This window comes from Opisthocomus hoazin, chromosome 28, assembly GCF_030867145.1.
Source record: "Opisthocomus hoazin isolate bOpiHoa1 chromosome 28, bOpiHoa1.hap1, whole genome shotgun sequence".
Taxonomy (NCBI): domain Eukaryota; kingdom Metazoa; phylum Chordata; class Aves; order Opisthocomiformes; family Opisthocomidae; genus Opisthocomus; species Opisthocomus hoazin.
In genome coordinates, this window is record NC_134441.1 from 7,352,913 (window position 1) to 7,491,682 (window position 138,770).

Consider the following 138,770-nt stretch of genomic DNA (forward strand, 5'->3'; position numbering starts at 1 on the left):
ACCTTGTAGGTGGTCCCTGTGTTCTGCTGTGTGCCACCTTGTAGGTGGTCCCCGTGTCCTGCTGTGTGCCATCACGGCGTCCCACGGGTCACCATGTCCTGCCATGTGCCATCACGGTGTGACATAGGTCACCTTGTCCTGCCGTGTGCCACCCTGTAGTGGGTCACCATGCCCTCCCAGGCTCCACCTTGGCGTGCCACGGGTCATGGTGCCCTGCCGTGTGCCACCTTGCAGTGCCGTGGGTCACCATGCCCTGCTGTGTGCCATCACGGTGTGCCATGGGTGACCGTGCCATGTGCCACCCTGCAGTGGGTCCCTGTGTCCTGCCGTGTGCCACCTTGCAGTGCCACGGGTGACCGTGTCCCGCCGTGTGCCACCTGCAGTGGGTCACGGTGCCCTCCGTGTGCCCCCCTGCAGTGCCACGGGTCCCCGTGTCCCGCCCTCTGCCACCTCTGCCGTGCCCCCCCCCCCCCGCAGCCACACCCCCCGGGTCCCCGCCCCCGGTACCGCCCCCTCCGTGACGTCGCTCCCCGTGGGCGGGGCCTCGGCTCCGCTTCCGGCGCGATGGCGATGGCGGGGCTGGTGGGGCCGGGCCGGGGGGCGGCGGGCCCGGGCGGGGGGGGGTCGGGGTCTCCCCGCCGGTCCCTCAGCAGCTTCTCCCCGCGCAGGGACCCGGCGAGGCCGCCGCGGCCGCTCAGGCCCTGTCGCTGCCGGCCGAGGCCTTCGGCAACGACGTGAGTGAGGGGCGGGGGGGCTGTCCCGGGGGGGCCCCCAGCCCTGGGGGGTTCCCTACGCTGGGGGGTCCCGGCCCCAGGAGAGGGGTCCTGGTCCTTGGGGGGTCCCAGCCCTGGGGGGGGGTCCCAGTCCTGGGAGGTTCCCTACGCTGGGGGGTCCCGGCCCCAGGAGAGGGGTCCTGGTCCTGGGGGGGGTCCCAGCCCTGGGGGGGGGTCCTAGTCCTGGGGGTCCCAGCCCTGGGGGGTTCCCTACACGGGGAGGGAGGGTCCCAGCCCCAGGAGAGGGGTCCTGGTCCTGAAGGGTCCCAGTCCTGAGGTTCCCAGCCCTGGGGGGGGTCCCAGCCCCAGGAGAGGGGTCCCAGCCCTGGAGGTCCCAGCCCCAGGGAGGTTCTCAGCCCTGGGGGGGGACCCCAGCCCTATGGAGGGTCCCAGCCCTGGGAGAGGGGTCCCAGCCCTAGGGGGGGTCCCAATCCAGCAGTATCCCAGCCCTGGGGGGTCCCTACACTGGGGGGGGGGGTCCCAGCCCGAGGAGAGGAGTCCTAGTTCTGAGGGGTCCCAGCCCCAGGGAGGTTCTAAGCCCTGGGGGGGCACCCCAGCCATATGAGGGGTCCCAGTCCTTGGGGGGTCCTAATCCAGGAGTATCCTAGTCCTTGGGGGGTCCCAGCCTTGGGAGAGGGGTCCTGGTCCTGAGGGTTCCCAGCCCCAGTGCGGTTCCCAGCCCTGGAGGGGTCCCAGCCCCAGGAGAGGGGTCCCAGTCCCAGGGGGTGCCCCCACAGTGAGGGGGCTCAGCCCGTGGACGGGGGTCCTGCATGGACGGGGCGCTTTGGGGTTTGCTGGTCCAGAGTGTCACCCGTGAACCCCCACCGCAGCTGTGACGGGGGTCCATCTGTCTGCAGACCCCCATCCCCTGCAAGCCACCCCTGCTCTGCCCCCTCCTTGTCCCCCCCCCCGGCTGCGCAGCCCCCCCTGACCCCGCTCCTGCCTCCGCAGCCCCGCATCGAGCTGGCCTGGGCCATGAAGGCTCACCAGCACGCCCAGGTCTACTTCAACGTGAGTCCTGGGGGGTTCGGGGGGGTGTTGGGGCTTGTGGCAGGGGGGGTCATGGTTAATTCTTCAGCCTCCCCCCGTAGCTCATCTCCTCCGTCGACCCCAAGTTTCTGAACCTCACCAAAATCGACGACCAGATCTACGGCGAGTTCAGGAAAACCTTCCGGGATCTTAAAATCGACGTGCTGGACCCGGAGGAGCTGAAATCGGAGCCTGCCAAGGAGGTGGGGGGCAGCGGGGCTGGGGGGGGGGGGCACAGAGGGGCGCGTTCCCCCCTCCCCAGGCTGCAGGGATGCCGACGCTCCCCCCTCCCCAGAAATGGCGGCCGTTCTGCCTGCTCTTCGAGGGGCTGGTGGAGGATTTCAACTACGGCACGCTGCTGCGCCTGGACTGCCGCCGAGGCTACACCGAGGAGAACACCATCTTGGGTGAGCGGCCGGCCGCGCCGCGGAGGCCGCGGGGAAGCCCGGGCCCTCGAGGTTCTCCTCTCCTCTCCCCTCTTTCAGCCACCAGGATCCAGTTTTTCGCCATCGAAATCGCTCGGAACAGGGAGGGCTGGAACGGCGCGGTGTACAGCCGGGCGCCGGCGGGCGAGGGAGCGGTGTCGGCGTGAGGATGGCGGGGAGGAAGGCTCTCGGCGGGGAGAGCAGGGCTGTACCTGCCCTCCCCGCTCCGACTCCACTTGCAGGCTGTAAATAAATTTTTTTTTTATTTAAAAAAAAGGAATTCCTTGTGCTTTAGGCGGCAGCAGGGTTGTTCCCCAGAACAGACCAAACCCCTGCGGCAGCGCGGCCGAATCCCTGCTGGTTTCGGGCAGACCTCAGCCTGCGCCACTCCAGGCCCCCAGGCCAGGGTACGATCTACACCCCCCCCCCCCCCCATCAAATCCCACTTTTTTTGACCCGTTCCACGTGGGAAAACCCACCCGGCAGGAGGTGGGGGCCGGCGATGCCCAGGCAGACACGGCTCAGTAGAAACCACTGAAGTTTTATTTGCAGTCACAATGCTTACACTGTATGCAGCAAACACCCTTACAAGTCAACCAGCAATCTGCTCACGCGAAAAAGGACCCAACACACAATCGCCAGAGGAAAGAAAACCAAAAAAAAAAAAAAAAAAAAAAGGAAAATTAAAAAAAAAAAAAAAAAGAAAATGAGGAGTAGGTGGTGTCCGGGAAGAGAAACTGAAGCCCGAAGGACCGAGTGGCTGTGGGTAGAGCTGAGCAAGAGGATGCACACGACTAGCAGCAACAATAGTGGAAAAAGTACAAGGCAAACGGGTTCCCTCCCCCCTCAGCTTTCCTCTGTCAGTCAGTTTGATATCCAAAACATTTATTATGGTGACTTAGAAAAAAAAAAAAAGGGGGGAGTCGCTTTAAAGGGGGGGTGTTAAATACTTCATGCTAGGCAAACCTTGTTATTAAGAACCCTCCGGGGCGGCTCCGAGCGCGGCGGGTGCTGCTGCGAGCTCACCCGCGCGTCCCCCGCCTGCGATCCACTGGGCTGAGATGGGGGGGGCGGAAAGGTGAGGGGCAGGGTGAGGAGGGGGCCCTGCGAGGAGCGGGCTGACGAGGGGACAGCACCTACTGCTACACCGGGGACGGGAGAGACACCCACGAGCAAGCACGAATGAGAGGTCACGCGGCATGGCTTCGAGTTCCTAATAACAAGGGCAAGACGGCAACGGGAAGTTTTGATTTCAAGGGGCTTAATAAGAAAAAATATACATTTGGAATTTTACAATGCCTGTTTTTTTGTTGTTTTTTTTCGTTTTTTTTTGTTGATTTTTTTTTCCTTCTCTCTACACCTGTCACTAAATATATCTCTGCGCTTTCACACACCCACCCCTCGCCCAGTAAAGCTTCAGGCCTGCAGGACACGCTTTCCTCACTCGCATACGCAACCCTCACGCCAGCACCGGTGCACCAGGACTCTGTAAAAATTTCAATCACACTTTTTTTTTTTTTTTTGCCTTTTTTTTTTTTTTTTTTAAACTTGAGTCAATATAAACCTTGTTCAAAATGTTATGAAAAAATGTACATGTTTATACAAGGCAGGCTGCGGCAGAGCGCTGGCGTTCCACGCAGACATTCGGGTAGGGAGACGCTGGATTCTTGCACCGGGCTTACGCCCTTCCACCCCCTCCCAGGGAAACAGAAGCACCCTGCCCCGGTGAGCTCAACAACCCCTCCTGTTCCCTCCTCCCTCGGGACGTGGAGTACGGCCCAAAGCGAGCGCCGCAGTCCAGCCCTGGGGAAGAGCAGGGATTTAGAAACGCCCTCTTTTCTTTCCATCGGAAACGGTAACCCCTCTGGGCCAGGCCAAAGAGACGCTGCGCGGTCCAGGCGGAGGCGGGAGACGTCAGCTCATCATGTCGTTGCTGTTCACGCCGTAGGTCGAGTTCTTCATGGAGTCGTTCACCTCTCGCCTGAACGCCGACAGGTTCTGCGTAAACCTGCGGAAGAGGCAGAGCGGGGCGTCAGAGCGGGAGGGGCCCGGCCCTCCCCGAGGACCACGGGCGCTCCAGGCCGTGCTTCTGCACTCAGCCTCGGGGCTTCAACCTGAGGGAGTTCAACCAGGGTGAGGGCAGGGTCCTGCACCTGGGGAGGAACAGCCCCAGGCACCAGTACAGGCTGGGGGGGACCTGCTGGGGAGCAGCTCTGCGGAGAGGGACTGGGAGTGCTGGGGGACGACAGGGTGACCATGAGCCAGCAGCGTGCCCTGGGTGCCAAGGAGGGCAATGGGATCCTGGGGTGCATCCAGAGGAGTGTGGGCAGCAGGGCGAGGGAGGTTCTCCTCCCCCTCTGCTTTGCCCTGGGGAGGCCCCATCTGCAGTGCTGGGTCCAGTGCTGGGCTCCCCAGTTCTAGAAAGATGAGGAGCTACTGGAGAGAGTCCAGCGCAGGGCTGCGAGGATGAGGAGGGGACTGGAGCTTCTCTCCTCTGAGGAGAGGCTGAGGGAGCTGGGCTTGTTCAGCCTGGAGAAGAGAAGGCTGAGAGGGGACCTTAGAAATGCCTCTAAATATCTGCAGGGTGGGGGTCAGGAGGACGGGGCCAGACTCTGTTCAGTGGTGCCCAGCGACAGGACAAGGGGCAACGGGCACAAACTGAAGCAGAGGAAGCTCCAGCTGAACCCGAGGAAGAACTTCTTCCCTCTGAGGGTGACGGAGCCCTGGCCCAGGCTGCCCAGGGAGGCTGTGGAGTCTCCTTCTCTGGAGATATTCCAGCCCCGCCTGGCCGCGGTGCTGTGCCCCCTGCTCTGGGTGACCCTGCTTGGGCAGGGGGTTGGGCTGGGTGACCCACAGAGGGCCCTGCCAACCCCAACCATGCTGTGATTCTTCGGCCCATACTGACCTGTCCCTGTTCTTGGTTAGGAGGTTGCGTTCGATGCCTTCCATGAGGTTCTCAAAGCAGAGGTGCATCGCCTGCTGCTTCTCCGGAGGCTGGCTGTTCACTATGCTGTTCCTCAAGTCAGAGAAATACTGGGGGAGACAGGAAAAGCCTGGGTTGGTTTCCAGAGTAACAGCCACCCTGGCTTTGGGACCGGGCACGTGTAACAGGCTCTCAGGAAGAGGGAGGACATATGCTCCAGCTCGTCAGGCGACTTCCAGTGCCCTTATGGACAGAACCTTGGCATCAAGGTTGCTGCAGGGGAGGGCTGGACACCCTTCCCTCGACACAAAACCTCTCCCAGCCCCGACTTCCCAGCCACCCGCTCTGACACCGTGCTGCTCCCAAAGGTTCCAGCACCAATTCGGCAGGGGGTTGGACCAGATGACCCACAGAGGTCCCTTCCAACCCCGACCATTCTGTGATTCTGTGATCGCTGGGGCCCAGACAGCTCCTCTGGCTGCAAGGCGAGCGCGGGCTGGTTACCTTTTCATTGAGCAGGATCAAGCCAAGCAGAGGCCGAGACATTGACCACTGGTTCCTGCAGTCCTCAAAGATGATGATATTCAGGACTGTCGACAGCATCTGGGAGAGGGAGAGCGAGGTTTAGAACCAGCCCGCCCACCGCAGCTCTCTCCTGGCTCAGGAGCAGCCTTGGGCGATTCCAGCACTGGAGCCTCAGCGCTACAGAGCTCTCGGCATCACGGGACCAGAGCAGGACCCGGAGCTCCCACGAAGTGGCAGAGAACTTCACTGCAGGCAGGCGGAGGAGGTGCTGACAGCTGTCAGGGTGTTTATTCCCGACACACTCCGTCCTGCCCCACGGCAGCCAGGGGAAGATCGTCTCGTCTTCGCCTACGCGAGGTACCAGCAAGAGCTTAAACGCGGAGCCACGCGCCGGTGCTCGCCGGGGCTTCCCCTGGTCCACAGCGGGGTGTCTGCGTCTCCTTCTCCTGAGGCTAACGCCAGTGTCTAACCGAGCTGGGCTGGAAGATGCAGTTTCTCTTTTTATCCTCAGAAAGCACAGCTTCTAGCCCAAAAAAAGCCTGCTTTTCTTTGATCTACCAGCAAGGGCGGAACAATATTCCCCGCTTTCAGGTGGGAGTCGTGCTGACACCCTGACGCGTGCCAGCGAGCGAGGCTGGCTAACGCCGCCCAAACGGCGCTGAGCACGGGTGCTGCGAGCGGCACGGCCGGGCGAGAGGCCCGCAAAAGCCTTTCGCTGCAGGGTGTGGACATCCAGACCCCCACGCAGGGCCCTCCGCAGCACCAAGCCCCCCGTGAGCACAACCCCCTGTCGTTAGGGGACACGGCGGTGCCCGAACTACACGGTGTGCGATGAGCTAAGCCTGATCTACGCCAGGAAAACGCCTCAGCTCACTGCTTGTACAGGCTTGGGGTGGACCTGCTGGAGAGCAGCTCTGCGGAGAGGGACCTGGGTGTCCTGGTGGACGACAGGTTAACCATGAGCCAGCAGTGTGCCCTGGCTGCCAAGAAGGCCAATGGGATCCTGGGGTGCATCAGGAAGAGTGTGGCCAGCAGGACAAGGGAGGTTCTCCTTCCCCTCTACACTACCCTGGTGAGGCCTCATCTGGAGTACTGTGTCCAGTTCTGGGCTCCCCAGTTCAAGAAGGATGAAGAGCTACTGGAGAGAGTCCAGCGGAGGGCTACAAGGATGGTGAGGGGACTGGAGCATCTCCACTACGAGGAGAGGTTGAGGGAACTGGGCTTGTTCAGCCTGAAGAAGAGAAGGCTGCGAGGGGACCTTATAAATGCCTACAAATATCTGAAGGGTGGGTGTCAGGAGGATGGGGCCAAGCTCTTTTCAGTGGTGCCCAGCGACAGGACAAGGGGCAATGGGCACAAACTGAGGCACAGGAAGTTCCGTCTGAACATGAGGAGGAACTTCTTCTCTCTGAGGGTGACAGAGCCCTGGCCCAGGCTGCCCAGGGAGGTTGTGGAGTCTCCTTCTCTGGAGATATTCAAGACCCGCCTGGACAAGGTCCTGTGCAGCCTGCTGTAGGTGACCCTGCTTCGGCGGGGGGGTTGGACTAGATGACCCACAGAGGTCCCTTCCAACCCCTACTATTCTGTGATTCTGTGATTCTGATCCTCTGCCACCGCACACGCTCCCGACCCCGAGAGGAGACAAATCCCAGCCAGCTCCGTGTCTGCCAGGCGTTGCGGGTGGAGGCAGGAGACAGATGGCAGATGTGCCACCAGCGTGTAAACCTCGGTTATCAAATTCACCCCGCAGAGGCCGTTCTGAAGGCAGGCGTGAACGCTGCCAAGGCAGCACGTGCCCCAGCAGGCTGCAAACCCAACCTGCACGTGGTCCCGACACGAGTTCTGCCGCAGAGAGAGCGTTCCCATATGAAGTCTAGGTGGTTAAGCATGAGGACCCCACGGCAGCTGCTCTGCTGCGAGTGCACACGTACCACTGACCTGTGCCAGGGATTAAAGCAAACCCTGATTTTTTGAAAAGCAGCAGCAGAGTGCACGCTCTCTGGCTGAAGGTGTGTTTCCTGGCTTCATTTCTCCAAACTGCCAGCACCACCCGTAACTGTATCTCTCTTTAAAAGACAAAAGCTCGTTTTTGGCTACTTCCTTTCATATCTCAAATTCCAAAACCGGTGTTGGTTGCACGGGGAGAACCACGGCCCTGAAGCCTGGCTTTGACTCAGACCTACCGTGCGATAAACGCGTAGGAAGATGCAATACTAGCAAAATACCCTTTTTGCTCCGGAAAAGCCCGGGGCTCTAGAGCAGGGAGCACGCAGCCCTCGTATTACATCACGCTAAGAGAATCCAGGGCTCATCAGGCAGTCTGCCGTGCCTTGCCACAACAAGGCCCTACGCCTTCGGCCTTTACCTGCTGAATCATCTCCGGGTGCTGCTGCATGATGTGCAGGAACCGGTCGCTCTCCTGGGTCAGCGGTGTGGTCCTCTTCTTGGTGCTGCGAGACAGCTGCTTGAAGAGATAGGTGACAATGTGGTCCAAACAGGAGCAGCAGCCTGTGCAAACCATGGTGTCTGCAAGAACAGGAAAGGGGGAGATGTTGGGGCACCACCAGACACACCTGGGCAGGCTCCCAGGGAAACACCACCGCTGACCTGCGGCCCTTTAGGGACTTTGCAAGCAAGAACTGTGTAACCCTAAACCTGCCAGCGACTTCCTTGCTGACACATTCACCATCTCTGGTGTCCCAGCTTCAGCAGAGGCGGAACTCCACCCATTCGCAAGGCATGCCTTAACTTTGCTGTTAGCCTGAAATACCGTGCCTTCAAAGCAGCCCAAAGCTTTCCCAATTCCAGACCACAGCCTTAAGAGCACAACCGAGAGCAGAAGTAGTTACCTAGTGCAGTGAGGCCTTCTGAAATGGAAGAGAGAATATACATGATTACATGAGGCTCCAGACTGGCTATAAAGTTCATGTGGTCCTGGGTAAGAACTTCCAGCAAGGAATAGTATGACTGGCTGAGCTTGGGATAATCCTGCAGAGAAAGGAAGAGAGAAAGACTTCTAAGGCCGCATGGCTAGCCTGCAACCATCAGTTAAGGCTTTCTGCTAGACCCAACCCATTCATTAACCACCTGAAAACTGCTTACTGAATCTCCTGGAAGAAGAACAAACCAGCCTCTCTCACGGCATAACTTATGGGCCAACATATTTTCCCCCCTGCCCCCTCACCAGAAGCCTTCCACACAGGCTCCATCAGCAAGGGCCCAGCAGGTTCCCAACGCTGTTACATCAAAACATCTCTCCCCGCTGCTTCGCTCTTTTCTAAAACGGGGAGTGCTGGGGGCCGAACGCCCGTGCTGGAGATGCAGAGACAGGAGCAGCTCTCCAGGTGTCCACGCAGAGTTCCAGATCACAGAAAGATCAATCTGCGCAGCGCCGGGCTCGGCAGCCGGTGCCACAGACCCGTCGGCAGCCCGCAGACTGGGGGGGGGGGACACTCTGCTGGGAGCCCTGCAAAGCAGGCCCATCTCACGAGCTGCATTTGAGCTGCCCGTCTCACGAGGAATGGTTTGGCAGCGGGTATATTAAAGTCAAAAACATGTTTAATGCAGTCACGGAGATGGCAACAACTTCTCTCAGATCCTGCTACGGCAATAAGACAGATAAGACTTGGGTGGAATGCATACTGCCCTCTCTCCTCGGTATTTTGCCAAGTAGGACTGTGCTGACAGGGTCTCAAAATGAGTTTTTTATCCGAGGTCTGGCTAGGAGCAAGACTCTGGAGGTGGATGTCTCCAGCAAACAGGCTGCACTGTAACTGCTGACGCATCGAGATCTCTGCCCGCAGGCAACACAGGGCAGAACAACCCTTCACTCGCAGGACGTGTTTTTCAGATAGAGGAGGAATTATTTTGGTAGTTGCTCTACTGAGGCGGGCAGCGTGCCCTGCTGGAGAGCCGAGCAGCAGGGCTGCCCAGCAGCAGGCCCTTGGGCGGTGGGGTCACAGCTTCACGCAGGACCTGAGGCCGCGCGTTCCCGGAGCTGTGATTTCCTCCTGGCCTGTGCCTATAGCTGGGGTTCCAGGAAGCAGCACAAGTTCACTCGTCTCTGTGATTAAAGTACTCCTTTACCATACAATGTTCCAACCCTGTCTTCCCTAGCCATGTGAGTACACCGCCAACCACAGTTGTCTGCTTACCAGAAGGTCACTGTGAGGGATGGAAAGCAGAAGCTTGATAAAAGTTTGCAAGGCATTGTCCAGTGCATCATCCCCGTAGAGACGGAAGACCCCGAAGTTGACGTAGCTCCCGCTCAGCGCGGCCTTCAGCATGGAGAAGCAGATGGAAATCCCCTTCAGCTTCAAGGCATAGACTTGATCCTTTGGGACCTCCCCAAGCGTTAGGATACGATTTCCTGCACGAGCACAGAAGCAGACTCAGTATTTCAGCAACCACATCCAAGCCCCTTCTCCCCGAGGGTGCAGGAGAAACAAAAGTAGAGCCACAAGGAGTGACTGAGAAGTCAGCCACAAGCACCAAAGATTTACTCCCCAGCTGAAGGTTACGGAACCCGTCACAAGTTAAAAGCGTGGCTCTACTAGGAAACATGGGAGGACGCAGCTGCACGTAATTTTGCTGCAGAAACCGGACAGGATTGCTCTCTGGTTGCTTCACGGGTTTGCCCATCTCACCGTGCACACTCATGAGGGGCTGAGCTGGGCTCCTGCTCGTTGCTGTCAACGCTCTTCCTCCTTTGCACTGCAAACGCCCTGGCCCTTCTGCTTGCCTGCCCACCCAGCCCTTCAAGCAGAAGCATCTCCCTGTATCTAAGCCTGGATTCAGCAAACGATTTGGCAGTGCCTCCCAGCCCGGGCTCGCTCTGCGAGCTGGCAAGCGCCCCAGCCCTCACTCCCCAAGCGAGCGGAGGAGTCAAGGGCAGGCCGAGGCTGCCCGGATCCCACCCGCTGGATACTCACCATACGTCGTTATCATTTTACTCGTTTCTCGGAAGAGCAGGATGCCATTGGGTGAGGACACATCAAACTGCAGCCGCTGGGATCTAACAGAAAGACAGGGAATAAACTGGAGCTCAGATACACCCGGGAATAAAAAGGAAGCGAAGACTCCAGCACCTCCAGGCGCTGCTGTCTGCTGAGGCACCCTCTGCCCAGGGCAGCTCCCCAGAGTTCAACAAAACGCCCTGGTCTGGTAGAAAATACTGCCGTTCACTACCAAAGCCAGACAGGACACAGCCACTCGGGGACAGACAAGCTCTGCTGTCGCAGAAGAAAGGGCCTATATTTCACAGCCGTTAGGGATATTACAAGCTCGAGGCTGGAAATCCTGTCTTGGCAATAGTCACTAGGCTACTGTACACAAACACAGCGAACATCTTGGGAGCGGCATTGTGGGGCAGGCTGACTGGCTCCTATTCATACCACGAGCAAGAATTCAGAGCTTGGCATTTTCTCCCCTACAGCGAACAGATCTTACAATTGAAGCGCAGCGAGCTGTGCAGTTCACCTCTGAAATAAATGACTGGACGTATTCCAGTAAGGACCGTCCTACTGCAAAGATGCCGCTGGGACGTGGAAACAGCCTGACAGTACGGAGAGTCAGCTCTCGGATGACTGTGCCTGAACCTTGTGTCCCTTCCTACAGGGTTGCGTTCAGCTGGCTGCAAGCCAGGGCAACGTCTTGGCAACCTTCCACTGCCAGATTAGACAGCTTCTGAATGATCTGAGTAGCGTCAGAGGTACCTCTCTGCTGGCAAAGAGAGCTGATGCTCTAAAGCAAAAGTGGTCATCTGGCTGCCAGAGAGAACAACGCTCCTTTTAAGCACAGGTTTTAAAAATTAACGTGAGTTGTCTGCCTCCATCTCACAGCGCTGTCCTTGGAAGCGGGCGCTGAACTAATTCAGCGTCTATCGATCGTGTCTCGGTCTGAGTCATGACACGACTGATATCTGAACTGTTAGATTTTTTTCCCTACTGAAACAACACCCGTTTCCCCCCCTCCCCTTGGCAGCCTTTACAGCATAACTAGACTGACGTAGAGACAACACAGCGGGGCACCACCACCCACGCAAAGGCCGAGGCAGCAGGCAGGCACAAATCCCTGCCAGCTTCCAGATGCCCGGGGTCCGTACCTATTATGGACCAACTCTGCCATCAGTTTCAGGACCGGTGTAGTGCAGGCTGGGTCGTGGTACCAGAGCTCGATGGCTCGCTGCAGGATTGGCATGTAGGATGGGTAGCTGCAAGGTGAAAGCTAAGGAACTTTGTTGCTTTGGACAAAGAGAAAAGGTCACAAGTTCTACCAGAAAGGCAAGTTTTGTGTACTGCACCCTAACCTCACAAAGCAGCTTACTTAACAAGGTTAAACAGAGATGCTGCTTGCTGGGGTCTGCTTCATCACAGAAAATAAATAATTAAAGAAATATCTGAAGTCTGTGGAGGGAGTTGCATACACATTTCTGCTAGAACAAACCAGAATTTTCAAGGTTTTGAATGAAAGGGAAGATGGATACAAAGATCTATTACTGCAACAGAAGCTGACCTTCACCAACCAAAGAGAAATCTGGAGCCCAGATACTGTGCTCTTTAAGCAGCTATGCTCTCACCAAGAGGACAAAAATACCAACTGCTGCTGGCTTTGGTGACCGAAAGGAAAGCTTTTGTTGCTGCGGAGACACAAGCATCCCATTAAAGGCCTTCATGCTTTACAGGTCAAATCTCTTTGGGTCCAATCGGAAAAACCCCATCAGTTCAGCTTTGAGCAGATTTCTAGGTTGACTTGGTTGCAGACAGACCAAGTCCCATCTATTCTGAGGCTTAGAGACAGGACATCGAGTACTATAAAAGAGAAGAGAAACCCCAGCCAAGATTCAGCAGGGAAAACAGGGCATTTGGATGCAGTCAGCCCGAGTTCTCCCCTCTGACAGACAGGATGACTCCAGTTTTAGGGCAACACAAGGATACATCCACTCAAACAGCATCATGAAGCTGGTCTTGGCATTGAAGGCAAAGGCTATTCCCCTCAGGTCTCTCACCAAACCAACCAAAGTTCTCTGTATTGCAAAAGAAAAGATGCATTAAAATGTGACACGTGTATGGATCTCTCCCTCCCTGGCTCCAGCAGCCCAGGGCCCCTTCCCTTCCTCCCACCCCAAGAGCAATACAGCCTTTCTGTGCTGGATGTCCATCCCAGGGCAGACAGTTCTTGCCCTTCAGTGCCAGAAATCCTTTTAAATTTGAGCCAGTGCAGTGACAGTACTGGGGTATTTCGCTCCCAGCAGAAGGAAGGCTAGCAGACAAGCCTCACTGCTTCAGTTACGAACTACACCTACACCCCAAGAGATCCACCACTGCTTCCCCACACGCTGAAAGCAAAGCGCCTATCGCTCCAGCATCTACTTGTCACGTTCAGAGGGCAGAATGGCTCCCCCTCTGCAGGAGTTGCTTGTTCTCTCCTGTCTGAACTGAAACTCTCACAGCCCCTAAGGGAAAGAGCAGGGAGAGCACGGTTATCGGGGGAGGCCCTGCCCAACTTACTTTTGCCTCTTGTTCGTTGAAAGTATTTGTGCTGAACATCTGTGCCACAGTCTCAAAGGCAGCTGTGAGGGGAAGCATGAACTGCTCATACTGATCCTCATCTTCCCCTGAAAGCGAAAAAAAAAAAGACATCAGGAGGAAATAGGCTGCACATCCCCGCGCCCTGCAGCACTGCCTGTCCTAGACACTCTGACATTGCTCCCCCACGGGGCTAGAGGCAGGGAGACCACAGGTTTCCAGACAGGTGATCTATCACTGCCAGTATCTAAGGTCAAGACTTAGAGCAAACCCTGCTACCTTGGGAAAACATCTGGAATATTACGAAGGAAAAATGTCGCCCCAGCCTTGGTGGTGTGCACCTCTGGACTACCTGTACCCAGCAACATGGTGTCAAACCCACTCTTGAGCTTCTTTATCCTCCTTTTTCTTATCCCATTTGGCTTCTCCCGTTCCAGCATCCTTCCCTGCAGCAGCTTACAGCTCCCTACCTAGCAGGGCCTAGCCTACTGCAGAGCCCAGCATCCAAACCACGAAGTCACCATCTCGCTCCGGTTCCAAGGAAAAGACCCGAGTACCTAAATCCACCATGAGCAGACGTCCAAGTGCAGTGTAGAACGTAGTCCGACACCTCATGTCAGTCAGGTTGGACTGATTGTTAATGCCCAGGAAGGAAAAGTGCTCGCTCTGCAAAGGGAAGAGAAGAGAGAGGTTAAAGGGGAACCACCAGCTTGCACGGGCTCCTGTATCCAGGGCCGAGGACCCCCTGTTGAATTCTCCGTCTGTGCAAGGCTGAGCAGCAGCGAGCTGCAGGGTTGTCTTGTGCACGGCTTCAGATCCGCCAGCCATCTCGGAGAACAGGCCACCAGATGGCAACAGGCACCGCGCCGGCACGCAGCGGCCTCTCTGCTGGTGAAGCCACCATCTTTCATCTCGGAATTCCCCGGGACCAGACCAACAAGGAAGTCTGGCTTTGCCTCCAGAGCGGGGAAGCAATCTGCTCCCCTTACTCCCGGGGACCCTTCAGGCATTAAGGCTGCTCTGCAGACAGATCCCTGGTTACTCTGCCCACATTCTCCATGGAAACCGTAGCCCCGGACAGTGCAGTCTGAATGCAGCTTCTGGGTCAAACGCAGGACGTGGGGCTGGCTGCAGAACCTCCCCCAGCTGAAGGAACACAGTGCCTCGCTCCATCAGGCGCTGCAAACCTTCTGGAGTCCTATCGCTACAGCATCAGAGCATCAAATGACCACATGCTCGCAGCGGCCACCCAGGAATCTGATCCTTTGCTGCTGGCCTCTAGCTGCTCACGCTAACATTTCTGATTTCAAGTCAGCATCCCAGATGGGCACAGGGAGTGCGATACCGGCAGCGACCAAGGAACCAGGCTGCTATCCTGACCACTGCAAGCTACAGCACTTCTTCCAAACCAGCACTTTTGGAATGAAAGCTGGGGCACTGAAATGCTGTGATATTCTGCATTAAATTGCATAAACAGTGCTCACTGCTGTCTGCCTGCATGTGCAGCACTATCAACTCGTCTCCCACATTTCACTTTCAGTGAAAAAAAACCAGAGTAGAGACCCCACATTAACCCTTTGGGGATGAAAGGTACCAGATAACTACAGCCCCTCAACACTGAAGGGCAGGCTTTGCACAGAGAGGTGGAACACAGATCACATTTTCTAGAGGCTCATGTGGATGATGGAAGCATCTGGGAGACAGGTAAACTTCAAAAGTGTGTCCAGGTGTTAAAATTCGGGGATTATCTCAGCCACACAAAGGCAGATGGAGGGGTTTGCTGAGAGATGAAAAGCAGAAGGAGAAAGGACCTACCGTGTGATTGTTCAGCATGAACTGTACGGCACTCAGCTTCACCAGCTTCCTAACGCTACTGTACGTAAAGGGGGTGTTAAGGAAGCAGCAGAGTCAGCAGAAAACTTCTTGCAACCCTTGCAAAGCACTTTCCAGGATAAAGGAGACTGATGTCTGTATTATTTAATTCTAGTTCTAGACTCTCTCCCATTTGCTTCAAGAGCAGCCAAGCTGCGTTCCTCTCCACTGCCCAGACCTACAGCCACCATTTTTATTTACTCTGTCAGGAAGAACAAGCGGAAGACTGTAAGACAGACTGTGACTGTAAACAAATTAACTGTGGATGGTAAGCTACAAAGCAATTACGATCCAAAGTAATAATAATAATAATAACCCCCCCCCCTACAATATTATAGCCATCTACTGCAATTCAACAGCTAGATAAAACGTTGCCCAAGCACTTGCACTCTGCTCTTCTCACTGCTGCAAAGCTGAAGCGGCTCAGGAATCTGTTACACGCAGAGTGCTCCTGTTCCAGGCGAGCATCTGGGTCACTCTTCCCCCATCCTGCGGTTTAAGCCTCCTGTGCACCCAGCAGCTCTCGTGGAAAGGATATCCGATGGAGAGGTCATTGAGCAGCTGCAGCGTCTTGGAGGTGATCGGCTCGCATCGGCCCCAGTACTTCAGGTTGGTGATGCTAGGGAAGAGGACAACAAGGACGAATTAGAGGGGTTTGCTCGGCTTCCCCTTTGCTGTGCGGCGGATTCTTCCAGTTCAAAAGTCACCCAACATCATCAGCTCCACCCTCCACCGAAACCACAGACATCACAAGCCACAAAATATTGGTATAAAATTACTGTACTTACATTTGGTTGACTAGAAAATTATCCTTCAGATAATCTTCACTACTTGGGTCCCAAGCTACACTGGCCCATACCCAGGCCCTTGGAATTCTGTGGCACTCCAGGGCTGGTTTCTGCAGCAAGGGTAAGAGAATTCTGCGGCAGTGACTACATGCAGACGTATGCAATTCTGCACCTGCACCATCCACTGTCAGCTGCAGAATTCTAGTAGCCCTTGCTTCTTCCAGGAGAGCCATATCACCCCTTGGGGACGACGCGCAGCCGGAGCGCGCGAGGGTAGGCAAGGCCCCATGCACGTGAAGACGGGGGCGATGCTAAAGAAATGGAGGGGGAGGCAGCAGCTGCGCTTCACCAGGCGCACGGCACTGGGCGCCAGCACTGGAGCAACTGAATGGGTTCAAAACGCTAAGGGAGGCTGCCAAAGACACGACAAAAAGCCAGTCGACAGGTTGGGTCCAGAGGAGAGCTGCTAAGGAACAGGCGGAACAGGGTGCCTACCAGAGCGGAGGAGCGTTAAGAACAGGACCTGCGCTACTCTGGTACGGAACAGCACAATTTGCAAAGAAAAAAAAAAAACTTTGAAGGAGCAGTCCCCTCCCCAGAGAGCTTTTGTGGCTGCTGACTGCCAACAGACAAGTGATGGGGCATGAGTCCTTGAGGCTGCCCCTTCTCTGACTTTGGTTTTACTAAGCAGGCACTGGAAGAAGAATCCATTATCCCGGCGTACGGCTTATTTTTGTGTCTCCACAGCCCAGGCTAGCATCCACGGTGGATAAATCAATCCTGGATATTGCACGTGACTTAAGCCCTGATAAAAGCTGTAATTCTCTCGAGTAGCCAGATGTTACTAGCTTTAGACTGAACAACACTCCCTCATATTCCGGTTTTCCTGGTGACACCTTCAGATAAACCCTGGAATCTCTGGTGCCTGCAAGCAGGAACACTTACATTTTTCCTATAAAGACGCTCAGGACCATGGTCTCATCATTCAAGCCCAGGACCTCTGAGAGACGGCGGTACAGCTGGAGAGAAAAAAAAAATAACACCCATTAAAAAGCTGTCAAGAAAACAAGTAATGATCAAGGATTATTCGTTCTCCACTCGCTCTCCCTTCGCAGCACACGTGCCTAGGAGGGCGTACGCTCCGGGCTTTCCCAGATCACCAGCACCTCTGTGTGTTGTGTGACCGATCTGATCCAGACCGATACCTGCCCCAGCCACTGCTATCTCTTTTCTACCGCTCGTCACAGTGGGGTCGGGTACTGTACACAGAAGTGGGAGCACTTGCTTTTCCTAGGGAAAGGGGACATAACTGTGCTCCTCCACCTGCAGCTTCGTGCAGTATCTCGGTCTGTTTGTCTGGAGCTCCAAGCCCCTCGCCACATCACTGCTCCAAAGTCTCCGGGGTGGGCAAGGAAGGTCACAGGTTACTGGAAAGGAAGAGAACCTGATTCGAGAGTAATGCTGCTCCCGTTCTTTACGTATTTTTTTTTGTATTTAAAAAAGGTATTTTTCATCTCTAAAGATGCACCAAGGCATTCAAAGTGCAGTACATCTACAAATGCCTTGTGATGAAATGCCTACAAATGCCTACAAATGCCTACAAATGCCTACAAATGCCTACAAATGCCTACAAATGCCTACAAATGCCTACAAATGCCTACAAATGCCTACAAGTATCTGAAGGGTGGGTGTCAGGAGGATGGGGCCAAGCTCTTTTCAGTGGTGCCCAGTGACAGGACAAGGGGCAATGGGCACAAACTGAGGCACAGGAAGTTCCGTCTGAACATGAGGAAGAACTTCTTCCCTCTGAGGGTGACGGAGCACTGGAACAGGCTGCCCAGGGAGGTTGTGGAGTCTCCTTCTCTGGAGATATTCAAGACCCGCCTTGACAAGGTCCTGTGCAGCCTGCTGTAGGTGACCCTGCTTCGGCAGGAGGGTTGGACTAGATGACCCACAGAGGTCCCTTCCAACCCCTACTATTCTGTGATGAAGAGAATGGATATTTATCTTCACTTTAGAGCCGAGGGAGCAAGGCACAGATGCTAAGGCTCCTCCTGGGTGCACGAGGTAGTGCGACTGGCACGCTTCCACAGCTATATAGGCTCAGGGGACTCCTCTGAAGTCACAGCAGGAACCTGGTAGGTAACAGAACTGAACCCAGGTCTCCAGTTCTAGGCTACTGTCAATAGTCACTGGCTCCTTCCTGATGCACATGGAATACAGTATTTCAAAAACAGGGCAGGGTTTGCAGTGTTAACACTGGACATAGACCTAGAAAACACAGCAGACAGGTCTCTTAAGTATTTTCAGCTATAAAGAAGAAAAAACAAGTAGTGCCACTTGCTTTCATTTACAGAGGAAAGCTATTACTGGACTTTGTATCAAAGAGACACAGCCAAGGGGACTGATTACCTTGGATGACTTCTGCACCTGATCTCCAATATAGATCTTCCGGAACTGCTCAAAGAAGCTCAGCATGGCAAGCTCCAGCTTCTCATTCCCAGCCTGTGCCAGCCGAGAGTCCGTCAGGTTCATCAGCTGCAGCACTCTGGAGAGAGGTGGGAAAAAACACACCTTGCTGATGGACACTGGGAGGAACGAGGCATTGCTGGCACATGGTGCTGCTTCCAGGCTGCGTGCAACAGTATTTTTTACTTTCTGTGGGCATTGCCTTTTTGGGTCGAGAACTGACAAAACTAACCCAAAACACTGAGCAGGGCACATTCTGCTTCTGTTCAAGGCCATTATAAGGCTCCTACATCCCTTCTAACAGGGATGGCAAGGCCTGGGTTTTACTTTGCTGCAGAAGTGAGATTCGGATGCTTTAGCACATTTACCCACTGACTGGTCCATCATGTTCTCAAACCCACCTGAGAAACCACTACCTGCTGCCCTCACAAGAGCCAGACTCTACACGACATTCCCACTTCGGTTTGGCTTTTGTGGTCAGCCCTGCAGAAACAACGCTGCGACCCGCGCACGGGCTCCATGAGCAGAGCTTGCTGGCAAGGAAGCCGTGGAGGGGTTTTAGGGTAAGTAACACACGGAGCAGAACAGCGGGGCAAAAGCAACGATATTCTTTTTGGCAAGTGCCACGAAACACAGAGTGGGAAAGAAAATAAAACATAAATAGACTTCTGTGAACATCTGCCATATATGCTGGCACTACAGGTAGCTGAAATATATTCGGGGTCTCACCATTTCCTCTTCAGAAACTCAGCTACACAGGAAGCCAGCGCTTGATGTTATCTACCGGCTCACCCCCAGGCCAGCTTCCATACATTCCCAGTATAGCTCCTGGGGGATATATACCCCCCTGTATACCCTGGATTCCAAGCAGAGCAATTAGGCTCTGGACCACAAAGCGTTCAGTGTGACTCAAGGTTGCTGGTGAGTAGTAAGCCACACGTTCTCACACCCAGCACATAAAGCTTGCACTGGAGAGGATTTATAATCCTGAAAATCCAGCACTTGTTAGAAGACAGTATCAAGTTTTGACACTTATAACAGAACTACAATATTCACAACGTATTTCAGGACAAAACCCACTTTAGATTATTAACTAGGATAAAGGCTTTTCCCCCCAACCCAGCACAGAACCATCATGCATTTGGTTCTACTCCAATGCATGCATTTAAGCCTGGTATAATTCCCCTCTTACATGCTCTTCCCCTCTCGTTCTCTTGCTTATAACCCAGATTGCCCAATTTAGCAGAAGTTTGCTGACTGGCTCTAACCAGAGCCGCCAATCTCTTCTTGCAGGATGGCCAATTCCACACTGTTCCTTTCAGCAAAAAGAGGGGAAGAACATGCTGGCAGCTTCATGATAGCAATTCTTTTGTTGACTTCAGCAGCGGTGCAGCTAGAATAGAGTCAGCATCCCTACCGACAAACCAACTCGCCATCCATCGCATCCTGCTCATCGGTGCTGGCGAACGAGACCCTACCACCAATCACTGCCCCGATAATATAGACGAGCCACGTCAGGCGCCCTGCAACCAACAGAGGACATCAGAACCAAGCAGGTCACACATCACACGAAGGAAGCTGAGGAGATTTGCATTTTATTTCAGCCAAGACAGGATTCAAAAGGAGTATCTTTTTGATTTAATGCCCATCTTTATCAGAATTACTCAATTCTCCCCTTGGTGGAGAACAGGCATGACTCAGAAAGAAATAAGAACACCAGGTCTGCCTGGAAGATTTTCATTATTTAAAACTGATCCACTGCAGAAAGCCACTTGCTTGTAAAACTGTGTTCTATGTATTTAAACATGTACAGATGCCAGCAGGCAGCGTTTATTCTTTCAAAGTACATGTGGCTGGTGGAGAAGTCAACATTATATGGAGTTTTGCCCACACAAAAAAAAGTGTGCTGTGTTAGATCAGACAATAATGCTTCAGGTGGAAGAGCAACAGTTTCCATACTTGTGCTGCTATGCCCAACTCCTCCATGAAGGGGGAAGCCAGCCACATTATTAGAGAGGGGGCATAACACAGCTACACCTGAACCTCCAAAGGAGCTGCTTCTTTACAGCCAGTGTTTAGCAATTCTTAAACCAACCAGATGAGCAAGTGCAGAACCTCCATGCAGAACCCACCGAATGCTGTGGGTGCACAGCCACCCTCCTTCAGACAGCGGCAACGGCTGCAAACCCCGCTCCCAGTTACTCATTGCCAACAACCAGCTGGAGATTTCTACCACACAGCCAGTGGGGAGGTTCAAATGAGCATTCTGTATCCTGCCTCGGACAAAAAAGGGATGGGGCAGGCAGTGCTGACCAGCTGTAGATGGGGGAACATCCTCAAGACTTGTCTCTGAAAGACTGGGCAAGAAACTGCATGATATTTCCTCAAAAAAGGAATGGAGTCAGTTGTAGGACAGCGATATCTTCAGCCGGCACTGCTGTGTGTATTGGGAGTGTCTGGCCACAGCCAAAAATATTCTACACCATACAGGCACCTCTCCAAGGGAACGTTTGTGAGATCTGCCTCCCCATTTACAGATTTCACCAGAAATGCAGGCTTCAGAAACGGTACTTTTGAGAACAGGCAAGCTACTGCAAGCCCACAGTCCGCACTCCTCCAGACACGCTCACCTTCTTGCACAGCAACATCCATGGGGCTGGCGGTGGCACTCTGCAGCAGCTCCTGGTAGGACTGGGCTGACTGGTCGAAGAGCTGCACAAGCAGAGCGCAGGTCTTCTCATACTCGCACCGGCCGATGGTGGAGAGCTGATCCAACTGCTGTTGCACAAGGCCAGTGTCATCCAGTGGATCCTCCAAACCATCCCTAAGTAGCAAGAAAGCAGATTAAGAAAGAACTTCAAATGCAAAGATAGCTTAAACCATAACATAAGCTTCTTTCTGTCAGGTAGAGGATGCTTTCGCAGGCATCCAGCAATTCCAGTGACTGAAGTCCCTGCCTCTACTGTCTGTCACGATGGAGAGCTACGCAGACCGACACAACCACCTGATCATTACTGAGGCCACAAATCACAACAGCAGCGGTTCGGGCGGAAAGGCCATCAGGACCAGGGATGAGTAAGCTCGTCTTGGGTCTTTAACGTTTATCCAGGTCTTTGAAGAGAATGTGCAGCGCCCAGAACAAGGTCATTGGTCATCTTTGTATAACAATGCTTTCCATCTTTCTCAAAATTTCAGTTTTTCCTCCAAATACACTAACCTCAACAATAAGTTTATCGCAAACTCCAGAACTAGCTAAACCTGCTGTTCCTCCCTTACATTGCTGGATACCTAAAAAGGGATAAGCCAACCAGTCTTCCTTAAGAGAGGCATTATTTTTCTATACTTGCACATCTGTTTTCATCGCATACAAACGCACACAAGGTGGACTTCATCCCACACAAACTCAGGCACTGCAATAGAGTCCTGCAGGCTGCTCCTACCCTCAAAGGAAGGAGGAAAAAAAAAAAAAAAGGTACTTTCAGGTACAATTTGCACAACCCTACAGCAGAGATCGAAAAATTAAGTGAATCATACTTTGCATACTTCTTCCTCTCTGTTATGATGGCAATTCAGAGTGTAAACAGTACGCTGCAGATACCCATAACACACTGGAGTCCACTCAGATCAATCTCAGCCATTTGAGACTGAGCAAGGTCTAAAAACACCCAGCTTAAAAAACCCTCCCTTAGAAACCCTTTGGTGACTCACAAAACTTCCTGCAGTCATGCCCACTTCTGAAATCAAACTCAGAAGAGATTCACGCCGGAGCCTCCTGCGCTGGACTCCGGCGCCGACAGGCAGCAGTGCTGCCATCTCTCTGCTTTTCTCACCTCAGGATGATGTGCACAGACTCCAGCCTGGACGTGATGTAAGCTTTTGTGACCTCTGGTGTGTATGTTTCCAGCATGTGAGGCTCTGTGGCTTTAACGTAGGGCACCGACGCAGCCAGTCGCTGCCACAGGCTTAGGAGATAGTGAACGCTGTTCGGCGCGAACTCCCAGTGCTACCAGGAGCCAAGAGAGTGGAAAGGAAAGGAAACCAGTGAGTTGCGGCCTTCATTATTTTATCCATATTATTTTGACTAGCACTAGGTATTCCAACATCTAGAAGCTTTAGTGATCTGGTTGCCAGTTTTAACCACGAATTTCAGTTCACACCTGAATTCAGTGGGCGTTATCGGCGTTCAGCAAAGACTGAACGACACTCCCGAGTTCCTACGCTGCGCAGCTGAGCCAAAGCCTTGGGTCCCAGACAACTGCCGAGCTCCCGCTGTAGCATGCTGCAGACAGCTCCCCAGATAGCTTTAAACTGTATATTCTGTTTTCCAGATAAATATTAAAGTTTAACAAACAAAGGCATTATGTAAGCTATACAAATTACTTTTAACCATATTCTGTGCAGGGGTGTAGTTACAGGCTGCACACCAGTGGAAGACTCAGTGGGGATATGGCATGATATTCATATTACTAGCAATTCCTGCAACTGCATTTTAATAGTGAAGTGATACATAATTCTAAAAATAAGCCTCAGTTAACAAGTTTTTTCTTTTTTTTTTTCTCCCCCTGCTAGGACATGGAAAGACTGGAGGCATAGCAACCCTGCCTTCCCCCACATATGCTCCTGTTCCATTCAGCAGGAATTCACAGAACAATCAATGCCACACCGCAGGATTCTGGTACAGAGTCTGCAGGGTTTTTTGGTAAAAATAACACACAGCGAATTAAGGGGCAAAGAACAGACAAGGGGGTTATAATTTTGTGCCAAAATAACACAAGGGGCACGAGCACCCTTTGAGGGTAAGTCAAACCATTTTGTACCTGCAGGCTGGTCACGGTGAAGTTGGCAATGAGTCGGATGACCTCGGGGTAGTTCTCCACCTTCACCAGCTCTCCCAGTTGGTAATTGCTTTTCAATCGGGCCAGCAATCGGCAGAACTCATGGTAGTTATTTGGGTCTGACAAACTCTGAGAGGAGAGAAAGAGGAGAACAGCTGAGAAACAGCACTACTTCGCAACACACGGCAGCGAGCTACAAGAGGTGCAGATTTATGGTGGCACGGTAGGAAAAGGAAAGGAGCAGCAAGATGCTGTGCCCTCCTCCCCAGTGCCACAAGAGGGACATGAACATCAAAGTATTTTTGGTGAAGAACCTTGCTGCAGAGGAAGCAGAGACACAATTCCATCTGAAATGCTCACCTGTGGGTTTTCCAGTATTCGTTTAACTCCATCAACGAGATGAGATAAAAACTTTGCTCTTTCCGCATTGTTGAAGAGGGATCTGCGTACAGAGGCTATCTGCACTAAGCAGGATAAAACCTAAAAGGTGCAAAGAAAATAAATAGCAAGGGAGGAATCAGAACAACAAAATGAACGGCATGTTTCCTTTTTGTGACAGAACAAAGTATTTAAGCCCGAAGCTCCTTTGCATGCGACACAACAGCTGCTTCATCTCTGCCATTCTGTGTAGTCTATGTAAAAGTGTAGAAACAAGTGACAGCAGAGACAAAAACACCACCCCCCAAAGGAACATCTCCATCCTGACGTTCAAAGGTGTGTTCCAAACTCTGCTCCTAAAAATGCTGGGATTTCTTCAGACGGAGAACACAGATCGTGTAAGACTGAAAATACACTGGGGACTGGCAGGGAAAGTCCGTGAACTTAACACAGACTTGGAAAAGTATCGCAGAAGACAGAAGACTGGCAAGAAAAAAAAGATGAAACTGTTCTCAGCCCAAACCTCTGAAAATTAAATCGAGAGTAAATTCCCAGGGTGCAGCTGCAGTAGTATCAGGCTGGTGAACAGGCTTTTGCAGAGCAGGGGCAGTCAGCTACGACGAGCACCCGGCAATCCTCACCCAGGGGCAAAGCCCCATTCCCTCTGCCCAGCCTAAGGACGACCTGCTCAACTCCTAAGCCTCTTGCTCACGCTGGCTCTTACATTTACTGATCAAAGAGGCAGGACAATTAAAGGCGTAATTGCTTCAGATTTCTATTCAGTAACAAAAGCAGAGTCTCACACTGTTAAAATCCTCTCATGAATATTTGAGGCTCTAAATTCAGAATTAGCAAGTAACCCTTCGACATAACGAACAGTGCTGTGTCTCAGCGGAAGAAATACTTCTGAAGGACCCTTCCCTCCCTAGCCAAAGGGCCTATATTCATTGTAGCATTAATTATGAAAAATATTTATCAGATAGATAAATGCCTGGCAGGCAATTTTTTTCACGAAGAAATAATCCAACTTTTAGTTCAGTTGTGCTATTGGCCATGTCATCCAACTGGGACATGGCCTAGTTTTAAGGCGTGGAAGGAGAAACTGCATTCCTCGGCTGCGCTCCCAGACTCGCTACCTACTCGCAGGACGGTTTTGGGATCAGCTTCGCAGTACAGCGGAAACGACATAAGCTGCATCACCCAAAAAGGGTTTACTGAAGAGCGAGCAGGCAGACTCCAAGCTACGCAAGGACAAAGAAGTAGTCTGGCCTTAGGTCAAATCCCAAACCTGCAGATGCATCAAAACTCTCAGCAGCAGCGCCGGAGCAGCCTCCCCTTTGTGGCTACTGCACAAAGCAGTGCCATCAAAGCACAGGGAGCTGTCTGAAGTCAGCCTAGGGCACTTTAACCAACAGTGAGTCTCCCAGATGAATCCTACAAACACTTTCAGGTAGCAGAATCTGTAAGCAAAACAAACATTAAACTTACCAGAGGAGAAAACGAAGGAGGGATGGAATGATAAAGATCAAAAAACAACTGAAGGGTCGAAGAATCCAAGAATGCTGCAAGAGAAAGGAGCTTTTTAGTGAGAATACCTCCATCTGCTGCTGTCCATAGGTCTAATGCTTATCTTATCAACAGCGGCATGTGCACTTGTCATGTGAAGTACCACAGTATAAGAACATTTCCAAAGGATTTTACATTTTTACACAACTGCCTTTCTCAGAAATAAAGTAAACCCACTGGTACTCGGTCCTGAGACAAAATAACAGGAAAACATTGTAAGAACACAATCTGTAGAAACTGCCTGCAGAGTGACTGGCGAGAACAGCAAGGCTGCTGAGGACAGGTGCCAAGTTCTTTGTTATTTACATTTTTTTTTAAAAAACCCACAGTTTACTGTTTCTTGAATTGGCAGGTGTAAGACTGAAAGGGTAGAGGAGTATCTTTGTAGCTCACAGTGGCCCACGCAAACTGAACGGCGTTTGTATTCGCACCAAGGACTCTGGCATCGTACGCAGAGTTGGTTTGTTAAGCACAGAGGGGGCTTTAGCAGGCCCCCCATGCTTTCAGCCGGTGTGCCGCAGATCAGCCCTCTTCCTCCAGCAACATTACCTGATCTCCAGCTGGTTGGGATCTGCACAGTGCAAAGATCATCTGAGGACTCGTCTGTTGATGTGCCGATGAAATCAAAGTTCAGGCAGTTATGAGTAAGCTTAAGGAGCTGCATGAGCAGACCATGCTGGCTTTCATCATTTAGATTCAGGTTCTTCCCAGAAGCCTATAAAACACATCGCATGAAAAAAGTAAAGAGACAAAGAAAAAGAGGTGACAGCTGAATTTGAGGCAGTAATTCAACTTGAAACAGGATGTGGCAGCCATAGGGATCGTATCCCACAAGGAGCAGCCCCAGCTATCACACACTCTTCCAGACAGCTGGCGTATTTACACGCGATGGACAAACAGACAGCGCTTTCCTTTTCACTCGGCTTGTACTGCACAGGAGAAAAGCAGGCAGGCTTGCCAGCTTGCAATTATACTGTGAGATTCAGAAGATAAGGAAGTTCTTATTAAGGTTAAACACAAGAATACACTTTCTGCCTGACGAGCACCCAGCAGCAGGGAATCCTGTTGCTCCACCTAAGCCTCGCATGGAAATGAGCGCCGTCGCCTTTGTCACGCCGATGATCTCTACGAGTCCTGCTCCAGTTACAACGCTCTGCTCCGGGCAGGGAAAACAGGGATACTCTCAGGTAACGCAGGGAACTCGAGGGACACAAAATGCCAGGTCATTTCATGGCAGTTTAAGTGTAGCACCCTGGTCTGTACTCCAGGGACAGGACAGCCCGTCCAGCCTTTGTATTAGTGCTCTGTACTTAAAACTAACTTCTTCCAGCTTAAGTCTACTGCAAATAACACATCGCACCGCGACGCCGCTGCCAAGACCAGCGCCAGTGGTTGCTGGAATGTCTTGCTCACTCCCTCCACTGTATCACAAAGCCTGATTCTTCTGGGGCTGCCTCAACGCACCCTGTTTCACAGGCAGGGATACAGATGTGAGCAGTGGTTTCTCACAGCCCAATCCTCCCCACTCGGAAACATCACCTTGGAAACTTCTGCTTTAGATACAGAAGCTTGAGGCAGCTACTATTAGAGAAAAAAGACAAGACATAACTTGGGTAGCAGGTGTTTAACCACAGCAAAACAAGGACATTGCATGACACCACAGAAAACATTCCAACCTGTCTTAAACCACAGCATCCCAAGCAACAAAAGCAAGATGAGTAAGAGCTAGGGTGGAAAACTAGAGGCTTCCTCCTGAGACAAGCTGTGCCTTTCTCGTCTCTCCAACCCCACGGCCCTGCAGTAGCAGTAGCGTGGGCCACGGCTCAGCCAGAGCTATCTGTACAGGCCGCCAGCGAGAGTGCAGTGCCGGGGACAGCAGGTTCACAAGCTCTGGTTTGTGCCTCCTGGCTGAGCACAAGCACTTGCTGAATTTTCTCCAGCAAGCCTGGGCAGTTCTAAGGACCCTGTCCTGCCTGCACCTCCCCGGGCGCTGCTTTTCACAAAACTAGAGGAGTCTTTTTATCTCCGAGACCTCTAATTGACCATCAAATGCACCTGAAACCAGGCAATGAATTCAAAAGTTACCAGGGCTGTTCTGGTTCAGGAGGACGGGTGCATGGGAAAGGATCACGAGCATAATTGCACAAGCCTTGCTTCCTTTAGAAACCAGGAGGAGAAAAAAGATCAAATTACACCCACGTACCCACCTTTATTACTGACAGAACCAGAGCTGCTCATTTTGAAATATCTTTAAAATAAAATTTCCTTCTCACTCTTTGTGCTATTTGTCAACTTTGACACTTCACTCAGCTGGAAGGATAAAAGTTAAACTAATCAAATCTGTGCTACTGCAGCTCAGTTTATTGGGGTAGCCTCTTCCATAAAGGGCTATTCTTCAAGGCACCATTAGAACTCCAGATTAGCTTTTTAGCAGAGAAACCTTATGCAGAATAAAGAATTTTGTTCAGATAATCTACCTGCTTACAAAACACACCGGTGCTACTTCTGCTGAAAGAAAAACTGCTTTTTTGGAGGGGAAAAACCAACCCTACTAGCAGAGCATTGCTGCCTTGTCCCAGGATAAGTATTTTTAAAGCACGTTAACTCATGTGATAATAAGCACAAAATAAAGCCCTGAGAAACACAAGACCATCTAATATTTATCATACGTTAAAATATCAAGGACAATCTATAGTCTCCATCTACTAGACATATCTTCGCTAACATTTTTTCTCTCACCATGTGGGTTTTAAACTGAGGTTAAAAACGAGACAAGGACTTACTTTACAGGAAACCTCTCTGCCAGTACTGTAAATCAAAGATATTTAAAATCTAGAACAAACATCTCATCTCTTTCCTGATGCTTTAAGACAGGAAAGTTTAGCCTCATGGACCAGGCATGTATGTTCAATCAAAACTGTTGAAAAGAGTTATATTTCTGTATTTGTGTCATGTTCATTTTTCTTCCTTAACACAAACCTAAGTCAAAGCTTTCCTGAAAAACAAGCCCAGAACACAGCTTTTAGAACAACAGGGCTCATTCCAGGAGAGTTACATCCGAGGGAACTTCAGCCCAGAGTCTGCTGCCCCAACATACAGCCCCCGAGAGAGACGACACACGACAGTTTCCTTACCTGTTTCAGTAAATTGCATGACAGTGTGAAAATATCAAACAAGGATGAATCTCGGAAGGAAGAGGCTATTTTCCTGTGCTTGGTCAGTGGATGGGTAGTATCCGCCTGAGCAGAGAGAAAAGCAGCGCTTAGAACTGACGGCAGAAGTGGAACAAGACCAGCAGAACCTGTAGGAACCCCGCTGAGCACTGGGATGTGAATGCTCCCCCCCCAGAGCGATGTCTCAGCAGCTGGCTAAACCAGGGGACGCACTGCAGAACAGGGCTTCTTCCACGGAGAAAGTCACCTTGCTGGCTGGTGACAGGACTTGCCACCTACAATACTCACTATGCAGCTTCACTGTACCTCTGCCAGAAGGCAGGGTTGGCTTTATAATCAAGTTCATTCAAATCTCTTCCAAAGCAGGATCAAGAGCCGTATTTTCAACAGCACTTTGGTCATTTTAGACGCTTCAATGCTGCTTTCTGAAGTGCTCTGAACTCCTAAGAGTTCACTCCTACCTGAAGCCGCTGGGCAGACACATGGTCAACTACCAACAACTGTAATTCCCCTCCTGAACCTGCACAGACGAGAAGAAAACTAGAAGGAGAGTTAACCAGTGACAGCCAGTTTGGACTTTGCTGTATCTACTATAAACTCCAGTTCTGGACCTCTCACCATGTCAGAATAAAAAGCTGACATATGATGTCAGGGGCAAATACATACATATTGCTTTCTACTGGACAACAAAGTCTCCAGCTGATTCAACCAACACATTCTAGCACAGGAGAACAGCAGCACAATTTATGCCACTTCAGAGAGTGTTTTCTAGGAAGAGGAGAAAAGTGAAGCGATACTTCACATCTTTGCCATTTACTTGAACACAGGCTGGCAAAATTCCACTTGCCCAGGTGAGTTATCTGACAGGCAGCTGGTTAGCACAGTGCATCTGGGATGGAGCCTTCCTGCGGCCCGCACAATGTCAATCTTAATTTTCTTTATGCTTTTGGTATTACACCTCCATTAACCTGAAATACGCACACATCTCACCCGGTATTGCAGGCACCGGTACAGCTCTGACCATGGCACACCTCACTTTAATGTCCTAACCTTCACAACAACCCCGCAGAGGATGTAAACACTCTTCTCTCCTATCTTACAGGTGAGAAGGAGAAGCCCTGCCTCACCCAGCAGCTGGTGGCAGATAAAAATTGGATCTAAGTTTATCAAGTGCTCTAATGACTGAATTATCATTCCTCAGCTCAGGCTGAGGGTTTTTTTTTCCTCTAGATTTCAGGGTCCTTTAAGAAAATGAGAATTATTTACTCTCACCATCATTATTACAAATCTGACTTATTTCTGGGCTTGTGGCAAACGAGGATTGCCGCCTTCTTCACCATGAGGTCATGCGGCTTAAAATCAGTGAACTTCTACAACGCAGTGGACACTCAGTACCTCTGGGCAAGTCTGTGCAGTACTTACAGGATGAAAACTGATACTTCAAAACAGTTACTAGCACTCTCTTTTATTTGTACTGTGAGCTTTTGGAACTAAAGCTGTGGTAAACAGAGCTCTAGAAAATTCGCCTGTCACGCAACATAGTTGGAAGTTTAAATAGTTATCAAAAAAAGCCTGAAGAGAATCCCCAGAAGGGGGATTTGGGTGTTTTTTTTGCTATGTACACGTACATGACCCCACTCTGACAAGTGGGCATGTTGGCAGATCTATTATTTTGCAAGTAATGGCAGTTTTAGACTTTCCAAGATGAGTCACTGAATCCAGCCCCGTACAATTGCTGGTACAAAGCACATTTAGGATTGAGCAGTAAAATGTGGCAGGTTTAATATCCAAGATATCAGGAAGAGCTTTTTGATCAGTCTCTAACTTCATTGCTTATTTCAGTATCAGCCTGTGGAGACTCTGGGACTGGGATAGGCGACAGTTTCTGTGCCGACCACTCTCCTGCAAGCAGCAGCTGCGGCCCTGTAGAAGATGTCGACAGACACACTCTGTTTCACAGAGGTGACCAGACCTGCTGTCACCCTTGATACAAGGAAGTGAAGGACCATCCCTCTGCAGAGATGGGCGTTAGGCTGTACAAAAGTCTGGGCAAGAAAACAGTAACAAGACACGGCTTAAGAGTTAGGAGGAGTTCTATGGGTTAGAGTTTACTGCTCAGGCCAGAAGAAACCATTCTTGAAGAAACAGGGTGAATTTGGGGTCTGAAATGGATGCAGAAGCCATTCTGATCACAGTGCAGGCTTCTGGGGGTTCAGAGGTGCTGAACTTGAAGTCCAGCAGAAGAAATCAGTGCTTTGCCCTGGCCAGGACAAAACCTTCTCCTCCATTTCCAGTTCTGAAAACAATTTGTAACCATCCTTCAAATCCCACTCACGGATCTCTCTGTTCCAATGCCTGGATTAGTCAGTATACCAAAATGAAAGGTTAGTTTCCTTAACAATATATTAAAATCAAAATACTTCGTTACACTTGGTCCTCTTGGCAAAATTAGAGGCATTTACATACACTGCAACTCTCACGCTGTGGCAGCCATCGATGGTGCTACAGCAAAGTCTGCCTGACTGATTAGGAAAACGATGTAAACTTAGACAGCACCAAGTAAAGCCACTTGTTCCAGCTTTCAGCATGAACACCGAGAGGCAGCCTGACGTTAGAGGGCTCTACGAACCACTGAACTATCTAACCTGGAAAGACTCGCAGCAGCTGGCAGGACTGGGTGCTGTGCTGGAGCACCCCAGACTCAGCGTGCCCAGTCTTTCTTCTGCCAGCCACCCAGGGCCGGGGCTGTGTGAGGGACTGAGCCCTGATAAACCAGCAGAATTTGAGAACTACCTGCCGGGAACGCTATGAAATTCAGTACTTAATGAAAAGGATGCTTTAAAAATCAGCACGATTCAACAAATCCTTTGTTTCGTCTCCCTGGTCGACGCGGAGGAGGGCGTGCTCCATTCGCTTCTTGGCACAGGAACTCTGTAAGCTGAAACAACGCACAGGGACTGACAACAGAAGGTGCCAGGGATGTCCTCGCGCTCGGGGCTCTGTCCTCACTAGGTAGACTTGGCTAGCTGCTTAGCATTGCTGTTCCCTTTTTCATCTCAGAAGGTTACATCAAAATATGAGAGAAGATGGAAGATGCCAGTGAAACAAAACAATTCCTCAGGACAGGAGGTTTCAGCATCTTACCACAATAGTAAGAGACTGCGTAAAAATAACAACAACAAAAAAAAAACAACCCACCAAACAAAACAACAAAACACCCCCACACAACACCCCCTCCCCACCAAAAAAAACCCAAACAATGCACAGACACACAGCAGGACACAACAATATGAATGAGAAAATTGGACACTTACTTCACTGAGGAAGGCTGTAGCACTTACTTGATTAATTTCATTCGTTAGTTGGGACAGGATTGTCACTCCTATGATGCAGTGCTCTACACTATCCTGAGGAAGGAATGGGGACAGCGAGAGCAGTTAGCAGTTGTTTTCATTAAACGTCGCCATCATTCCAAGACCCTTCTGCTTGGAAGATTTCTAGGCATGTTTGTCTCGAAATGCATCATCTTTGTGGTATCACGACTGGCAAAAAGCCCACGAGCAATACCAAGCACAGACGTTAAAATGTGCTTTTAAAGTACCTGGTGGTGTTGACCACGCAAAGGGTTCTGAAGAGTTCGGTGACATGAGCTAATAAAAACAGGCACCTTTTACTCAATAGTTTAACCAACGTTTTTGTGTTATGCCCCAACTCTAAAAAGATTTTTTTTTTTTTTAAATCAGTTTGTTTTAATTTTAACAGAGCCTGTGGTAAAACATATGGAAATTTCTACAACATTAGGATGAGTATTAAAGTTGCCAGATGAAAACTCTCGGAAACAAACCTTTTTCCCCCTCCCTTTTTAAACTACAGACCTTGAACACAAGCAGCAGCTGACCAAGCTTCTCCCCACAGCCGCCCCACGACCCTCCTGCCAAGGCCAGGCTGCCTCCCCTGCAGGGAGTCCGCTCCTCCAGCCTGTCCAGCCCCGGGCTGCGCTGCAGGCGGCCGACAAGGGGCCGGTGGTGAAGCCAGCCTGTGACAGCTTCCTCTTCACCAGAAATGGTAATCCACTTATCAAATGAAACAACCCGTGTTGTTCCTTTGCCCCAGTTTCTGTTCTGTAACTAATAAATGAGGTTTCCTTTCCTAGCTCCACCTTGCTTTGCACCTTCTGCACAAATTGCCCTGACCTCCAGCTTCAAAGGCCGAGCTCATCTCCAATAGAGAAATTCAAGCATATTTATGCTTGGGACCTTGGCCACTTCTTTACTGGAGCCACCTCTCGACGACAGGCTCCATATTGACATGGTATCTAGACAAGAAGCCAGTGGAAAACCTTGCTGAGCCACGTCTTTAAAAAACGTGCAGCCTCCTGTACACTGCCGCAGCCAGAGCAGGTAACTCGAGCAAACGGGAACTGACCATCTCAAACCGAACACAGCAAGCAGTCACACCACTCCAGAAGGTTCCTGATCAAAAAGCCCACATTCCCCATGTCATGAGCTGGGCGAGCGAGGAATAACTCTGATCATTTCAGCTAAGAGCACCTGTGCTCTTTGGGACAGTTATCAGCCCAGAAAGGAACACGATCTTCAGATTACCCAACACCTTCTAGGTGCCGCTTCACTGCGGGTATGTAAATGCCTAAAATAATAGCAGTAGTTAGCCTGTTTTCTGAATGCCCACTCTCTCCCACTTCAGAATTAAAGCCTTGCACACATTGCATCTTTTCCACACTTGGAAGAAGTTCTGGTCACTTTGATCTCTCCTTCTGTCTTCCTCCAACTTCTGATTCTGGGACAGATTCCAGAGCAAACAGCTCAGCATTTACGGTGTCACAGGACTCGCTGCTCTCTGGGAGGAAGCTTCAGTCTCCAGACAGCTGTTGATAAAAACGCAGCCTTGCACCTATGCCGTCCTTGGTGCTGGGAGTGAAACCCTCTGCCGTGGTGACAACATGTATGCTTGCGAAATAACAGCCAGGACTTCTACAGAAAACTGTTAACAATAACGTTTGTGTAACCTGCTAGTTTTAAGCTACGGTTTGTTTTGATAACTCAGCTAAACACCAAACATGACTTCCATGGATATATCACCCGCGCAGTGAATGGAAGCAAGCCAAGCATGGCACACATTTCCCTCGTAGACAATAAGCCCACATGTTCACCATTTTGTGCTAATCAGCACGGCGTATTTAAGCTTGAGAGACTGAAAGAAGAATTGTGCAACTGGAATGCTAAGAGACATGTTTTACCACTGAATACTAACGGTGGCAGTTTCCGGAAAGAAATCCCTGCCCCACCAGATTTTAATTTCATAAAAACTGACCTGTCCTGCCAGTTGTCAGCTGCTAAGCCTTGGTAGTCACTACTCAGTCAACAAAAGCACAGATGAAAGACTGGACAGAGGACAGTAAGGAGCAAAACAGCGACTGAAAACGCATGGACTTTCAAATCCTACAAGGTGTGTATTCGTCTCACCAAAAAAAGTCTGACCTGTAAAAACCTTGTGACATCTGTGATCACGTTCCTGAAGACATATTCATCCTTCTGACAGTCAAACCAGCCCAACTTTGTGATCCTGGCATACAACTGGATTAGCGCTTGCGTGACAAACGTTGCCAGCTTTGGCCTAGTGGCAAGGTAGTTGAGCACATAGTTCCCTGAAACACAGAGGAGAGGTGTATCTGTAGACAAACACTCGGCAGATGGAACTGAGACAGCAGTATTGTTAGGAAAAAGCACCTTTTTGGAAAAAAAAAAAGTCAGCACAGTAGTGGGTTAGACACAAACACTGACCTTTTACTCGTGCCTTTAACATACTAAAGCTGTGGAACAGATCTGCAAAGTGGTTAGAGGCAGGTAAGAGTTCCTCCCCACTAGCCGAACTTGTTTTGTCTTATCAGATTAAGTCCAATCCTCTGTAAGCATGTGTAAATATAGCAAGAACAGCTGAAAATATTCCAAGACCTTTCCTCAGGGATGATCATCTAACACATCATTTGTAAAAAAGAAAGCAGACCAAATGGCATTCAGACTCCTTCCTCGGAGGAAAGGAAGGCCATTCTCCAGGAAGGAGCACTGGGACAGACCGCTCCCCTAGGAAATACTCTCCATGATATTTCAGAGACCCAGCAAGGGTTTTCAGTTTTGAACGTGTGCCCTCAGAAGAGGCAAGCACCATGCATATTTTATACTCCAAAAGAAATTTATCAAATGCAACTGGTTTATTCAAAAGACCACAGAGCCGTCATTCCCTTCCATCTGGAAAACATCTGTATATTTAGCCTTGAACTCTGTTAGCTAACAACACAGGTGAAGATGCCATCCCAGAGAAAGGTTTCTTTGCCTTTTGGGCATCCTGTAGCCTAGGAACGCCCAAACTGCAAAGCACAGCAGCTTGCAGAGAACTTCCCACCCGTGGACGAAAGTCCACACGACAAATACTCACACCAGTGTGGTTACAAAAAATAAGTCTTGTACTTACGAATATCTATTCGTTGCTCCAACGGTAAAGGGTTGTTTGTGCGTGACACGAGTTTTGTAAGGCATGTAGCTGCCAATAGCTGGGAGTAGGATGACTGTAAAGAAAAAAACAAACCACCCCACAAACAGAAGTTTACCGCACACTTCAGGACAAGAAGATCAAGCAGCAATGCTGGATTTTAAGCTAATTGCTGTCTGGACATTTGAGTTTAAAGCATTAATTTAATTGGTAAGCCTAATACTCTATATAACATTTATTCTACCTTTTTATAGACACTAAAGTAAACTAAATTCTCAAAGAAAGCATTTAAGAAAGGAAAAGATTTTCAAGAGGAGAAGACAACAGAACTGCCACTGAAGGCAGGAGTAAAACTGCAAACATAGTCAACGTGCACAAAGTTACGTTAAACACCATGCCTGAAAAAGATAATTAGCCCTTTGAGCCACAGAAATACATTACTATACATTAAGAAGCACTTACAACTTCCACTTGATTACTAACTACAGGTTAAAATGTATTACTTCGAGAACAGCACGCAGACCACTGAACTGTAATCTAATTCAGGGACACAAATGATGGTACTCAACCACCTAAAACCTCCGGCTGCCCCCGACTCCCCAAGTTCAGCCAGGGAGATGACAAGCATTTTGCATGCTCATTTCTGTCATACATAGTGCTGCAGCAAGCTTAGTATCCAAGAGGCAGGAAATCCATTTATTCCAACATTCCCAAGGACAGTCAGGTATAAAGTGAGTCAGATCCACTCCGCAACCCTCTGGCAAGGGTCAGAGAGGCAATGGATCACACACACAGAGAATGGAACTGGGGCTTAGGAACTTCAAATAATGTGTCCTCCAGTAAACCAGCTGCTAGTTCCCATCAGAAGAGCATCAAATCAGTTTGCTTTAAATTCACTGGACTTCAAATTTAACAAAAAGTTAGATAATTTGCTTTGTGTAAGTTTGTTAAGCCTGTTAAGTCTCACTCTTCTGCCCTTCCCTTCCCACCTTCTCCTCCTCCTGGAGGACTTGCTCCTTACAACAGGCTCTTTCATCTTTCCTCTTTTTGTGAACAGAACGCCAATCTGATAGATCTGAAAGCTGGATGCACATTCTGCCAAAAGTCAGATCTTGCAAGATCGTGTGGCAAAGCCATTTTAAACATTATTTGTGCTGATACAAAGTGAAAACCAAATGGCCACTTAAAAAGAGGAAAGCTAAAAAAGTCAGGCAGGATTTACTGCTGGCATATTTTACGTCCTTTCTGTAACACTAATTCTAAAGCACATGATCTAGTTTTCCCTGTTTTAAACTGCTGGATTATTAAGACACCACTATAGGAGGGGCAATTTTCCAAGGAAGCATTCCAGCAGAAACACCGCTGGGTTTATCCCCTACGAACCTCTGCACGCACACCATTTTCTCCCCAAAGCCTACAGCGAAGGCAGCGGTTCCCACAGTCTACGAAACGGCACTGCCAGAATAACGTTTTCAGCTTCAAGCTGGGTGGCTGGGTGGTGGGCTGCGAAGAGGGCAGCAAGGCCCACAAGACATTCGAACTGACAACCGTTCGCAGCACCCGCCGCAGCAGCATCATTTGCCATCGGAGCCGATGCTTTTTTTGGCACAGGCTGCTCACAAATTGAGATGCAGGAGAGCATACTGGGTATGGAATATAAACACTGCATACCAGACCTTGAGGCTATTTCCCTTATCGGTGCCCAAAATACCAAGATACGTTTTGGACAATTATATTGTTTTACATACACTCCCTCTTTCTAGAAGAAGCTGGCACTTGCTCAGGCAGTCTGGACTGTTGGTGAACTCAACCAAGGCTTTCTCTGCCTGGAGCCGTGTCGCAGTGTCTGTGGTCTCATACAGCTGCTTGCACAGGTTCTCTAGCTGGGCTAGGCTCTGGAACACAGGAAAACAAATCCATCAGAAACAAGAGGTTTTACAGTTTAGGTATGCAGCAGTTTTAACCCAGGTTACATGCACACATACATCACTTTACTTTTTGCACAAAGGAAGGAAAATGCTCAGCTCATTGTTCTGCCATCAACTAATTGCACTTCGCCTACTAAAGTACCTGTACAGAAATTTCACAGCTACCTCTCAGACCCGACAAAGTACCACGTTGCCTCCCCACTTTCACCTTATTTTACCTGAATCCACTCCCAGGGTCAGCACTCCCCCAGCCCGACTGCATCGTGCGGCTGATCAGGTCTGAAAACCTCCTACAGCTCGTGCTGTAGCGGCGATAATCCTAATCTGCCCGTTTTAAATAGCAGAAAAACATCCTCGTGTCTAGTTTTTACATTATACAGTGTCAAATCCCTCACAAACTTGGTTTATACTCCCTTTGCAGGGCGCTGTAACAGACTTCAGCATCCCAGGATGCTGGAAGGATCTCATGTTAAATCTTCTACCCGATACATGCCAAAAATACCTAAAGCAGAACAGAGCAAATGAAGAATGGGACGGATGCCTTTGAGCGGCGTCTCTGCAAACGCGTTCAAAGGGAAATAAAACTACCAGGCAGGTTCTGTGTGCTCAAACAACTGGAAAACATTCGCCATAAACTGTGATCCAGGCAGATGGTTTCCCCCAGTGAAATCTTAGGTGTCCTAGTTAAAAAGTGGCTTCACAGATAGATATAAATATTCCCTCAGGTTCTTACTGCTAGATTAATAAGCAGGTATTTTCAACTGCTTTAGGGCTACATTCCAGGTTTCCAGGGGTAAATCATTACAAGCATACCACAGCTTTTGTGATTTGTAAAAAGAGGGATAGCATCAGTCGCCTAATTTATTTTGGGAGAAGAGACTGCTGTGCAAAGCCGAGCTGCCGACAGCGTCAGCCGCGGGATCCAGGCACTCTGTCAGCACACAGCCAAACGCTTTCTTACACGCGGCCACAGCAATCCCGCACCGAAAGCGCCCAGAAGTTTTTGCTGCTCTGCTGCCGAGACGATCATCGGGTAAGACAGTGTCAGAAGAGTCAGAGAGGGACCCCCCGCAGACATTCTCTTACCTTGTGCCATATTCCAGAGCTCTGATTTTTTTTTTTTTGGTAAACAACAACCTAATGGAAAACATTGCCCTGACACCTTCACTACCTTAGAGAAATCAGAGAACTTTTCCAAGTGCCAGACAGCAGCTCAACATACAGTTTTGATTTTGAGACAAGCAAAACTCAGAGACTTCAGCTCTGCATAGAAAAGCCTCAAAAATCTCAGATGAATATAAACCATTATTAACCATAAACTATTACAAACCGTATTAACTCCAGTTAAGCCTTTGTCAGCACCTGTCGTTTCTCATTACATATCCACTTTCAGTTATTTAAAATCAGTTGGTAAAGTCTACATAAAGGAAGGTGGCTGTTTATGTGTATCATCTTCAGCCCAAGGACAAAACACCATTTCCCCCAAACCTCCAGAACCCTCGTGGCCATTTATCAGTTTGAAAAGCTCCCGTGACCCTTTGGTCCACAAGTGTACGATGGACCGAGTCCTCGGGAAGCGGCTCAGCCTGGCTCCACAGTGATCAATCGCAGCCCATGGTCCCACACCGAACCAACAAATGCTCATCTGGAGAGTGGAGTTTACAGTTCTGGGAAAAAAGTATTTTTTAAAAAATTTTACATCACTGTGCATTAGTTCTTGGAGAAACTCAGGAATGGGGTTTCCCTACAGCCAGCTTTCTGCCCACCTCCAGGAAACGCTCATTCCCTGCGACTTTCTGGGACTCGGTGGCAATAACCATGGCTGCTTTTGTGCGACGCTCGCCATGACAAAACCCCCTTGTTTGTGCACACTGCGTGCTCCGTGCCAGCCTTCTTGCAGATTACGGTTAATTAACTCCCTCGGAGCCAGAGGAAACACGCAACCTCCAGGACCGAAACCAAACGACTCCAAAAAGCCAACTGCACCAGCCAAACAGCCCGTCTGCTGCCCGAGAGATACAGCACACAAGATCCCTGTTAAACGCCCCATTAATGCCACTGCGGTCATTAAAGCAGTTTTCCTGCTAGAAAAAAAATCACACGCATGCAAAAGCTAGCCCAAATTATCCAGGAATAAAAGCGCACTCCATTCACGTTAGATTAAGCCATGCATCCACACTAGATTTTAAACATATTTTTAATATCATGTCTCTTACTGTGCAGTGCCAGCCGCCCCGAGTGTCCCTGTCCAGACACTCCTCAAGTTCACTCGGTATTTCCTCCCCACAGCATCCCCAGACACCCAGCTGCAGAGGGGCAGCTGGACTGGAAGGATTTGGGGCACAGTACCAAAGCCTACGAGGGCAACTCTGAGGGAAAGCTGATGTCCCAGCTTGGGAGTTTTCATCCGTTCTTTCAAGTTTGTGAATGGTCATTTTAATTTAACGTGCTCAAATATCAGAAAAAAACATTCGTGATGAGCTGTAATCCAACCAAATCAATTCCTCTGATGAAAAACCTTTAGGAATAATTTTTAGGGTTGTCTCACCAATAAATTTCTTTTCTCCTCTCATGCCCTAACTCGGTTATCTCTCACACAGAGAGGCAGAGCAGTTGCGCTGCCCTGACGCTGCACGCCAGGCTTGCAGTGTTACATTTTCAGCATGTTGTAGAAATCAGGCTGGCCTTCTCCAGCTCCCTGCTTCCAAAGTCAGAGACGTTCGGGTATTAGGGGTAGCAATTAGGTGGGGATTATTTCACTACATCGACCGGGCAAAGCCTACTCTTTCAACCAAGATAAAAAAAATACCATTCAGTATAACGATTATACAGGGCAAGAGCTCTGCATATTCTAGATAAGGACTAAAGCATGAGACAGCAGAGTATTTGAAGCAGGGAGACGCTCTGGCATCCCGCTAGCTGGTGAGCTGAGAAGAAAAACAGCACTGCGGACAATTACAACTAATCAAAACTTGACCTCATCGCTCCTCTGAGAACCAACAGCTCCACAAGCCCTTTATAGAAAGAAGAACCCAGTCCTTTGGACCTAGGGAAGGCAAGAAGGTGTCAACGAGGGCTCAGGGTTGTGGGGGAGCTGATGGAGACTCTGCAGCCATCGGGATGGCATTTTAGGAGAAGAACTGCTGCGTCACGGGTGACAGCCCCAAGCATCAAACACCTCCCCCTGCGCCGGCTCCCGGCCTTCCGAATCGCTCTTATCTGCTCCTCGCACGACGGCACTGAAATCCCAGGATTTTTCTATCATATTCTACTAACACACACACACGTATGCCCAAAGTACTTGACGCAGTAATAAAAATATCCCACGTGGTCCAGTTTCTCCCGTACCTCACACTACGAAGGGTTGTGTGTCTTCAATGCATACCTAAAAGCCTCGACTGCCACCCAGTTTTTCACATACCCACCTCTCCTAAGACTCCTCCACTTCAAGCTCAGCACAGATGATCACGCTTCACTTTTCCCCCTCCCCGAAGCCAAGACACAAACAACGCCTGTGCTTTTCCCTCCAATAAAGTGTGGCAATTAATGCCTAATAATGGAAATCGGCACCCTGTCTCAGTGTTCTTCTAAATCCAGCTTCCAGGCATGACACCTCATTAAGTCACTGCCTACGAGCCTCAGACAATATCTTTGCAAGCAGAAGTTGAGTAAGTTTGTGTCCCTAGGGAAAAAACCCCAAAGCAGGGTGATATTTTCGATCCGTCTCCCCAAACTGGAGTTCAGCCCTTGCTGCGCAGGCAGGAGGACAACGCAACACACCCTGGTGTTTTGTACGCAGCAGAAGTGTTTTTCAACAAGGGAAAGTGAATTTATCGGAAACCAGCGAACCTGACAAATGATTAGCAAGACTTCCACTGCTCTTCCCTGCGGCAGCAACGAGCTCCAGGGCAGCTTTCCTGCAGACCTACGTCCCGCAGCGAGTCGGGGGCTCCTCACCCCGAGCCCTGCGTGCAGCGAAGCTCTCCCCACCGCGGGCTGCCCGGTCCCGAGCAGGAGCTGCCGATCCGTCGGCCTCGTAGGAACTTTGCGTCATTTTCTTGCTTCTTTCCTTAATAACATCGAGCACTGAGATGAAATGAGTTTTCCTCTGTATACGGCACCCCCTTTGTACAATCTTGGCCTCGGATGTTTGTCCGCTGAGAGCAGCTGTGAAGCTCAAAACATGGAAAAAACCCCCAACCTATCAATCTCATTTATACTACAAGCTACAAATAAAACTCGTGGCTGTTCAGTGTTTTCTCTGTGGTGAAGATAAACAATGTGTGATCATCTTTAAAATGATAAATACTACAAGGAAAGTAACAGCTACCTAAAAGGAGTCCCCGGGGGATGGCGGCGGAATTGATCCTATATTACACGGTTGCTTAAGCAACGCTCTTTACATCCAAGGGCTGCAAGAAGCTCGAGGCAGGTTTAGTTCAATAGTTTGACTTCGCCACGCTGACAGTTCCCATTTCAGAAAATTGAGGAAACGCACGCTGTGCTCGGCGTACGCAAGATGGCAGAGCCAGAGAGTGAGCAGGAGCGCACGCAGCCAGCCCCGAGTGCTCGGGGGGAGCAGGCAAGCAGTAACCCCACGGCCTCAGACATCCCAAATGGAGCACTGGGCTTAAGGAGATCAGCCCAAACTTTTCTGCTGGTTCTGGTCCTGAAGGATGTGCGTTACTGCAAACCCTCCAGGCACACACTGTTCCCAGGACATTCCTTCCTCCTGCCTTATGGTTACCGACTCCCTGATCCTGCAACATGGTTAATGCAGTTATTTTTGTCCCAAGCACATTCATCCATTTTAATATCCCTCAACTGATTCCCCCATATGTTATAATCCAAGTCGGACCTTGCAAGCGCTGGGCAGCTGCAGGGCAGGCGATGTTTATGTCCTGCTCGCTATAAGCATGCAGGAGGCCCCAGAAGAGTTACCCACGTTCCTCCAGGATGTGCCATCACGGCAGTGGGAAGAGACCATCATCCATCTTCCTTTTCCCTCAAACACTTCACGTCTAAGGAATACAGATTTCTGTATTTGCCAGTAAGCATGCCCAGCGTCAAAGCAAGGAACGCGAGATGCAGCGTGCGCTTCTCTAACGCACCACCTGCACCTCGTGCTCAGCCCTGCGCGGCGTCGCAGCTTCTGCTCCTCAGAGCTGTAGACATTAGCCAGCTTTCCTCACTTACTTACCGATTTAGGGCTACGAGGATGGTGAGGGGACTGGAGCATGTCCCCTACGAGGAGAGGTTGAGGGAACTGGGCTTGTTCAGCCTGAAGAAGAGAAGGCTGCGAGGGGACCTTAGAAATGCCTACAAATATCTGCAGGGTGGGTGTCAGGAGGATGGGGCCAAGCTCTTTTCAGTGGTGCCCAGCGACAGGACAAGGGGCAATGGGCACAAACTGAGGCACAGGAAGTTCCATCTGAACATGAGGAAGAACTTCTTCCCTCTGAGGGTGACGGAGCCCTGGCCCAGGCTGCCCAGGGAGGCTGTGGAGTCTCCTTCTCTGGAGATATTCAAGACCCGCCTGGACAAGGTCCTGTGCAGCCTGCTGTGGGTGACCCTGCTTCGGCAGGGGGGTTGGACTAGATGACCCACAGAGGTCCCTTCCAACCCCTACTATTCTGTGATATTCTGTGATATTCTGTGATTTTAGAGCAAAACAGGGAGGAGGCAGATCCAGCACGCAGGCAGGGCTCCGAAACACTGTGTTTTAACAAACGCAGCCGTGAAATGAAGATGCATCGCAGCAGTCAAAGGGCCCCGGTGTTTTAAGCAACTAAGGCTCAGAGGATGCCTCGGGTCACTTGACAAATGTCAGGTATTTCAAGCAAAATAAAAAAGCTTTTAAGCCGAGTGATGCAACTATTAACTGCCAAGGACCAGGATGATGCACTTTGTAAGTACCCATAGCTATAAAAACCAAGGTCTCGTAGCTCATCACCCTCATTTGTTAAGAGAATCGGAACAACAGATTGCCCATTTCCACTTCCCCTATGAACAACGGGGAAAGCAAACCGACCTGTGCCCTTCCAGCACAGCCCAAAGTTATTTATGACACTCGTATTTTCAGGCATCTCCCTGCATCTCTGGGGGAATCAATAAAGAGTTCTCATTGCTTTCTTCAAGATGAATGGTTTTCAAGCCCAGATGGAGCAGGGCTGTCGTCGGGATTCAGCCCTGCGATTTTACTGCGCAACGCTTCAGAGCAACCCCACAGAAACACTTCAAACCAACATTAACACTTCCCATAACTCAGTACCGACAACATACAGCCTCGTATGTTACACAGCACCATTTCTCTCCCAAAGAGTTTAAAGAGCAGGAACACAATACCCTTTGTGGGCGGTGAAGCTGGTGAGAAACTCTTCAGTATTCCAGTTTGGTGCAAATAAATAGTAGTGCCTAATTTTACCAAGGCTTAGCTCCACAAGGACAGCCATTTGTTTAGCTATCTGCTAAGAAATGAGAGAACAGACAAGAAAATGTTTGGCTTTCTAACACAAGGCATGCCTTAAGTGAGAGGTCCCAAAGCTAACTACACCTCAGAGGCCAGTGGCACTGACAGCAGATCGAGGGCTAAAGTCTCCAGAAGAAACCTCTGCATTTCTGCATCAGCAGGACTTCCAGATGCTAGCAGAATGCGTGTGCAGATACCAACGGCCATTAAATAAAAGAAGAAGAGGTCTGACAATGCATCAGATTCATTTTTTTTTTTTTTTAAAGAATGAAACAGATGCAATGAAAATGGGAATCACCCCTGCTTTCAGTGCTGGCCAGCTGGAAGGGTTCATTTCACCTTGGTCGTGGCCTGGGTTTGCACTTTGCTCATGCAGTACCGAGTCTGGTATCACTCACAACTGCTAACTGGAAGGTCTGACTCCTGTGGAAAACGGTCACATATCCACTACCTTCTCTGAACACTACACATAACTGTGCAGCACCGCTCGCCTGAAGGCGTAATTCAATTAGAAGAGGAGGTCTGTTCTAGAACAAACAGGAAAAGTAAAACAACAACAGAGATACGCTGGTCCAAGGCACCCGGCTTGTGGAGTCAACAGGGATTAGACCATCAGTGGCAGAAAAAGTGGGCAGGCTGGGAAGATGCACACAGCTGTAAACTATGACAATTCTTTCTTGCATGGGAAGTCTGCCAGCCATACTCAAGGAAAGGTGAAGTTGAAAAAAATCCACTTGTCTTGTTTAAAAAAAACTATCTTCAAAAAGTTAGCTAATTTCTGGAATAAATCACATTTTGATGAAACTGCCTCTATACCATGACAGATTACTGCTGAACTTCTGACAACCACTCCCGAGTTCAATCCCCACTGATGCTGCTGAAGTGGTAATGAGAGATCCCTGGCGATGTAATACCTAGGAATGGATGAACTGCTGAATTCTACCCCAAGAAAGGCCTCTCTCCTGGTGGGAGGACACAGCAGGGCCCTAAGCAAGGGCGGCAGCACAACCGGCCTGGTCACTGCAGCAAGCAGGTGCTCCTCCACTTCTGCAGATTAAAAAAGCAGAGGCTGGAGCAGCACCAACACCTTTGCTGCAACAATGGCAGAATGAGTCACTCCTGTTGCTCTTTACCTCTTTATTTACATGCCACAGCTGACACACTGCTTCAGCAATCGCACACTTCAACCTCTAGCTTTGAGAGCTGAGCATTCCTTGTGCATCTGAGGGCTCTTCATTTGGCAAAGCCTGGCCATTTCCTAACGAGCAGCAACCAGGAAATTAGGAAGCTGCAAGCCCAGCGTGCACACGGGACCAGCACAGTGCTGGATACACGGAGACGGGAAAGCTGCCATCATTCAGATGAGCCAAACCTCTCAATCTCTTCTACCTGTCGATAACAACTACAGAACATATTCTGAAGAGAGAGGAGCCCTGCCATGCAGGCCAGCATTCCCCGTTTCAGTAACGTGGGCACGCAGCCTGGGTAGGTACCAAGGTCCCTGCATTTCCCACAGCGGGCAGAGAGGTTTTTCGTTTTACGAGCATTAACAGCACAACCTGTGTGCCTCTAGGTGCGAGTACAGAACAAACAGAATCAGAGTTTGGGTATGTAGCCTGAAAAGACACCTCTGACACCCTAGATGGCTATTTTGGAAGGAGACAGCCTACGTTCTGTGTCTCAAAACTAGAAAATCAGGCAACAGGCACCACAGCTCTTTGCCTGTGCAGGTCTGTAAGGTGTGGACAGATTCAAAGCAATGCCACCACACGATGGGAGCGGGAGCTGGAGCTATGGAACAACGCTCTTCTCCGAGCAGTACTGTTGGCATTGCAGGGGATTACTTTTGATTTGCTTAGATAGCAGCATAACCCCTGCGGGGTGCCACTTCGGAGCACCACACAAAAACCAGCAACACACCTTCTTCTTCTGACAGTTTTAACCGAGTAATATTTTTTCTTTGAACTCTAGGAAGAACAGCTCATCTACAAAATGATCTGAAGGAACTGAAAATTGCTTTTGAGGTCACAGATCCCCCTGCTTGCTTTGCATTTGGTTAAGAGGAAGAAAATAAAGTAGTCTTCAGCATTGTCTCATCCCACCACATTCAGGACACGGAACAGAAGATAAGGAGTCGCATGGAAGATACCACAGCCTCGGGAGAAAAATGAAGGCAACTGCACTACTGGGCAAGCTAGCTGCAATGAAGCAAGCTGGCTTTCAGGTTTCTGGGTCTCATCTTCTCTAACAGAGGTAACAGACAACTTCCACGACACCAGTTTTGCACAACCAAGCCACTGTCAGGTGCAACGATCAATACCCCAACACCACAGCACTGGGAGCAGTAAGCGTTTTACCCACATGGGAAGCAACTATGAAAAACCCCCAACAACTCAAAATCCAGCCCTGTGCACCGACAGCTCTGCTCCAGGCATAAGGCATGTGAATTCATATGAGACACAAAGCTGTGCTCCAAGGTGATGGTCCGGGAGAAAACAGCAGCCTTCCAAACGCCCCGAGAACTCTGGAGGCACCTCTGATCACGTAAAACACTAAAGCTACGGCGGGACTGCTCAAACGGACTATCCAGAAACAGCAAAAAAATCCAAGCATTACCAATCACCTTCAACTCAGTGGTTAAACTAGTGTCAGCTACAGACATTATCAAGTGTGAGCAGAGAAACAACAGAATCGGTGTTTTCCAGTACGATGTCCTTGGACTGTAACTCCCGTAATCACCGTGTTCACAAACACTCCGACCTGGCGATACAGCACGCAGAGCTTTCAGACAGGAATTCAACCAAAACACTCAGGCGACACGGCAGTCACACCCCTGTCCTGTGAGCATACAGTAAACACAATAATTAAGTCGGAATGATGGGCTGGGGAAGAAGCCACGGCGAAAGGTGCGCTCAAGAACCGCGCGTTACAGAAAACCCCACTGCGGGACAGGCGTAAATCCTTTGCAGATCCAGAGTTGCGAGTCCACGGGGGATACAGATACACAGCTTATTTTGCTGGCAATACATAAAAAGGATGGAGAGGACTTCAAGATGATCCTGTCTCCTTCTCTGGAGATATTCAAGACCCGCCTGGACAAGGTCCTGTGCAGCCTGCTGTGGGTGACCCTGCTTCGGCAGGGGGGTTGGACGAGATGACCCACAGAGGTCCCTTCCAACCCCGACCATTCTGTGATTCTGTGAAGTGGAGGTATTTAGCAGAAAAATGGAGGCTATTTCTTTTACGAACTGATGAGAAAACACAGAGGCTGCTGGTGATCCTGCTACAAGATAAAGTGACTGAGCCATACACTTCTCAACTAAGCAAAATCTTTCTGGTGATCTTCCCTCATCAGTGATCAGATTTCTTGGATGTTAGGCAGATGGACTGGAGCAAGAAGGCTTGCATGAGCTGCAGAAAATAGTTCCTCACTTGTGACAGGAATTCTGACCCTTCCCTTGCACGAGCAGGAGTCCTCACTGCTGAGGCCACGAAGGCCAGAGGTGTTGAAATGCTCAGATTTCTACATCCCCTGCTTTGGTGGATCTGACGCCTAACAAACAAAAAAGTATTCTAAGCAATTTGTAGTCGGGCAGCAGGCTACGTCGTCACTCTTTTACCAAGCAAGGTTCAAGTTAAGTAGCTGAGGATCACTCTCCCCCTCCCACCATATTCTCCCATCTCGAGACAGGACTCTAGAGCTACAAACCAACCCAGACACAAGCAGGCTAAATTAGCCTGTTCTCCACTGCTGAGTTACGAGGCCAGAGCCCATTTCAGCTATAAACAGAGATATGATGCTAATGAGCAGCACAGAAACGTCCATGAAACGCTTCACAAACTTTGTGCCTTACACATCATTTCTATATCCCTAAAACGACTTTATTTTAAATCCTACAGTTGGAAGGAAAAAGGCAGCCAGGCAGCCCAGGCCCTCCAGATTTCTCTGTGGCTGCCCGACGGCCGTAAGGGTGTCAAAATACCAAGTGACCTTGCACTTGTGTGCCACGAGCATAAAGCCAGCAGCAACAGCGATGGTGCTGATCAGTCAGCACAACCCGAGACAAGTATGGGTGCTGTGCCAAGCAGGCAGGGAATAAAACCAATACGAATCAACCAAAAACCAGAAAACAATGCAACTGCTACCAACCCTTCCTTCACTTCCTGCTGCCTGGCTATACCGATACATGCACCTGACAGATGTTCTTCCCGACCTGCCAAAGTGGGAAAGAAATCTTCAACGCATCCCCATTCCCATTTGGGAAAAAAAAAAAAAAAGAAAATCAATCTTCTTTTATAGAATTCACCCAGTAACCAGAAGTTCCGCAGAAATCAAATTAAGGTATTATTCAAAGTAGCAAAGTGCTCACTTGAACAGGCAAAGACGCAATTTGCCTGCCTGATTCTTATTAATACCTTCTTCTTTGATGTCCTTGTTCTTGTGTTATTAATAAATTATATAAGAATACTGAACCATGTGTTAAAAGGAGCACTGTAAACTTTAAAACGTTCAGCTGGAAACCCACAACGACACTTTCAAGTACCAAAATTCTGCCAGCAGAAGTTCTCATGCTATATACACAGCTTGAATGATCTCAAACAAGGGGAAAGGGGAGAAGGCAGTCTGTTCGAAGATGAATTTCCCTGCTGGTGCTAAAACATCACTATTTTGCTCTTGAGCTGGGTGCTGATTTACCCGCAAGGCTCGGGGCAGGCGAGTCCCCGTAAGCCCGCCGGCCCCGCGAGCACAGCGCGGAGTTCCACCAGCTCCTGCTCTGCGTCCTGCAGCGCGACACTCGACGTGGCACGCAGGGACGTCCTGGCACGGTCCTCTCCTCTGCGCACCTGCAGCTCGGGGAAAACTGCAGGAGACGCAGGCAGAGCAGCTATAAACAACAGGAGGACACATTACACAGTGCAATCCCTGGCCAGCTGCACCCAAAAATAGTTTAAATTGTCAAAGAGCTGCTAAAAATGACTTCTTGTTCACAGCACTCCACTGCGGCGCGTTGTTTTTCTGAAGTGCAGGATGTATTTCAGCCTGGAGAATTACTTCTCATTTCCAGAGCAGGACAACAGGCAAGGGGAGAAAGAAGAGAAGGATCAGCTTATCAAAACACATTTATAATGGAGATCTTACATCACCCAATATTCAAAGTCTGGCACCAGTAAGATGTCAAGCACCAGAGTGTAAAGCTGATGTTTTATCCTGACCACGCCAGGGCAACGAGCTTCCCACCGGCAAACCATCGCCGGAGTTAGCAGGGACCAGGCAGAAACTTCACATTTTGTCCTTCATGAGAAACAAAAGCAAAAATGTCAAGCTTCTGGGATCTTTTCTGGGTGGTTTAGCAGCTACCCCCCGACAGTACCTTCGGTTAGTTTGTCAGAACTCAGGCCTGCTATCAAACCAGCCAACACGACGACCACCGCTGTCAGCAGCTGCGTGCGTAGGGCCACCCCACCCCGCGCAGCCACCACCACCCACCAGCAGCTCGGTGCATGACAGGTCCTTACGGTCCAGCCTGACTTTTGAGGGCATAAGAAGCACGAAACTAAAACTCCTCCCTCGAAGAAGTTCCAAGTCCTATATTCCTCCAACAGGCAAGAACAGGGAGAACCCAAAGCAAGGCAGAAAGGACCTGCTAATTCTTCAGCCAGCGGGCTCTGACCTCAGGCTGCCAGAGACGGGAACACCTTACCGTGTTAACACCTCGGTGTGTTTGACTCCAGGGGTTGCACCAACCAGGCCTGACTGGAAAACTACCAGATTTTTCAGGTGGTCTCTTCCAAGACTGCAAACACATTATCGAGACAAAGCCAGCTGTGCCAAAGCTGGATGAGAAAAGAAATAACAAAGCCGTTCTTGCAAAGCTGAAGCAGCGCAGCGAGCGTCCCAGGGGCCAGGTGCTACGGGCACTGCCACTGCCCGAAAGGCCAAAGATGCACCGGCGTAATTACGACGGGAAAAACGAGAGTGACCGCAGACACAGACAACACTGGTTGCTCTTACAAAAAAAAAATAGATTCTTGCAACTAAGCACGCAACCATATCACCAGAAAAGCATCACAAACTGTTCATAAATGCCTTCTTCAAGCCACAGCTTAGAAGCAGGAAAACAAAAATCACATTTTTGCTGGCAGTTTTAGTACTAAAAATGTAACTTCTTGAACTTTGCTTTAGTGAGCCTGCGCCCTATAGACTCACAAAACACCAATGCACTGGCCAAAACCAAGGGCAACGAGGCATTATTAACAGCAGCAAAGTTCCTGAGCTACAGAACATTCAGCGTTCTCTTATAACGATTAAAATGAGCAAATCCTCCTTAACTGTATTAATGTTGGCTGCCCGAGGAACACAGCTCGGTCACCAGCACTGGGAGAGACCAGCCCTCTGACAGCGCGCCCACCGCCCCGCTCCTCTCTGCCCTTCTCATGCTGTGGTAGCAGGCACCCAGCTCACGCCCAGCGGAGATCTTTGAGATCTTCAGGTGAACTGCCATGGACAGAATTACAGCTTACACACGGGGTGGCTCCAGCTCGCTGAATCCAGTGACAACTTCTCCCACAGGCTTCCATGAGGATTTCACCCCGAGCCCACCTCTCAGCAGGCTGCCAATGAGTGTGAAAACCCCCACCGAAGCCACCAAGCTCTTCTTTCCCACCCGGGCTGGTTCAAGCCCCCGTGACCCGGAGGGGAGGCGCAGCGGGCTGGGGCTGCTGGCAGGAGCGACGCCTCGGACCCCTTACCGGCTGCTAAGGGACCTCCAAAGTACGCTCCAGACATCGGCTGGGCGACAAGGAAGAAACTGCTGGCCGTGGAGTCCCCAGAGCTGATGAGAAGTGTCCACTTTTATTACATCAAAGTTTGGCCACCGAGATCTTGAGGTACTGAACCGCAATCGTATGCCTCCACCTTGCAGGTGAAATCCAGCTCCCGACACCTGCCGCTGGTATTCTGCGACTCTGGTGCTGAGCGCCCAAACAGCGCTCTGTAAAAGAGCGCATAACTTCAAAAACCAAAGAACCCTAATTTGCAACAGAAATGCTGCCAGCTCTATTTTTAGTCCAACCAGTGTTTCCCCCTCCCCAGGTCCACAGCACTCCCTCAGGCTTCTCTGAGATAAACCCAAGTCCTTAACAAGAGCTTTCAGCGCGTCCAATGACACACGGAAGGTAAAAGCTTGAACTAAAACAAACAAAAAAGTATTCTAAGCAGTTTGTAGTTGGGCAGCAGGCTACGTCATCACTCTTTTACCAAGCAAGTGCAAGGTTACCGAGCAGCCCTGGCTGCCAAGAAAGCCAGTGGGATCCTGGGGTGCATCAAGAAGAGTGTGGGCAGCAGGACGAGGGAGGTTCTCCTTCCCCTCTACACTGCCCTAGTGAGGCCTCATCTGGAGTACTGTGTCCAGTTCTGGGCTCCCCAGTTCAAGAAAGATGAAGAGCTACTGGAGAGAGTCCAGCGCAGGGCTGCGAGGATGGTGAGGGGACTGGAGCATCTCCCCTACGAGGAGAGGTTGAGGGAACTGGGCTTGTTCAGCCTGAAGAAGAGAAGGCTGCGAGGGGACCTTATAAATGCCTACAAATATCTGAAGGGTGGGTGTCAGGAGGACGGGGCCAAGCTCTTTTCAGTGGTGCCCAGCGACAGGACAAGGGGCAATGGGCACAAACTGAGGCACAGGAAGTTCCGTCTGAACATGAGGAAGAACTTCTTCCCTCTGAGGGTGATGGAGCCCTGGCCCAGGCTGCCCAGGGAGGCTGTGGAGTCTCCTTCTCTGGAGATATTCCAGCCCCGCCTGGACGCGGTGCTGTGCAGCCTGCTCTGGGTGACCCTGCTTGGGCAGGGGGTTGGGCTGGGGGACCCACAGAGGGCCCTGCCAACCCCTACTATTCCGTGATTCTGTGATATCAAATGGGAAACAAGCATCTTAGTCTCCAGGGTTTCCTCTGGAGCCAGCTGAATGTTATAGATTTCTAGAGCCAAATTAGATTTTGTGTTTGAGCCAAAACAACGTCCTTTAGAATACAGAAACACACAAGAAAAAAAAAAAGTCAGGTCCTATTAGGGATGGAGAAGGAATTGCCCTAGGAAAGAGTCCCAAAAAAACAAGTCGTGTCCCCGCAAAGTACGGCGCAAAGGTGAGAAAATCCCCCGCGACCCGTTCCTGTGCACCGCCAACACGCGGGGTGGACGCGCCACCAGAGCACCTCCCCAGACACCCTTCCACGCGATCGATTTTCCACGGAGCTTCCTCCACGACCGTACTGAGATGGAAGAAGTCACCCCTGCCCGCAGCCCGGCCGGCGCATCGGGAGGCCCCAGCAGAACTGAGCCCGCACACACCCACAGCCGCTCTGAACACGGACGTTTTCCAGCTTGGAGCAAAGCGCTGTCAGCTCATTCAACAGCTAAAAAGACAGAAAACTCAGATTTGAAAACCCTAGGCCTGAGCCTAAAAATCAGACAGCGTGGAAGGACAAAAAACCAAAAGGGATGCAATTTCCTTTGTAGATGCCAGATTTCCTCTTTTTCTATCACAAGCAGCCACTCTCAGCACCTGTCTTGCTCCTCTCACAGGCCCAAATTTCTTCCACTTCAGCTTGGAGTCAGGCTACCCAGAACAGACAATAATAAGTCACATCGAAGTGGTAACAATTTCTAATCAGTGCAATGTTGCTTTTTTAAAAATTCAAGACAAATGAAACACTCGATACACAAAGTTACAGAATTCATCAGCATCCTGCAACCAACGTTCTCCCACAGGAATATTCAGGTTCAGTAAGGGCATCAGCGTGGAAAACACCTAAGGGGCAAGGAAAGCAGCAGAAAAACAAAGATGATGTAAACCTGCTTCCAAGAGGAGGGGAAAAAACAGGGGGGACTCACACCAGCCCACAAAGCCAGCTGCAATGACATCCTCACTGCTTTCCTCTGTCTCTACTGCGAGCAAGTTTGAGTGATGCTTACAAGACTTGGGGCAGACAGAAACATTAATTCAAAACAAGGTCGTCTGAGCCTTTCGGGGAGTGGAAAAGTTGGCGTACAGCAACTTGCTTTAAAACTTCTTTTCAGCCACACAACATCATCTGATTCCCCCTGCTCCCGTATCAGTATCACTGCACCCTTTGTCTCCAGGCGCTGAACAGTGTCCCCTTGAAGAGCTGCTCCACGGGAAAGCCCCACAGCCAGCTCCGACTACACGATTCCCACCAACAAAACGGGCGGCTTTGCTCACCATTTGCATAATGGCTATTTTTTTTTTTAAAGATGAGGATGTGAGATTCCCTTTCATCATGGCATTAAAAGTTCATCTTTATCCTTGTAAAGGATATTATTGTATTAGTCTAAGTAAACAACTTTAGCACAGATGCAGCCTATAAACAAAGTTTTTGTGCTTCATCACATATCAGCACGCCAGGTACAACCGCGGGAAGTTCCCCTGTGAACACACTAACGCCCAAACCAAAGCTCTCCTGAAGCAGCAGCAAGGCTTCACCGACCTGATAAACGCCAGTGTTTATTGGCAGGTCCCTGTTCCCACTAAAACAGGAGCACCTCTCACAGCACACGCCATACAAGCAGCTCTCCCAGCTATTCCCACTGATAGTCACCATCTCCCCGCGACGCGGGATAACGCGATAACTGTTCTGTTAAACGAACATGGGGTTTGACAGGGGAGCCCGGGCAACTTGGCTCAAATCACGTTCAGAAGAACATGGCGTTTGGGCCATGGAAAGACCCCTCACCAAAAATTTAACCTATTAATAAAAACCACTACTCCTTCCAGCCAAAAACCTCTCGGTTTTAAAGGGAACCTCACGCTCTCCTTTCCGAAGGGAACTGCGTGAGGCTCCTCAGAGCGACCACTTAACGCCTTTACCTGGAGCAGAGAGAAGACACGACAATAAAAAGCAAGCAAACCCCATGCAGTTACAGCACAGAACAACTTCGTTAGCTATATTTGTCCTGCACAGGAACTGCACCAAGCTGCAGGTGCCTTAACTGTATTTGCAAATCGGTTTTCCTCCGCGTGGAACATCTTCCAAGCCTCTGACGTTAAACTTTAACTAACCAAGTGGAACACAGCAACTGCAATGCTGCTCTAACGGCTCAAACTTCCATTTGCCCAACTCAATATTTAACAAAGAAAAGCAGGGTAGGAAGCACAGTTTTAAAGCAGCAAGAGCAGCTGTTTCACCTGCCTTCAGCGTCAACGCGCAGGCTCGCCGGCTAAGTTCAAAAGGCAGGGATGGACCAACAAGCGGCCAACAAAATCAGTTTCTTCCGTAAATTTAGGGCCTGTGAATTGTCTAATAATGCAGTAATTCCTCTCGTCCCCTGAGATTACCCAAGAGACGTTCGCCAGCAACCCCGCCAGACAACCTGCGAGCTGCTGGGCTCTGCTGTGAGTTAATAAACTGCTCACCCTTGTGGTCCGCCGGCGTGCCGGGCGAAGGCGATATTTATTTAGAAGTTGCACGGATAATCGGTAACCACCAGCGCCGTCGCAGCTCAGCCAGCCTTTCGGCCACCATGCAAATCCTGCGCCAGTTCAGCTAAAACATTATGCAAACCCCCCCCCCCCCTCGCTATTTCCCCAGCGGTACCTATTTTTAATTTTTCTGTCTGGCACCGCCGGCTCTTCGGAGGGTTCTCCATCCTACCGGGCTCGGTTAGAGCCACCCTCACCTTCCGCTCGGCTCCGGGCTCCCGTTCACGGCAGCACCGCGCTTACCCACGCAGGGCTCGGGTCCTCCAACGCCAGCCCAACCACTTCACCCAGCCGCCAAAGCTCCCTCGCAGCTGGGAAACCAAAGGGACGCGACCGCCAAGGCCGGCCCGGGGGCCCGCCAAGACCCCGGGCGGGGGGCGGCAGCGGGGTGGGGGGGGGCTGGAGCCGGCGGCTGGGTTTCCGAGGCCGGGGGGGACACACACACGCATCCGACCTTCCTTTCCCCAAATGTTTTGTTCCCGGCGTCGCCAGAAAACCCCACGGCGGCGGCGGGAGGAGGCAGAGGCCGCCCGGCCGGGAAACGCCGCCGGCCTCGGCCGCCCTCCCCCCGGGGAGGCCGGGCCCGGCGGTGACACAGCCCGAGGCCCGCAAACACGGCCCGGAGATGGGAGAAGGCCGCTCCGCCGGCCCGCCAAGGCCGCTCGCCCCCGCCGTGAGGGGGAACCGCGCTGCGAGGCGGGGACTAACCGCGGCTACACCGGGCCGCGGGGCCTGAGGGGCCTGCGGCGCCCGCTGCCACCCCCCCCTCACCGCCGCGCCGGGCCGGGCCCCACCGCGCCGGGCCTCACCGCGCCGCGCCGGGCCGGGCCTACCCCGCCGCCCCGGCGAGGCCCTGCGCGGCTGGCGGGGCGGGAAGGGGCGTCCCGGGGGTCCCGGCGGCGCGGCCCCCTCACCTGCACATGATCCGCCATTTTGCTCCATTCATGCTCCGCTCCCTCCGCCTCCGCCTCCGCCGGGCCCGGCACGCGCCCGCCCGCGCGCCCCCCCCCACCCCCCGCTCGGCCCCGGCCCCCGCCCGCCCGCGCGCACGCGCCACGGCCCCCCGCCGCCCCCGCCGCGCCTGCGCCGACCGCCCCGACCCCGCCCACCCCCGCCGCGCGCCGGCTGCGGCGCCGCTGACGTCACGGCGGCGGCGACGCGGCGGAGGGAGGGGCGGGCTTTGTTGACATGGCGCTTAAAGGGGCCGCGCACCCCCCCGCCGCCCCGCGCTGCCAGCGAGCGCGGGGTCTGGCACCAGTGCTCCCAGTGCCCTGCGGCCGTGTCCTTGCACCAGCGGCCCCAGTTACCCAGCCGGGGACAAGCCTCGTGCTCCAGCAGCCCCCGCACCAGTGCTCCCAGTCCTTCCAGTGCCCCCAGTGCCCCCAGCGCCCCCAGCGCCCCCAGCGCCCCCAGCGCCCGGCACCAGTGCTCCCAGTGTCCCGCAAGCACATCCCTGCAGCCAGTGCCTCGCACCAGTGGCCACCGGTTACCCCAGACCCGTACCAGTGCTCCCAGTGCTTCCAGTGCCCGGCACCAGTGCTCCCAGTGTCCCGCAACCACATCCCTGCAGCCCGTGTTTCGCACCAGTGCTCCCAGTTACCCCAGCCTCTGCATCGGTGTTCCCAGTGGTTCCAGTGCCCCCAGTGCCCAGAACCAGTGCTCCCAGTGTCCTGCAAGCACATCCCTATACCCAGTTCCTTGCACCAGTGGCCTCCAGTTGCCCCAGCCCAGCGCCAGTGCACCAGTGCCCCCAGTTACCCCTGCCCCAGTGCTCCCAGTGTCCTGCAACCATGTCCCTGCAGCCAGTTCCTTGCACCAGTGGCCTCCAGTTGCTCCAGCCCAGCACCAGTACCCCTGGTTACCCTCACACCAGTGCTCCCAGTGTCCTGCAACCATGTCCCCTGCACCCTGTTCCTTACACCAGTGCTCCCAGTTACCCCAACCCCTGCACCAGTGCCCCAAGTTACCCCTGCACCAGTGCTCCCAATTACCCCAGCTGCTGCACCAGTACCCCCAGTTACCTCTGTACCAGTGCTCCCAATTACCCCAGCCCCTGTACCAGTTCTCCCAGTTACCCCTGCACCAGCGCTCCCAGTTACCCCAGCTGCTGCACCAGTGCTCCCAGTTACCCCTGCACCAGTCCTGGTTACCCTGCACCCAGTTACCCGCCGTCCCCGTCCCCATCCCGGGTGTGTGGGCACCGCATGCGGCCCCAGCGCTGCCCGCAGCCTCGCACCCTCCCTCCCTCCTCCGCATCGCGCCGTCACCTGCCCCCGTCCCCTTGTCCCCTCCCCAGCTGTGCCGTGGCCAGTTTGGGGGGCTGGAGGCTGGGACGCCCTTACTGGGAGCACTGGGAAGCCTGGGAGCAGAGCTGGGGGGTCGCTACCCAGCGGGGCAGCCCTGGGAGCTGCCCATGGACCCATTTCACAGATGGGGACACCGAGGCACGGCCCCGGGGGGGCTTCCTGGCGACGCTGCGAGCCGGGGCCGGGGCCGGGGGTGGCCATGCCCGTTATGGCAAGCTCGCAGGCGCAGGAAACCGGAACCGGCGCCGAGCGAGCGTAGGAAACAGAAGAACCCGACCGCACGTCACATGCTGAGCTGTCCCGGGCCGCGGTGACGGCAGCGCCGCGGCGGGAGAGGGGCCAGCGGCCGTGCCGGGACCCCCCTGGGGCGGCGGGGCAGGGGGGTCCGGAGGATGCTGGTGGCTGGAGGATGGAGGAGGCGGTGGTGAAGCAGGGTGTGCTCCACCTCCAGCTGCAGCAGACATTCGGGAAGGTGAGGAGGGGGCCGGGGGCTGCTTGGACCCATGGGGGGGGGCTCGGCTGGCCTGGATATGGGGGTGCGGGGGGGGTTCATCCGATGGGAACGGGGCGCTCCCACCCGTTGGCCATCCGTCGCCGCGACAGCCCGGTGGGGACAGGCAGGGGGACGGAAGGCGTTGGGGACAGGTTGGAAGAAGAGGGTGCCGTGTTTCGGCAAAGCCTCCGGTGCCGGAGCCGCCGCGGAGGATGCTCTGGTTCGGGTGCAGGGCTTCCCCCTCCCACGCGCGGCACGGCCTCGAGCGCGGCCGCCTCCGAGGGCGAGTCGGGAATTGTTCAAAAATTGGCGTTTTTGGTGAAGACGGGGCGGAAAGTCCTCGAGGGGGGCCATCGGCGTGGCTTTTGGGTGCTGCGGGAAAGCGTGGGATGGATCCCGGCACTGGGGGAGGCTGGGATGGATCCCAGCGCTGGGGGAGGCTGGGATGGATCCCAGTGCTGGGTGAGACTGGGATGGATCCCAGTGCTGGGGGAGGCTGGGATGAATCCCGGCGCTGGGGGAGGCTGGGATGGATCCTGGTGCTGGGGGAGGCTGGGTTGGATCCCGGTGCTGGATGAGGCTGGGATGGATCCCGGCGCTGGGGGAAGGCGTGGAATGGATCCTGGCTCTGTGGGAGGCTGGGATGGATCCCGGCGCTGGGGGAGACTGGGATGGATCCCGGCGCTGGGGGAGACTGGGATGGATCCCGGCACTGGGGGAGGCTGGGATGGATCCCAGTGCTGGGGGAGACTGGGATGGATCCTGGTGTTGGATGAGGCTGGGATGGATCCCGGTGTTGGGGGAGACTGGGATGGATCCCAGTGCTGGGGGAGGCTGGGATGGATCCTGGTGTTGGATGAGGCTGGGATGGATCCCGGTGTTGGGGGAGACTGGGATGGATCCCAGCGCTGGGGGAGGCTGGGATGGATCACGGCACTGGGGGAGGCTGGGATGGATCCCAGTGCTGGGGGAGACTGGGATGGATCCTGGCTCTGTGGGAGGCTGGGATGGATCCCGGCGCTGGGTGAGGCTGGGATGGATCCCGGCACTGGGGGAGGCTGGGATGGATCCTGGCTCTGTGGGAGGCTGGGATGGATCCCGCTGCTGGGGGAGGCTGGGATGGATCCCAGTGCTGGGTGAGGCTGGGATGGGTCCCGCTGCTGGGGGCGACTGGGATGGATCCCAGTGCTGGGGGAGACTGGGATGGATCCTGGTGCTGGATGAGGCTGGGATGGATCCCAGAGCTGGGGGAGACTGGGATGGATCCTGGCTCTGTGGGAGGCTGGGATGGATCCCGGTGCTGGGGGAGGCTGGGATGGATCCCAGTGCTGGGGGAGGCTGGGATGGATCCCGGCGCTGGGGGAGACTGGGATGGATCCCGGCGCTGGGGGAGGCTGGGATGGATCCCGGCGCTGGGGGAGACTGGGATGGATCCCGGCACTGGGGGAGGCTGGGATGGATCCCAGTGCTGGGGGAGACTGGGATGGATCCTGGCTCTGTGGGAGGCTGGGATGGGTCCCGGCGCTGGGGGAGGCTGGGATGGATCCCAGCACTGGGGGAGACTGGGATGGATCCTGCTGCTGGGGGAGGCTGGGATGGATCCCAGTGCTGGGTGAGGCTGGGATGGGTCCCGCTGCTGGGGGAGACTGGGATGGATCCCAGTGCTGGGGGAGACTGGGATGGATCCTGGTGCTGGATGAGGCTGGGATGGATCCCAGAGCTGGGGGAGACTGGGATGGATCCTGGCTCTGTGGGAGGCTGGGATGGATCCCGGTGCTGGGTGAGGCTGGGATGGGTCCCGCTGCTGGAGGAGACTGGGATGGATCCCAGCGCTGGGGGAGGCTGGGATGGATCCCGGCGCTGGGTGAGGCTGGGATGGATCCCGGCGCTGGGGGAAGGCGTGGGATGGATCCCGGTGTTGGGGGAAGGTGTGGGATGGATCCTGCTGCTGGGGGAGACTGGGATGGATCCCGGTGCTGGGGGAGGCTGGGATGGATCCCAGTGCTGGGGCAAGGCTTGGGATGGATCCCGGCGCTGGGGGAGGATGGGATGGATCCCAGCACTGGGGGAGACTGGGATGGATCCCGGCACTGGGGGAGGCTGGGATGGGTCCCGGTGCTGGGTGAGGCTGGGACGGATACCGGCACTCGGGGAGGCTGGGATGGATCCGGTGCTGGGGGAGGCTGGGATGGATCCCTGCGCTGGGTGAGGCTGGGATGTATCCCACTGCTGGGGGAAGCTGGGATGGATCCCGGTGCTGGGGGAGGCTGGGATGGATCCCAGTGCTGGGGGAGACTGGGATGGATCCCAGCGCTGGGGGAGACTGGGATGGATCCCAGTGCTGGGGGAGGCTGGGATGGATCCCGGCGCTGGGGGAGGCTGGGATGGATCCCAGCACTGGGGGAGACTGGGATGGATCCCAGCGCTGGGGGAGACTGGGATGGATCCCAGCGCTGGGGGAGGCTGGGATGGATCCCGGCGCTGGGGGAGGCTGGGATGGATCCCAGAGCTGGGGGAGACTGGGATGGATCCCGGTGCTGGGGGAGACTGGGATGGATCCTGGTGCTGGATGAGGCTGGGATGGATCCCAGAGCTGGGGGAGACTGGGATGGATCCCGGCTCTGTGGGAGGCTGGGATGGATCCCGGCGCTGGGGGAGGCTGGGATGGATCCCGGCTGCGCTCTGTGCCAGGGATGCTTTGCCCGCCTCTGCCCAATTTATCTCACCCCCCACTCTGAACCCCGGAGGGCTTTGCCCCGACCTCCTGCCCCGGGCTCACGCCTGGTCCCAAGGGGATGAAAACTCGGAGCAGCGGGAAAGCGGAGCTTCCACCTCTGGCTTCTCACTCCTCTCGCTCCTTCTCCCCACGGCAGAAATGGAGGAAGTTCTGGGGCATCCTGTACCGGGAAAGCTCCTGCTCCACCGCCCGCCTGGAGCTCTTCGAGGGCTCGGTGCCGCCGGCCGCCGAGAAGCTGCGGAAGGGCGAGGGCGGCAAGCGGCTGGTCAAGCTGAGCGACTGCGTGCACGTGGCGGAGGCGAGCGGCGACGCCGGCTGCCCCAAGGAGACGGTCCCCTTCCTGCTGGAGACCACCGAGAAGCGGTACCTCCTGGCCGCCGACGGCTCCGAGACGCCCAGCTGGATCCAGAAGCTCTGTGAGCTGGCTTTCCCGGTACGCGCCGGGCAGGCAGAACGGTGGGAAGCGGTGGGATCCGTGCGGGGGGTCCCAGGGGGTCGCTGCGATGGGGAAGGCGAGGGGGATGCCTGCTCTGGGTGACCCTTCTTGGGCAGGGGGTTGGACTGGGTGACCCCCAGAGGTCCCTTCCAACCCCCAACATTCTGTGATGCTGTGATTCCGCCCCGGCAGAGGAGCAGAGGGGAGCAGGCGGCGGGCAAAGATGGCCAACAGAGCTCGCTGGGCGCCGGCAGCGAGTTCTCCATGGAGGAAAACTCCCTGTACAGCTCCCGGGGCAAAGGTAGGCGCCGGGCGGTGGGGAAGGGGCGGCAGAGCTGGGTTTGCTTGCGTGGGGCTCAGCGCACGTCCCGCAGCATCCCCCCCCCCAACCCCTTCCCCAGGCACCCCGGTTTGTGCCGGGGAGCACCCCCAGAAACGGCTCCGTGCAGGCGGCGCGGTGGAAAGTCTCCTCCCGACCGAGCCCCTTCCTGCCCTGCGGTTTGGCAGCGTCCGGCGTTGCGCTGCGCTATCGGGCTGCTCCCACGCGGCCGGAGCCCTCGAGCTCTTATCGACCGGACGCCGCTTCCCCACCGCCCCGGCCGCGGGGAGGTCACGAGCCCCACGGCCCCTCGCTTGCGGTGGGCGACGCGTGTGTCGAAGGCAGCCCTCCTCCGTCCCCAGCCGGCTCGGAGCGGGCGTTCGAGGTGACGGTGAGAGCCACCGAGTCGTCGGAGCGCTGCCGGCTCTGGGGTCGGTGCGTCCTGCGAGCCGGCGAGGAGGCTCTGGAGCTGCGGGATTTCCAGACCTTGGAGATCCTCTACAGCTGGCCCTACCGCTTCCTGCGGCGCTTCGGGCGGGATAAGGTAAGGGGGACGCAGGAAGGGTGGGCTGGCGGCGGGCTGCGGCGCGGGGACCTGACGCCGTCCCTCCCCAGGTGACCTTCTCCTTCGAGGCCGGCCGGCGCTGCGCATCCGGAGAAGGCAGCTTCGAGTTCGAGACCAGGCAAGGCAACGAGATCTTCCAGGCGATCGAGTCGGCCATCGACGTGCATCGGGGCCGGGGGGCCGAGGAGCCGCGGCGGGGTGGTCCTGGGGACGATGCCGCCCGCCCGCCCGGCCACGCCAAGGTGCCCAGCTGGGCGCAGGGGCACGAGGAGCCTGCTGGCCCCTCGCTGGAGCCCACCTGGGAGGGGAAGGTGCCAAAAGCCAAGCTGGCAACGCTCCCCAGCAGCTGCCCGGGGGCTGGGGAGCCATCGGGCACCTTCCTGCCCTTCCGCGGTGCCGACTGCCCCTACAACAAGCCCTGCAACTCCCTCCCCCGGGGAAACCCCCCGGCGCCGGAGAAGGGCTGGAGGAGGGACACTCCCGCCGAAGCCGAATACGCCGTCCCCTTCGACACCATCGCCAAGACCTTCGTGGCCGCCAAGTTCAGCAGCGGGCTCGGTTGCCCCAAGGGGGTCCCCGACCCCCTCTACGACAGCATCCAGGAGGCGGGGGGCCAAGCGGGCAAGCGGCCGCCGCCGCGCCCCACAGCCGCCAAGCCCGACCACATCTACGACGAGCCCGAGGGTCTTCCCCCCCCCGTGGTCTACGACGAGCCCGAGGAGGTGAAGGGGGAGGCGTGGAGGCTTCAGGCGGCCCCGGAGGAGCCGCCCGGGCACGAGTACCCCTACAACCCGCAGCGGGATGACTACGCCGTGCCCAAGCGCCCCGTCCCGCTGCGGCAGCCGGTCCTGCTGCAGGGCCAGGAGTGGCTGGAGGACAACGAGTACGACAACGTGGCCCTCAAGTTCGCGAAGAAGAGGAACCTGCAGTGAGCGGGACGGGGAAGGAGAGGAGGAGAAGACCCCGCTCGCCCCGACCCCCGGCTGGCAGCCCCCCCGCCCCCGGCAGAGCTGAGACCCCCCCAGCTCAGCGCACCCATGGCTGGAGGGGGGTCAGGCGATGCCCTGGGAGCGGCGGGGCACATCTGGCCAGCTGCGGGGCCGGCGGCGGGGATGTGCCCGCTGGAGGGCACTGTGCGCCCGCCGTACAGCGGGGTCCCCTCCCCGCAGCCCCGCCACGGCCTTCCCCGCACCCCGAGACCCGCACCCCGCGGTGTTCTTGCGGACCCGACCCCAAGCCCCGCGCCCCTCGCCCAGCCGAACCTCGGGACCCCCAGCTCTGCGTGCCGCGGACCCCCATGCCCATCCCTAGGGATGCACATCCCGCATCCTGAAGGCAGCCGGACGATGCGCAGCCCCGGGATGCTCAGACCCATGAGCCTGGGAAGCTCAGCCCCACCATCCTGCGATGCTCAGCCCCGCAGCCCTGGGATGCTCAGCCCCACAGCCCTGGGATGCTCAGCCCCACAGCCTCAGGATGCTCAGCCCCACGACCCTGCGACGCTCAGCCCCACGGCCTCAGGATGCTCAGCCCCACAACCCTGCAATGCTCAGCCCCACAGCCTCACGATGCTCAGCCCCACGAGCCTGAGATACTCAGACCCACAGCCCCAGGATGCTCAGCCCTGTGGCCCCAGGATGCTCAACCCACGCTGGCTGGTGATGCCCACCCCATGGGTGCACACCCCACGCCCCGAAGGCAGCCGGATGATGCACAGCCCTGGGATGCTCAGCCCCACAGCCCTGTGATGCTCAGCCCCACGGCCTCAGGATGCTCAGCCCCACAGCCCCAGGATGCTCAGCCCCACGACCCTGCGATGCTCAGCCCCACAGCCTCAGGATGCTCAGCTCCACAGCCCTGGGATGCTCAGCCCCACGGCCCCGGGATGCTCAGCCCCACAGCCTCAGGATGCTCAGCCCCACGACCCTGCGATGCTCAGCCCCACGGCCTCAGGATGCTCAGCCCCACAACCCTGCAATGCTCAGCCCCACAGCCTCACGATGCTCAGCCCCACGAGCCTGAGATACTCAGACCCACAGCCCCAGGATGCTCAGCCCTGTGGCCCCAGGATGCTCAGCCCACGCTGGCTGGTGATGCCCACCCCGTGGGTGCACACCCCACGCCCCGAAGGCAGCCGGATGATGCACAGCCCTGGGATGCTCAGCCCCACAGCCCTGGGATGCTCAGCCCCACAGGCCTGGGATGTTCAGCTCCACAGCCTCAGGATGCTCAGCTCCACAGCCCTGGGGTGCTCAGCCCCACAGCCCTGGGATGCTCAGCCCCACAGCCTCAGGATGCTCAACCCCACAGCCCCAGGATGCTCAGCCCCACGACCCTGCGATGCTCAGCCCCACAGCCTCAGGATGCTCAGCTCCACAGCCCTGGGGTGCTCAGCCCCACAGGCCTGGGATGTTCAGCTCCACAGCCCTGGGGTGCTCAGCCCCACGGCCCCGGGATGCTCAGCCCCATGGCCCCAGGATGCTCAGCCCACGCTGGCTGGTGATGCCCACCCCGTGGGTGCACACCCCACGCCCCGAAGGCAGCCGGATGATGCACAGCCCTGTGATGCTCAGCCCCACAGCCCTGGGATGCTCAGCCCCACAGGCCTGGGATGTTCAGCTCCACAGCCCTGGGATGCTCAGCCCCACGGCCCCAGGATGCTCAGCCCACGCTGGCTGGTGATGCCCGCCCCATGGGTGCACAGCCCACACCCCGAAGGCAGCCGGACGACGCACAGCTCACGCAGCAGGCACACCCCGCCTGCAGATTTCTGTTTGGCCGGTCAGCCCTTGCCGGGATGGCCCCATGGCCACACGCAGCCCCCCGCCTGCTCTTGCCCCCCCAGCAGCCAGCGCCCGGCCGAAGGTCACTCCACATCCTCGCTCAGCGAGAACAGCGGCATAAATTTCTACTGTCTTCAGCCACGTTCTTCTTTTTTATTTTTTATTTTTTTTTTTTTTACAAAACCACTTTCCAGCTCCTCTGAATTATAGATGAAATATTCAGCTTTATTGTCATGGTGATTTTAGTGGCTGGCTCCTCTCCTCCCAGTACAGCGAGACCAGTACGTGGCCTGACCCAGCCTGACTTGCTCTGGGTCAGCCTGCTCCTCCTCCTCCCGGCCACCTCCAGCCGTGCCCAGCCCTTGCTGGGGGACACCCAGCCCCTCAGCCGGGCACGGTGAGAGGCACCGGCTCCAGTTCCCATCGGCTGGGGGTCCCCGGCACAGAACGGTCTCCCAGGGCTGCCCCGGGCTCTGTCGGTGCCCATCGCCCTGGATGAGGTGTCTCCGGTGCCCACCGGCTCCATCACCGTGCCGGAGGGACCCTGGGAGCCGCTGCCGGTGCCCCACCACGCCGGCAGGTCTGCCACCGAAGGCGAAGAAAAGGCATGAATTATTTATAATCTCTTTCAATCAAATAAATGCTTAGGTGCTTGAGTTAATTTCCTGGATCCTGAAAATCCAAAGTGCAGACTTTTAATAAGGCAAATTAAGTGCTTTATATATTACACTGATTAAAGCTCCGTGTCAATCTCTCTCTCACACGCGGAATCGGAGGGGCCGGGACACGAAGAGGTCCCCGCAGCCGCGCTCCCCTCGCCTGGGCAGCGTGAGCTCCACCGCCCGCCCCGGCGGGGAGCAGGCAGGGCGCAGCGATGCTCCCTGTGCAGAAACACCCAAAACTGGTCCACAGAAAGACAAAAACCCAAGTCTGTAGCAGGTTTTCCCAGGGAGCGAGTGTCGGACCAAGGAAAAGCACGGAGCGAGGCAGACCTTGCCGTGTCCTGGGACCTGCTGCCAGCACCGGCGGAGGTTTGAGAGGCAGCTCGGAGGGACGGGAGATGCTCCTTAGCCCACGGCTCCCCATCCTTTCCCGGGTCTGATCCTACGGGATGATCCCGGTCCACAGCCAGGCTGGTGCCCATCTCCAGACCCCGGGCAACCCGGGCATGGTCGGGAGCAGCCGGCAGCGCTGCCGGCTCCGTTACCTGGAGTGATGGGGACTCCTGCGGCACGGTGCCATTCACTGGGAACCGATCTCTTAAGCGTGTGCTATTATTAATTAGTGCTCATTATGGCAGTTATTTATTATTAATCAGTGTTAACACAGTCCTTTCTCCTCGCCGTCCTCCAGCCCGCTCCCCGCTGCGATCCCCGCTCCTTCCAGCCACTTCCACCACTATTTTTCCTCATTAACCAAAGAAATGGAAACACCTTCCGGACTTTGCTTGAAGATCCTACGGGTCTAACGAGGTTTGTACCGGGCCAGCCGGGCTAACGAGGGAGCCACTAATCAAATTTCACAAAGGCAGCAGCACGGGCCGGGCGACGCACTCAGGGGTTTTGCTGCCGGAGTAAATTGCTCACGGCTTCCCCTGAGTGGACGGGGTCCCAGGGTGGAAAACGGGACCTGTCCTGGCGAGTCGGGTCCAGGACGCCGAGGCTGGAAAAGCCCTCGACGGAGCTCAGCAAAGGGCTGGGCTGAGAAAGGAAAATCGATGGCAGAGAGAGGAGGAAGAGATTACAGCGCAAAGCCCCAGACAAACGGCGAGCGCTGTAATCTGATTAGGGAGTTCTTGTCGTTATTGTATTATGCTGATTATAAATCATTTAGGAGCACAGCTAATCAAAACAAAGATTGGTTCAGGGCTTTAAGGGTCGCTGCCTCCAGCAGACGCCCCTGCCCCTCTGCTTTGCCTCCCTCCGGAGCGGAGGCAGAGCTGCATCCCGGGGCGAGCGGCACGGAGTGGGGATGCTGCCCGCGGGGAGCAAGCAGGGAGGATCCCGGGGGAAAACTGGGCTGGCGAGGCTTGGGGGGGCAGAGCAAGGAAAGAGGGGTACGGGCATCCCCGGGGTGGAGAGGATGGGGGAATAAGGAGCAAGCTCATTGAGCAGCCGGGGTGGGGACGCTGCCCATGGCCAGGAGACGATGCTTGTGGGGCCGGCCGTACCAGGACCATTTTTCCCCCCTGCTCTGCGCACCTCGTCGAGGCAGCTCCTTTTTTCATTACTGTCTCCTCGGATTAGAGATGCGCTCGTTTCGCCGCTCGGCGGCCGAATCCCGGGCGCCACGGCGCAGCTGCAAACTGCATTAGCGTCTCGCCGAGGAGGCCCTAATACTATTAGGAGGGAGGCATTAGAGGTGCTAAATGACAAGCCCCTAATCAGCCCCGGGATTTATGTCAATCACGCTCCCCGCGTGGGGCGGAGCAGGGCCCTTCATTCAGAAAAAAATTGCCTAATTGGGAGGGTCTGGATTCTCTCCGCCTGTCTCGTTTCTGGAGCTCTGGGGCTCCCGGCTGCCTTCTCAGGATGGGGAATAAGTTAAGCTGATGATGAGGTGCAGGACGAAGAGCGGGGAGGTGGTGACAGTGGCCACGGGTCGGAGCTACAGCCAGCTCCTAACTCCATCCAGCCTGCGTTTTCTTTCCGTTCCAGTAGCTCGAGCGGTGCGGGACCGGTTGTTGCCGGGGTTTTGCAGGGGTTGCACCAGTCCAGGCTCTGCTGAGGGCTGTACAGGAGAATAGGTGGGAAAAAGGAGGCTGGTTTCCCATGTGCCCACCCCTGCACGGGTGCCCTTAAAGAGCTGGGCTGCCTTCCTGCCCTTGGCTTCAGCAAAATTAATTGGCAATTACCAGAAGTCCATAAAACCCAGCCTTTCTTGGGGAAGGAAGCTGTCAAAGCCGCGTGTCCGCAGCTGTATTTCCTTCACTCCGCATTGATCCCGTGGCCTCTGCTGGCCACGGCTCGGCTGCGGGGCGAGGAGCTCGGCCCCCCCAGACCCACCCGCATCGATCCCGGGGACCGCAGCCAGCCCGCACCTCCCCGCAGCCGGGTGCAAATTCCCGGGCTGGTGCCAGCCCGTGGCACGGTCACTTGTCCTCCCTCTCCTTCCCACCCACCTGGCAGTATTTATAATGATGGCTGCGGTGGGGAAAAACATCAGAGCATCAGTAATGCCCCCGGGGCAGGGCACTGAGGGGTGCCCGGCTGGAGGCAGGCTTTGGGGAGCATCCTTTGCGGGATGGAGGGGTGCAGGAGGGCACGGCTGGGCTCTCCCACCGGGATGCGCTGAGGCCATCGTGATGCCCCGTGAGGTTGGAGAGGCCGATGCTCGTGCCTGCAGAGCCTGGGCCGAAGGAGCAGCCGAATTTGCTGCTTGGGGCTGGGGGAGATGAGGAGGGCTGGCGACCAGGGGGGAGGAAAGGGAGCTGCCTTCTCTAATTGCTGCTGGTTTTGGTCCAGGGGATCGCCATCCTGACAGGACAGCAGTGCTGGTGGTCTCGCTGGGCAGTGGAGGCTCATGGGAGCACAGGGAAGGGGTCCCACACCCTGTGAGCCCCAAAATCCCCCCCCGCCCCGTGTCATTTTCCAGTGCTGAATATTTGAGGAAGGCTAAAACACCAATAAGCTGTATTGCAGCAGGGCTGCGTGGAGCCCGGGAGAGCGTTTTAGCTCCTTGGATGCTGCGTGCTACTCCTACACTTTCATTACGGGAATCCCATTAAAGGTATCGGCGGGCTCCTAATGACGGCGGAGGGGGGGGATGCGACCAGAGCCCTAATTTCAGCGTCCAGCCGGCTGCTGCCGTGTCCCTGCCTGCTCGGCTCCCTGCAGCCATCACGGGGCAGGTCGCATTTAAAAGCCTGGCTTGGATCCGGAGCTCTTTAAAAGCCCTCAGCTCCCACATCTCTCCGCTGCGGCGGATGCGTTTAGCACGTTCCCTTCGCCTTCAGACGCACTGTTGGAACAGAAATCATGCTCTGTGTGTCTTACGGAGCTCCTCCGCACGCAGATTTTGTCAGGACTGCGATATAAATATCCCAACACCCACCTGCCCAGGCTGATGCTTAAGCAAGGAAATGTAAAAATACACCCTGGGCGCTAAGCTGCTGCTCACGGCAACGGCTCAGCAGCGAAGGAGGCGAAGAGAGAGCCCGGCTGGTGCCCGGGATGGGTTCGCTGCCTCTGCGGCTGCTGCCCGGGGTGGCTGAGGGGACCCCGGGGTCCCCGAGCAGCCCTGGGATGGCCGAGGGGACCCCGGGGTCCCTGAGCCGCCCTGGGATGGCCGAGGGGACCCCGGGGTCCGCGAGCAGCCCCGGGATGGCCAAGGGGACACTGGGGTCCCCGAACAGCCCCGGGATGGCCGAGGGGACGCCAGGGTCCCTGAGCAGCCCTGGGATGGCCGAGGGGACCCCGGGGTCCGCGAGCAGCCCCGGGATGGCCAAGGGGACACTGGGGTCCCCAAGCAGCCCCAGGATGGCCGAGGGGACCCCTGGGGTCCCCGAGCAGCCCCGGGATGGCCGAGGGGACGCCGGGGTCTACGAGCAGCCCCGGGATGGCCGAGGGGACACCGGAGTCCCTGAGCAGCCCCAGGGTGGCTGAGGGGACGCCGGGGTCCCCGAGCAGCCCCAGGATGGCCGAGGGGACCCTGGGGTCCTCGAGAAGCCCCGGGATGGCCAAGGGGACACTGGGGTCCCCAAGCAGCCCTGGGATGGCCGAGGGGACGCCGGGGTCCCCGAGCAGCCCCGGGATGGCCGAGGGGACCCCAGGGTCCCCGAGCAGCCCCGGGATGGCCGAGGGGACGCCGGGGTCCGCGAGCAGCCCCGGGATGGCCGAGGGGACCCCGGGGTCCCTGAGCAGCCCCGGGATGGCTGAGGGGACCCCGGGGTCCCCGAGCAGCCCTGGGATGGCCGAGGGGACGCCGGGGTCCGCGAGCAGCCCCGGGATGGCCGAGGGGACCCCAGGGTCCCCGAGCAGCCCCGGGATGGCCGAGGGGACTCCGGGGTCCCCAAGCAGCCCCGGGATGGCCGAGGGGACCCTGGGGTCCTCGAGAAGCCCTGGGATGGCCGAGGGGACCCTGGGGTCCCCGAGCAGCCCCGGGATGGCCGAGGGGACCCCAGGGTCCCCGAACAGCCCCGGGATGGCTGAGGGGCCACCGGGGTCCCCGAGCAGCCCCGGGATGGCCGAGGGGACCCTGGGGTCCCCAAGCAGCCCTGGGATGGCCGAGGGGACCCCGGGGTCCCCGAACAGCCCCGGGATGGCTGAGGGGCCACTGGGGTCCCCGAGCAGCCCCGGGATGGCCGAAGGGACGCCGGGGTCCCCAAGCAGCCCTGGGATGGCCGAGGGGACGCCGGGGTCCCCGAGCAGCCCCGGGATGGCCGAGGGGCCCCCGGGGTCCCCGAGCAGCCCCGGTGCCGGTGGGTCACCGTTGCTGCAGCACGGGCAGCGTGTAGCCGGTTATTAACAGCCGTTACCTGGCCGGTGTCACGCTGTCCCCCGCAGGACAGCCACCTTTCCCAGGGACTTGTCTCATTAGAAAAGAAGCCAGGAATCGGTTGAATTTCCACCCCGCTGCTCTCAGTTATCTCTGCGAAAGGGGAGCCAATTACCAGCAGCTGGTGAGAGCCCAAAATTATTATTAATTTCAAACAAAGCATATGCTTTGTGTTAACAATCCTCCGTGGTGTGGCAGAAGGGCCAACACCGTCCAGATGGCTCGACGCGAGGTGGGAATGACTAATGCACGGCTCTGCCGCCTCGCCGGGAGCGCTGCGGGGACGGAGGGCAGGGGCCGTGCTGCGGTGCCCACCGTGCCCGGCGTGGGGTGAGCCCGGCACAGGGTCACAGGCAGCACTGATCACGGCTTATAACCAAAGAAACCCCCTGCGCGCTTGTGGTGATGCTCTCCTGGTGTCCCCAGAGAGCCGTGGGTCCAGTGGCAAGTTCCCTAGAGATGGTACATGTATGTTAATCACAGAATCACAGAATCCCAGCATGGCAGGGGTTGGCAGGGACCTCTGTGGGTCACCCAGCCCAACCCCCTGCCCAAGCAGGGTCACCCAGAGCAGGCTGCACAGCACCGCGTCCAGGCGGGGCTGGAATATCTCCAGAGAAGGAGACTCCACAGCCTCCCTGGGCAGCCTGGGCCAGGGCTCCGGCACCCTCAGAGGGAAGAAGTTCTTCCTCATGTTCAGCTGGAGCTTCCTCTGCTTCAGTTTGTGCCCGTTGCCCCTTGTCCTGTCGCTGGGCACCACTGGAAAGAGTCTGGCCTCGTCCTCCTGACCCCCACCCTGCAGATATTTATCCGCATTTCCAAGGTCCCCTCGCAGCCTTCTCTTCTCCAGGCTGAACAAGCCCAGCTCCCTCAGCCTCTCCTCGTAGCAGAGATGCTCCAGTCCCCTCCTCATCCTCGTAGCCCTCCGCTGGGCTCTCTCCAGTAGCTCCTCATCTTTCTGGAACTGGGGAGCCCAGCACTGGACACAGCACTGCAGATGGGGCCTCCCCAGGGCAGAGCAGAGGGGGAGAAGAACCTCCCTCGCCCTGCTGCCCACACTCCTCTTGATGCACCCCAGGATCCCATTGGCCTCCTTGGCACCCAGGGCACGCTGCTGGCCCCTGGTCACCCTGTCGTGCCCCAGCACTCCCAGTCCCTCTCCGCAGAGCTGCTCTCCAGCAGGTCCACCCCAGCCTGTACTGGTGCCTGGGGTTGTTCCTCCCCAGGTGCAGGACCCTGCCCTTGCCCTTGTTGAACCTCATCAGGTTCCTCTCTGCCCAACTCTCCAGCCTGTCCAGGTCTCACTGAACGGCAGCACAGCCTCCCGGTGCATCCACCACTCCTCCCAGTTTGGTGTCATCAGCAAACTGGCTGAGGGTGCACTAAGGAAGTAGCAGTACACGAACAGAGGTCTCTTAAGGCAGGTTGGGTTCCCGGGCTGGTGGGAGACCTGCTGTCCCGACAGACGGAGGCGAAGCAGCTGGGATGCTGAAGGCTGGTGCTCTCCCGCCCGGGCTCAGCTCTCCACCAGCACGCTCCCTTGCTGGGTTTACACTGGAGCAGGAGGTGAATCATTTTCCCTTCTATCCCAGGCCTGGCCTGCACATGGAGACGGGTGGGAAGGCGTTTTCCAGCTCAGCTCAGGGGTTTGCCTGAGCCGTCTGCGAGCACTTTGGCACCTGGGACTGCGGCGCGCGGGAGCACGTTGAGTGCTGCTTCGCTTCCCTAACTCGCCGTGGGAACGGACACTGCTAGGTGTTACCGCAGCGCTCAGAGCCGCGCTTCCTCTTCGAAATGTGGCGATCGCATCCGAAAGAGCTGGTTGGGAAAATAAAGCCTGGTTTCTGTTTTTACCAGGCAGTGGGAGCCGGTGCCATGGGGTGCCCGCGCTGCTGCTCGACTCCCCTGACCCCGGGTGGGCTCAGCCCAGCGCCCTGCCCCTGGAGAGCATGCGTAGAAGCAGATATTCGGGGGAAAAAGGTCATTTCACAGCAATGGGACCTCATCTGGACACAGATCCTCCCCAAAGCGGTTTCTCCTTTGGGTCTGCCCGGCCTTGGCTTCCAGAGAGAGCCTGGTCCCTGGGCAGAGCTGGTTTGCCAGGCTGCTCCCACGGGTCACCCTGCGTCACACTTCCCTCCAGCCTCGGCCGAGATCAAGGTCCTTGGAGGGCTCCAGATGCTGGATTAACCCGATCCCACATCTGACAGCACGGAGCATCTCCTGCCTGAGGATGGATAACGAGAGATCACACTCGGAGACCCCGGGTCCCCTGCCCGGGGGGCACCCAGCGAGGCTGTGCCCTGGCAGGAGGGTGCCAGCGTCGCTGCCTCAGCCCCCCGCAACCCCGGGAAGGGGGTGGCAGGAGCAGCAGAGTTTCTTTAAATCCCACAACTGGAATCGGGAGAGAAGCATCTCCAGGGGAGAGGGGTAAAAATAGCTGCTGCTCCGTGCCAGCGACAGGAGCGCGGGAGGTGGAGCAGGCGGGGGCTTTATCGAGGGCAGGCTGCGAACGCTCCGTTATAAATAGGAGTAATTACTCGAGTGGGGGCATGGCACTTAATGAGGGGTTGGTCTGACACCAGCGCTGTGACTGCGTGATGCTTCCCAGCACGGGGTGGAGGAGCCCGGAGCCTTACGGGAGCGAAGGAGCCCCGGGGACGGGGGGGATGCTGTCACTGCCCGTCCCCGGGGACACAGCAGTGCCCGGGAGGGCAGGAGCATCGCGGGGAGGAGGGCTGCTCCGTGGCAGCCGGGGAAGGAGAAACGCTCGCGTCTTAATTACACTCCCTGCCAGCGGAGCCGATACCTGGTGGCTGAGTAATTGTGTCCAGGAGCTGCGGACGACGGTTAGTTTTAATTAAAACCTACGGCCACGGCTGCGTGAGCTTGCTGCATGGGCAATGGCGAGCCAGGGCCCTGCTAGGGAGCATCTTCACCCCACCAAATCCAGCTCTCGTCCCCCCTTGGCACCCCTGCTGCAGCTCCCCTGGGTCAGCCCCGGAGATCATAGAATCATAGAAAGTTTTGGGTCGGAAGGGACCCCCAGAGGTCATCTAGTCCAACCCCCCCGCAGCGAGCAGGGACACCGCTAACTAGATCAGGGTGCTCAGAGCCCTGTCCGACGTGGTCTGGAAGGTTTCCAGGGGTGGGGGCTCCACTACCTCTCTGGGCAACCTGTTCCAGTGTTTCACCACCCTCACTATAAAGAATTTCTTCCTTATATCCAGCCTAAACCTACCCTGTTTTAGTTTAAAACCATTACCCCTCGTCCTGTCACTGCTGTCTCTGCTAAAAAGATTGTCCCCATCTTTCCTATCGGCTCCCTTTAAGTACCAAAAGGCTGCAATCAGGTCCCCTCTCAGCCTTCTCTTCTCCAGGCTGAACAAGCCCAGCTCCCTCAGCCTGTCCTCACAGGAGAGATGCTCCAGCCCTCGGCTCATTTCTGTAGCCCTCCTTTGGCCCCGCTCCAACAGCTCCACGTCCTTCTTGTGCTGAGGGCACAGCCAAGAGCTGGGGTTTTCCCCCCCAGGGAGAGGGACGGGGAGAGGAGGAAGGAGCAAGACCGGGAGTAAAGCACCAAGGAGGGAGAAGAGGGCTTGGGAGGAGGCAGCGTGTGGGGCTGTAGAGAGGGCAGGCAAGAGGGGCAGATCCGTGGGGCAGGATGGGGCAGCCCCGGCTGCCTCCTGCCCCTCACCCCGGCGTCGTGCCGGCAAAGCCGCTCTGCCTCGGCGCGCAAAGGGAAGGACCTGCCTGTGTTGCAGTCACATAAAATATACATTTGAGTGATAATGGAGCGAGAAGCAACCGAGCCCCATCTCGAAGAAATATTGGTGCATTATAAGACGGCAGAAGCTGCTGCAGCCGGGTAAAGGATGGCGGGGGCAGAGCTCTTTCCCCAGGAGTGGGGACCCCTGCCCTGCACCCCCTCCCCGACCTCCGAGGGGGATCCCGGGAGGCAGCGGGGATGCTCGGAGAGGGCAGAGGCTGAGGGGTCCGGGGCTCTGCTGCAGAGCTGGGCTGAGCACGGGATAAAATCCATTGCACCCGACTTCCAAGGCGTGGGGCCCCGAGATCCCTGAGCCCAGACCTCCTTAGTTCAAGAAAGATGAGGAACTACTGGAGAGAGTCCAGCGCAGGGCTACGAGGATGAGGAGGGGACTGGAGCATCTCCCCTACGAGGAGAGGCTGAGGGAGCTGGGCTTGTTCAGCCTGAAGAAGAGAAGGCTGCGAGGGGACCTTATAAATGCCTACAAATATCTGAAGGGTGGGTGTCAGGAGGATGGGGCCAAGCTCTTTTCAGTGGTGCCCAGCGACAGGACAAGGGGCAATGGGCACAAACTGAAGCAGAGGAAGCTCCAGCTGAACCCGAGGAAGAACTTCTTCCCTCTGAGGGTGACGGAGCACTGGAACAGGCTGCCCAGGGAGGTTGTGGAGTCTCCTTCTCTGGAGATATTCAAGACCCGCCTGGACAAGGTCCTGTGCAGCCTGCTCTGGGTGACCCTGCTTGGGCAGGGGGGTTGGACTGGATGACCCACAGAGGTCCCTTCCAACCCCTACTATTCTGTGATTCTGTGATTCTGTGATTCTTAGCGCTGGGGGGCATGGGGAAGAGTGGGAACAGGGCAGGATCAGGCCCGGCGCGGGCAGAGCTGATGGCGGCTCCCATTCCTGCTGACCCAGCCGGGGAGTTTGATTCACGGCCCCATCGATGCCGTGTATGCATAAGGAAGTAATAATGGAGACGAAGCAAAGCTGTCCTCTCCGCCAGCGCTCGGGGGGATTTATGGAGTGCAGCCGGCTCGCCTGACCTTTCGGGCTCTCCCACCGCGTCCGCAGGGCTCGGCGCTAAGCTCTGCCCGGCGCCGGCACACGGCAGTGCCCGGGGAGGTGCCAGCCCGGGCGCATCCCCGGACCCGGTGCCACGGGGAGGTGGGGGAGCCCAGCAGCGCAGGTAGGGCAGCGCCAACTTTATCTTTGCTGAGCACAGAATCACAGAATCACAGAATAGTAGGGGTTGGAAGGGACCTCTGTGGGTCACCCAGCCCAACCCCCTGCCCAAGCAGGGTCACCCAGAGCAAGCTGCACAGGACCTTGTCCAGGCGGGTCTGGAATATCTCCAGAGAAGGAGACTCCACAGCCTCCCTGGGCAGCCTGGGCCAGGGCTCCGTCACCCTCAGAGGGAAGAAGTTCTTCCTCGGGTTCAGCTGGAGCTTCCTCTGCTCCAGTTTGTGCCCAGTGCCCCTTGTCCTGTTGCTGGGCACCACTGAAAAGAGCTTGGCCCCATCCTCCTGACACCCACCCTGCAGATATTTGTAAGCATTTATAAGGTCCCCTCGCAGAGCAGCAGCGGATCGGCTCAGGAGAGAGCCGGGTGGTGTGGAGCTGAGTCTGTGCAGCAGCCTCGAGAGTAATTGGGTTTAAAATTCAATCACCGAGCCGCAGATCCAGTTTTCCCTGAGTTCTGCGCTCGCGAGCACCACGGGCTCCCTCCGGCTTCGAACTCGCCTGGCTCTCCTGGCCCCCACGCCAACATCAGCTGCTTTCTCCGCTGCTCGCTGAGACCACCGCTTCATCCCACCCCTAAACACAACCCAGCTGCAGACCCCAGTCGATGCGTAGGGCCTGATCCTGCCCTGTACTGGCTGTACTGGCACCTAGAGCCGCTGCCTCTTCGCCCTGCTCCCCCAGCACCACTGCACTCAGGGAATGCGTGCGATACCATGACTGAGTATCCCACAGACAGAGCCCTTCTTGCTCCATCGGGATAAGGATTGTCCAGGAAAGGGAGCGGAGTCACCTGGCCACGCAATGCTGATCCCATTCGGACCAGGACCCTCCAGCAGCGTGCAGCCCCGCATGGGCACGGATGCGGCCAAGATGCTGTCCTCTGCCCCGATGCCCTCGTCCTCAGGCTCCGCAGCACCAGGGAGCAGACATCTGGCACCCGGGTGCTGAGACAGCGCACAGCATCTCAAGGCCAGCACCCACCTTACCCCTTTCAGACCCATTACCGAGGACCTGATTGCCTTTCCCCCCCCCGGTAAGTGCAGTGCTCCCCCCCAGCTCTCCCGGCAGCCCCCCGGGCATACGCTGTAACCTGTGGTGCATTATTGCATCCCTCATCCCTTTCCCATCCCCTGAAGCCCCGTTAGCCGCCAGCTCCGGGCCCCTCCACCTGCGCTTTGTGACCTTTGGTCCTTCGGGTGCGTTGCTCCATCCGCTCTCATCAGCAGGTTTCAGGGCTGCTGCGCTCTCTGCCTCCTGGCTTATTGATCCCTCACCCCCCCCCCATGGGGGACCTGCTCTCTTATTGCTCCCGTTTGTTCCCCCGCTGCTCGGCTGCCGCTCTGCGCAGCCCCCCCGCGCCCCAGCCATCCCGCCCTGCTCCCCAGCTCCGCGGCGTCCAGCGCAGCAGCATCCATTGCGCAGGGGGCCAGAGCCAGAAGGGCTTTTTCCCTTGCAAAAGTGGAATAAAAACCCACGACGCACCTCGCCGTGCCCCAGCAATGCCCAAAGCCAGCCCTCTCCCCCCCTCCAGGCCTTTATTCCCCCCCCAGCTCAGCGGTCCCAGTTGGGGGGTGGCTGCTTTCCCAAAGCTGGGATTTGGTCGCTGTTTCTGAGTGCACCCAGGCCAAAAGCAGCTCCGAGCCGACGTGCCCACAGCAGAGATATGTCCTAATGGCACCAGGGCTTTGTGGTCATCCTTCCATCAGTGCAAGGAGTTCTACTCCGCTGGCCAGGATGGCAGCGCCAGCCTCTCTGAGGCTTGTGAGCTGTGAAGACCGCTCGGGAGGCTGAGGGAGCTGGGCTTGTTCAGCCTGGAGAAGAGAAGGCTGAGAGGGGACCTTAGAAATGCCTCTAAATATCTGCAGGGTGGGTGTCAGGAGGACGGGGCCAGACTCTTTCCAGCGGTGCCCAGCGACAGGACAAGGGGCAACGGGCGCAAACTGAAGCAGAGGAAGCTCCAGCTGAACCCGAGGAAGAACTTCTTCCCTCTGAGGGTGCCGGAGCCCTGGCCCAGGCTGCCCAGGGAGGCTGTGGAGTCTCCTTCTCTGGAGATATTCCAGCCCCGCCTGGACGCGGTGCTGTGCCCCCTGCTCTGGGTGACCCTGCTTGGGCAGGGGGGTTGGGCTGGGTGACCCTCAGAGGTCCCTTCCAACCCTGACCATCCTGTGATTCTGGGATTCTGTGATTCTGTAACGGCGTTCACGCCGCAGACGGCCAGGCTGCACCCTGTGTCCGTACGCACACGTGTTGCCCTCCACCTCCACGACACGCACGGAGCCAGCCCAGCCCGGGACCCTCGGAGACGCTTCCCCAGGCCCTCTCCGGCACCCGGCATCCAACAGCAAAGATTAGGGCTGCTTCGAGGAGTGTAATCCCCCCTTTGAAAGGCGCATCCTCCGCTTGATGCTTCCTGACATTAATATTATCGTCCCCAAGCAGCCGCAGAGCCCAGCTGTCGCCCGCGATTAGGGCGCTGACACAGATCGGTGCAAGATTTCACGAGCGTCTCATTACCGCTGACTCGGGTTCGGCGCGGCTTATATAACTCATCTTGCATAAACCTGTCACCGGCGGGAGCTGCGCCGGCGCTCAGCCCCGCTGCATGCTGATGAGGGCCGGCCGAGGGGGGATGAAGGCTGCCGGGGCCCCCGCGACCCCGCCTCGCTGAGCCCCTTCCAGCTCCGGTCCCTGCGAGGAGGTTTGTCTTCGCCTGTTCCCGCAACAAGCATCGTGCGCTGGGTGCTGTGGGATGGCAGACTGGTTATACTGGTAAGGGGAGCATCTTCCAGGGGGCATGTCACCCTGGGAGGGGCGAAACGTCCCCTCCGGAGCCCCCCAGCATCTTGAGTTTGCTGGAGAGCTGTGGATGGAGGGGCTCCTGCAGAGAAACCCCACCAGCTCTGACAACAGCCCCCAGCGGGGCCGGGGCTGGCTGAGCCGCACGCCAACGCTCTCGCCCGTCCGAACGCACAGGCAGGGGAGATGTTAGGAGGCAGAACGCAATTACCATGGCTGGAGCCGGGCCAGGGCTTGGTGGTGGGCACGGGGGCTCTTTCAGCAAGCGCTGTGGGTTCATTAATGGCCTCGAACGGGCAGGAGCTCTCCGTTGGCTGGTGGTGGGGTGGCTTTTTCGTGCGTGGCTGGTCGGAGAGCTGCTGCCTGCAGCAGCACGGTGGCTCCCGAGCTCTGCCGCATGGCTTCGGCTCCCATCGCCCTGCACGGGGACCTGTGGCATCCCTGGCCTTCCACCCTGCGCTGGGGACTGGGATGCTGCTGATGCAGAGCTCCCTCCTCACCCCATGCTGGGGTCCAGGATGCTGCTGATGCACAGCTCCCTCCTCACCCCACGCTGGGGACGGGGATGCTGCTGATGCACAGCTCCCTCCTCACCCCACGCTGGGGACCAGGATGCTGCTGATGCACAACTCCCTCCTCACCCCGTGCTGGGGACCAGGATGCTGCTGATGCACAACTCCCTCCTCACCCCGTGCTGGGGACCAGGTTGCTGCTGATGCACAGCTCCCTCCTCACCCCGTGCTGGGGACCAGGATGCTGCTGATGAACAGCTCCCTCCTCACCCCACACTGGGGACCAGGATGCTGCTGATGCAGAGCTCCCTCCTCACCCCGTGCTGGGGACCAGGATGCTGCTGATGCAGAGCTCCCTCCTCACCCCGTGCTGGGGACCAGGATGCTGCTGATGCACAGCTCCCTCCTCACCCCTCTGCTGTAAAGGGAGGGTCTAAAAGAGGGTTGTTCTGAGGTGTCTTCTTTCCTGCTCATCCTCACTCTGCAGATGCAGCGTCCTGGGGGCTGTGACGCATGCACAGAGCCTTGGAGAGCAGGATCCAGCACTGCTGCTGTTGCAGCTGGGTGCTCACATGGAGCAGGACCCGTCCCCCGGAGCCAGGAGCTTCCCCATGGGATTTAAGCTGAAGGCAGTAATGGGTGCCCAACTGCAGGGGCACAGGCTTTTCCACTATGCAGAAGCACCAGGGGGTCAATCCATCCCAGCGAGGCTGCTGGCATCCCGTCCCCACGTCCCCCATCAAAAGCCACATTCAGGTCCCCGTGCACCCCATTGCTTCGGCGTGGAGGTCCTGGGCCGTGGCGGGGACCGGGAGGACGGTGGCTGTGCTGGATGACCCGGCGTCAGGCACGGGGCTGGGGGGTCCCGCTTCTACGTCCCACGGCTGTGGAAACCCCCGTGCGCGGCTGCAGCAGGAGCAGAGCCCGCAATGTGACCCTGGTCCCCGAAGGGCTCATCAGTGATGCCAGCAGAAACAGCGTCGCCTCGCTGCAATTAATCAGAGGAGCTATTTGTAAACGAAGAGAACCACTGCTCATCAGCTGGAAGATGCCTCTGCCGCTCCTCTTGCCAGGCGTTAGCTGGGGGGCTGAGAGCGGCAGGCAGTTAAAGCGAGGTGTCTTGGATTTCTCTCGTGGCTGGGTCTTTTTTCCCGTATTTTCAAACATCCTGAGTTTAACCCTTCTTCCCTGGGTTCCCACCCCGGAGTTCTGCTGGCGGCTCCGTCTCGGGTGATGCTGAACCCGCACGCTTCAGGCTGGGGAGCGTTTGAGGGGTGCAAAAGCCTTTGCTGGGGCTGGCGCCTTGCCGTTCCCCGCTCGGTCCCTCTCCGCGTCGCCGTGCGTGTGGAGCCGTGTGTTTGCCGTCTCCGTTACCAGCGACGTTTGGCATCAGCTGCCCGGTGATCAACAGAGCTTCACAAAATGCGAGCTCACCTAGTTGCTATGTAATTATTGCCGCGCTACCTAAGCGGTGGGTGGGGAGTTCGCTCTCCTGCCGGCACATTTATTGCTCCCAGACACAGAATCACAGCATGGTTGGGGTTGGTAGGGACCTCTGTGGGTCACCCAGCCCAACCCCCCTGCCCAAGCAGGGTCACCCACAGCAGGCTGCACAGGACCTTGTCCAGGCAGGGCTTGAATATCTCCAGAGAAGGAGACACCTCGGTGCCGAAGATGCCAGAGCACCCTTGCAACGGACAGGACAGCCCAATTAAGAATAAATCATTAATGACGAGCCGTGCCCTGCTGGCGAGGGGAGGGGTGAGCTCCAGGTTGGCTCCTCCAAACACTCCCCTTGCCTTGCTCGGGGCCGGGAGCGCTGGGCAGAGGGGTGACACTGGTTTAGCGGTGTGCAGAGGTCCCGTGTGTGCTCCGTGGGCATCCACGCTGGTCCTGCCCCTCGGATTCCTCCTCTCTGGCCCTGCTTCCCCTCCTGCTCCGCTCGCCCCGACACAGGGAGCAGCGTTGTCATTAAAGCACTCGTGTGACATCTATTTCAAAACACCCGGCCCCGGCCTTATCGTTAAATGCAAATGCTGGGGAGTAATTGCTGGCAGTAGCAGCAAGGAGAGAAAAATGACAGCGAGCCCGGGAGCAGCTATTAGATGGGAAAATGGAAAGTGTAAACAAAACAGGGACCGTTCTCCTGTGGTAGCAGTGGCCGTTTTTCCCCTCCTGACGCCTGGCATAGCTGGGGGGTGGCTGGTCAGGGTTTCTCGCATCGCTCGGGAAGGGGACGGCGGGGAAGAGGGGCTGCCCTGAGCTGCTCTGACCCTGATGGGGCCGGGCAATGGGCACCCCGTGCCCCTCTTCCCGCTCCGGTTCAGGAGCAAAACCCCCTTCTCCTTGTGCCCCGGAGCTGACGGTGGGCAGAGACGGAGGCGAGGTGGGAGCCTCCAGCCCCGTCCCCGGCTTAGCCCCGCTAATCTCTGCTTGTCAGCGCCGCCGAGGCTCTGTCAGCTGCCGGCGAGCGGGGCAGAAATCTGCCAGCTAAATCCGACAGGGTAATTAAAATCAGGTAGGGAGATGGCTATCAGCTAATTTTTGTGCTGCCCTTCCCTCTCCCCCCCTCCCAGTTCACTTGCCATCCTTCCAGGGCAGTCCCTGCATCCTCCTTCTCCTCTTCCTCTGAAGAAGCTGACGGGCTTACCGAGGATGCTATGGGTCTTGGGGGTCTCCCTGTGTTCCCCATCCCTGCCCTGTCCAGCACAGGGACCCTTCCTGCCCCGCACAGCACAGGGACCCTTCCAGCCATCTCCGTGGCTCCTCTCCAGCCCTGCCAGGATGCAGGAGCAAATTCTCCAGCGGAAGGACAACTTTGCAGTCAATCAGAGGCATAAAAAAGATGATTTTATCAATGGAGAAATGCGAGGCAGGGAGGTGGGATATTCTGTTCTGGGTAATGGGAGCATCATGTCTCCAATTAAAGTTTGGAGATTTCATCTCAGAGCCGGGGCTCGTCAGAAGCTGACATTTATTAGGCTGTCAAAGTCAATCTCTTTCCAGAGCTGCCTCCCCAAGCACGCTGGGTTACGTATCGCTTCTGCCTTTTCTATCAGGGCACCCAGTTTTGGGTGGGTTTTTTGATTTTCGGCTTGGTTTGTTTCTAATGAGAAAGAAACCCAGTGGCACAAACCAATCCTTCTTCAAGAAAACTATTTCGGATTAATTATTTTTACCCCCTTGCACAGAAACCTGGAGCTTCCTCACGCTTGGTGCGGCGCAGACACCAGCAGCAGAGAGACCGGGGGCTTTCCAGGGAGCTGGAGAGCCAGACGGCCGGCAAGAGGGGGACACGGGCTGGGAAGCTCCAGGCTGTGCTGGGAATGGGGCACATCCCAAAAACAGGGGTCTGGGGGGATGCTGCTGCCCCGGCTGTGTCTGCACCGCACCGCGCTCGCGAGGGATTTCGGCGCTGCCGGCTTGGGATGCGGGCAACGCGAGAGGCTCCCTCCTGGGAGACCTGCCAGGCTCTCGCTCGGCTGCTGGATGCTCCAAAGCTGCGCAGAAGCGCAGGCTGGTGGGTGCTGTCAGTTTAATTGATCATGGGAAGGGCTGGCAGCGGCGGCAGCATCTCGTTACCTGCCGTGAGCGCAGCGGACGGGTGACAGGAGACTTTGTTGCGCGCACGTCTCCAGCCAGGACTATTTTTGCTCCCCTCTCCATTCCGGCGATGGAGGGATGCTTTCTCTTGATCTCCTTCAACACATCCAGCAAAACAGAGGGGGGAAAAATGTCTTCTTTGGGCTTGCTTGCCAGCCCTGCATTCCGGGGAGGTCGGCTCCGCTCCCCAACCCGCGTCGGTGGTGTCAGCCTCCCCGGGGAGCGGCGGCCGGATTGACGGCTCCGTCTTCTTTCATTGCTTGGCGCTGGGAGAAGAACTATTTTTATCATCTCCTTTCACTGCTCCCAGCTTCTCCACCTGTGTGGAGGGATGGGAGGGGTTCTGAACAGAGCTTTTATCCCGCTGCCGGGGATGTGCTTTGAATCCTTTCGCCGCTGCGCCGGGTGCGTGCGCCCGGGGACGTCTCGGGGCTCGGCAGCCCTCGGCGTGCGCCGTCCCGTATCGATCCCTCCTGCCCCCGTCTGAGCCTCTCCGTCCCGGTGATTTATCAGGCTGGTTTGGAGATGGGAATGTGGTGTCTCTCGCTGAGCCTGACCCTCTTTAGCATCCCCGGGGAGGCTTCGCGGAGCAAGAGCCGTGGCCGTGCATGGGGGGGGCACATCCTCCCCCAGCAGCAAAGCCACCCGCGCCCCAAAATATCGCCCAGAGCTGGCTGGGGGCTCCCCCCTGCATGGGTGCCAGGGAGCAGGGGGGTCCAGGGCTGAGCCCCTCCAGAGAACCAGCACTTTGGAGGCTCTACCCCCCCCCAGCACCCAGCCCTCGCCTGCCGCTGCGGCTGAGCCTGGCCAGACGCCCTGTTACTGGAATTCAGCCTCCTCGAGCTGCCTGGACAGGGTTATTACGGGATATTATACAGACCATTTGCATGGCCACCTTCAGGTCATTTCGATCACTTTAAGCTACTTATCTGCCCATTTTCTTCCCCATAATATTTGCCTAATTCGATTACTCTGCAGCCTCAGCATGCTGCAGTGAAATAATCAGGAGATATTACCCAGAGCAAGTCAACTGGATCCACGTTTCCAGCTGCTCCTCTCCCCAGCCGGCTCGCTGGTGGGGCTCTGTGCCCGCCCTTGCTTGGGGACACTGGGGACAGCCCCGGGACCCATCCCCACCACCGCTGTGATCAGTGCAAAGGGTGAGGACTCTCCGTGGCCAAATATTTCAGCCTGCCTGTCCCTGGTCTGTCCGATGGTGAGGGGACTGGAGCATCTCCCCTACGAGGAGAGGCTGAGGGAGCTGGGCTTGTTCAGCCTGAAGAAGAGAAGGCTGCGAGGGGACCTTAGAAATGCCTACAAATATCTGCAGGGTGGGTGTCAGGAGGATGGGGCCAAGCTCTTTTCAGTGGTGCCCAGTGACAGGACAAGGGGCAATGGACACAAACTGAGGCACAGGAAGCTCCAGCTGAACCCGAGGAAGAACTTCTTCCCTCTGAGGGTGACGGAGCCCTGGCCCAGGCTGCCCAGGGAGGCTGTGGAGTCTCCTTCTCTGGAGATATTCAAGACCCGCCTGGACAAGGTCCTGTGCAGCCTGCTCTGGGTGACCCTGCTTCGGCAGGGGGGTTGGACTGGGTGACCCACAGAGGTCCCTTCCAACCCCTACTATTCTGTGATTCTGTGATTCTGTGATTCTGTCCCATCACAGCCCTTGGTCCGTTGTCCCATCTCAGTGCAAACCAGGCGATTCCCGGCACGCCGTGACGTGTGTCCCAGGACTCGTCCCCTCCTGGCGCTCGGGACTTCGGGCTGGATGAAGCAGCGGCTGGGGACAAAGGGGAAAAAGGGCTTTTTGGCCGCCAGCCTTGGCTGCGTGGGTGCTCCCCCTGCCCTCGCCTCTGCCCAGAAGCCGAGCCCGGATGCGCAGCAGCCTGGGAGGAGAGAGCCTCGCTGCTCCCAGCCCCTCAGCGCAGCCTTTCCCGGAGCGCATTGCCTACCCGCTAAGCACAGAGCTCGTTTGTGTAATGACCTGTGTGCAGAGAACCAGCAGGCTTTGCCCAGATGCCCGACAGCTCCGAGCCATGGGCTCCCACCGGAGCACCCCTCCAGCGAGCCGCCAGCCCATGCCCGGGGTGCAGGCACCCGCAGCTCGCTCCGGACGGTGCCCATGCTTCCATTCCAGGGCAAACAGGGAGTCCGGGCACCAAAGTCCTGGGGCTGAGCAGGAGTTGGGCTGTGGGGCGGCGAGGTGAAGCTGCTGCAGGGTTGCTTCCAGTGGGTGTTGGGGCAGGCAGGAGGGTCTGATGCCCATGGGAGGAAGACCAAGGGCAAGGCGAGGGAAGAGGAGCAGAGGCTGAAGCACAGAGAGGATAGGAGAGTGGGGGCTGCTGGCCCTCCCTAGCCAAAGCCCCTTGACACAGCTTGGAGCTGGAGGAGCCAAATCCACTTCCAGGCTTGTTTCAGCCATGGCATCTCCGAGGGGAACCCTGGCAGGCCAATCAATGGCAGCTCGCTAATGAGAAGCCCTGAGCTAATTGGCAGGAGCGGCTGCCTAAATGAAGATTCAGTATGCACAGGAGGAGCTGGGGAAGGGCCTGTTTTCGGAGCTGGGCACATCCAATTTGTGCCTGCAGCAGCCTTGGGAAGCTCAATTAAGCCGCCTCTGGCTTCTCCACCCAAACCCACCCCACGTCCCCCCGGGGCTGGGAAGGGGCATGGGCAGCACGGGCAGCGGGGCCGTGCCGGGACGCTGGCTCCGGCAGCAGCGTGGAGATGCCATCGCGGGAGCGTGTCCTGCACCTCGCCGACGAGCAAGGGCAGAGGAGCTGGTTTGATCCTAGAAAACTCCGTGTAGGAACTTGCTTGGCTCCTGAAACACCCTGCCATCAGGACCATAGAGCAAAGCTCTGCTCCTGGGGGGAAAACCATTTCAGGGGGTCCTGTGCACGTAGCCCTGCGGCAGAGCTCTGCGCTCCCTCCCTGCCCCGGGATTAATGGGGAGCAGCAGAAGAGAATCCTTCCCCTCTACACTGCCCCGGGGAGGCCCCATCTGGAGCACTCTGTCCAGTTCTGGGCTCCCCAGTTCCAGAAAGATGAGGAGCTACTGGAGAGAGCCCAGCGGAGGGCTACGAGGATGAGGAGGGGACTGGAGCATCTCTCCTACACGGAGAGGCTGAGGGAGCTGGGCTGGTTCAGCCTGGAGAAGAGAAGGCTGAGAGGGGACCTTAGAAATGCCAATAAATATCTGCAGGGTGGGGGTCGGGAGGACGAGGCCAGACTCTTTCCAGTGGTGCCCAGCTACAGGACAAGGGGCAACGGGCACAAACTGGAGCAGAGGAAGCTCCAGCTGAACCCGAGGAAGAACTTCTTCCCTCTGAGGGTGACGGAGCCCTGGCCCAGGCTGCCCAGGGAGGCTGTGGAGTCTCCTTCTCTGGAGATATTCCAGCCCCGCCTGGCCGCGGTGCTGTGCAGCCTGGTCTGGGTGACCCTGCTTGGGCAGGGGGTTGGGCTGGGGGACCCCCAGAGGTCCCTTCCAACCCCTGCCATGCAGGGATTCTGGGATTCTGTGAATTATGGTGCTGGTTGCTAGAGCTTGACCTGGCTGGCTGCGGGGTGGCATTGCCATCTTCACACCCATCCGAGTGCCTCCGTCCCCCCGGGGACCAGCCCTCCCGCCAGCTCGGTGGAGAGGTGCCAGCTCCGCCAGCCACGCGGGGCCGATGGCTGATGGACGCGGCTTTGCTGCTCGGCGCTGGGTTCGGGCAGCGAGCAGGGGGATTCGCTCCGCTTGGAAAAGCGTCTCAGTGCCTGGCGACCAGCCCAGCGTGGTGCTGAGCCCTGTGGAGCTGATCTGCCCCACCAAAGCCTTATGAACCCCCCGGGGTGGGCTTGCCAGTGTGTGCACGCTCGTGAAACTCAAACCTTTTTCAGCAGGTCCTGGGAGCCGCAGTGGTTCACTGCTGGGTGGTGGGTGCCTGTCTCCCCTCACCCTACATCCCTGCGTCCCCTCACGGCTTCCCGGCGGATTCCTCCGCGCTGCCGTGCCCCGGTTATCCAGCTGAAGCAACCCAGAATAAAAATGGGCTAATCCTGCCCGCTCGGCAGAGGCAGAGCCAGTGCCAGCGCTGCCGGACGTGCTTTTAGTGAGCTCTGGTTTCAACACCAAGTTTGCATCCACCTCCCCGCGCCGAGCTTCTCCGTGCATCTGCCGGGGCAGACAGCCACGCTCTGCCGCAGGCGGCTGCGTTTCCCTGCCTGCGCAGCTTATTAGTATTTTGTTATTGTTATTTGGCTTATAAATAAAAAATGCATGCTCTCCTTTGCAGAGAAGTAGGGGGGTTCCTGAAAGAGAGAGGCTTTTTTTTTTTTTTTTTGATGATGCTTGAAACTGCTTTCCCGAGGGAGGCTCATGTTGAGCTGGCAGGATCTGCTTCTCCGAGAGAGTTTTGATTATTTGGAGTATTAACATTGTTCTTTGCACCCTCTTATCCTCCTTGGAGTTCCTCAGAGGAACCAAAGAGTAAACGACAGCGAAACGTGTGCTCGGTCTGTTTGCAGACACCGTGGGTGTCCATGCCTGCACCCACGAGCTCCGGGGTGCAGCGGAGAAAAGGGAGGCACGTCTCCAGGGCTGCCTCTACAGGGAAACCCTGCTCAGCACCTCTGGTGATGCTGGGCCAGGGCGTCCCGCTCCAATGGAGATGGGGATGGGTCCCTCGGGCTCTTCCCCAGGGTGGGAGCCTGCAGCCGGAGCTCCTCTGCGCTCGGCCGAGCTCTCCCCAGGAATTGCATGGGGGTTCTTTTCCCCCTCCACCACCCTGGAGAACAACCCCGAGGAGCCGGAGAAGCAGCTCCCAGCAGCCGAGCAGCAGCACCGGGGCTTTGTCCCCCCGAGGAAGAGGAAAGCTGGGACCAGCAATAGCCCCCGGTGCTCCCTGGGGCCAGCACCCAGCTCTCCCGCCTGCCTTTAGGAAGGGATCACCCTCATCAAACGCTGCTCACCCCTCCGGGGTCTGGAGAGCCATCACCCAACCTGGGCAGCCCCCGGCCCTGTTGGTATTCCCATGGGAGGGAGCGCTGGGGGGGCTGGGAGAGCTGCCTTGCCCCCACAGCCCCCCAGTTCCCACCCGAGCAGAGGTCCTCGCTTCCCTCACCCTGGCTTGCAGCACCACAAAGATTATTAATGCACATAAAAATATCCGTAATTAAGCTCGGCTTCCAACGCCAAGGAAAATGAAAGCAGTAAATCCCAGGGAGGAGGAGGGGGAAGCAGCTGGCTGGAGCCGTGCTCGTGTCGGTGCCGGGGGGCCACGGATGTTCACCCCTACCCCTGCTGCAGCCCCCCGGGCACACACAGCCCCTCGGCAGTGTCCCCCGGGGCTCCCCGTCACCCGAGAGCTGCCTGCAGGCATCTGGAAGGTGTTTGCGTGTGAAACGTGGGGCCCGTGAGGAGCAGGACCTCGCTGCAGAAAAGAAGTGGCTGCAGGTGCCTCGTCCGGAGCGAAAAAGCCCGGAGTGACAGGTAGTGACCAGCCTGGGAAAGGATGCTCCTGACAGCAGCCCGGGAGGAGAGCGATGCTGTAAATACGCCTGCTGGCACAGCAAGCAGGGCTTGGAGGGGGAGAGAGAGACAACGAAAAGAAGCAAGGGACTTGGGGGGTGTTGGCAGGGACCCGAGGGGCGAGTCGTGACAGCGGAGCAGGGAATGGCTTTGGACATCTCCAGCGATGTTTTCCCGGGGCTCTGTCCCCTGTCTCACACCAGGGTGGCACCTTCTGCCGCAGCCTCTCCCGCGGCAGGGAGGCCGATCCGCGCTCTCTCCGATGAAATGTGGGGGGTTCCTCCACCACCTTCCCAGCCCGGCAGCCAGGGCAGCGTTTGCCAGGCTGCTGGGGAGGCGGGAGGGCTGCCAGACGCCGGCGGGGAGCGGGCATCCGCGCCGGCACGGGATGGGGACCCTCGCCTGGCGCCCAGGCACCGCTCTCCGGAGGGTGCAGAAACATCTGGCGCAGCCCTGCAGCAAAGCCTGTCCTCTCCTGTCCCTCCTGGTCCCCCCGCACCGGCAGCGAAGGACCCTGCATCCCACCCTCATGGCATCCCAGGAGAGCAGCCCTCCACCTCCACACCGCTCGGGGCAGAGAGAAGGCCAAGCCACTCTCAACGCTGGCAGCAGCTCCCTGTCACCCCTCCGCCACGGCTTTTCCTCCCGGAGGAGGATTCCCACCGCCGTGGGAATCGCAGCGCAGTGCCGGTGGTTGGGAATATCTGCCGACGGCAGCGGGCGCGCTGCGATTTCATCGCCCTTTCCACCCGCCGCTTTGATTTTTCCCTCTGTTACCTCTTCCCCCCACCTCGATCAAACAATTTCAGCCCCCCCTGTACCCCAGGGAAAGAGAGGCATCCCGCGTGCCATGTCTCTGGTTCCCTCCTCGCCGTCCCTCTGGTTGCTTTTATCCTCATCGCTGCTTTTTTCCCAAGATTTAAATTATCCCAGCAGCTCAGAAAGCCACCTGGCTGCTGCTTCCACCTCCAGCTGCACCTTGCAGAGGTTTTCCTTGGATGGAGGGAGGAGCAGGCAGTGCTGCTTTAGAAAAGGATGTGTTTGGGAGCGAAGATTGAAGAATACCCATTTAAATGACACCAAATTCCGGGATGACGCCTGCAGAGATGCACCGAGCATCTTTCACACTTCAGCAAAGCCCTTCCTGTGTGATTCTTGATTCTGTGATTCTGTGATTCTGTGATTCTGTGATTCCGTCCCCAGAAATTAGGACAGGGGACAGGGAAGAGCTGCCGTTCCCAAAATTTCTGATGGCTCACGGCGTGGAGCACCGGGACCCAGCCGCTCTGCTCCCCGGCCCTCGGCGCTGCCAGGGGTTTTCTGTGGCCAGCCCTGGGCTCCCGGCTCCATCTCCAGCCCGGCTGCTGCGTGCTGGACCCTTCTCTGGCAGAAACCAGCAGCGCTCCCCGTGCCTCCTGCCCTTCCCCTTACCACCTGTCTTATGCCCTGTCGGAGGAGGATGCACGGAGAGGGTTCCCCAAAGGGGAATGGGGACACGGGGGGGATGTGCCACCTCCTGGGACCCCGCTCGCCGAGCGGGAGGCCGGGGTTGGCCGTGCGTCGCCATCGCTGCCCGTGCCAACAGCCTGGCTCGCGTGCGGATCTCGCCCTTGGTGCCTGGGCTGACGTCCAGCAGGGCCGGCTGCCAGCGCGGTGCCGGGCGGAGGAGGCAGAGGAGGGAAGGGGACCGGTGCCGCGCACCGAGGCTGAGCCCAGCCTGGCAGCATCCCTCGGGGATGCACAGGCACGTGGTGCAGGGACCCCTGCCCTGCCTGCAGCCAGACCCCCCCTCCAGAGCCTGACTCGGCTGCCTGCTCCGATATATGGGAATTCAAATCCATCTCCTGACGTGGGCCCCAGTCCTGCTAAGCCACTTGAGCAGCGAAGGCACGGGACGCGTCAGCCGAGGACGCCGTATCCACGCCGGCGCTCCCTGCCCCAGCGCAGACCACGGCAATTACTCATTTAATGTCCAGGGAGTGGATGGAAATCTTATTCCCCGGGACCGGGGAGCGCGGGGGCGTGCAGCCCGGGCTCCTGAGCTTTTAACGAAACTCGATTTGCTTCGCTGCCTGATTAGGGCTGAGTGCGTGACACTGGAACCAGCCCTCATTACGCTGCTTTTCCCCAGAGCAGCTGAACAGCCCCTCTTCTCCTCCCTGCCTTTGCCACCGTCCCTGCGCCTTGGTTTGGTGGGAACAAGGAGCTGCTTGGGCGCGGAGGGGTCTGTCACTGTGTCCCACGAGGGTCCTGAGCTGAGATTGAGGGTGTCCCCGGGCTGATGTGCCCAGCAAATCCGCCCCGTGGGGCTCCGGGGCTGGGAGCTCCGCTCAGAAACGAAGGAGAGAGCGGCGTAAACCGAACACGTTCCTCCGCCAGAAAACCCCCAACCCTTTCCGCTCGGCGTCTCGGTCGCTCGCCGCGGGGTTTGACTCCGAGGTCGCTGCAATCTGGGGCCGCGGAGGCTGGCGGGTGGCTGAGCCGTCCCTCCCAGTGCCACCAGCCACATTGTCCAGCCCCACCGTCCCTCCCAGTGCCACCAACCACATTGTCCTGCCCCACCATCCCTCCCAGTGCCACCAGCCGCATTGCCCTGCCCCACCGTCCCTCCCAGTGCCACCAGCCGCATTGCCCTGCCCCACCATCCCTCCCAGTGCCACCAGCCGCATTGCCCTGCCCCACCGTCCCTCCCAGTGCCACCAGCCGCATTGCTCTGCTCCACCATCCCCAGTGCCACCAGCCACATTGCTCTGCCCCACCATCCCCAGTGCCACCAGCCACATTGCTCTGCCCCACCGTCCCTCCCAGTGCCACCAGCCGCATTGTCCTGCCCCACCGTCCCTCCCAGTGCCACCAGCCGCATTGCCCTGCCCCACTGTTCCTCCCAGTGCCACCAGCCGCATTGCCCTGCCCCACCGTCCCTCCCAGTGCCACCAGCCGCATTGCCCTGCCCCACCGTCCCTCCCAGTGCCACCAGCCGCATTGCCCTGCCCCACTGTCCCTCCCAGTGCCACCAGCCGCATTGCCCTGCCCCACCATCCCCAGTGCCACCAGCTGCATTGCCCTGCCCCACTGTCCCTCCCAGTGCCACCAGCTGCATTGCCCTGCCCCACCGTCCCTCCCAGTGCCACCAGCCACATTGCTCTGCCCCACCATCCCCCGTGCCACCAGCCACGTTGCCCTGCCCCACCATCCCCAGTGCCACCAGCCGCATTGCCCTGCCCCACTGTTCCTCCCAGTGCCACCAGCTGCATTGCCCTGCCCCACTGTTCCTCCCAGTGCCACCAGCTGCATTGCTCTGCCCCACCGTCCCTCCCAGTGCCACCAGCTGCATTGCTCTGCCCCACCGTCCCTCCCAGTGCCACCAGCCGCATTGCCCTGCCCCACTGTCCCTCCCAGTGCCACCAGCTGCTTTGCTCTGCCCCGTGCAGGTCACCGCAAGCTCCGAAAAACTCATCGGGAGGAAGGGAGCGGCTGCAGCATCCCCCGAGCAGCCCGTGGGGTGTGAGGACCCAGCGTCATGCATGGCACCTTCCAGCTCCCCAACCCCGGGGCACCCTCGCGCACCGGCGGGACGGTCCTCCCCCACCCCAGCCCCCTCCACGCAGAGGCTGCTTTTTCGGGATGAGCACGGCTTGGAAATCCCTGGCAGAGCGGGACCCGCTCCATCCCGCTCCCCTCGGCACGGGACGCGTAGGCAGATGGGCTGCCAGCACGGCAGCTTGCGGCATCGATCGGCGCCGTTCAATTAGCAGGGAGAGAAGCATGTCCTCCCCGAACTATCGCTTTCTCTCCGGCAGGACGGAGCTGGGAACGGGATCGATAGGGCTGATGGCTGTCACCAAGGAGCTCTCGTTAGCGAGAGCCGCAAAACGAGCGGAGGACGGGGTAGAGGAGGGGGTGCTGGCCGAGCCGGCCAGTGATGCTCCCCGGCTCAGGACCTGGCAGCCAGCTCTGAGTTTGTTCAGAGGGGTCAAACAGATTTGGTGTTGGCTGGGGTCCTCTTCATTCAGTGCCTCTGCGGGTACCACCGCTTTCCCCCACGGTCCCCAGGACATCGGTCGATGGGGAGGTGGGCAGGGAAGGGGCTGCTTTCCCAGGCGGAGGCTGAAGAGGGAGAATCAGCTGGGAAAACAGCAGCGAGGGAAAAAATAACCTCTGCTCTGCGCGGAGCTGTCGGGGCCCATCAGTGTCGGGGGGTTGTAAGGACTCCCGTAGCCGGTGGCTGTGAGCTGGCTGCTGCCAGCAGCCCCGCGACCGTGTCAGGGCGAGCCCCGATGGCATCAGCACATTCATCCCCCGGGGGTCGGCTCTTTGAGGGCACCCTTGAGTGGAAAACCCTGGTCCGTTTGAAGGAGGATGGAGAGGCAGGGCTTCCCCAGCAGCAGCAAGCGTGCAGAGGAGCCTTTTGCCCAGCGAGGAGCAACGCAGCCTTTCCCCACGGGTGCCTCGTGCTCCGTGCGTGGTTTGGCGTGAGCAAATTATCTGTGCGCGCAGCAGACGCGCCCACGGCGGACAAGGACTCAGCATCCGCGCTCCCTCCGCAGCCAGGGCTTGGGCAGCCCCTCGCAGGAGTTTCTTCTGCTCTCGCTAAAAAATAATACAAAATACAGCCCCTTCTGCTGGGAGGGAAACAAATGGGCAAAATCCCAGGGCCCTGGAGCTAAAAGGCACAAAATAAATGGAGCACGCCCGCGGCGCCCGGGAAGTTCTGCGCCGGCGGTACCTGTGCAGCCGCCCCGCCGTGACCCGGTGTCTCCCGCAGCACGGCTGAGTTGTGGGGCTCGTCGGTGCGGGGTCCGGCTCCCATCGCTGCGGGAAACCCTCCGGCGAGCGCTGTGGGAGCTGCTGAGCGCGGGCTGGGGGTCGCGGGCAGCCCCGGGGCGGGCGGCTGGGGCTGAGCTGCTGGGAACTCGGTTCTTTGTGCAGCCTGGGAAGGCAAAGCCCCCGAGCTGGGACTCTGCAGCCCCAAACTGGGCTCTGCAAGATGAGCTGCAGCTCGGGGAGACTTCCCTCTGAGGGTGATGGAGCCCTGGCCCAGGCTGCCCAGGGAGGCTGTGGAGTCTCCTTCTCTGGAGATATTCAAGCCCCGCCTGGACGCGGTGCTGTGCAGCCTGCTCTGGGTGACCCTGCTTGGGCAGGGGGTTGGGCTGGTCCTGCTCTGCCCCCGGGCTGCAGGACCCCCAGGCTGGGAGCAGAGGCGAGGTCCTGCCTTCCAGCCATCGCTGGGACCCATGTGGGACCCCGCAAATAACACCTGCGTTGGGACCCCGATTGCTGCCGATCCCTGCAGTACAGCACCTGCTTGGAGAGCAGAGCCAGGAGCGGGAAAGAGCATCCTCTGCTGAGGGAGCTGGGCTTGTTCAGCCTGGAGAAGAGAAGGCTGAGAGGGGACCTTAGAAATGCCGATAAATATCTGCAGGGTGGGGGTCAGGAGGACGGGGCCAGACTCTTTCCAGTGGTGCCCAGCGACAGGACAAGGGGCAATGGGCACAAACTGGAGCAGAGGAAGCTCCAGCTGAACCCGAGGAAGAACTTCTTCCCTCTGAGGGTGACGGAGCCCTGGCCCAGGCTGCCCAGGGAGGCTGTGGAGTCTCCTTCTCTGGAGATATTCCAGCCCCTCCTGGACGCGGTGCTGTGCAGCCTGCTCTGGGTGACCCTGCTTGGGCAGGGGGTTGGGCTGGGGGACCACAGAGGTCCCTGCCAACCCCTGCCATGCTGGGATTCTGGGATTCTGTGATTCTGTGATCTCCGCGAGCCCTGGACCCCCAGGCAGGGACGTGCCCGCATCCCCTCGGCCGGGCATCCCGGCGCCTGAGCCCTGCCCTGCCTGTGTGCCAGCCGAGGGCAGAAGTCGCGCAGAAAGCCGGGGACCCCGGGTCCCCCTCCCGCTGCCCGGGGAGGTGCTCGTGCTCTGCTAGAAGCTGCCAGGACTCCAAGGAGACGAGGAGGGTTGGGGAGAGCGCTGGGGCTGGTCCTGCCCGCCATGCGTAATCCATCACTTCAACAACCTTGACTCCCATTAATGTGAGAACGCTTCGCAGAATTAAAGCCAAAAGTCAGGGGGGTAAGCAAATCCACCTCCTATTAACGGAGAAGGAAGAGGGGGAGAAACCCTCCGGTCGCATCTATTAATTTCTGTGTGGAAACGAAGCCCGGCTGGAGGAGAGCTGCTGCCAAGGGGATGCCCCAGCAGCCGGGAGCGGGATCCTCTGGAAGCGGGAGATAATTTGGGGAGAGGAGCAGCAACCCGCGCCTGCCGCCCGCCGCCCTTCGCCCCGGAGGTGCCCGGCGTGGCCGGAGGCAGCACCGGAGCGACCGGCAGCAGCGCAGCAGCCGGCACCGGCCCAGCCGCTGCGTTTCCTTCATCAGCCTTGGCGATCAGCGCTGTCATCTCACACAGGGTCTGAATTTGCCCGGCACTAGGGCGTAATAAAGTTGTTGGTTTTGTCGAATTTTGGCTTTGTGTCATTTTTTTTTTTCCCCCAAGCAGGGTTGTGTTGGTGCTCACTCCTCTTCCCTGGCATCGTGGTCCTGCTCACTCCTCTTCCCTGGCGTCGTGGTCCTGCTCACTCCTCTTCCCTGGCATCGTGGTCCTGCGTCGTCTCCCTCGGTCCCAGAGACCTCTGCCTCCCGTCCTCCCCCCTCCGTGCCTCCCGTCCCCCCCCCGACCGGGACCAGCAGCTCATCCACAGCTTCTCCCCAAACAGAGCCCTCTTTGTGCTGCTGGGGCTGCGGAAGGGGAAGCCCCGCGTGTGCCCCCGCCAAGCTGCTGGTGGAAGAGCCGCCTCCGCCATCCCACCCGTCTCCCCTTCTCCCGAAGGATGGGGCAACCTCCCCTGCCCCCCAAAACACCAGCTGAGGGGGGAGGCTGGTCGGCGTGATGCTCCCCGCCCCGAGCCCCTGATTTAAGGAGCTCCCAGGGACACGGGCTGTAAATTCCCCCGGCATAAATCCTGTGTGAGAGGCCAGGTAGCTGCTGCTCCCGGTAACGCCGGCGAGCGGCTGCGGCACAGTCGGTGCCCGCGGTGGGAGCGCCGCTGGGATGAACCCCGCGGGACACGACGCTCATGACCCCTGCCCGGTCCCACCGTCAGGTCGGTGCTGTGGCCGTGCTAATGAAGGTGCTGCTTTAGCTCGGGTAATTAGAGGTGGGTGCTCTCCCGTGGTCCCCGGCACCGGCCAGGTGCTCAGCTGGATGACAAGCTGTGGCTGGGGACAAGGACAAGGGCAAGGATGAGGACAAGGGCAAGAGCAGGACACGCAGAGTCCCGGAGGCTTTGGCATGGGGTCGGCTGGACATCAGCCTTGAGCCTGGGAAGGCAGGAGAGGGAGACAGCGGTGAGGCCGAAGAGCGAAGAGAGGAGAGCAGTTCCCTCTTCTGGTCGAGGAAATCTTTTCCCTCCGCTCCGCTCCGTGATGGCATTAAGGCCGGTATTAAAGCAGGTATTAAATCTGGTATTAAATCCGGTATTAAAGCAGGTATTAAAGCCAGTATTAAAGCAGGTATTAAAGCCAGTATAGAAGCAGGTATTACAGCTGGCATCACAGCCGGTGTTTGCCTCCCCGAGGCCGCAGCCGAGGTGTTGGCAATGGGCTGGAGCTGCTGCTGTCACCGCTGCCGGGATCCCATCCCCAGCGCGGGCGGGGGACAGGCACAGGCACAGAGGGGCGAGAGGAACGGCGGCTTCACCGCCTCGGGACCGGCACTTTGGGGTCGTCTACTCGCAGGGAGAGGAGCGTAACCCCCAGTGCAATGAGCTGCTCTGCAGCCTGACGAAACCGAAGCGATGCCGGGCAGCGAAGGACGCGACTTCCCACTGCCGTCTCCGCTTAGGCTCCGGGAAAGCGGAGCAGCATCGTGCTCAGTCAGCCGACGTGGTTTCATTTTTTTTTAAATAAAAAAGAAAAGGCAAGGCAGGGAGAGCAGAGAGCAGGGAAAGCACAGGGTGGGGAAGGCTGTCGTTAGACGAGAAGCCTCGCTAGCGCGTGCTGCTCCAATCTGCTGTTTGTCATCCCCCCCCCCCCTCCTTCCCCCCCCTTTCTTTCTGCCGGAATCTTCACCCGAAGAGCAGCGTGGCCCTGCGTGCAGACCCAGCCGAGCTCTCGAAGCCCCTTGCTGCGGGGACAAGGCTGCGTGGGGTGGGGGAGGCTCGGCGTGGGGTCCCCCCGCTCCCCTCCTGCTCCCCCTGCTCCCCTCCTGCTCCCCCCGCTCCCCTCCTGCTCCCCAGGTCCCTTTCTGCCGAGGGGAACACAGCGGAGCATCCTTCCCCGCACTGCTCGTGACCTTGGTGGGGCCGTGGCCGGACCCCATCGCTGGTGCTTGTCGGGTCCTGACCCCAACTCAAGGATGGAGGGGGGTGGGGGGAGGCTCCACCGCACCTCAGAGGGCTGGGAGGAGGAGGAGGACGAGGCCGAAGAGCCCCACCATGCCTCTGCAGCGAGGACCCTGGCGCTTGCGAGGACTAGGGGGGGGTCCAGGGTGGCTTTGCCCCCCATTCCCAGCCCCTGGTGTGGGGGGGGGAGAGGGGCTGGGTGCCGGGAAGGGCTGAGCAAGGGCGGTGGGGCTGCCTGCGGAGCCTCGGACACGGGTGGACGTGTGTGCGTGTGTGTGTGCACACGTGTGTGCGTGTGGGTGCAATTCCTCCCGGCCCCGGGCGCGGACCAGCTGGCAGCTCCCCGTTCGGGTGGGCTCCCCTCCCCTCGGTGGCATTTCACCCAACCGGGGGGGGGATGAGGTGCCCACCTCCCCGCACCCCTTCGTCCCCACGGGTCCCCCTCTCTCCCTCGCCCACAGTGGGAGCATTGTGGGGGTCCGGGGCTGGTTCCGCGGGTGGGGGGAAGGAGGGGGGGTCTCGCCTTTAGCTCTGGGGCAGCCCGGGGGTCCCCATTTGCGCGCAGGCAGCCGGCGGGAGGGGCTGGGGAGCGGCTGGGGGGGGGGGGGTCGGCACACAGACCCCCCCCCCCGGAGGAGGGAAGTGCGGGGAGGCGCGGGGAGGGCAGGGGCGGGGAGGGGCCGGGCGGCACCGGCGGGCTCTGCCCCTTTCCCCCCCCCCCAGCCCCGCCGCTCCCCGCCCCGGCAGCCGGAGCCTCGGCAGAAGCCGCCGGGAGCCCGGCCGAGCGCGGAGCCCGGGCGGGGGGATGCGGGAGGCGGCGACCCGCGCTGCCCGGCGCAGCGGCTGAGGGCCCCCCCGACCCCCCCCCTGCACCCCACCACCCTCCGATCTGGGATCTACCTGGCCGCACTGGGAATTACTCTTCTTATTTTTATCCTTTTTGTTCCCCTTCTTTTTTCTTTTTTTTTTTCCCTTTTTTTATTATTTTTGGTTCATTTTTCGCACACGTGGAGGGACGCGTGGATTTCCTAACATGATCTTGGCAAACGCCTTCTGCATCGTCCTCTTCGTAGGTGAGTGGCCCCGGCGGGGGGGGGGGAGGTGGCAGGTTCCCCTCCCCCCCCGGGTGAGGGGCTGCGGGGGCTGGAGAGGGGGGTCCAGCGCTGCTCCGGGGGGGGGGGGGGCACGGCTGGGGGCTCGGTCTGCGGCAGGAGACGGGGAAGGATTTTAGCGTGGGGCAACTTTATTTTCCTATTCACTATCAAACTTAAAACGTGGGGGGGGGCACATACAACCCCACCCCCCCATCGGGGCAGCCCCCCCCCCCCCCCCCCATCGCGATCCGAGGGAGCGGGCACGATCAGCGAGCGGCGAAGCCCTCTTCGCCTTCCATCCCCTCCCTCCTCGCCAGCCTGCGTGGATCGGCATTTCGGAGGGTATCTACCCCCTCCCTCACCCCCCACCCACCCCCCCCGTGCCTGGGGACTCGGCGTGGAGAACCGGTTGGGAAAGTTGAGCTGCTGGCGTGGGTGCCCGCGTGGGGATCCGCTGTCCCCGCTGTCGCAGGGCTCGCGCGTCGCCTTCGCTCGCGGGCGAGTTATTCCGGAGCTCTGCCTCTGCCAGGAGCAAAGCTTCGCCTTCCCGGGGCAGCCTCCCACGGAGACCGGGGCGGTGGGGAAGTCGGGGATCGTGGTGGGCCTGGGGTGAGAAGGGAGAGGATGAGGAAGGGTCCGTTTGTTTCCACCCTGCGAGGCCGGGGGGCACGCGGGATGGTGTCTCAGCCGTGTGCCGCGTCGCGCCCCGGACGCCGTGACCCTCGGCGGGTGCCTGCGTGCGTGCGAGCGATCCCCGGCGCGCTGCGGTGATGAGCACCCAAAAAAAAACTCCGCTGAGCTCGCCCGGGAATGTCACCCTGCCTGCGAGGACGGGGAGAAGGGACAGGCGGCTGCCGAGGGAGGCTTGGAAGCTGGCAGAGCAAACCTCCCTCCGGAGCATCCCGCGGGGCAGAGGGACCACCGGGCGCGGGGTGCTCGGGGTCCCCGAGGAGGGCTCTGCTCCCTGGATGAAACGGGGGTGATGGGCTCGTCCCCTCCCCTGCCCCCCCAGCACGAATCCTGGCTGGCCGTGCCAGCGCTGGGGGGCTGAGCCCCAAATTGGGGTGACCTTCCCCATGACCTGCCAGCGGCAGAGCGTGTCGGGGAGCGTCGGGGCTGGGGGGCACGAGCCCTGCCTTCTGAGCTGGAGGGAGCAAGGAGGGATGCTCGGGGGGGCAAGGTGGGGGGCACAAGTGGGGAGACGTCTGGGAGGGCTCCTCAGTGCTAGGGGGGGGGGGGGCTGGCCACTGGCCCTGCGTACGCATGTCTGACTCGCTGCTGGGCGTCTCGCGAGTGGGGTTCGGGGGGACACGGACCTCCTGGGTGCCCCACCTCAGGCATCCAGACCCATTCATTCACCCTGGCAGGGGGGGTGGCGTGAAAGCAAGACCCTCTGCCCGCTTTGCTGGGTGCTCCGAAGGTTTTGTGGGTGCAGGGGGGCAAGGGGGCTGTCCCCCCCCAGCCAGAAGAGCTGTGACACCCCAAACACCGGGAAGCCGTACCCCCCCAGACTGAGCGTTAGGGATGGGGTGCCCGGGGGGGGCTCATCCCGCTGCTTTCCGAAGCAGCCCCCCACGATGTGGCCTCGTGGTGATGAGCCCGGGAGAGCGGGGACCGGCGTGGAGGAAGCCCGGCTGCTCACATCTGGGCTCTTCTTTCCGACGAGCCAAAAAAGCCCTTCGCTTGGGATAAAGCGATCGCTGCCACAGCGGCCGGGCCGCCAGGCTGCACGTTCCTCCACAATTTTATATTTTTTTTTTTTCGGAGTCGAGTTGTGAGGATAAATATTTACCTCTAAGGCTGCCTGTGTCCAAAGGTCCCTGGCAGGACCTGGAAAAAGAAGCGTGTACTACAGCTAGAAATAGGGCAGCAGAGCCTGGTGCTGCCGGGGGAAGCTGTGGGAGCGAGAGAAAAGTGAGAGAAAAGCGAGAGAAAAGGAAGAGAAAAGCGAGAGAAAAGCAAGAGAAAAGCGAGAGAAAAGCGAGAGAAAAGCGAGAGAAAAGCGGGCCATGGCGTGGTTTGCCGGCTGGCAGTCGGAGGCTTCTGCATCTGCCTGCAAATCCTTGCTGCGCTCCGACACCCCGGAGGCTGCTGAGGATTGGGTTTAAATTCTCTGCAGATGTTTTATTGATACGAGTTTAGCCAGCGTGTGTCTGCGAGGCGGTTGCTTTTGGGTAGGGGGGAAAAAAAAAAACCCCTCTCAGCCTGCCCCTCCACCCCATCTCCCCACCCCGTGCCTCTGCGGGGGTCTGCAGAGCTCTACCCGGCTTGGCAGCGCCGGGAGCCGGGGGGAGAGCAGCCCCCCCGGGATAACAAACCCGACCCGGTTGAGCGCGCTGCCGGATTCGGGGGCACCGAGCTGCCCCGTGGGGGCTGCGGGCCGTGGGGAGGGGCTGCTGCTGCCCTTCCTGCCCCGGCTCTGTGCAGGGCTCTGCTGGCACTCCCGGCTCGGACGCGGTGCGGGGTGCTGCGGGCACCCGAGGGGGCACGCGGCCCCCTGCTCTCCACGAGGCCACGGAAGAAGGGTGGAAAAGCCGGGAGACCGGGGCCAGCTCCCCTGCCGGCTCCCCGCTGGGTGGATTTACTGTTGGGGCTTCCCATCCCGGCACGAGCGAGCGCCCGCCCCGGCACCGGGATGCTGGGGACCCTCTCGAGGATGCTCCGCGTGGTCCAGCGCCTTTTGCGTCAGGGCAAGGCTGGCTCCCTGCCCTGCCAGCACCGCCGCTCCTGCCTGGGAGACCCACGGAGCCGGCGAGGGGACCGGAGGAGACGCTTCGGATGCTGCTTCTGGAAGAGGCTTCGCGGCGTCGGCTGGAGAAGACTGAAATGGAGCTGCGACCTGGGCTTGCTCGGGGCGGAGGGCTCGGGGAGATCTGCAGCTGGGCTGGGCAAGCGTGGCCGAGGAGGAGCGGCAAGTGGTGGAGCGGTGGGATGGCTCTCCATGCCCAGGAGCACCTTGTCCCCGGGCCAACGGGCGCAGCAGGAGCAGGTTGTCCCCGGGGGCTGCCCTGGGTGCTGCGGGCTGGGGTTTCCCAGCATGGAGAGGTGCAGAGCTGGCCCCTTTCTACTCAAAGCACCAAAGCAGCGTCCGTCGCATCGTGAAGAGCTGGCGTTTCGGCCCCGAGGAGCATCTGGGGATGCCTGTTTCTCCTCCACCGATCAGGAGTGTGGCTCCACCGCTCATGGATCCTGCCTGCCTCCCGTGTGGAATATAATCCTGAAAGGCCGAGGAGGGCCTTCCCAAGGGACGTCTGCCACCCAGAATTGGATCTAACGTGGGTGTGGGGGCTCTGCACCTGCTCCTGGTTATCCAGACCCCCTCCGGACCTCTCCGAACCCAACGGCGTTTGTTTGGTGGCATCAGCCGAACACCATGAGGATGGGACCTGTGGCTTGGCAGCTGACATGTTTCCACCCAGGGCTGCCGCCCGTCCCACTCGTTCGCCCCCGGCACTGCCCCGTCCCTCCCGCAGAGCCGTCCCAGCCCCGAGCATCCCCTCTCCTCTCCCCGTGGCCCGAGGAGCGTGTCCTGGCACGGCGAGTGGGCAGCGGCGTGCGTGGCCGCTGGTTCCGGGGTCTGCAGCAGGCAGGGGATGGGTGCCCACCCCAGGATGGTGGGCACGGGGTGGCTGTCCACCCCAGGGTGGTGGCAGGGGACTTGTGTCCACCCCAGGATGGTGGCAGAGGACTTGTGTCCACCCCAGGATGGTTACAGGGGATGGGTTCCCACCCCAGGATGGTGGCAGGGGACTTGTGCCCACCCCAGGGTGGTGGCAGAGGACTTGTGTCCACCCCAGGATGGTGGCAGGGGATGGTTCCCACCCCAGGATGGTGGCAGAGGACTTGTGCCCACCCCAGGGTGGTGGCAGAGGACTTGTGCCCATCCCAGGGTGGTGGCAGGGGGTGGCTGCCCACCCCAGGGTGATGGCAGGGGACTTGTGCCCACCCCAGGATGGTTACAGGGGATGGGTTCCCACCCCAGGATGGTGGCAGGGGACTTGTGCCCACCCCAGGGTGGTGGCAGGGGATGGCTGCCCACCCCAGGATGGTGGCAGGGGACGAGCCCTGCCCGCAGGCAGCTGCCTGCGTGGGGGAAGCGGCTGCTGGGGCTGAGTGCCCACCAAGCGTGGGAGCTGCCCGCGTGTCCTGGCGGGTGGGGGGACACGGGTGGCCCTTGTCACATGCCTGTAGGTGTCACTGTCCCCCTGCCATACCCAGCCGGGCAGCCACGGGTTGGCAAGGGGCTGGGTGCGGAGGGTTGCTGTGCCCATCCGTCCTCGCCGGTGGGAGCAGGGGAAGGGGCAGCTGCTCCCCAGGGTGCAGGGTCAGCAGTGGGTGCGTGAAGTGGGGTGTCCCCTCGCAGCACCCTCTGGGGTGGCTGACGATGCCTTCCAGGTCCCATCACGTCCGTCCTTGCCTGCTCCAGGGCTCTCCCTGCGAGCTGGCAGATGGGGGGGGGGAGTCAGGAATGGCAGGGGGTCCTCCCCACCCAGTCCCCATCGCTCGGCTGGTGCAGGCATGGGGGGGGACCGCCTGTCCCCCTTCCCCGTGCACCCGTGATGGGATGAGCCGGTGGCCTTGCTTGGGGTTGACTTGGCAAGAATTTATTTCAAATAAAAGAAATGACAGAATGATGGTGAGAGCTGAGGGCGCGCCAGGAGGGAAGGGGAGGGCTTGCCAAGGCGGGGGCCGAGCTGTGGCCGTGCATGGGCAGGAGCCGGGCGGGATGGACGCTTGCCACCCCAAGAGGCAGCCAGCGTGGAGGCACGTGAGAGCTTGTTCCTGGAGGGAAGAGTTTGTCCTGAGCTGCAGCCGTTCTGCAGCCCTGCCAAGCCCCAGTGCTCAAAAACCCATGACTCAGATGCCCTGAAAACCCCGCGGCAGGCCTGAAAATGATGAACAGCGGAATAAAAACCGAACGGCGCCGTGCGCAGAGAGTTTGGATGCGCTCGCTGCTTCCCTTGACTCTGGAGGGGCCGTGCGTGGAGGTTCGTGTCCCCGAGCACCGGGGCTGGAAACGCGCCGTGTTGGTTTATTTGCCTGTTTGTTTGGTTTTAATAAGAAACAGAGAGTCCCGCGGCATCACGTGGAGCCGAGGCGTTGGGTTAACCCTCCACCTTCCCCACTCCGCGCCGTGGGGCACGGCACTGCTGCCGGGGTGCCCTGTGACATCCCGCCTGCTTTTTCAGGCCATCGGCTGAATTTTGCCATTTTTGGCAGCTCCCGGTGGGGTTGTGGCCGGGGACACGTCCGGGCTTGGCTTAGGCGCGGTGGAAGGATGCTCTCCCTCTCCAGAGCAGCCCGAAGGCGGCTGTGATGCTGGGACCAGTTGGGGACTGTGGCTGGGGCACGGGCTGATATGTGGGGTCCCGGGGAGGGGATGCAAGGGGTTCGCCCCGCCTGGTCGCCCTCCCTCACCTCTCTCTGCCCTCGTCTCTCCTTCCCCTGCCCCTCGCCCAGATGAGATCCTCCGCTCGCTGGCCGGCCCCCCGTCCCCGCCGGGGCAGGACCCCCATGGCTGGCGGGTGCCCGTGGACTGCGTGCGAGCCAACGAGCTGTGCGCGGCCGAGCCCAGCTGCAGCTCCCGGTACCGCACGCTGCGGCAGTGCCTGGCCGGCCGCGACAGGAACACCATGCTGGCCAACAAGGAGTGCCAGGCGGCCCTGGAGGTGCTGCAGGAGAGCCCCCTCTACGACTGCCGTTGCAAGCGAGGGATGAAGAAGGAGCTTCAGTGCCTTCAGATCTACTGGAGTATACACCTCGGGCTGACCGAAGGTACGGGGCAGGGCTCGCGGGATGGCATTGGGGTGGGAGGGTGAGGGAGGAGACGCGTGGTCCTGACCCACCTTGAGGGTGGGAAGCTCTGAGGGCTGCTCTGGTGGAAGTGGGCTGAGTGGTGCCCTGGGCTGCGTGGGCACCCCAGGCGAGGCGGGCGGTCGCTGCTTGCTCGGAGGATGCTGAGAGCTGGTCTGCCCAGCGTGGGTGCGGAGCAAGGGAGAAACAGGCTGCGTTCGCAGCAAGAGCTGGTTGCTGTCGTGACAGCCGTCGTGCCCGGTTGGCTGGGCACCTTCAATCCTGGGCAGGGGTCCCCCCCAGCCGCGCTCCCTCGCTCCTGCCTGCCCCAGACGAGGGGATGTGCCCGTGGGGTGCAGAGGGAAGGAAGGCTGGGGCATGGCTTTGCACCTCGACACCAGCCGTGGGGCTCTCTCGGGGTGCAGAGGCTGTGGCTGCCCCCCCCAGCCCCCCTTTAGCCCTTGCTCTGGTGGGGTCTGTGGGCTGGGGAGCAGCGGGGAGGGCTCGCTGGGGTCTCGCCTGGCAGAGGGGCGATGCACCGGAGCCTGCCATGATTGCAGCTGGGTGAAGGATTAAATCAGAGGCTGGAGCAGTGCAGGTAATTGGAATTGGATTTTGCTAGCCCCGGGGGCTGGTTTGTTCGTTGCAAGCAGGATTATCCCCTGCCTGGAGGCAGCGGGCTTCACCCACCGCCCCTCGCCCCTCTGCGGGAGCATCACGGGGGCTGGGGCTGCCCCAGCGACTGGTGCCGCTGGTCCCGGGCTGCAGAGGGGCACTTTACTGGGCACAGAGGAAGGAACTGGCTGTGAGGGGCTCAGCTGGGGCTGGTGCCGGTGCCGGTGGGGTTTGCTTTGCTGTCGGTGGGCTCTGCCCCCTCCTGCCACCCCTGTGCAGCTCTGCCAGCGCCCGGCTGGCCCCAGGCTGCAGAGGAGCAGAGCCAGCGCCAGTTTAACAGCGTAGATCCCTTCAGTGGACTTACCTGCACGTGGAAGCCCTTCAGTCCAGCTTCAGCTTGTGCAAAGCCACCTGTACCAGAGCCCCTGAGGTGGAAGCCAGTGGAGGTGCTGGTGGTGCTGGGAGGGCTTCGGTGGCAGCAGCGAGGATGGGGGCAGCTGTACCTGAGCACACAGTGCCCTGGGTGAAATTGCCTTCGAATCTGGGTCAGCGCAGGGACCGGCGAGCCCAAATAACAGCCCAGAGCAGGAATTACTGCTTAATTGTTCTCTACCCCTCATTAAAAGCCTTCATTCAGCAATTTCAGAGGGCTTTGCAACCATGAATGAAGGATGCTTTACTGCTTGATGGTACTCCAGGACCTGTACCTGGAGGAGGAGGTGGGAAGAGAAATGATTTTTACCGTGACTTCAGGAGAAGCAGAAGCTTTGGGGAGATCCAGCAGCTCATATCTTTAACGTGCATAAACCAGTGAGCGTGAAAGCTATGAGGAACCCAAGGTAGACCCCGACCTTCTGCCTTTTAGCAAAGATGCTGTGTCCGGTGGCCTCCGGTCCAGCCCCTCGGCTGCGGGAGCTAGCGGTCCCTGCCATTAAGGAGGATTGTTTTCACTCCAACCTCATTCCTGGAGGTTAATTGCATCTGGGTGAGCTCAGGAGAAGTCCACTGCCCTTTTAATGCTCGCTAATTTTCCTAGCAAGCAGCAGGGTTCAGCTAGGATTTAATTATTTATCGCGTTGGCAAAGCAATCTGCCGGGAGGTTACAGCGCTTCCGAAATGCACTTTGATAAAGGTGCTGTTTGTCATCGGGGCGCTGGGAAACCCGGCGAGGGGAAGGGGCTCGGCCCGGAGCGGGGGTCTTTGCGGGCTGCCCGGAGCGAGTTGCCTTCCCGCTGACGAACGGCGGCGGGAGCTGCCCTCGGCCCCGCGTCGCGTCGCCCCGAGGTGGGTGGCAAGGCCAGGCGTGGGGTGATGGCCTGAAACCCCGCAGCTGCTGGAGACAGCCCGACGTGGCGTCCCGCCGGGGTCTCCCCGGCTGGCCCCCCAGCTCTGCCCTCCCAGATTCCCAAGGAAAGGCGCCGAGGAGCTGCTGGGCTTGGAGTGAGCCCTCCCGCAGCGCTCCCCGCCTCTTAACGAGCTGGTTTCAAGGGGTTCCATAATTACACGGGATAAACGCTGCCGCCTTGGGCTGGGAAGAACTGGGTGGAGCCGGCGTGGGCTGGAGTGGTCCGGGCTGTTGGGGTCCATCCCCGGGCAGCCCGGGCTCACCCGCCGCGAGGGCACCCGCAGCGGGCAGGGATCCTGCCGCGAGGGCTGCCGGGCACCGATCGATGCTCGGGGCTGCTGGTCAGCCTCTGACTGGGGCTTTCAAAGTCCAGCCATTGATTTTTATTTATATATATATATATTTTTTTTTTTTTATTTTTTTTTTTCTTGTGGTTGCTGGGGTTTGAGGAGTTTCCTCTCCCGAGACCCGTGGCCGGTCCTCCTGAAATCAGCATCTTCTGGAGACACGCGAAGGGCCGGCAGCAGGAGCACGTGGGTTGGCACTGAAATCAGAGATGGGAGAGAGGGGCTTTGCTCCCGGCCTGGGGACCGACGGCCCCTGCTCAGGCTCCCTCTGGAAAGGGTGGATTGCGCTGGCTGAGCCCCGGGAGCGCGGCATGGGTGGGTCAGCGGTGGGGATGCTCTGCTGCTCCAATGACGAGGGTCTGCATTCCCCCGCTGAATTATTTCCTCCTTCCCAAAGTGCAGCAGGGGCAGAGCAGAGCAGAAAACAACGTTCAGTGTTTTTTTAGGCAAATGCTTTTCTTGCAACAACAAAATAATCCGGCGTTGAGCACAGACCCTCAAACTTCCAGCTTGCAGCTGGCCCGGACTCTGCGGATGTGCTCGTGAAACATTGACCTTTCGGATCTGAATTCCCCCAACCCTCGAGGTCAGCGTGAACGCAGCCGCTGCCAAACCCGGCTTGCACAAGGAGCGGAGCCTGCGGCGGGACCCAGCCGTCAGGCAGCTGCAGGCAGCAGCACGGACCTGCCCGCCCGGCCACAAGCTCCCAGCCGGCAAGGGTGACGCGGAGTTGGTCCAAAATGGGCTTTTCCTTTCGTTGCCAGGCAGTGATTTAAATCCATTTTGGTTTTCCCTCCCCAAATTGCAGATTAGCATGCCGGGGGGGTGCCCGCGCCCAGCCGTAGCCTCGGTGGTTGAGGTTATTCACTGCGGTTTTTAATTCGCTTTTTCTCCCCCTTCTCTTTCCTCCCTCCCACTCTAGGAGAAGAATTTTATGAAGCTTCCCCCTACGAGCCGGTCACCTCTCGTCTCTCTGATATATTCAGACTTGCTTCAATTTTCTCAGGTAATAAAAGGACCATACTTCTGCTGTTTTATCTTCCCTTGCCCGGGAAGGTAGACCCGCTGCCGAGCTCCCTGGCGAGGAAAACCCGCAGCTCCTTCCCCCGTGGGCTGGTGCTTTGCTCCCCCAGCCACTCTCCTGCCCGTCGCCTCTCCCACCGCCCCAGACCCGCTGCCTCGAGCATCAGTCGGGGGTGACACGTGGCCCCCCGCCGCCGGCCGGGATGCTGAAGCCTGATGGAGGGGAGCGATACAGCGGCTGGTTCCCGGCTCTGATGCATTTTGGGGCAGATCCTCCCTGTTTCAGACCTTCAGACGTTGCTGGGAGCGGGTGAGCCCCGGCTGAGGCAGGGGCTTGCGCTGAGTCCCTGCTCGGCGGTGATGGCAGAGCCACGGGCAGCCACCTCCTCCTCGGGCTTCCCACTTCCCCCCAGGCTGTGATTTCGGTTTTTACCTTTTGGACTCAGCTGCCTCCAACCATGGGCTTGGGTCAGACGGCTGAGGTGGGCTGGAGAGCCTGCAGCCCCCTCGTTTGGCTTGAGGATGTGTCCCCTCGCCCAGCCAAGTGCTGCGGCGTGAGGCAGGGGAGCGGAGCAGCCGGGGCTCCGGGGGGGACCAGACCCCCCCACTGCCCGTCCGTCGCCCCACGGAAAGTGGTTTGTCTGCTGGAAGATTTGGGACACCCTGTCTGTGGGGAAGCTGGAGGTACCCTGGTTGCTGTCCCTCCCTGGGACCCCCAGCTATGGGATGCTGCTCGGAGAAGGAGGCCGAGCCCTTCGGAGCATCCCGCTGCCTCCACATCCTCCTCTCGGGACCCCAAGCTCCACCATCACCCTCAGGAACATTTTTTGCCATCGATTTCCATGACAACCCTGGGTTCTGTCACCGCCCCCCCCTTTTCAAATTAGGTCACAAATCCTTGGCTTCTCCTTGCTCTTTCTCCCCTTCACCCTTTCCCCAGCTGCCGTGGGTTCTGGGGGTCCCTGCATCCCCAGACTTTGCGGGGTGCACATGGGCGGAGGGTGGTGGCACCCCGGGGACCCCACAGCGATGCTGTGCCCCCTCCCCGGGCCGTGCAGCCCTGCCCGCAGCCACCCCAGCTCACCTGGGGACGCCTCGGAGAAGGGCTGTGACCCCGCGGCCCCTCGCTGCTGTCGGCGCTCACCGGGTTTTAGCTCCCGAAGCGAATTTGCCAGGCTCCCTCCGGGGAGCTCAGCGCCGGTTCGGGCTGACGATGCCACCCCCTCCCGTCTCCCGCCCGCCTTTTTGGATTACATTAGCGTCAGGGAAATATTTTAGCTGCTGGAAAGTATGAAAAGCAAAGTGTCTGGAGTGGGGGATTAAACGCTCATGGGTTGATTTATTCATAAAAGTGAAGCAAGAGGAGAAAGAAGCCTGGCTGGCAATTTTGGGGCGGGAGAGAGGGGGGAATTGGCCGTTGTTGTGCTCCGGGGGTGTGGCGTGGTGGTCTGGGTGGCCTCGACGCTTCTTCCACCCCTTCTTGCACGGGGCTGGAGCGGTGGGAGCGGCGAGCAACTGACCCCCGGGACCCCCAGCCCCAACCTGGAGCCCAAGGGATGGAAGCAAACGAGCTGTTGGGGTTGTTTCTGAATAACGAGGCGGAGGCAGAGCGCTGCTAATTGCCTGTGGGGATGGCAGTGGGATTACCGTACCTTTCCGGAAAGCAGGAGCTGCGTGAGCGAGGAGAGCGGCCACGCACGCTGCTGCGCTCGCGTTGCTCGTGCCCTCGCTGGGCAGCCTGCCGGGACCGGGGTGAGGATGCTCCGCGGTGCCGAGGGGTGCCGGAGCCTGTCCCTGCGGAAAGCACAGCCTGCGGGGGAGAGGGAAGAGGCTCCAGCTGGGAAACCCTCCCCACGCTGGGTTTCTGCCCGTGTGGGCACCAACACGGGGCAGCAGCACCCGAGAGGTGGGTGGGCGTCCGCGCCCCGGACTCAGCCCGCGCTGCACGGCACGGAGTGGGCTAGCGGCAGCGCTGCCTTCCCCATCGCCCTCCTCCTCCTCCTCTGCCCCTGATCCCATCGTGCCCTGCGAGGCCAGGCAGAGCCAGCCGAGGGGACAGCTGGTGGCACCAGGTCTCCCAGCGCGGTCCCCTCCCCGGCTTCTCAGCCCCCGTTTCCTTCTCGCCTCATGAAATTTTCATTCTTGTGCCTGATTAATGAGGTCCCCAGAAACCTCGCGCCTTCAAGGATCGGCTCGATTAAAATGCATCCGGGTCCGGCGGGTCTCGGGCAGGGCAGCAGCGATGCTCCCCAGGATTAGACAAGACGCCGGCGCTGCGCACAGATCCCACGCTTGTGCCGGCTCGGAACCGCTCGCGGGGCTCAGAGCGCTGGCTGCAGCCCCCCCAAAACCGGGAGCTGTGCTGGGCGAGGAGGGAGGACAGCCATGTGTCCCCCAGCCTCTTCAAGCGTCTTTTTCCCCTTCTGCTCCTCTGATATCAGTGTCGTGAGCTGTCTCCATCCTCAGCCCTGGGCTGGAAGGACCCGGTAGCGTCACGCGGGCTGGGGGGTTCCTGCCGTGAAGTGGCAGTTTCTGCCCTGTCCCGTCCCTGGGGAGGGAGCGAAGCCCCAGAGGACTGGGCTTCGCCTCCTTTCTCCCGGGTTTTATTCCGAACAGGGCTCGGTGCGGAGCAGGGAGGAGGATCCCCGCCCAGCGCAGCGCCGGTTCACGCTCCGACCGTCCGTCAGCTCCAACGTCTCTCTTAGCTTGGGCCACCTTCTTGCCTCTTGCGCTATTTTTCAAGGCAGACCCACTCATAAATCATACATCATAAGAATTATTCACTTTACGTACGCTTTATCGAACTCCCCCATCCCCGGTGGGTCTCCACGGGGGGTGTTCGTCACTGGGATGACACGTTTGGCATTTTGAGGGCTCTCTCTGAACAGCTTTTTTCCGGTGGCTTGGGGGTCTCGAGGGGTCTCACCAGCCCTGTTCACCCAGCTGGGGGGTGCTGGCCCCAGGTGAAGGGGGCTGGCGAGGCGGGACCCCACAGTTGGCACGGCGTGGGTCAGGACCGGTGGCACCGAGACCCCCGGGAGCTGCAAACATCCCCCCAGGGCAGCGGGATGTGGGTCAGGTTTGCATGGCATGGCGCTGGGGGAGCTTCCAGCTTCACCTCTTAATTGGGACCTGTTAATGAGGCAGCGGCATGCTGGTGGCTCCCGGCTTGGAGGCTCTTGGAGGCAAGGCACGGGGGGAGCTTCCAGCTTCACCTCTTAATTGGGACCTGTTAATGAAGCAGCGTCATGCTGGTGGCTCTCGGCTTGGAGGCTCACATCAAGTTGGATAAGACTGTGGGAAAACGAGACACAGTTGGGACCCGGGCTGCAGACGATGCCCCAAAATGCTGCTGGGGTGCTGGGTGGCCCCGGGGCAGCTGGGGAAGGCAGAGGGAGGTGGGGACGATGCTCGCCTGGGCAGCTGATTGCTGTTTGCTAATTAGCAGGGCCCTACAAATACGCCTGTTAGGAAACCCTCCACAGTGCTGCCGTTTGTCTTTGCCAGCAGAAGCTTGGAGACAGCGGAGGAGTCCACGGGCTTGGCTGGGCTGCAGAGGGGAGGAAACGAGGGACGCGGTGGCTGGCGCAGTCAGGTGGCTTCTAAAATAGCACCTGGGCTGCCGAGGGCCATCCGTCATTTTGACAAAAAAAGAAAATTCAGCGTTGGTTCTGGTACGGGGGTTTGGCTTGGTCTGCGTTCTCCCTGTTTGCTTTATTTGCTGATGGCTGGGGTTCCCGGGGCGGGGGGCTGGTCCCTTGTCACCATCGTCCCTGCCTGGGCAGTGCTCAGTCCTGGGGAGGTCTGGCTGGGGGTCACCCAGTTTTTTGGGGAGCCCCAGGAGAGGATGCGGGGGCTGGGGAGCCCTGTGCAGCTCAGCAGGTTGTTCTGCTTTGGAGCAGGCTGAATAATTAATAATTATTCTTTGAATAATTGAGAAGAAAGAAAAATATTGCAAATTCAAGGCATGAATTATGCACTGCAGGCTGCTTGACCGGGTCCCCCCGCTGCAATCCGTGCGCGTTGACCCTTTCTGTGCTGGAGAAGGACCTCCAAACTGTGCAGGGGGATGGAGGTGAAGCGGGGGGGGAGCACAGGGGTGCACCCAGCCCCCTCCCCACTGACAGAGATGCCAGGGGTGACACCAGTGCCAGCCCCCTTCCCTGTAGCATCATCATATTAGGGGGCCTAATATATGCTTACAAATATCTGCAGGGTGGGGGTCAGGAGGACGGGGCCAGACTCTTTCCAGTGGTGCCCAGCGACAGGACAAGGGGCAACGGGCACAAACTGAAGCAGAGGAAGCTCCAGCTGAACCCGAGGAAGAACTTCTTCCCTCTGAGGGTGATGGAGCCCTGGCCCAGGCTGCCCAGGGAGGCTGTGGAGTCTCCTTCTCTGGAGATATTCCAGCCCCGCCTGGACGCGGTGCTGTGCAGCCTGCTCTGGGTGACCCTGCTTCGGCAGGGGGTTGGGCTGGGTGACCCACAGAGGTCCCTTCCAACCCCAAATATTCTGTGATGCTGTGATCTCCCCCTCCTTCGGTACCATGCTCACCCCTTCTCCCTCTTGCTCTCCGGGCAGGAATGGACCCCGCCACCAACTCCAAAAGCAACCACTGCCTTGACGCGGCCAAAGCCTGCAACCTGAACGACAACTGCAAGCGCCTGCGCTCCGGCTACATCTCCACCTGCAGCAAGGAGATCTCGGCCACCGAGCACTGCAGCCGGAGGAAATGCCACAAGGCTCTGCGCCAGTTCTTCGACCGCGTCCCCAGCGAGTACACCTACCGTCTCCTCTTCTGCTCCTGTAAGGACCAGGCTTGCGCCGAGCGCCGGCGGCAAACCATCGTCCCCTCCTGCTCCTACGAGGACAAGGAGAAGCCCAACTGCCTGGATCTGCGCAACGCGTGCCGGACGGATCACCTCTGCCGGTAAGGGCTGCGCCGGGGGCTGCTCCCAGCCCTTCCCGGTGCCGGGGGGAGATCTGGAGGCTTGGTGTGGGGCCGTGGTCGGGCTTGCAGTGCGCTCTTGTTGCTGCCTGCTGTAGGTGACCCTGCTTCGGCGGGGGGTTGGGCTAGATGGCCCACAGAGGGCCCTTCCAACCCCCACCATTCTGTGGTTCTGTGATATGGACCTATTCCAGGTTTTATGGGTTGCGCCTTCCCAATGCTGTGTGGCACTTGCTGGCTGGGTCTCCTCCAGTACCAGCTGTATTCTGTGCGTGGAACGGGGCAGAGCTGATGGTTTTTGGCTGCTAACGGGGAGAGGCTGAGGTGTGGCCGTGAATTCCGTCTCCCTTGCTGTGGGGTGAACCCGTGGGGCTTGCAAGCTGCCAGCCAAGCTTCCCCACCGAGCTCTGACCTGCTCTGAACCAGCGCAAAACCACAGCCTTGCCCTTCCCTGCGTTCGGCCCGGGGGGCTGCGGTGGGGCAGGGCCCTCCGGCAGCGCTCGCGGTGGGGTGGAGATGTGGGGCAGAACCAGAGCAGCGGGGACGGAGCTGCCTTTCTGCTGTGGTCGGTGGAGCTGAGTCCCCGGGGACTGTGCCGGCTCTGCTCCCCCCATGGGGCTGCTCCGTCTCCCCAGGCTGAGCAAGGGGTGGTGGGGCAGAAGGCACGGCGGCAGCGGGGGCACCTTCAGCATCCCCAGAGAACCTTCCCGGCTGGTGAAATCCGCTGTTTTCCCCTCCGTGGAGCGAAGTCGGGAGATCAGGCTTTTGTTCCGTGATGAAACTCGTTATTCATACGGCAAAAAACCTTCCGTCACCCCCCAGGGGCTGGATCAGCCTCGTGAAGAGCGTGTTCCCTTCGAGGAGAAGGTTCTTTTGCCATCAAGGTGATGGAGTTTCCCTGAGCCTGGTGGCGAAATAAATAAATAATACAGCTTCAGGTCCTCCTCTGGCTGCAAGCGGATGTGTTTGAAACGTGGGAATGTGGCTTTTTGTCAAAAAGTAATACAATAAGCCAGCGTCTAGGAATAAAAGATGCCAGGGCTGCTGCCTGCTCAGACGTGAAACGCTGCGGAGGGCAATAACCCGCGTTGGCAGCGCGGTGGGGGGCACCGGGGAGGCCACGGAGCTGCCGAGCGTTAATTATCAGCCCGTTCCTGTGTGAAATGAGATTCTACCGGAAAGAAGCAGCGAAGGGGGAAGCGTGTGGCAGCTGCTTTGGCCGCTTGCTCCCAGCTGGAAATGCGTTTTTCCGGCAGCAGCGGGGACGATGCCCGGCTGGGGAGAGCTGTCCCGGGCTGGTGGCTCTCGCTCTGCGAAGCTCTCAAGTCGGGCATTTATTTGGGCATTGGTTTGCAGGGTTTTGCCTCTCAGCTCTTCTCTGATGTTGGTGCTGCGGGGCTGTGCATGGATGCAATCCTCAGATCTGGGCTTGCAGAAGGTCCCGTCCCACCCTCTCCCCTCCTGCAGCCGTTCCTGGGGGTCTCTGGGAGCGTTCCCCAGGCTCAGGCAGGTGGGTTTGCTCCGAAGCCCCTGTTAGAAGCAGTTCCATCGCCCAGGCTGCGGCACTGGGCGTGAGGCGGGTGCAGAGCCTGCGGCGGGGAGCCCGTACCCAGGGACGCTCGGCGATGCTGCCGCGCTCCAGCAGCTCACTTGCCCTCCTTGTGTTTGCAACCACAAAGCAGTTTCCAGGCAGTGACCTACTGGGGTGAGCCGTGCCCAGCACCTGAGCTGAGAGGGGGGAAAAAATAAGAATATTTCTCTGCTGATGTTGCCTTGCAAGTGAGAGAGGGTCTGGCTTTTTTCTCCCTGGCTTTGGGGATGGGGAGGGCTCTGGCAGAGCCTTCTAGCAGGGGCTGTGTGAGCACTGTGCTTTCCCTGGGAGTGGGCACGTGCATGCAGGCTGTGCTTTGTGGTCATTGCTGCTGTTCCCCCCCCGCCTCCATCTCCATCTGGAGGTCTCCTGCCAGCACGTCATCCCCAGGGATGGAGGAGTAGCCCAGCACAGTGTGCCTGAGGGATGTGTGGGCATCGCACCCCCTGGCCCGTGGGCCAAGGATGTGGAGGAGAGCTGGGCAAGGAAAACCATCGTCAGCAGGAGCCTGCTGCTCTGTCTGCTGGACATCAGCTGCCTGACTGTCCGGTGGTCGTGAGTCCGTCCACCCCGGCGCTGCCCCAGGCACGGGCAGGGAGTCGCAGCTCCCATCGCTGCTGGTCCAGTTTCCCAGCACAGAGCTGGGCATGGCCTCGCCTGCTGGCTGAGCCCCTTCTCCCATAGCTTCGTCTCCTTCTCCGTGCACATTCCTGGCGTTTCCCAGCTGCTCCAGGACGAGAGCACCTACGGAGCCTGCAAAGCCCGGGCTCAGGAGCTGGATGAAGTCCAGGCTGTTGACAGACTCCTCCAGCAGCTGCTGTTGGTGCATCGTCGCAGGGTTTTAAGCTATGTGGAGGTGCCACGTGTTTGGGGTGGGTTTGGCTTGGAGCAAGGGGGTCTCATTCAGCAGGGATGCAGAGGGTCCTGCCGCGGGCTTGGAGCTGCTGTGCAGACAGGGCTGCACCCAACGCAGGGAGCCACAAACTGTGGTGCGTGGCTCCAGGACCTCTCCTTGAGATGCTGCTGGTCCAGCCAGGGCTGCCTGGTGCTGGGGGGGCCCTCTTCTCTCTCTCCCCTGCCTCTCCAAGGCCCTCTGGCTTTATAAATAACAAAGCATTGGCAGGCAGCTGCTGCCAAGCTCATCACCAGGTGCTGGGAGGGTGTAGAAATAGAGCGTGCAGGCTTTGTCCTCCTTCCCACGGCTTCTGCGCCCACCAGCCTCCACCCAGGAGCAAGCAGGCATGAAACCCCTCCGTGTCCCGTCGTCCCGAGCCCCTGCCTGCGGGCAGGGCAGGGCTGGGGTCTGCTGCGGGATTTCCCCACTGTGCCTATGCGTATCAGGCCGGCATCGCGGGCTGATGCTCGTCCTCCTTATCAGCACGTGGGGCTGGCAAGGGCATTGAACTCCAGCGGATCAGCAAGCTGCTCCGAAACCCAGCGGTGACAGGAGATGAGATAATGCTCCCGTGCGGGCTGCGAGCGTAATTAAGCCTCCTGGCTGAACGCCTAATGAAGGGCGAAGCCCTTGGTACCAGGACAGGGCTTTGCGGGGAGATTTTTTTCCTGCCATCTCGCCGCGGTCAGTGGCGAGCTGGGTGTGGGGGGCTGCTCCTGAAGGACGAAACCCACCCTGAGGTCATGTTCCTTCCTTCCCGAAAGCAGCCTCCTCTCCTCGGTGGAGAGGGCAAATTAATTCATTTACTTACACCCAGCAGAAAATTTTCTACTCGGGTCCTGTGTGGAAAGTGGTCATTCTGGAGGTTTTCATGGCTTTCTGCTGCCGCTTTCCAGCTGCGCAGGGCTGGTGGTGAAGCGGTCGTTGAACAGCAGCCCGTGTCCCATCAGTGGTCACAAAGCTGGGGAGACAAAAGCCACCAGCTCCTCCATCACCATCGATGGAAGGTGGTGGTTTCTGAGTGCTTTGGACTGGGGTGTTTAAACCAGCGGGCAGCATCCTGGCACAGACAGGGGGTCCGGATCACCCGGGGGTCCCCGTGGCTTGGAGGGTGCTGTGCAGCCCCTCCATTCTGCACTGCACAGAGAGGCTGAGGGTGTGAAGGGACCAGGATGCGGCCCCAGAGCTCCTGTGCATCCCTGCTTGGGCTCAGGTCCTGGCAAGGGCAAGCGCTCAACCCTTCCCTCCCTGGGTGCGGGATCTGGGTTATTCTGGGAGCAGATCCCGGGCTTTGCTCTGGATGAAGCGACGTGAATGGCCTTGGCCTGGGAGGCTGCGAGAAATCTGCCATGAGATGCCCCAGCCCCTTTGCCCGGTCCCCGTCCGCCGGAGCAGCAGCAATCAGGCTCAGATCGCTGCAATTTGTGAAGCTTTTCGTGCCAGGAAGCTTTTCCTGGCGCGGCGGAGGAGCCTGACAAACTCCCCGAGCTTTGTGTCTGATTGCAGTGGACAGGTTTTAGCTCCCAGAATATAAAAACCTTTTGCAAAACACCAACCTCAGCTAAGGGGAAAGGGAAGGAAAGGGGAGAAAAGAGCTGATTTCAGCAGCTGCAGTTTGCTGTATTTTTCATCTTGCATCAGCAAGTCAGGAACACAAATAATCTGGTCTTATATGCTTCAGTGATGCTGGTGCTGAAGAATTTCCCAGCCTCTGCTGGCTGTAGCTCCTCAGCATCCAAAAGAAGGGTGATGCTTCGTTTGCCTGAGTTTTCTCCCCATTTTCAGTGTATTTGCGGGTGGGAGGGGGCCGGATCCTGCCCAGCTCCTTGCAGGACCCCTGTGTCTCTGCGTTGAAGTGCATTTCTGCACGGCAGAAGCCGTCTCTCTTTGGCTGGGGTTGGGAAGCTAAATCAGGAGCGATGCCCTGGGGAGGAGAAGCCTTCATCGCCCAAGACACATGAGGGAGGCTTGGCTTGGGCTGTGTGCGAGGGAAGGAACGGATCCAGGCTGGCGTGGTATCGATTAAACACCAAACACGGGAACAAAATGCTTTTTTTTTTAAACCCACGTCCCTGTCTTCACGCCCTTTGTTTAGCACAGACAAAATGTCACCCATAATGGATGTTTCCTTGATAAACAGCGGAGCGGCAGCTCAACTTTCTCATTACAGCGTGTAATGAGAGCGGCTCGGAAGCGCAGCTCGGCTGTCCACATCGCTGTCTGGGGAGGAGGAGGAGGGAAAAACGCTCCTGGATGTAACGGGAGCTCTGGGAGCTGGCAGAGAGGAGCGATGCCCGAGTCCGGAGGGGGATGGGGTATGGCTGGTGGGTCCCTGGGGTGGGTGGCTGCGCCAGGGCTGGGCTGTAAGACCCTGAGGGATGAAGCCTCTGAATCCCACCATAAATTCACAAAGCTGCAAAGATTGGTGGCTTTGGCTTACTGGTATGGGGGGACAGAGGGAGGGGGCTGGTGGGGCAGCACCCCCCGGTACCTCTCCCCCGGGCACCAGCGTGCAAAGGCAGCTGGAAGGGATCTCTCAGCTCTGCCACTGCCTTGCTCAAGGCTAACCGCGCTCTTAACACAGTAATAAGTCACTTCGCACTGAATAATTAAATAGAGAGCCTTCATAAGTATTGACTTAATGTGACAGCAAGTCTATACTGACTCAGGGTTTGCTTATGTAAACACAGTCTCCTGTTCGGCTTAGTTAGCAGTTCAATGAAACAGAACAGTCCTTCAATTAAAATCAAATGATGCGTGCGTTTAATTCTTCCCTTCTCTTACCGGGTAATGATAGGGTTTGAGCATAGGCGAGAGGATAAAAAAAAAAAAAGAGTCTTTCAACTGCTCGTATCTGTGATGAATCAAGATGCGGTGTCCTAAAAATACACGTGGGTAACTAAACTTCTTAATTAATGGCTCCTAACTTAGCAGTTGGTCTGTTGTCTCTTTGTCCTCTTTTTTTTTTTTTTTTTTACCTTCTTGCTGGCTTAGCTCTGCTTACTCTAATTGGGAATTTCTCTTTGCTTCTGTCTGGTTCATTCTGGTTTTGCCTCTTTCCCACTGGTGAGGGACCGGTGCCCATCCGGCAGAGATGCTGTGCTACCGCAGGGATAGGATTTTCATTAAGAGCAGGGATAAAACCCTCCTGGCTCATACCAGGACTCCAGCCTCCAGAGGTGGCAGATAACTTGTCCTGGATAAAACAAATATTTCCATCGATCTTTTATTTTTTTTTACCCCTGTGAACTATTTACTAGCTTTGGTAGAGAGTCATCCAGGAAAGTGGAGTTTTGCTCCAGCTTCCACCACTTCTTTAGCTGATCCCCATCCCCAGGGGTCTTTGAATTACCTGGCCACCGTTCTCGGTGTTTGAGGCTAATTTTTTTTGATCTCGGCATCTCCTGGCTTGGAAAGCCTTCATCTCCAGCAGCAGGAGCAGGCGGAGCGAGGGTTGGGAGGACGATGCCCAGCGGGCCCACGGTTTTTTCGCGTCTTGCTGTGTTTTTGCGTGTTGTCGCGGCTTCTTGCCCATCCGCGGCTCTGCAGGGGGGGAGAGGCGTTTCCGAGCTGCTCGCCATGTTAAAGCCATTTTGCCTTGGTCCCCGTAAATTGCCTGTGAAAAACATGTCTTGAGTAATCTCCGCATCTCAGACAGTTTCTGCATCAAATATTCAAGAGCCTGATTCCGTTGGCTTTGATGGGTGGTGAGTTATTACCAGCGCAGGGCTTGGACTTCTCATAGGCACGTGGTGATGGGAACAATTAGCGCCCAATTAGGCACCTTGCATCTGTTCTGGGGATTTTTCTGCTTAAAAAAAATTGCAATGCACCAACAGGCTGGGGGTAGGGGGGAAAACAATCACAAAATCCTCTGCTGCGTGGGTAACTTTTAATGTCGGAGCGAGGGTGTCACGCTGGCAAGCTGCTGCTGAGTCCCTGCTCGGGGATGAGCGAGCAGCCGGGAGCTGACGGGTGGGCCCCGCCGTGATGCGCAGAGTCCCCGAAACAGGGGATGTAGGCACCGGGGTACGTGTGCACCGCGGGGACCCGCGTCCCTGGGAGGTGTCTGGGGTTGGGCAGGGAGAAGGAGAGGTGTTAAAGCCCTCGGATCCCTGGGGCTGCCTCCCCTTGGCGTCATCCTTGTCTTTACACCCAGAAATCAAGCGTGTTTTCTAGATGCTTCAACGAGAAGCAGCTTGGAAGTATCAAAAGCCAGAGCTTGGAGAGGGTTTGGTAGAGGATATATGGGTATATATCCCAATATCGAATATCGAAAGCCAGTGCTTGGAGAGGGCTTGGTAGAGGATATATGTGTATATATCCCAATATCGAATATCGAAAGCCAGAGCTTGGAGAGGGTTTGGTAGAGGATATATGGGTATATATCCCAATATCGAATATCAAAAGCCAGCACTTGGAGAGGGCTTGGTAGAGAATATATGTGTATATATATAATTAAGTTTTGTTAATCCTTTTTTCACTCTTTTTTTTTTTTTTTTTTTGACTTGGAGGCCTTTCAGGAAAATAGCATGCTGGCCGAGGCTGCGCTCTGCAGCTCCCCGCGCCGCCGTCCTCCTTCCCCATCGCTGGCCCAGCTGCCAGCCCAGCTCTGCCCAGCTCAGGTCTGGCCCTTGCAGGCGGAGGCTGGCCAGACCCACCTGCTGCCTCGAGCTGCCAGCCGGCACTTTGGCACCGGTTCCTCCTGCTGCTGCTGTGAAGATGGACTTGGCTCCCTCTCCTTTTTGCCTGGGCACTTAAAAGCAGAAATCTGAGAAGCTATGGGTCGGCTCCAGTGAGGTTTATTCCTGGCAGTTAGAGTCTCATCCAGCAACCGCGAACTCATTGTGTGCAACGGAAAGAGTGACATCTGGCTTGGATATTCTGGAAAGATTACCAGCTGGCTTGTCATGTATTATGAAAAGAATAACATTTGCCTTAGAGGATGCTACAAGCCAGGAGCAGGGCCCCGGGGAGCGGCGTGACAAATTTTCATGGCGCTCGGTGATGAACTTGCCACAGTTCTTTAAGGGAATTGACGTGCCTTCGCCTCTAATTTGGGGAGAGGGGAAATGCTGTCGCAAACTTTATTTATCTCCCGCGGAGGGGAGGAGGAGGGAGTCCAAATACCTTCCTGCGGTGGGGATTGTGTGGAAGGAGTGGAGCTGGAGCTTTTCTGCTCAGCAACACCCACCCGAGGCTCATCCTTCTGCTCCCACCTTGCAAATGGGCAGCAACACCCCTTAACCAAGTCTGGTTTTGGCTGCAGGGAGGGCTGAGCACTGCACAAGTCCCCTGGCAAAGCTTTTTTGTACGTGCTAGGCTCCGTGCACAGCTCCAGCGAGGGAGACAACGTGCTGAGACCTGAGCATCAGCCCCAGGAATGGGTGCAGGATGGGAGCCCCAGCTTCCCTCTGCACCACTGGCATGGCGAGCTGCTTGCTAAATCACTAGGGAAGAAGATTCTATTCTGTGAAGATACATGTGGGTCTGGCCAAAATAACCTGCACGTGGGCTGGGTGAGTTCTGTTTGCGGGAGGAAGGGGAGGTAGAGGCGGTGCCGGTTGTGTTATTGCTATTTATTAGCATCCAGCATGTAGAAGAGCGTGGCAATGCCCAGGAGTCCTGTCCTCTTGCTGGGAGTGCTTGAATAACCCAGATGAAGAGGCTGACCTTGCCCTGGAAATTTGCAGCCTGTTGGGAGGCCGTAAGTGGGTCGGGCAGCTGGTGTAAGTGGGAAAATAATCCAGTTCACACCGCCGGCAGCCCATCGGCAGGAGAAAACCAAGTGCAACCTGCACGCCCAGCCGTGGGAAGCAGCGCAGAGGAGGTACCAGGTGCATGGGTGGCTCTTGCCAACCCCCAGCTCAGTCGGGGAGATGGCTGTGGGGTGATGCTGGGCTCCCCAAGGGACCGGGGAGTCCCCAGAAGTTGCTCCACAGAAGATGGGTGCATTGGTGGTTGTGAAACCCCATGACTTGGAAAAAGCCCCAGTCGTGGATGACTGGGAGCAGGAAAAGTCTCCGGGAAGCGGCTGCATTCCCCCGTGGAGCGTGCGGTGCTCGGGTCCAGCCCCAAGCAGCTGTGCTTTATTCCCTCCTCGGCCCTCTCCCCAGGACATAGCTCGTGAAAGTGCAGAGGTCCCCTGGCTGCGGGCTCAGCAGCAGCATCTCTGCTCCTCCGTGGTGGTACCGCCATCCCCCCGGCTCCCTCTGGGCACTCAATCGGGTGTGATGAGAAGGGCTGGGTGGGTGTAGTGTACGGCTGCAGATCCCCTCCACTTCATTCAATCACCGCTTCATTTGTTCCTCCATTTAATTTGATCAAAACCTGCTGAAAACAAATCATGTCTATTTAAAAAAAAAAAACACCCCACAATTTCTACCCTTTATTTTCATCAGTTTTTATGGCTTTAGGCAGGTGCTCGTGAATGATTCAATCTCTGGTTGGACAAAGATGACATTTAATTAAGAAGGAAGGAAAAGGAAGCTAAGGAAAATAATGTATGCCTTCTTCTTTCTATATGAAGTGTGGGGAAAAAAGAGCTGAGGAGCTTTTCTGTTGTGAAATGCAAGGTCTCATCTACAGTGTCAGCAACTTGGCTGCTTCACAGCGATTCCTCCCCGTGATTGAGATCCAGCCTGGGCCACAGTTCAGCCTCGTGTCTGGTCGTTTAATGGCTGAGTCAGTCTGGAAAGCTGCTGCCCATCCATCTGTCCACCTGGTCCATCTGTCCATCCTCTTCTACATCCTTCCCCTTGCTTTATCCTTTGACTTCGGTGATTTGGTTCACCCAGAACCTCACGTGGAAAACCGGTGACGAGGCACGTGTCTGAAGCAGGGTTTGGTGCCAGCAGTGCCGGATTACCGGTGCACCTGGCAATAACCGGGCTGTCATCGCTCCCTGTGCTTTTTCCATGCACCACGCTGGGCAGCGAGAGAAGATGAGCAGGGGTAACCAAGCCAGTAATCGGGTTAGGAGTGGGAACCAGCTCCACCACTCCTCTTGTCCCGTATTTATTCCTCCTGGTCCTGCTGCTGTTCTCCCCAGCTCTGCTCTCTGCCTTGGCTCTGCCCTCAGAGCCTGGCAGGAGGGCAGGCAGGGCACGAACATCTCGGCCCCTGAGGTCTCTGCGAGGCTTCCGTTTGTTTTTTTGCTTCTCAGATGCAAAAGAAGAAAAGAAAATGTAAACCTCAACCTCAGGCATTTTAATTGCACTCTAAGCTTTAACATTTCAGGGGAAAGATAAAAACAAGCAGTGAAATTTTACCGTTGTGTAATGACGCCGGGAGCAGCGCGGCCAAATGAGGTTGTGAAGTTTATGGTGTGCTCTGCCAGTCGAGAAGGGCTGGGGAGGTGGGGAGCCGTAAAGGATGGAGGGTCCCATGCGTGGGGCTCATCCCCAGTGGGGTACCCCACGGGCAGGCACCCCTGTCTGGCCTGTGACCCTCCAGCAGGCTGGGGTGACTGGAGGTGAGACAAGAAGTTGCACCTCCTGAGTGTAGATCTCATTTAGATCTCCTCTCTCTATCCCATTTATCCTCTTTTCTCGCCTTTTGCGTGTTGAAAACGTGCTCCTTGTGGCTGAGTTGCTCTGTGCCGGGAGCAGCGGTGCAATCCCGTCCCTCTCCCTCTTGCTCTTTGCACCCAGGTCCCGGCTGGCCGATTTCCACACCAACTGCCAAGCTTCCTTCCAGTCCCTGACGAGCTGCCCCGGGGACAACTACCAGGCGTGCCTGGGCTCCTACGCGGGGCTGATCGGTGAGTGCCGGGCGGGCGGGATGGTGACGGGTCCTTCCCACCATGGCCCCTCATGCTTCTTCCTCCCCCTTGCCCGGGAGCAGGCTTTGACATGACACCCAACTACGTGGACGCCAGCACCACCAGCATCACCATCTCACCCTGGTGCTCCTGCAAAGGCAGTGGCAACATGGAGGAGGAGTGTGAGAAGTTCCTGCAAGACTTCACGGAAAACCCCTGTCTCCGTAAGGCACTTTGCTGTCCCTCTCCTCACCTTGTCCCATCCCTGCTGGGGTGCAGCCCCCCATAAACTTCTTCTGCCCCCAGGAAACGCCATCCAAGCCTTCGGCAATGGCACCGACGTGAACCTCTCCCCCAAGAACCCCTCACCCCCCGTCACCCTGCCGCCGAAGACAGAGAAGAGCCCTGCCTTGCCCGATGACATCAACGACAGCAACACCATGTACGACACGAGCGTCATCACCACCTGCACCTCTGTCCAGGTAGGACCCGAGCCTGGTCGCTGCTGCAGACTGGGGACACTGGGCTGGATGCCTCGGTGGGTCCACCAGCCAGGAGATCAGCTGCAGCCTGTGGGCAGCCCAAAGTCCTGCTCAGCGCATGTGTCTTGGTCTGGATGTGGTGTTGGTACCCAGGTGCTTGGCAGGATCCACCATCCCTGGTCTTCGGGGGTCTGGGCACTGCCTGGGGACCTGGCATGGTGCAGGGAGGGATCTGTGTCCTGCCCATCCCCTTCCCTTGACCAGGGCATGGTCCCCAGCCTGGCATGGCGCTGGGCCCAGGGCAAGGTGAGCTGGCGTGGCTGCCCCAGCCCAGCTTCCCCTGCCCCTGGATTGTTTGGGGTGAAAACAGCTTCGATTCCAAGCCAAGCAAAGAGCCTGAGCTGCCCGGGGAGAAGGGATGAGCTCCTTTGCTTTCTTCTCGCCTTTGGCAAAGCTCTTCAAGCTTCACCACCAACCATGTGCTCTGAGCCATGGTTTCCACTGCCCCGTGCACCGGGCTGTGGGCATCGCCCTGTGTCCCTGCAGGGCGGCTCCGCAGCTCCCGGGGGGTTTGGGGGAGCCCAAATCTCAGGGTGCGACCCCGGGTGCACATACCTGCCCTGAGCCTTCCTCCTTTCTCCTCTGCAGGAGCACGGACCCAAGCTAAACAAGTCCAAAGAGCAGACCCTGTGCTACTCAGAGGTACGTTTGGGGCAGGGGGGAGTGCAGGGAGGGGGGTCCTGGGGCTGGGAGCTGTTTCCCACTGGAAATGGCTTGGGAAGGATGTGCCAGATAACCATGGTGCTGGGGACTGCTGGCTTTGCTGACCGGAGGGCGAAAAGAGGTGTTTTCCAAGGGTGGATGGTTTTCCCCCAAAAGGGTGGTGGTGAAACCCTGCTGTCCCCTCACCCGCAGACCCAGCTGACCACGGACATCATGCCAGACCAGAAGACCTTCGTGGACCAGAAGGCAGGCGGCAGCCGACACTGGGCGGGCCGGACCCTGCCCGTTGTGCCCATCCTCCTGCTGATGCTGGTGGTATAGAGGGGCGAGGAGGCAGCGGCCGGAGGGACGGGGACGCTTGAGCGCGCACCAGCAGCGCCCACCGGCACGCTCGCCCTCGCCTCGGTTCCTGCTGCGGCGACGGGGAAGGGCAGGACCGGCTCGTGCCGGAGACTGAAACGCTCGGAAACACCGAGGATGCCGAGCCCGGGCACGCCGGGCGGCAGGAGGACCCTCACCACACTGGGAAACTTCGGTGGCTTTCTTCCTATTTTTATTTTCCCTTTTTTTTTTTTGTCTTTTACGGTGCATTGGGTTACTTTTCTAAAGCAGGAGCCCACGGCTCGTGGCGAACCCCTCCATGTGCCCTGTAGCAGGGGATCCGGAGCTGCCAGCGGCACCGGGGAGGGAAAATAAGCGTTGGCAGAGGTTGTGTGCGGGATCCATCAGCCTGGGAGCTCCGGGCTGGCCATGGGGACAGCGAGGTTTCCACGTCGGGGATGGAAGCGCTGTCGGAAGGCTCTGCTGCATCCTCCGAGGGGACTCGCTCGAGCTCTTGACACTGTTACTGGGGTTCTTGGGTTTTTTTTCTTTCCTGTGGTCGGCGAGAGTTTTAAAAGGGAAGAGAAAAGAAACTGCTGTTCAAACGTTGTGAGGTTGTCCCGATGTTTTCAATCTGTCACTTCAGGGGGGAGATTTTTTTTTTTTTTAAATCTTCGTCCAGTCAAATTTGGGTTGGGATGGGATCCGACCCATCCGTGGTCGGAAACCTCTCTGTGTTCCTCTTTTCTTTCTTTCATATATACATATATAGTGTATGTATATACCATTCAGCTATACTTACATATATGTATGTATATACATAACCATATACATCTACAGTGTGGCTTTTTAAATTTCCTTTTTTTCCTTTGTTTTTTAAAAAAAATGCTCAAGCGGCAACAGCAACTTAAAAATGTATTATTGTAAAGTTTATTTTTTTTAACGATGTCTATAATGAAAAAAAAAAATAAACCAAGACCAACCAACCGAGGAACAAAGCGGCTCCGCCAGCCGAGCTCGGCCGAGCGTCCTCCTGCGCCCGGGTTTGTGCCTGGCCAAGCCGCCCCAGCCCGGGGGGGGGGTGACGGGAGCCCCTCAGCTGCGGAAACGCAGGGATTTGGGTCAGTCTAAATATTTTGCAATGCTGTGAACAATTCCCTGGCTGTTTTTGCTCCAGGAGACAAGCAAACAAGCAAACATTTCAAAGGAGCTGACACGTTCCCATGTGGCAGGGGTTGTGTTTTTTATGTGCAGTAACTTTTGTTTCTGAAAATACCATCCCCTTTCCTTAATGTCTGCTTTTTTTCTTTTCCCAAGCAACTTGACAGCGCTTAAAACCAAACCGAAGCACTGAGATCTGGGTCGCACGAGACATCAAGTTTCTCGAGTCAGATGAAGATGGTTATTGGGTTTTTTTTTCTCCTCATTTTACCGCTCATGCCAGGGAGCGGAAACATCAACCCCCAACCAGCTCTGCCCGTGGAAAATGGGGGTGTCGGGGGTGTCTCGGGGACCTGGGGATGCCCAAACCTGAGCTGAAGGCTGGGCTGCTGGCAGGTAGGGGAGGGAGGGATGAATATTCCCTTCTGCAGCGTGGAAAAAGAAAACATGTTTGATGTGGAGGTTGGAACGGGGAAAATAAACATGTCGCGTCTCTGGCCGGAGTCGCCTTGCAAGCCCAGGCTGCTCTTTGCCGTATTTTCTCCTCTAACAGCCGGGAAAACGACAGCTCGGAAACCGGGCGCCGATGTGCTGAGCAGTCTGGCACCGAAAAAAGCATCTAGGGCTGGAGGGGGGTGTTCCAGGGGCTCTCCCGTGTGCTTTGGGGTCCCTCCTGCGTGGGGTGAGCCGAAAGCCCGGCTGCTCCCAGCCCATCCTTCCGCTTCAGCCCTGGGTTTGAACTTCTGACAGAGGCGCGTGGACCCCCTCAGCACCGGCACCGTGTTTCTGTAGGAAAGGGGCTGTAAAATATGGCGTAGATTGCCTTTCTTGGTGATAGTTTGATTTCCTTGTCCCCCCAGCAGGCTAGAAACTCCCAGGGCTTTTCCAAAGGGAGTGGGAACTTCTTTCCTAGGAAAGGTCAGGGAGAAGTGTCTCCACCTGGTAGCTGATGCCACGTCTGCTGCCCACTGGGCACCTGCGCCTGCCGGAGACACCCAGCCCGCTCCCCAGAGCTCCTCGGCTCTTCCAGTGAAGGAGGCATCAGCAGAAAGCCAAGTGCCCTCCCCGAGCCCCCGCTGACATGTCGGTGGGGTGAGAGGCAGAGCAGGGCTGGGGAGCTGCCGTGCCTGGAGCACCCCAGATCCCAGCCGTACCCCCCGGCTGGGTCCTGGGCACGGCGATCGTGCTGGAGCTGCAGAGTGTTCGTACATTCGGGATGAAGGCTTTGGCCGTGCTGATAAGCCTGCTGCCTTCATCCAGGCGCCTCGTACCTCGAGCTGCGGAAAGCAAAGCTCTGCAAGGTGGAGATGCTGATCCTCGGGCTGGGGACACCAAGTTGGAGATGCCAAATCCTGGCGGGTTATCCTCCCAGAGCCTCGCGAAGTCTTCCTCTCCAAACACAAAGCCTTTCCTGGAAGGAGGGTGAGAGGACGAGATGCTCTCTGCTCGTGAAGCGGCCCAAGGAGGCTGTGGGAAATTCTTCTGGAGGATGTGGTGGAGGTAATGCAGCGCGCTCAATGGCTGCCGTCCCTGCTGCCTGATGTGCACGAGGATTTCATTTGCATGGCGTTGTTTTTGGAAGGGTCCTTCTCGAGGAGCAGCGCGAACGGAGCCGTGTGGGGCCGGGGATCTCCAGACCCTCCCAGCCGGAGCCAAGCCTCACCTCGTCTGGATTTGGAGAGACCCCAAATGCTGGAGGGGGTGGTTGGAGACCTTCTGGGGGCTGCGCTGCAAACGGCAGCAGGGACCGTCCTGCCCCAAACCGCTGCAACCCTCGTCCGTGCAAACCATGCAGCAGGGATGGGTCCTGCGTGCCAGGCACCGGCGGGTGGGCAGTGGAGGTGCTCTGGTGGGTTTTGGCTGGTTGCAGCTTCAGCGTGACTGGAGAAAGAGAAACCAGCCTGCAAAATCCAGTGGGCACGGCCCCACGCAGCCCTACGGACCCGGTGGCTTCCAGACGCCCCAGCTGAGCGCGGGGTCCAGCGGCTGCAGGACCTGCACCTACCTGAGGGCTGTGCCCAGGACTGCCTGCGAACAGGGGATTCTCCTTCTCTTTTTTTCCTCTGCAAACCCAGATACACAAGCAAGATGTTGCAAGGAGGTGTCTGCCACGGCTTCCTGAGTCCTGGGGAATCCTCAAAGCCACTCGTCGGACGTGCAGCTGGTGGGCACCCGTCCCTTCCCTGCCCGACTCCGCCGTGCCCCTCACCCGTGCCCATCCTCTTGCCGTGGCTCTCCCTGCGCTCTGACCTGCTTACAGAAGGCAAAAACAAACAAAAAAAAAGGGATTAAGGGCAGTTCATTTCTCTGAGAGCGAGGTTCTTGGTGGGCTGGCTTGGGGTTTGCTCACCCGTGGTGCAACCCGTTGGATTTGGACCTGTCTCTTGTGGCGAGGGCAGCTGCAGTGGCACAGAAACACTCTTCCAGCATGAGAGGTGATTAAAAACAGCTAGGATGGCACCTTTGCCCTCTGTAATTAGTTTATGTTCTCCTTTTGGCTTTAATAAGCACCCAGGCCAGCATGATGGCTCAGGTGTCATTTTCCTCCTCCCTCTGCTTAATCCTGCGTTAACGACGTTCTCACCTCGGGGCACTCCCGACACCCCCAGGTTTCTCTCAAGCAGATACTTTTGCAGCGTCAACTTTCCCGAGCTGCTTCACTTCACAAGAAATACTTTTTTTTCCCCCGGCATTTTGCTGTGTTTAATTTTAAAGGCGTAAACCCAGCCTCTTGCCGGCCATGTGGCAGCGAGCGGAGCTGCGAGGCGGGGATGGGGATGTGCCTGGAGCTGGGATGCTCGAGTGTAGGAACCTCTTGATCCTCAAGACCAGAAGTTGACTTGATGTTGTTCCAGCAGGGAGGAAAAGAGGAGGACATAGGACACCGGTCCCTTTTGTTAAACAGGAGCAATTCCAGTGAGGCACCAACCATCTCCTCATATCACCCAGCAGCGTTATCCGGGATGATCTCAGCAGAGGAGGAAGCCGGCAGGAGGCTTGGTGAGGTCTCTGACAAGGAGAGGAAAGCAGAATTGATTTATTTTCTTATCGTTAACATCGTAAGTGAAGCTCTGGAGACTCTCACAGGTCCTGGAGCCTCAGATGACCCCGTGAGATTTAAAGGATTGAGGGGAGCGGGATGCCATGCAGCAGGAAAACCAGAACCCTCGGCTTCAATCCAGGGGAGCAGCTGGAGAGGTGCTTTGGGGGGTGGCACAGGGGGGCTCTGCCCCACAAGCCGTGTCCCAGGGCTGCCAGGGCTGGGGACACCAGGGAGGCAAAAGGGGGTTTGGGCTCATCCAGCTGCAGCCACTGTCCCAGGAGTAGAAGTGCTTGGGGGGGTGACCAAGAAGACCCCAGTGTTTCTTTACATGTACGTATAAAAACATCTTTTTTTTCTCATGAGCATGAGTGAGCTCTACCACTGCTGGTTATGGAAATTAAATGCTTTATTCTGGTGACAGCCCCTGCTCTGGCCAGGCGATGAGGGAGGTGGCTAAGGAGCCGGCGGCTGCGACGCTGGCGTGGGGCTCAGCCGCAGCGGCTCCCGTGGGGAGCCCGGCTGTGGGATCGGCCGCGTTTCTCTCAATTACCGCCCGAATGGCCTCGTTCCAGCAACAATTAGCAGCCTCCAAGGGACTTCTGTGTCCTGCATTACACTTCCCTAATATAATTACCACAGCAAATGAACAATGAATTAACTCAAGGAGAAAGGCAGTGGGAGACACCAGCCGTGCGTCGCTGCCAGGGGTCACAGCTCTGTCTCTCTGGAGGGAGGCAATCTTCCCGGCTCACTCCAGGCTTTTCCCTTTCGAATATTTTTTGGGAAGGGATGTCAGCAGGGATGGCGAGGAAGTTCCCAGCTCCAGCGTGAAAAGGTGCAGGTGAGCACCTGGGTAGGTCCCTGCAGGGTGATCCTGCTGCCGTGCGGCTGCGGCGGGAGGTCCCCTGGAGACCGCAGAGCTGCTCGAGGGACGCAGCAGCCTCTGCACAGAGGTGATTTCCAAACCTGCCTTATTGCCAGAAACAAAATCCACAGCTGGAGCAGAAGCCCAGCGCTGGGACAGCTGCCCGGGCTACCCAGCGCGGGGCAGAGCGGGTGGCTCTGAGCCGGCGGTGGATGGAGGGACATGTCACATCTCCACTGTGAGACCTTATGGCAGGTGATTTTTTTATTTTAAAGCAGATTTCACTCACTTGTAGCCATGTTCTCCCACAGCAAGTCACCATCCCAGCCCCTTCGCCATGCTGGTACCCAGGCAGCCCGACCAGAGCCAAAAAGAGGAGAGTGCTCCCTTCCCTTGGGGAGCTTCCCAAGCCTAAAGGGGCTTTGGAAAAGCAATGTGGAAGCAAAGGGGCTTCAGAAAAGCAATGTGGAAGCAAAGGGGCTTCGGAAAAGCAACGTGGAAGCAAAGGGGCTTCGGAAAAGCAAAGCTCGCTAGCACCCTTGCCTGTGTTTGCTTTCCTGCTGTGAACAGACACACGCTGGATTTACTGAGGGTCTCTGTGCTGGGCACGGAGCATCGGACGTGGCAAAGCTCTGCCCTGGGCTTGTGCTTCTGCTCTGCTGTTGAGGGGTGGGCCAAGCTGGAGAAAGGGGATTGCAGAGTAGGTGCTGCTCTGCATGAGCTGGGTGCTCGCTGCGCCGGGCAGCAGCGGCGCTGAGTCCCTCGCGCGGTGCCTGCCGGGGGTCCGGGCAGGGCAGAGCCCCTGGGGCTGGCGAGAGCATCTCCCACCCGAGGACGGGGCTGAATGGGTCCCTTCATCAGCGCTGGAAAAATCCCCGCGGTGGAAACTGGCCGCAGGGAGGGAAAGCATCGAGGAGGCTGCTTGCGTCCTTCTAACTCGGCAAGATGCTTGGAAACTCTGGAGCGGTGACAGCAGCCCCTTCTGCTCGCTGGAAGCCCAGAGCAGTTACCAGGCACACACAGCTGCCAGGAAGAAAACCGCTGCTCCGGCGTGTGGAAACCCAAGCGCTGGCGGCATCGGGCTGGCAGGAGCTCCACGTTTCCTTTTTCCTGGCGCGGGGAAGCTCCCGGTCGGAGCAGCGGTCCCTGTGCTGGCCCCTCGGGCAGCTCCCAGCCCAAGGTTTGGGGCCATCTCGTCCCCCTGCCCGGGTGCAGGGGTTGGCCAAGCCAGGCTTGGAAACCGCCCAGCTCGGCTCGCTCCGCTCTCCCGGTGTCCCTGTCCCCTCTCTGCTCGGGTGGCTAAGAACTCACCTCCAATGCGTGCTCCTCCGACCAAAAACTCACCCCTGATACTTTCTCCAGCACATTCCGAGTACATTAATTACAGGAAAGAAAAATGCCTGTGCTTCCAGTTACTGCATAGCAGTGAAAAATGACGGAGTGTAAAACATGTCTGCTAGATAATTAACTTCATAGATAATTTCTTCTTCATTTTGACTCAATTACTTCCTTGATATGAGAAAGTGCTGAAAACACAATTTATTTTTTTTTTGGATCTGGCATAAAACAATAATTGAAGAAAACCTCTAAAGCTTTCCCAGAGAGAGCCTCCCTGTCCTTCGATGAAGGAGCCGGGGAATAAATTGCATTTAATTCTTGCTCTAGAGTTACAGGGTACAGCTTGGCACTTACACTCCTGTGCACTGCGGCTCGGTAGGGGAGGGAAAAGAGAGTTCTGTGTTTCTTAGCAGGCCTGGCAGAGCCCGGGTGCCACCATCAAGGCCATCGCCCGGAGACAGCGCTGCGCTGGGGCTCGCTCTGGGCAGCGGCACGCGGAGCACCGTGCTGCGAGACGCGGAGTTCGTGCGGGCTCGTTTGCGGCTTCAGGGGAGCAGGGGGAGCGTCAAGGCAGGGCTGGCACCCGTGAGCATCGGCGTGCAAGGGTGGCTGCTGCCTTTCACCCAGGGCTGGCACCCAGAGCCGACGCATCGCCCTTCACAGCGGCTCCTCGCGCCCAGCGCTCCTGCGAGAGCGGTGTCAAAGTTGCCGCAAATCGTCTAATTATCACGGATAATTAGTCCAGTTCTGGGCTCCCCAGTTCAAGAAAGATGAGGAGCTACTGGAGAGAGTCCAGCGCAGGGCTACGAGGATGGTGAGGGGACTGGAGCATCTCCCCTACGAGGAAAGGCTGAGGGAGCTGGGCTTGTTCAGCCTGGAGAAGAGAAGGCTGAGAGGGGACCTTAGAAATGCCCATAAATATCTGCAGGGTGGGGGTCAGGAGGACGGGGCCAGACGCTTTCCAGTGGTGCCCAGCAACAGGACAAGGGGCAACGGGCACAAACTGAAGCAGAGGAAGCTCCAGCTGAACCCGAGGAAGAACTTCTTCCCTCTGAGGTGACGGAGCCCTGGCCCAGGCTGCCCAGGGAGGCTGTGGAGTCTCCTTCTCTGGGGATATTCAAGCCCTACCTGGACAAGGTCCTCTACAACCTATTGTAGGTGACCCTACTTGGGCAGGGGGTTGGACTGGATGACCCACAGAGGTCCCTGCCAACCTCTACCATTCTGTGATTCTGTGATTCTGTGATTAATCCATTAGGATTGCCTCCTCTCTTTACTGGATGGAAGTCTCCGTTTCACAGCTGTGCCTCGCATCCGACCAGCTAGCAGGCAATTTAAATATAGAAAGCAATTTAACCTAGTTGGAGACCAAAGCATCTTGCTTAATGCCGTGCATAAATTGCCAAGCTCTTCGCTCCCGGCCATCGAAGGAGCAGCCAACGGCTCCGTGCCCCGGCACCGGGGAGCGGCGAGGGGCCCTGGGGACAGGGCAGGGGCGAGGGGACGGGAAGCTGGTGCCCACGGATGGTTTCGCCTGCAGCACCCCGGCTTGCCGGGGTGTTTTCCTGCTCCTCCCAGGGGCACTCACCTATGCTCAGTCGCTCGCTGCCGTGAGTCGAGCTCAGCGCTGGTGGGAGGTCTGGTCGGGGCAGCTTTCTGCAGGCAGGCTTTGCAGGCAGTGGAAACTCCCTGCGCTCCTTCAGGGAATGCCGGCCGGTGGGAGCACGAAGAAAAAGAAAATGGAAGAAGCAGCGTTTTTGGAGATATTTTTAAAAATAGCTTCTCTTTGTGCCAAAAATATAAATGTACATAACGAAGGTAGCATCCAACTTGGGGGGAAAAAGCACTTTCTAGAAAATTGGTTTTAATAACTTTCTATGATGAGCTGTTGTTTACTGGAGTGGTTTACGGGAAGAAGGCGGTGGTCAGGGGGTCCCTGCTGGGAGGGCGGCCCATGTCAGCTCCCGGGCAGCTCTGAGTCCTGCAAAACCAGGTAATGGGGGTAAAAAACGGGGGAAGCGGGGATGCGAGGCTTCCCAGCCTCCTGAGGTTGAAGAGGAAACACCTCTGATGCTTCATCTCCTCCTCTCCCAATAGTCGTAACTTTGCGGGATGGACCAAACCTTCCACGGGAGATGATGCTTCATCTCCTCCTCTCCCAGTAGCCATAACTTTGCGGGATGGACCAAACCTTCCACGGGAGATGATGCTTCATCTCCTCCTCTCCCAGTAGCCGTAACTTTGCGGGGCTGACCAGATCTTCCACAGAAGAAGAGAGGATTTAAACCCCGGTAAAACTGCCCTTCTGGTGACTCTGTTGAAAGAGCTAACCCTCGTCTTCTACCAGGAAAAATTACAGCAGCCAAAGCTCTTTTGTTTAACCTTTGGCCTTGGGAAGATGCGCATAGGCATGAGAAGAAGCTCGTGGGCTTTACATAGGGTTGTATAAAGCAAATTCTGAAATGCCCTTGTCATAATCCTCCAACAGCTGTGATACGCGGCGTGTTGCCCCGGGGTGGTAGGTGGGACAAGCGCAGGCTGGCTCAGTGAAGGAATTCCTTGGGTTTAGCTGGTGGATTTTAAAGGGCTGTAAAATTTGGAGTAGCTCTTTCAAGCCCCTGCAGTCAGTGGCTGCAAGGTTTTGCTCTTACGGCCAAAGCCAGGGCAAGGCGCGCGCGGGAGCAAAGCTGCTCAGCACCCGCCCGGCTCCCTCCTGCCCGGCCGCGTCCTCCTGAATTATTCCTCGACGCGCGCTCGAGTGCCGCATCTTTGCATACGTTAATTAGGCTCAGTGGGTAAAATAAAACCGAGCGCAGGCTATTCTGATTCCCTGGCTGTATATTCATTATCGAAGCGGCAGCAACTGGGATGTCAAGGAGGATTAAGCAGAGAGCCGGGAAGTCACAGGTGGCTGCAGCGCGGATCCGAACCCCCCTCGCCCGCACGGCAAAGCTGTCGGTGGACCTTGCCGGAGAGAAAACTGGGTGCCCCTAAAAGCATCACCCATGCTCGCCATGGCCTCTCCTTGGAGGAGCGGGGGCTGCTCTCCAGTGCTCCCAGGGAGGGAAAACTGGGAGTGAACTGGTGAAGGTGTGAGGTGTGAGGCTGGCAGTGGACTGGTTAAGGTGTCTCGGTAGCAGCCCCGCTTTTCTTGGGTGCTGATAAATGGAGCTGGGTGCTCCGGCCCCTGAAATCCCCATTCCCAGAGCTCGCTGCATAAAGGCAGCATTCTGCAGAGCAGCTGCCCCCCGGCTTGTTGTGCAGACGAGGGGGCCAAACCCCAGGGGGGGGCACGGCAGGAACAAGGGCTTCGCTGTTTCCATCGGGCTCTGCAGCCTCGGGGTCCTTTCGGTGACCTTGCGTGGTCATTTTTGGAGAAAATCAAGGGTGCGGGGAAGGGGGAGGCGTGGGGTTGCTAAGCCTTGGCGTTTCCCACCCAGGGCTGCCGTGGCTCCCAAACCCTCCCCATGCCCGGGCGATGCTGGGGGGCACCATAGGGGTCCCCAGCGGGCACCCAGCAAGGTGCCAGTGCACAGACGTTGCTCACCTTGCCTGACCCCACCACCAGCCGAGCTTTTTAGGCAGCAAACCCGCAGCTCACCCCGGCAGGGCGGGTGTCTGGAAGCCATCACGCGCGCCCAGGGGTGAGCAGAGCCCAGCTGCAGCGCGGAGGGGTCCCGGCGAGCCGGCCGTGCCGCGAGGCAGCCAGCGTGGCCGGCGGTATTTAATTAGCTGCTGAACATGACGCTTGTTTTAATTCCGTGCGTTCGGAGATGTGTGTTGCTGCCCACACACACCAGTTGCCATAACAACTTTAATTTGTTTTGTAGCCTCCGCTCTGATGGATTTGGGGATTTTTGTTTGTTTGTTAATCTCCCTTCCTTCCCTCCTTTCTCCTCCATTCCCTCTTTCGTTCTTTCTCTCTAATTGCCCTTGTTCCCCCTCTGTTTCCCTGCGTTAATAAGAGGTAAAAAGTCATTGCGTGGGTCCTCAGCCCCCGGCCGGGGGTCCGCAGCCCCCTTCCTCCGAGCTGGCAGGATGCGGCAGCCGTGGTTGATCCCAAGCAACCCCCGTGCAACCGCAGGGGCGAAGCCGCTGCCTTCCCAAATTCCTGTCCTGCTGCTGAAAGGTGAAGAGACGCGTGGCTTCCCCTTCGCCCGCCGCCCTGTCCTGCAGCCACTGGGCTGAGGACGGCGAATAAACCCCTTGGCAGGCAAGAATCACAGAATCCCAGCATGGCAGGGTTTGGCAGGGACCTCTGTGGGTCATCTAATCCAACCCTCCTGCCAAAGCAGGGTCACCTACAGTAGGCTGTAGAGGACCTTGTCCAGGTGGGTCTTGAATATCTCCAGAGAAGGAGACTCCACAGCCTCCCTGGGCAGCCTGGGCCAGGGCTCTGTCACCCTCAGAGGGAAGAAGTTCTTCCTCGGGTTCAGCTGGAGCTTCCTCTGCTCCAGTTTGTGCCCGTTGCCCCGTGTCCTGTCGCTGGGCACCACTGGAAAGAGTCTGGCCCCGTCCTCCTGACCCCCACCCTGCAGATATTTATCCGCATTTCTAAGGTCCCCTCTCAGCCTTCTCTTCTCCAGGCTGAACAAGCCCAGCTCCCTCAGCCTCTCCTTGTAGGAGAGATGCTCCAGTCCCCTCTTCATCCTCGTAGCCCTCCACTGGACTCTCTCCAGTAGCTCTTCATCTTTCTGGAACTGGGGAGGCCAGAACTGGACAGACTGCTCCAGATGAGGCCTCAATCTGTGGGGTCGGGACCCCGGAGGGATTGCGTGGATGGTTTGGAAGGGATTGACCATCTGCTGAGCTGTGTAGAGAGAGAAGCAAATGCCAAGCGCAGGAGCCCTGCCTCCGAGTGCGTGGGTGGGAAGCTTGGAAGGTCCCTCCCGCTTTTGGCAGGGCTTTGGGGTCCCCCCAGCTGGAAGGGGGCTGGAAGCCAGGGACCACTGCCACCAGCCTCTGCCTTTGCTCTGGAGGCAACTGCGGCTGTGCCGGTGGCTCAGCAGCGACCGGGGCAGCTCCAGAAAGATGCTGAGATGGATCCATTGGTGCCACCAGGTCTTTCCCTGGCTGGGGATGAATCCTCGGATCAGGATATCTGGTCCTTATCCCTTCCCTCCCTCAAGCCCCCTCCCCTCCTCCTGCCTCTGGGGATGGACCCTGTCCTGCCTCCACAACATCGTGTCCAAACCCCAGCGTGATGCAGCTGGAGAACGTGACATGGAGCTGCTTCTGCTCAGCCTGGGGACTTGGTTTTGTTTCTGCTGTGCTCTGGGGTTTCTCGGCAGGGACGGAAGGGCTGCAACTTATTATGCTCACATCAGAGCAAAACGAGGAGAAAACCGCAGTGCCGGCCAAACGGGGCAAAAAGCAGCAGAAAAAGGAAAACCGGTTATCGGCAGCTCCTCTAAATTCAGCAGCAGCAGATGCGCTGCGGGCGTGCGGAGGCTGGCCGGGCACTGGGGAGGTGCTGGGAACGCGTGACCTGGAGGAAGAAGAGCTCAGCGGGGAGGAAGGCCAGGCTCTCGGCCAGCACGACCTGAGGCCAGGGCTGTCACGCTGACTTACAGCAGCTGCCAGCCGGGTCCGTGGCCCCTGGGTCCCCCTCCTCGGCCGTGTGTCCCCTGCTTCATGCAGGTGGGTGCAGCCTGGCCCCCCGTGCCCAAGCCACTCAGCCTCCCCAGTCCCACTGGGGTGACTTTCTGCAAAGGGACTGGGCTGGGGGTGCAAACCGGGGAGAGCTGGCGATGGCCGGGGTGCAGGGAGCGCGTCTGGCGCACAGACATCCACGGCTCCGGAGCCTTCCGCTCCCTGAAGGATTAATTTGCCCAGGAAGAGGTTTGCAGCGGAACTGACATTAATAACGGGCTGAGTTAGAGCCCTGCTGCGGAGCGGGATGCTAACGACTCTGAGCAGAGATGGAAGGGGGCTGTTACTGAGAGCGGTCTCCGGGCTGTTGGGTTTTGCTGAACCCTGGAATCAGCAGGAGTTTGGGAGGAGGCGAGCCCGTCCCCAGCCGCTGCGGCAGGGGCTGCTGCTGCCCCAGCCCCACTGCGCTGCCGCCCAGCCCCGGATGGCATCCGGACCTGTGGCCCTGTGGTGGGATGAACCCTGGGTTTCCATCTCTGGATGCTCCGGCGTCACTTGGAAAATCACAGCGGCGGTCCCAAGCAGTTTGTCAGCTCGTCTCACCAAGCGTGGCATGGGGGGTGGGGAAGGGTGACCATGGAAAACGCTTTGGGGTTTGAAATGTCCTGGCTTTTGGTCAGCCCAGCGCATGAAGGGGGTGCAGCCAGCTGGGGTGCAATGGCCTGGGATGCAGCAGAGCGGGGCGCAGAGGAAGGGGGATGCAGTGGAGGGGGATGCAGGGGAGGGGGATGCAGGGGAGGAGGATGCAGTAGAAAGGGGATGCAGAGGAGGGGGATGCAGGAAAAGGGGATGCAGGGGAGGGGGATGCAGTGGAAGTGGGAAGCAACAGGCTGGGATGCAGCAGAGAGGGATGCGGTGGAAGAGGGATGCAGTTGAAGGGGGATGCAGTGGAGGGGGATGCAGTGGGAGTGGGATGCAGGGGAGGGGGATGCAGGGGAGGAGGATGCAGTTGAGAGTGGGATGCAGTGGAAGTGGGAAGCAACAGGCTGGGATGCAGCAGAGAGGGACGCGGTGGAAGAGGGATGCAGTTGAAGGGGGATGCAGTGGAGGGAGATGCAGTGGGAGTGGGATGCAGGGGAGGGGGATGCAGGGGAGGAGGATGCAGGAAAAGGGGATGCAGGGGAGTGGGATGCAGGGGAGAAGGATGCAGTGGAAAGGGGATGCAGAGGAGGGGGATGCAGGAAAAGGGCATGCAGGGGAGGGGGATGCAGGGGAGGGGGATGCAGGAAAAGGGGATGCAGGGGAGGGGGATGCAGTTGAGGGGGGATGCAACAGCCCGGGATGCAGCGGAGGGGATACAGCAGTAATACTCTCGGTAGCTGCGGTTTTACGGCTTCCCATAAACAGTCCCCTCCATCTCTCTCTCTGTTTTTAATTACCTAGAAAATAACCTCCATTCAATTTACAGCTCATTTGAAGCTATGAGCAAGGGCCCATAAATATTTAATGTGTTTAGAAGTGGCACCAACTGTCCAGGGCTTTTTTTTTCTTTTCCAGAAGTTGTCTTTGTTTCAACATATTTATTCCCCCACATCTTTGCTATTTTCCGCTCCCTCCACCCATAAAACCTGGCGGTAAGAGACAGCTACCTGCTAGCAAAGGCTTCCACCCCTAAATTTTTTTAGGAGTGATGGACCCAACCCGGCGTTTAGGGCAGCTTCTCCTCGAAGTGGGGCAATGAAGAGGAGCATCTTCCCCAGCACCGCTGAGCCCTCTCGCCCTCCATGCCGATGCCTCTGCCCAGGAGGAGCCGGGTTAGGATCCGCTCCCTGGAGCGAGCTCCCAGCCTAGGTTGCAGGAGGTTTTGCTAGAAAAAGGTGGTTGCACACCAGGGTTTCTGCCTCGGAATTGTGGCTGTGGCTGTGCGTAGGAGGGGGTGTTAGAGCAGAAATCAGCCTGAAAGTCTGCCCTGCCCTAGTTAAAAGTTAAAAAAATATTAATAGTTATTGCAGTTGAAAAGGAATCACTGAGAATTTCTGTCGATGCTGGAATTTCAGCTGCTAAGATCGCAGCAGAAGCTTTGCCTCTCCTCTCCGGAGGAAAGCTGCTCCCATTTTCTGGTCCTGACAGTTGCCCCGAATCCCAGATATGATGCAAACAGGCGACTTCTACTCCCAGATTTTTGTGGGTTTACCCAAAACGTATTTTGGTTTTGTGTATTAATCACTACAACACGTATTTTATTGTAACATAATAGATATATTTACTGTACAAGGACTGACAGCATTTATTAATTATGCACAAGCGGGCCTAGAAAACGGATTTGTTTGCTTTGATGTCTAATGCGGCAGACTTTTTTTCTGCTTGTTAAACTTAATCAAAAGCAATCAAAATACACTCCCATAAATTAGAGCAAATTAATTTCAAACAAAAGGGAAAAATATTAGGTAGCACAAATGGAAATAAAAAAGAATAGGCGAGATAGGAGTCAGGCGAATTTAAATACTGCAGCTGGTTACAGATTTTGCTTCCCTCCGGATGGATGGAGCAGGAACAGGAGAGGTGCAGAAGCGGGGTCTGCGGGGCTCAGGGCTTCGGTTTCCCCCCGAGGAGCCGTGTTGGCACAGCTGAAAAGTAACAGGGGCCGTGCTGCTCGACATGGGCTGGATGGAAATATCGCACGGTGCGAGCGGGATCAGGGCTGTGGCACCAGCCCCATCCCTGCACCCTCGGCAGCCGCAGCATCCCCGCCGGCTGCTGCACCCGCATCCCTGCGAGCAGCCGGCCTCCAACCCATCCCTCGCTTGCCCTCCCCACCCGGGCACAAACCAAGCCACCTCTCCCTGCTCTCCTTTCTCGTCCTGCTGGGTGCTCTGAGTGTTTAGGACATCCTTAATTAAAAGGCGAGCAGCTAATCTATTCCTGCCAATTGGTGGTTGGTGCTAAAGGACGTGTCCCTGTGGACGGGCACCTTCTCCCGCGCGTGCACCGCCGGCACACGCCGTCAGCACCGGCACGCCGGGCTCTATTTACATAATGCTATTGACATTTTGAGGGTGAAATTATGTATGCCGCTTTAATTCACTGTTAAATTAAATTATGAATGTTTGGAACGTAGTAATTTCTTTTGTTCTAGGAACAGATTGTTTTATATATCTGCCTATATTACCAAGTTATTAATTTAATGATTTCATAATAGCGGTTCATTCCTTTGGGTAATATAAAGCGAGAAGTCTGCTTGGTGCACAGCTTAGGCTGACTTGCTTGTCCCTGCACAGATTGCAGGGGGTTAGGAATAAAGACGCTGGGTTTAGCAGAGCATTTAGGAGGTTGCAGAGCGGGACGAGGCCCTCGGTTTGCGTCTCCCGCTCCTCGGCTGGGGATGCCGGGGATGCGGGATGCCGGACGGCCTCCACACTCTTGGGGTGTCCCCATCAGGGATGGGGCATGAGAGCAGGGGGGGCTGCTCAGCAGCCGGAGGGTCGTGTCCCTGCTCTGCACCCTTGGGGCTGGGTTTTTCCACGTGCTCAGCTCCCAGCCGTGCGCTCAGAGCCAGGCTCTGGTTTCCAGCTGCCCGGAACGCCCCATGCCCGGACGGATGCGCTCAGAGCAGCCCCTTGCCCAAGGACTGCAGCTCGTCCAGATGCTGCTTCCATTGCCAGCACCCTCGAGGTGTGAGCAGGGCTGGCCGGGAGGCAGGTGCACACCTCGTCTCCATCCCTGTCCCCATCCCTGTACCCTTCTGCTCAGTGCACACCTCGTCCCCATCCCTGTCCCCATCCCTGTCCCCTTCTGCTCAGTGCACACCTCGTCCCCATCCCTGTCCCCATCCCTGTCCCCATCCCTGTCCCCCTGTGCTCATCCTGAGCCCCATGGCACTGGCACCAGCCACCTGCAGACCAGTGCAACACCAGCATCCCCCCGAGTCTGGCTGCATTTCTGCTTTTCCAAATCTTTCGTGACTTTGCTCAGCTGCCTCTTTTCATCGCTAGAAGCTCTGCAAACGTCAGAGCTGACACCGGGTCCCATCAGAGCATCCCTGCCAGCTCTCCGCATCTGGTACCAAACGCGGTGACATTTCCGTGTGGTGCATTTAAGGCCTGAGCTCCTGGAGCCAAGTGACTTCACAGGCTCTTTTATATATATTTATATATATTTATCTTTTTCTCCTCCCTGGCACCACCCGCTGTGGTGCGGGGAAAATCTGGGAAAATTCGTCCACCTACATGCTCAGAAATCAAGGAACAGCAGCAGAAGCAGGGCCTGTGATTTGTTCTTTAAAAATGGGACTTTGATGAGAGCCGTGACGCGGGGCTGGGGCCCGAGGAGTGGGCTGCCTGGTGACGTGTGTGCCTTTCAGCTTCGCTGGAAAACCAGAGTGGAGTCATCTTTTAAAGCCGATCCTGGCTTGCTGTGGCCGGGGAGCACCCAGGCAACCGGGCGTGCAGGAGGGTCCGGCTCCTTCCACCCCAATCCCCAGCTCCTTTTCCCATTTCCCACAATAATTTGCTTTTCCAAACGTGCAGGACCCTTCCCAGGGGCCGGTGCCCCTCGCTGCCCGGCTTGCTGCCGTACAAACAGCAAAGCAGCGAGTAAATCAGTGACCCGGTGACGAAGCGGGGGGAATCGCTGAGCCCTGAACAATCCCTGCCCGGCCCCACCAAGACTCCCGAGTAATTTCCATTCTGATCCGTGCTGCTTGACTTCCAAGCAGGTAATGGCTCCTACGGCGCTTCCTTGTCCTTTAGCCAGACAATTTATGGCTCCTGCTCTAGCTGCCTGGCACTCCCGAAAAGCCTGAGCAGGGGGAAGCCGACCTGCTGGAGAGCAGCTCTGCAGAGAGGGACTGGGTGTCCTGGGTGGATGGCAAGGTGACCACGAGCCAGCAGCGTGCCCTGGGTGCCAAGAAGGCCAATGGGATCCTGGGGTGCATCAAGAGGAGTGTGGGCAGCAGGACGAGGGAGGTTCTCCTCCCCCTCTGCTCTGCCCTGGGGAGGCCCCATCTGCAGTGCTGTGTCCAGTGCTGGGCTCCCCAGTTCAGGAAAGATGAGGAGCTACTGGAGAGAGTCCAGCGGAGGGCTACGAGGATGAGGAGGGGACTGGAGCATCTCTCCTACGAGGAGAGGCTGAGGGAGCTGGGCTTGTTCAGCCTGGAGAAGAGAAGGCTGAGAGGGGACCTTAGAAATGCCCATAAATATCTGCAAGGTGGGGGTCAGGAGGACGGGGCCAGACTCTTTCCAGTG

At 57.3% G+C, this 138,770-nt stretch overlaps 4 protein-coding genes across 4 annotated transcripts; 3 read left to right on the forward strand and 1 right to left on the reverse strand.

Moving 5' to 3' along the window:
- Positions 1–526: 526 nt before the first annotated feature.
- PBDC1 (polysaccharide biosynthesis domain containing 1) lies at positions 527–2,503 on the forward strand. Its single transcript, XM_075444873.1, has 6 exons — positions 527–582; positions 669–734; positions 1,725–1,784; positions 1,865–2,005; positions 2,098–2,209; positions 2,288–2,503. The coding sequence occupies exons 1-6, from the start codon at positions 565–567 to the stop codon at positions 2,392–2,394; spliced, it is 504 nt and encodes a 167-aa protein (XP_075300988.1). The 5' UTR covers positions 527–564; the 3' UTR covers positions 2,395–2,503.
- Positions 2,504–2,752: 249 nt separating this feature from the next.
- XPO7 (exportin 7) lies at positions 2,753–54,677 on the reverse strand. Its single transcript, XM_075444874.1, is given in 29 exon segments — positions 2,753–4,135; positions 4,137–4,235; positions 5,133–5,260; positions 5,655–5,753; positions 8,041–8,201; positions 8,525–8,663; positions 9,830–10,044; positions 10,607–10,689; positions 11,779–11,886; positions 12,611–12,699; positions 13,184–13,290; positions 13,759–13,867; positions 15,017–15,080; positions 15,612–15,692; positions 16,807–16,880; positions 18,274–18,409; positions 19,748–19,853; positions 20,961–21,154; positions 22,161–22,333; positions 23,148–23,294; positions 23,526–23,645; positions 25,032–25,105; positions 25,659–25,824; positions 28,244–28,348; positions 31,624–31,689; positions 33,781–33,947; positions 34,772–34,865; positions 36,538–36,684; positions 54,594–54,677. Coding segments are annotated over 29 exon segments (3,600 nt in total). The 5' UTR covers positions 54,612–54,677; the 3' UTR covers positions 2,753–3,804.
- A 1,626-nt stretch (positions 54,678–56,303) lies between these two features.
- DOK2 (docking protein 2) lies at positions 56,304–63,974 on the forward strand. The gene is made up of 5 exons (XM_075444622.1): positions 56,304–56,457; positions 59,352–59,648; positions 59,844–59,952; positions 60,333–60,514; positions 60,586–63,974. Exons 1-5 carry the CDS (start codon positions 56,395–56,397, stop codon positions 61,465–61,467), a joined length of 1,533 nt encoding a protein of 510 aa, XP_075300737.1. The 5' UTR covers positions 56,304–56,394; the 3' UTR covers positions 61,468–63,974.
- Positions 63,975–95,350: 31,376 nt separating this feature from the next.
- On the forward strand, positions 95,351–123,105 carry GFRA2 (GDNF family receptor alpha 2). The gene is made up of 9 exons (XM_075444603.1): positions 95,351–95,662; positions 101,144–101,458; positions 104,706–104,789; positions 109,388–109,736; positions 119,893–120,002; positions 120,086–120,226; positions 120,309–120,484; positions 121,133–121,186; positions 121,400–123,105. Exons 1-9 carry the CDS (start codon positions 95,623–95,625, stop codon positions 121,526–121,528), a joined length of 1,398 nt encoding a protein of 465 aa, XP_075300718.1. The 5' UTR covers positions 95,351–95,622; the 3' UTR covers positions 121,529–123,105.
- The last annotated feature ends 15,665 nt before the right edge of the window (positions 123,106–138,770 follow it).

Bases quoted from the DNA above. Each gene is read 5' to 3' on its own strand.
- PBDC1 (XM_075444873.1), top strand. The intron at 735-1,724 runs GTGAGTGAGGGG...CTGCCTCCGCAG, and splicing joins CCGAGGCCTTCGGCAACGAC to CCCCGCATCGAGCTGGCCTG. The intron at 2,210-2,287 runs GTGAGCGGCCGG...CCCCTCTTTCAG, and splicing joins CGAGGAGAACACCATCTTGG to CCACCAGGATCCAGTTTTTC.
- DOK2 (XM_075444622.1), top strand. From the start codon at position 56,395: ATGGAGGAGGCGGTGGTGAAGCAGGGTGTGCTCCACCTCCAGCTGCAG. The intron at 59,649-59,843 runs GTACGCGCCGGG...CCGCCCCGGCAG, and splicing joins TCTGTGAGCTGGCTTTCCCG to AGGAGCAGAGGGGAGCAGGC. The intron at 59,953-60,332 runs GTAGGCGCCGGG...CTCCGTCCCCAG, and splicing joins GTACAGCTCCCGGGGCAAAG to CCGGCTCGGAGCGGGCGTTC.
- GFRA2 (XM_075444603.1), top strand. From the start codon at position 95,623: ATGATCTTGGCAAACGCCTTCTGCATCGTCCTCTTCGTAG. The intron at 101,459-104,705 runs GTACGGGGCAGG...CTCCCACTCTAG, and splicing joins ACACCTCGGGCTGACCGAAG to GAGAAGAATTTTATGAAGCT. The intron at 121,187-121,399 runs GTACGTTTGGGG...CCTCACCCGCAG, and splicing joins AGACCCTGTGCTACTCAGAG to ACCCAGCTGACCACGGACAT.